At 40.1% G+C, this 127,940-nt stretch overlaps 3 protein-coding genes across 3 annotated transcripts; 1 reads left to right on the top strand and 2 right to left on the bottom strand.

Annotated features, from left to right (window-relative positions):
- The first annotated feature begins 20,001 nt into the window (after window positions 1–20,001).
- On the top strand, window positions 20,002–74,645 carry peli1b (pellino E3 ubiquitin protein ligase 1b). The gene is made up of 7 exons (XM_085369659.1): window positions 20,002–20,391; window positions 51,634–51,948; window positions 59,312–59,441; window positions 60,408–60,509; window positions 62,712–62,909; window positions 63,330–63,518; window positions 70,164–74,645. The coding sequence occupies exons 2-7, from the start codon at window positions 51,866–51,868 to the stop codon at window positions 70,740–70,742; spliced, it is 1,281 nt and encodes a 426-aa protein (XP_085225785.1). The 5' UTR covers window positions 20,002–20,391; window positions 51,634–51,865; the 3' UTR covers window positions 70,743–74,645.
- A 1,014-nt stretch (window positions 74,646–75,659) lies between these two features.
- Window positions 75,660–118,258, bottom strand: ugp2b (UDP-glucose pyrophosphorylase 2b). The gene is made up of 10 exons (XM_085369658.1): window positions 117,931–118,258; window positions 114,722–114,849; window positions 112,724–112,831; window positions 97,348–97,533; window positions 92,772–92,905; window positions 88,467–88,764; window positions 87,683–87,880; window positions 79,353–79,595; window positions 78,869–78,973; window positions 75,660–78,547 (listed from the first exon to the last, which is right to left on the bottom strand). The coding sequence occupies exons 1-10, from the start codon at window positions 117,947–117,949 to the stop codon at window positions 78,440–78,442; spliced, it is 1,527 nt and encodes a 508-aa protein (XP_085225784.1). The 5' UTR covers window positions 117,950–118,258; the 3' UTR covers window positions 75,660–78,439.
- A 2,452-nt stretch (window positions 118,259–120,710) lies between these two features.
- mdh1ab (malate dehydrogenase 1Ab, NAD (soluble)) lies at window positions 120,711–127,680 on the bottom strand. Its single transcript, XM_085369048.1, has 9 exons — window positions 127,528–127,680; window positions 126,950–127,048; window positions 126,475–126,571; window positions 125,004–125,179; window positions 124,606–124,728; window positions 124,321–124,497; window positions 123,043–123,156; window positions 121,514–121,603; window positions 120,711–121,263 (listed from the first exon to the last, which is right to left on the bottom strand). The coding sequence occupies exons 1-9, from the start codon at window positions 127,678–127,680 to the stop codon at window positions 121,141–121,143; spliced, it is 1,152 nt and encodes a 383-aa protein (XP_085225174.1). The 3' UTR covers window positions 120,711–121,140.
- Window positions 127,681–127,940: the final 260 nt, after the last annotated feature.

Genomic DNA, 127,940 nt, shown 5'->3' with positions numbered 1-127,940 from the left:
GAGTAATTCTGCTTTGAATTAAACATGCTATGGAAATTAGGGAGGAAAAAAAAGGGAAGAAAAATCAAATGAAAATGCAGAAATAAGGTGTTTATAGTCAGAAAGCTTGGTTTTCCTTCCTTTTTTATGTAGAAGTAAACTGTAATGAAGAAATTTTAATTTTGACTTTGGGGGTGCTTTGATATCCTACAACAGATACCACTCTTTGTTTGGGAGGGTATGTTTCCAATTAGAGGTTAGAATAAACAATGAGAAAAACAATTTTAAAACAAGACATGCCTATATCTCACAGGTTGTTTATTTTTCTGTCTTAAATCTACATCATAGGTGCATCATAACCAGAAACCATGCACAATAACCTGATGTGCACCTCCCCAGCAATGTAATTATATGTCACACTGATGCAAGGGCAAGTGTAAATGCTAGAAAACCATGTGGGCCACTTGTGTACGCTACATCGTAGTGTCTGCATAGATTCACTGCAGAAGAATAACTTAAGTGTAAACCAGTGAGCTGTCTGCCTTTACCCATAGCATCATGTCTTCAGAGGAATAGTTTGACTTTCTGGTGGCCTAATAATAGGGGAAGATGTAAACCGTTGGCTTAGCTTAGCGCTAATACAGGAAAGGGTAAAACAACCTGCCCAATTTTAAAAAAACACAAAAATATTTAAAGGTTAATACATGTTTTGGTTCATCAAAAAAATATAACTAAATGACTGAACTAAAATAAAAATAAGGACCTATTCAACCACAAGTATTTTTTTGCTGTTCAAGAGCTTTTTAAGAAGTGACATTGGTAAAAATCATTTTATCTATTTTCTCAAAATATCAACGTGTTTCTTTAAATGTAAAAACCTTTGAGAGACCCACAGTGCTGCAAAAGCACCAAACCAGCATTACATGTCGTGCCAGTCTAAGATTTCGAAATGTTTACATTCATTAATGTTTAATAAATCAGATTTTACTTTTTACCCAGTTTTTGTTTCCATCCTGTTGATCTAAAAACACATACTGATGCATAATGTTGGTTGGTTTTTTACCCATGATGCAACAGTGCTGGTAATGGCAGTTATATCATTAATATGTCCTTTAACAAGATAAATAATGAATCTAAATGATTGTAAGTCCCTCTGCTTGCTTTGTGTTGGCTTACATTATGGCTTAATGATGATGTGCATACACCATGCTGTGTACTGAGATTTTCTTGCACTGTAAATCTGCTCTTGCTGCTCTGCTGTACATTCATCAGTGTTCCTGTCGCACATTTTATGGGACATTGTGTTCTTGATTGGTAGAAATAGGGGAGCGTTGACGTATTCATCTTATTTAAACAGCTTTCTATTATGTTCAGAGGATTTCTAAATGGACTGTGAGGATATACTGTAGCTCTGTTCATATTCTTACCTCTGTGCCTCAGTTGACTTTCATCACACGATAATGTGTCTCTATATAAAATCATGTTAAAGTGGTGGTAAAATTGGTACAGCTCGTGTAAAACTGTTGCTGATTCTGTGAAAATGCTTTTGTTTTGTTTTGTTTGTTCTTGGAAAGCTGATATATTGTTGCCAAAAACTCAGTTTGATCTGTGTAAAATTTCTGATTTTTGTTCAAAAGTGCTTTGAATCGATTACTGAGTCATAATCTTGTGTTCACTACTTACATTTACTTTCCCACACTCCAGTACCTACAGCTAAATAATATGTAAATGCAAACATCTGAGCAAAAGCCTGCATGTCTTTGCATCTTATGATTTACATGAACTGCAATGATCCAACTAAAGATTCTGATTTAAATGAGCTATGGGGATTCTCCTGTATTGGTTCTATAATACTAACGACACCACAAGAACAAGCATATCAAATTAACCCTTTCACGCATAGTGGTCACTACAGTGGACAGCTATTCAAAGGCTGTTTTCTTGTATTTGTGTCATGTTGGTGGTATACTTGCACATAAACCTCTGCATTGGACACTGATGTGTCACTCCATACCCTGCCACCCACTGGTTGTTCAATGTTACTATAGATGTATGACGTGTTTCATTGTAATTATTGTTATTAAACCCTGTCATGCATGAATTATGACAACCTCAATCAGAAATTTTTTCTCAAGTATTTTTATTCATCCTTTCATGCCTAAAGATTACTAAAAATGCTAAAAGATATAATCCTGATTGAGGTTGTCATAATTCATGCATGAAAAGGTTAAGTATTTTAGACAAGATGGATGCAGCACAACATTCACTGACCTTTAGTTCTGCGCCACCAAGAGATCTGCATTTTTCATTGCTTTGTTATTAATTTCAGCATTTAGCTGAACTACTGCTATGCCTTACTGCAGCCTGCGCAGCTTTGTGGTGTACCCTGCGGAGAGTAACGGCTGCTTGTGTCCTTGAAATGTCCGATTTCCCTATTCTGAAAATGTGTTTTCTCAGTTAATCTCGATAAGCCAGTTTATCTCTTTTTTTTTTCATTTTGAGGGAACGACAAGAAGTGGTTGCGCAAATCGTACGTGTTGCAATTGAGTTTTTTGCAGTCAAATCACTACATTTGTTGTGTTGTTTGTCTGTGTTGCCAAGCCACCATCAGCCAGATCTGACCAAACACCCGTAATGCCCTCAGAAAGCAGATTAGCTGAACTATGAGTGTCGAACACCCAAGCAAATGTAATCGCTGATGATCTTATCAAAAATATTTTATGTTGTTAAGAAATTTTAAACAATTTTTTTCAGTGAATATAAGTCTGAAAGTTTTCTTCAGTTCACCTTGATAGCATGATTAGAAGCAGCCAAGTCTTATTCAGAGTTTAGTCTTTTTGTAGTTGGAGTATTGCAGTTCATATAAACAATGTTATGAAGGTTTGTGCTGCCAGGTTGAATCACATCCTCTCTGCTCCAAACTCTACCTCCGCTGTCTCTCCCTAAAGGGCATGTAAAGCATTTATACTCCTGTGTTGTGACATTTATGCACTGTGAAAGTGGACAAGCGTGTCTGCATTCATGTATTCTCAGACAATAAACTCGTCTGAAAAATCCTCTCTTTGTCTCCTCCTTCTGAATATTGGAGCCATGCCAGATTTCACTCGATGCCTATAAAATGCCCGCAATTCCTGTGGTTACGATAAACACCCGGAGGCCATGCACGATGGATTTATTTGATGACTTCATAGTTGCGTCATTGTGTTTGTTACCTTAGTGATGGAGAGGACCCCACTGCGTCTTGTATTCTTATCTGACTGCTTGACTGTTTGAATTCTGTGTGCCTTTGTTTGCGTCAGATTAATGTTATTAGTGCTTTTGTTTGTTTATTCAGTCGCATTGAGGGGACTCAACTTTTGGGGACTAGAAACATAAGAAAAATATATGATCAAAGCCCAAGGGTTGGGGTTAGGCTGGGAATTTAATGCATTTCCTCCTCTGAAGTGATGGAACATGACTATGTGTGGTAAGCATGCCTCATGGCCCATTGTTCATGTTTATGGGAGATAATGAGTCTGTGCATGCTTGTGTGGGTTTACGACCTGGGCACAAATGTTTCTTTCATTAAACACATTCAAACATAATTATTGTGTATGAGCTGTCAGCGCACTATCTTGAAGCCACGTTTGTGCACAAAGGAAAAAGTGTATTTACACAACTGCAGAAAACAAACAAACAAACACAAAATACATATTTTGTAATACAACTCAAAATATTTGTCCAGGACACGACTTAAGACGTGACTTTAAGCCTTGACTTTAAGCCTTGACAGTTTTCTGCATTCATCCTCTTTTCAAACACGAACATCAGCATTAACACTGTTTTTCTTCGGTGTGCACATTTCCTTATTTCTGCTCGCAATGGATGTTTTTTTGGCTCTGCACCATATATTACATAACTGGGCTTTGACACAAAAAGCTGTCATTGTTTGATATAGTTGCTTTAGGTGAGCACACACTGCCAGGCTGAAAAACAAATCTCATGGGATGCCAAACTCAACATTGCATTAGTTCATCTCTCAGCACTTTTCATCTCGCCTCTCCTGTCTGTCACACTTAGTCCCAACCCAGACTCACTTACTTGAAGTCTATAAAATGTATCTTAAAAAGGTTCTCTCTTCCTAAAACAGTGAGACAGTATATTTTCTCCAGTGTAAATCAGTAGCACTGTTGTTTTTCAGGAGTTCAAAGAATAAAAATAAAATCGTTGCATTGTGCAACAGTGCGGATATGTTTTTGGACAACAACAGGGTCCGATGCCCTTAGCAGACTTTTGCATTTTTCTATTGTTGTGCAGTTTGTTGGGAAAATGAGGATTCCATTCAAGACAGAGTGAACTCTATGAGCGGAGTTGTTCTTGATGCTTAATATACAGCCAGTGGACTCTTTATTAGGTACACCTTTCTGCACAGGGTTGGACTGTGCCTTAATTCTTCATGTCACAAATACAAGACAGTCCTGGAAACATTCCTCAGAAATTTTGGCTACAAATCCATGATGCTCAACACATCCCAAAGGTGCTCTATTGGACTGAAATCTGATGGCCGTGGAGGCAATGATCTGAGCTTTGTGGCAGTCGATTTATCCTGCTGGAAGGCACTATCAGAAGACACTGCGTTCATAACACTCAGGTAGACTGTAATATTTTAATAATGCTCTGTTGGTACTAAGAGCTCCTCAACATTACACCACCAGCAGCTGTCTGAACTGTTCATACTCTTGATGCTTTTGTGTAGTTTTTGCCTAATTCTGTCCCGACTCTCTGAATGTCTCAGTAGAAGTGAGACTCATCAGACCAGCCAAGGTTTTTCCAATCTTCTATTGTCCAATTTTGGTGAGTCAAAGTGAATTGTAGGTTCAATTTCCTGTTCTTAGCTGACAAGAACGGCACCCTGTGCTTCAAAGTTCAGCGTATTGTGTTTGACTTAATGCTCTTCTGCATATCTGGGTTGTATCCAGTGTGCTTTTTTGAGTCACAGTTGCCTTCCTGTCAGCTTGACGTCGCCTGACCATTCTCCTCTGATCTCTGGCATCAACAAGTCATTTTCACTCAACGAACTGCTGCTCGCTGGATATTTTCTCTTATTTTGGCCATGCTCACTGTACACACGAGAGATGGTAGTGTGGGAAAATCCCAGTAGATCAGCAATTCCTGAAATACTCAGACTGGCCCTTCTGGCACCAACAACCATGCCGCATTCAAAGTCACTTAAATTAGCTTTGTTCCTTTCTGATGCTTTGTTTGAACTTCCGTAGATCATTTTCATCATGTCTGCAGGCAAATGATGAGTTTCTGCCATGTCGTTGGCTGATTAGATATCTAACAAAGAGACCTGTGAGTGTATGTGTGCGCAGTCTGTGACTGAGGGTCTCAGATGACTTCTTCACATGGAAGGTGAAATTAAATGGCAACAGGTATTGAAAAATTTGCAGAGTAAACCTGAACATATTTAATTACACCCAATATTAACTAAAATCCTAATCAAAAGATAAATGGAGCCAAAATTCAGATATTAATACTGAAAAAAATTGTTCATCTTAAAAAAAAATCAGTTGTCTTCTTCTTCCCGTTATTATTATTAGTAGTACTAGTAGTTCTAATGACTTATGATCTGTGTTTACATATAAAAATAAATGATGTTTCCTTCAAGAAATGCTTCATGTTGACTGTTTAAAATTTACCACATGTGCTTGTGTGCTTATGTGCATGCAGTTTCAGTTGTGAAAATCCCCACGCAATTCTCTTTGCCATGTCTTAACTGCTTCTGTGCACTCATGCTGCTCTAAATCTAACATTTCAACCAGGCTGTACACCTCATAATGCAACCTCTGGAAAACAGATAACAGCCTTACTGACAGGCTGCTATTAAAACAGTCCTTCAGTTCAGTGTGAAATAAGAGACTGGTTGTCTCTCTACACTCTATTACAGGCGTTGGTGAGCTTGGTGTGCTATCTAATTACTGTCAGTGACTCTGCAATTACACTCAATGACACTTAAATCAACTCTAAGCGTTTGTGTTGTCATGCCGATGCAACTGACTCACAAATATACATATATATGGTGCAATGTGAACAAATGCACAAACAAATTTGCAACAGTAGGAGACGAGCATGGTAAAAAGGCTCTCTGGGAAACTGATGTAACTGATGAAGAAACTGATGAAGGAAAATTCAGGTTACAACTGTACACATCTGGATGACATTACTTCTAATCATTTTGAGACTCGTCATATGTTTATTCTCAAAAAACGTTCCATTTTTTACTCTTCCTGAAAACATCACGGTGTAGTTGAAGTTAGTTTGAAACGAAGCCTTGCGTCAAATTAACTGCTGTCCCATTTAACAAAGGGGCAATAAACCAGGAGAAATACAGCGCACCGCATGCTAGTGGTGCACGTGGCAATAAAAGTTATGATTTAAGGGGATGCAATCATGTGGGGGATGATTTCATCCCCTCAAATGGGACACAATCAGCAAACCCAGAACAGATTAAACCAAATAAAAGCTGCATTAACCGCTATCAGTTGCATCAAACTCTGGAAGAGTGCACAGAAGAGATAGTTACAGCAGAAAATGGCATCGTCTGTTGGAGGAAATGTCTTATGTCTTGTCAAATAGATATTACTTATCAATGTGCATACTGTACAGTAGTTAATGTATTGGTTTACAGAGGCTATAAAAAGCTGAACTGAAGGCGTCGTCTGTGGATCTACCCATTCAATTTTCCTGTTGATTTAAAACAGATGTCGGGTAAATTACATCTGTACAAAAAAAGAAAAGAAAAAAAAGAATAAAAAAATTTAAGTTCACTTATTTAGGTACAGAAGGAGATCGAGACATTCATTCCCGAGTTTCAGCACTTTGTTCAGTGCTTTGTTAATCTGTGGTCTGTAATAAGCCAATAAATCACTCACATCGCTACTAAATCACTTTGAAAAGGTCTAAGTCATCATGTTTGATCTCTGCGAGACCAGTGGGAAGCCAGATCTGAAATGTTGTTATCATATCAGGGACTCTTCAGTAGCTTCGGTTTCAGTGCTGCACAAGTCATTCAGAGAGTGAGACTGTATGCACGTTTGTATCATTGTTTCAAATGATCTAAGAACTAGAGGAAGGTACATTGTGATTTATAGTGTGTGAATGTGAGGAAGTTTCACTAGTTCACAAAAAAGTTTTCCACACGGTCAGATTCATAGACAACGCAGCATTGTGTTCTATTCATAGCATGAGATACAAAAGGCCTGGAACCTTTCTAGTTTGGCTTTAATAGCCCTATCCACCTATGCCTGCCACTTCATTAGGTACAGGTTGGACCCTTTTTGACTTTAGGGCAGTTTCAGTTTTTACTGCATAGATTCAACAAGGTGCCGGGAGCGTCCCTGGACATTTTGGTCTATATTGACATAACAGTATCACACAGATTTATCGGCTGGGCATTTATGAAGTCAGTCTCCTCTTTCACCACATTCCAAAGCTACTCTGCTGGTCTGAAATCTGGTGACTGTGGAGGCTATTTGAATACAGTGAATCCATTGTCTGTTTGAGTCTAACTTTATGACATGGTACATAACCCTGCTGGAAACAGTCATCAGATGATGGGTACACTGTGGTCCTAAAGGGATGGGCATGGTCAGCAATAACACACAGATAGGCTGTGGCTCATTTGGTGTTAAGGGGCCCAAAATATGTCAAGAAAATATCCTCCACATCATAATACCACTAACAGTAGCTTGAGCTGTGGATCCATGCTATCATGTTATTTGTGCCAAATTCTGACCCTACCATGTAAATATCGCAGCATAAATAAAGAATCATCATGCCAGGTAACATTTTTTTCTAATCTTCTGTTGTCCAATTTTGGTGAGCACATGCAAGTTTGCTTTTCTCAGCTGACAGGAAGACTCAATATGTTGTGCCTTCATAGATCCTCTTCTCCATACCTTGGTTGTAACAAGTGGCTATTAGAGTTGCTGCTGCTGCTGCCTTCCTTGCCCCAAACCTTCTGCCCATTCTCCTCTGATCTCTAGCATCAACACCACCCTTTCACTCAGAGAACTGCTTCTAACTGGATATTTTCTCTTTTTTGGACCATTATCAGAAAACACTAGAGAAGGGTGTCTGGGAAAATCCTAATAGATCAACAGTGAAATACCCAGACCAGCCTATCTGGTACAAACAACCATACCATGGTCAAAGTCACATAAATCCCATTTCTTCCGCATTCTGACGCTTGGCTTGAACTTCAGCAGGCTGTCTTGACTATGTCTACATGCCTACATGCAGTTGCTGCGATGTGATTGGCTAACTAGATGACTGCATTGCCAAGCTGAACAGCTGTACCTAAAAAAGCGACTGGTGAGTGTATATTTCCAGTTGTGTATACAAAGATCTACAATGCCATCTATAAAGCGTGCATAGAAGTTAATATCATCTCGTGAATATGTTCTGCAGTAAATATACAACCACTGAAGTTTTTATGGAGTTAAACATTATCTGGTTATCTAACAGCAAAATTTTAATAAGTCCAACCATACATCCACCGTTTCAGATGCAAATGCATTTCAGTCAAATGACGCGCTGACAGCTAAGACAGAAAATGATGTTTTCCCATTGCCTCTTGCTTTGGTAACTTTAATTTCTAAACTAGACCACAAGGAGTTTAAAAAGTACAACACACTAAAGGTTACAAGACATAACCTAAACTTTAAATGGACTGCATTTATAATGCACTTTTCTAGTCTTACCGACCATTCGAAGTGCTGTATAAAATATTCTTTGTGGCTTGTATTTTTACCATATTAAAATGCATGCAGACAGGGGGCTTTCATTTTGAAATCCCATCAAGAAAGATGGCATCTCTTCTCAGCCCTTCTCAGTGAGGAGTTTCAGTTTGGTTCATTTACATCTGGAGTAAATTACTGTGCATGCTACTTTATACTGTATGTAATAGCGCACATTAAAGTTTCTCAATCACTCTCAGAAATGTTGCTGTATAATTATAATATTTGGTTCTTCAGTGGGACAAAGCAGCGTTGTTAGGCAGAGCCAATTCCACACTTCATCCTTTGACAATATGAGCAATCGCCTTCAGTTTTGTTAATCAAATACACAAAGTAAAGCACACACACACACACACACACACACACACACACACACACACACACACTCTCTCAAAGCAATTCTGAAACCTACCAGTTACAAAAGTCCTCAGTCTCGTAATACCAGCACACTCACACACACAAGCGCACACACACTGATTCACTCTATGTGTTGCTTTGTGATATGCTAAACATTCTGTAAACATTACCCTGTGCATGGTTACTGTCACCATGGCAGCATGACAACAGTGCTTAGCCCGGCCCCTCAAACACAGGACAGTAGTGTTATTTAATATTTGGCTACCCATGAGCACAGCATGTTTCTATCACATAATCCTGTCACACTAGTGAAGACTTCTCCATGCAGCCTTGTGCAGCTGAACACAGCCCAGCTGTTGCTATGTTTTGGTCTGATCGCACAACAACAACAAAGGATAAAATGCTCCCTGAGAACAGACTGGCCTTAGTGCAATCCCACACACTTTGTCCACGGTCAGCATCACATGGGATGAGAGCAGATGCTTTTGCTCAGATTTAGGGCGCTTAGATCATTCTGAGGTTGTGTATCAAGTTAATTAAGGAAGGACGGAAACAGATATGTTTATGTGGCTGTAACTGAGGAGATTGATGCCAAAATAAGTTTTTGGCTAACATATGAAAAAGTTATTTTAATCCACTTTTTGTTTCCAAAACAGCATCAAGATAGAGGCTGAAAACCCAGATTGTGTCATGAACCTGAAGCCGGGGTCAAACTCTGTCAAAACATTCAGTAGCAGAACACAGAAACAGCAACATTCTGCTCGTTTAGTGAAACTTGCACTTGATTAGTTGTGGTGAGACGCTTAAGTATAAATGCCAATAAATGTACTTTAAAAAAAAAAAAATCCTCTGTAGTAAAAAAAGCAGCCATCGTCTCTGATTCAACCAGCAGAAGAAGCAGAGGTCAGGAGACTACATTTTTCTTCTCTCATTACAGTTAAAAATCAGAGCTTATTTAAAGTTTTCATTGGGGGCGATCGTGGCTCAAGAGTTGGGAGTTCGCCTTGTAATTGGAAGGTTGCCGGTTCGAGCCCCAGCTTGGACAGTCTCGGTCGTTGTGTCCTTGGGCAAGACACTTCACCCGTTGCCTACTGGTGGTGGTCAGAGGGCCCGGTGGCGCCAGTGTCCGGCAGCCTCGCCTCTGTCAGTGCGCCCCAGGGTGGCTGTGGCTACAATGCAGCTTGCCATCACCAGTGTGTGTGAATGTGTGTGTGAATGGGTGGATGACTGGATATGTAAAGCGCTTTGGGGTCCTTAGGGACTAGTAAAAGCGCTATATAAATACAGGCCATTTACCATTGTTTTGTTCATCTCTGTCTTTATTTGGTATCATCTTTATTTAATCACTTGCTCATCATTTTTGTATTGCTTATTGAAGTTTCTTACTGCCTGCATTTATATCAGTCAGATTTTTGGTTTTGCTCATTTCTTCATGTAAACTGTCTTTAAACGGTCTCTTTAAACTGAATCAGAATCAAAAGCAGCTTTACTGGTAAAGTATGTGTACACATACAAGGAACTGGGCTCTGGTTCAGACAGCGACATGACACAGACAATAGTAACATGTATAGTATATTTATATGTACAATGGTGCAGATTACAAAGATGCTGGAAGAAATAAGTTTTCTTTACTATAAGTTTTTTATAAGTTTTTTTTTTTTTGTTCAGTCTTTTTATCATGCATTTTCCTAATTTTTAAATCCTTTTTAAAAAAAAATATTTATCCAGGTCAAATCCGGATTTAAAATTTCTTAATTCTTTACCAAGCAGCAACCTCAGGGGCTGAAAAATAAAGCTAGCTCAGAAGCTCCAAAAACTGCAGTTCCTCTACTGGCCACTTGAGGCCAGCTCCAAAGTCGGGTAGTTCTTTTAGACTTAGCATTATTAGGAGCTGTGGTTGATGGATGTCTGCTTGGCTTCACCTCTGTTAATCTGTTCTGGACAAAACTGGGAGTCTCAGCAACAATTGTGGTATTAAACCCTGTCCACACAGGAAGCTGTTCCATCGTCAAGCATCACTTTGTGGCTGATGGTTGCCTAGGTAACCTCTAATACATTTACTGCCGTGTCATATGTCAGTCAGTGCTATTCTGTGTTCTCCTTCATACTCGGGTCAAGGACCCACTCACTTTGCAATTATTTCACTTAAAGTCAGTGAATGCGATTGGCTTTCTTCACTCTTTGGCCGCCACATCGCTGCAAGCTGTTTCATTTTGTGGACGTAAGTGCCTTTTGGAACATTTTTAATGCAATTAATTCAAGTTATACAGCTTGCTGTGTGGTTTACTGCATTAATACATTCTCAAAAATGTCCGTCCTCCAGTTTTGAGTAGTAAAATTGTTACTAAATACTTATACAGGGTATAACTGTGGCATTATTCTGTATATAACTTTAAGCTAATATCACATTTTGGACTCAAGCAAGGCTTTTTACCATGTGCACACATAAGTAACGGCAGGATCCACCTGTACCCCAAGGGTTTAAATCCAACCATATGCGCCACAAGTGTGTGTCTACATTTTTCATAATTTCCTGATGTTTTACACAGAAGTGCAGCCCACTGGCTCCTGCACAGAGGCGCACTTGTCAAAACATCCATACCGAGTGAAATGAACTGGCTGAAGCGCTTTCACCCGAGGAATCAAAGGAAGGTGTGTCTGCTGCTTTCAACCCTGGAAACGACCAGGAGCAGTGTTGGTGTTGTAACCGTAGCAACGTAAACAGGAGGGTTCAAACACTGATTAAAATGTGTGCAAAGATTATGCAAGGTGTGTGTATGGAAGTGTGTGTCTATGTGTGTGTGTGTGTGCATGCATACTGCACACATGGTTTCTTATGCTTCTTAACTCAAAGCCTTAAAGTCAGAGTCTTCTTTCAGTCTCTGAAGCCCGTTGAAAACCACTTCAGCTCACAACGCCCACTACTCACTCCTGGCATCCAGTGGAGCAGCAGGCGTGTATTTTATTAGGAAACGTAAGTGTGTGTTTTACAGCGTCTCAGCAGCATAAAAATAAGTCTGTCTCTGTGCTGATGTGTGTGTGTGTGAGCAAAGCTGAGTTCAGTTTAACGTGTTCTTGGCCTCCCCTGATTTTTCCACTCATTCTCACATTGAATGAGTTGTCTCCCACTCTATCCAACTATATACATCCAAGCATCATCAAAAAACATGAAGGTCTTCTGGTAAGACTGATCTTTTGGGCGTTATATACACACAGCTGGGGCCGTATTGCAGTCATTTTTTTTGCACCACATCTGGTGTGGTTTCACTTCCCAAGTCTTTGAAGGAGAAAAGTGAGATTTAGTTTGTTCCTACGTGTTAATTTTTAAGGTTTGGGAAAATATTTTTTCTAACGTACGTCATTATTAACTATTCTTTTTTTTAATTAAGTGGAATATGAACTGGTCCTCTTTGACTATGTGTTAGAATAATTGTACCTTTCACATATCTGCTGAAACTGGTCTGAGCCACCAAACTAGTTTCCTTCCTGTGGATTAATGATGTGATCTAGCGATGTTTAGTGATGAACAACAGCTCTGAAATGTTACATAACATCCTGTATTCACCAGCAGTTCTCAAGCATAAAGTTGGGATTTAAGTGTTTTTGTTTGCTGGTTGCATTTTTTTTTTTTGCCTTCGTTGGACAGTCACTATGTGAGAGACAGACAGGAACCACATGTTTGTTGTGTGTGTCATGGCTATAATTAAACTAAGGCTATTACGACCATGCTTGTTTCTTATATATGGGTCAGATGATTTATACACTTTACTTCTAAGTTCCACCTCCACACTCTATTATAACTGTCAAACAGATTTCAACAAAATTTGGATCAATGGTTTAAGAACATGTGCATACATTTCAGTATGGAGGAAAGCAATTTTCAAGGATTTCCGTACAGGGAGTGAATTTTTGGACAAAGGTTATTGATAATTTGATGCAGACTCAGTAATTTTAAATAATTTGGCGAAAAAACAAATGTAATATCCAGCGTATACATCTGCCAAATCAAATATGCAGTGCTACCCGCTGTGGCGCCCCCTTGTCAGTGATGGAGCAGCTGAAAAGTAGCAGATTTTCACTTATGCTGCAATGCTTTCTGATGACTATGTTGTTATTATTTTTATTATTTAATATTATCTTCATATGAGATAACATCAATCAGTTACACTTCAGAAAACTAGCTCTAATTCCAATCCCTTCATTGACTACTGGGTTGCTAAATTCTACAATAAGATACAGTTAGGTCTTAAAGTGTTAGGACAATAACAAAGTCCTCCAAATTATTTAGATAACTGACTGACAAAGGGCTCCATGACCTGCTGAGTTCTGCTGTTTATCATTAAAAGATTCCAAGTATAGAACAAACATTTGGTAGCTGTTTACTGGAAGTCTCCAAACAAGGTCCAAGGATATGTCAACGCAAGAGAAGGAAGCCATCGTTAGGAAAACCAAAATAAACCTATCGGATATATAACAAAAGCTTTATGAGAGATCATTCTTAGAAGAGAATTGATTTACTGTCCAACTTAACAACACCAAAAGGCCTGAAAGATCACAGAGGACGACTCTTACAAACTGGGCCACATGGCCATAACAAATGGGAGACAAGATAAGATAGGGTTACTGTATTTTCTCCCATAGGAGAAAATCTTCCAAGTACTGTACTAAAAAAACAGACATTAACACCAAATAAGACAAAAACTGCAAATGGAAACACATACATGGGGATAAATAATAATAAAAATAATTTAAAAAACAAGTACTTAAAAACTCTCCACTTCTCTGTCACTCAGTCACAAGCTCCTCGTTTATTTAACTGGCAGAGGAATACATTAATATTTATAGCAGTCATGCAACCCCAATTCCAAAAAAGTTGGGATGCTATGTAAAATGTTTTTCATGATTTTCTTTGTCATTTTTTGGTGTCATCCAAATGTTTTTATTTGGTTAAAACTCTGGAATGAAGACCGACCAGCTCACCACCTCTTCTTGTATGAGGTCATGCTGTTTTAATAGCTGCATTATGCGTTTTTGCATTGTCTTGCTGAAATATGCGGGGCCTTCCCTAAAAAAACAGGTCATTGGATGGGAGCAGATGTGCTAACTACCAATCCCATAGGCATTAATACACTCCCAATGCCATGAGAGATGTGGACTTTTATACTGAGCGCTCATAACAAGCCGGATGAATCCTTCCCACTTTGGTCTCGAGAGCATGGTTTCCATGTTTTCCACTGAAAATTTCAAAGACCACAGAAAACCGTTCCACTTTACTTCAGCCTATTCTGAATAAGCTTTGGCCCAGAGAAGATGACAGCATTTCTGGATCATGTTCACATATGGCTTTAACTTGCATTTGTGAATGGACAGACAATGATTTCTGAAAATGTCTCCCATCCCATGTAGTGACTTACACGACAGAATCATGTGTGTTTTTAATGCAATGCTGCCCGAGGGCCTGAACATCACAGGCATTCAGTATGGGGTTTTTTTTGCCTTGTCTCCTTGTGCAAATATTTATCCAGATTCTCTGAACCTCTTTTTAACGCTATGAACTGCAAACAATGACAAACTCTTCACAATTTTACATTGATGAACATTATTCAGAAATGATGCCACAATGTCTGGGCCCAGTCTTTGTACAGAATGGTGAACCTCTGCCCACCTTGAGAAACTCTGCCTCCCTAAGATGTTCTTTTTAGACCCAATCAAGTTACTAACCTGTTGCCAATTAACCTATTTATTTGCAAAATTATCCACCAGGCGCTGCTTATCAGTAACATTTACTTCTAGGCTTTTGTTTCCCTGTCCTTTTAGTTTTGAAACTTGTTGCTGCCGTTAAATTCAAAATGAGATAATTTTTTCCTTGTTTCAACATTAAAGATTTGATATATTTTATGTTTTCTATTGTTAATACACAATAGATTTATATTATTTGCAGATCGTTGCTTTCTGGTTCTATTTAAACTTTAAACTGTGTCCCAGCTTTTTTTTAGGCTGGGGTTATACAAACATTGTGTCATTGTACAAAAACCAATGGGTCTGCTAAAGTTTCTGGATCCACATATTATATAAGCATACCTGGTGCTGTGTATGCACTATTTTATCCCCAATCAAGACATACTGGCTTGGCTCTAATATAAACTAGACAGGAACACAAGCTTTGTATTAATGCTTCAGGTGTGCAATGACAGCTTTGTCATTGAAAAAGCTCAGACTCGTTATGCAAACAGCTCCGAAAAGTTTCGTTCCACTGACTGAGTCCATGTCCTGGATACTGAAATAGTTTGACTCAAACAAAAACAAATACAAAGCCGATAATTCACCACATTAAAAACTGTTAAGTTGGTTTCTAAAACAAAAAGATGATTTCTGGAAAACACCCGCAGACTCGCTCATGCTCACACACTCACGAACTGGAGGAAAAAGGAAAAAGATGGCATGCAGCGTGGTGGAGATAAAGACAAAAATGACGGCGGCAGCAAGACAGACAGTAACACAACTTTCATTCCAGTTAGCTCCACCCAGGATAAAGCTTTTAAAAAATGGTATGTAAGGTGTTTTCACTGAAAGTGAAGTCATGTACAGCATGTCTACAGAGTTATTATCACATGAATCTCACAGACTGACGTGAAAGGGGAGAGGCAGCAAAGCAGAATAGCTGGTGTTCAAAAGAACCTCATAATGTTTTGGTCTTTATCAAATCATTTTACTTTATTTTTATTAGATATGAGCATTTATTTCATCCAAATGTGGATTAAAAGAAGATTTTACTTTTTTAATAAAAATAATTTCAGTTTCAGTGCATTTATTCTAGTAGAGACAGTGCAAATGCCTACTAAGACAGTCTATTACCATTATCTATTACCACATCTGTAGTGAGTGCATAATTAAAATACAGTGTCGTGAAAGTCAACTAGTCTTTCCAGATCTACTACTACTTGACTGACTCATGCATACAACTCATACTTATAATCCTACTTTGCATGAACTACGTGAGTCTTGTGCACGCACATATGTTTGAAATATAAAGGTTTTATTTTGAAACTCTACTTTGGAGCATTACCAAACTCTTAAAAGCAGAGATATTAAGAAGGCTTTGCAAAAGTACATAATGTGAAAGATACGAGCCGTCGTTACCCTTGTGTGTGTTAACGGCCAGCTGTACCAATGTATCAGCAGCAATGCTGGGAAGTAACTTTAGTAGTTACATGTAATTGTCAAACGGCATGGTGGTGCCGCTGTTGCCAACTGTTCCTTGGTTAACAGTTGAAATAAACGGTTAACATGACAATTTAACATGATCTCATTAACATGAGAAAACAGATGATTCTCTGCTAGGCATACGTGCATACCTGCTTGGTGTTAAAGAGTTATTGAGATGTCCTGTATCAGTCCTCGTGGCAGCAGAGATAAATAAGTGGCTAAAAAATAGATAGATGTAAATTGTTTCACATTTCCCCCCCTTTTTTATATTATTTCATAAAACATATCGTTTTAGACACACCTTTAACTGATATATTATTCTATACTTATTCTGAATTTCCTACAAACTGTGTATGGTCGTTTCCCCTTCATAAGATAAGATAAGATAACCTTTATTAGTCCCACACGTGGGAAATTTGTTTTGTCACAGCAGGAAGTGGACAGTGCAAAAGTTATGAGGCAAAAATTAGAATACAATAAGAATAAATACAGTACACAACTGTACAGAATAGAATAAAATAAAATACTATATACAGTAGAATAAAATAAAATAAATATACAATAAGATAAAAATAGAATACAAATACAAATACTATATACAACTGAGTAAAAATACAACGATGACAGAAAGGATTATTGCACTTAGTATTATTGCATATGTATGGATGTGTGTGCTTGATCAGTTAAAGTCTTTATTATGGAGTCTGACAGCAGTGGGGAGGAAAGACCTGCGAAATCTCTCCGTCCCACACCGTGGGTGCCGCAGTCTCCCACTGAAGGAGCTGCTCAGTGCTGTCACAGTCTGCTGCATGGGGTGGGAGATGTTGTCCAACAGGGATGACAGCTTAGCCGCCGTTCTCCTGTCACTCACCACCTCCACTGGGTCCAGAGGGCATCCTAGAACAGAGCTGGCCCTTCGGATCACCCTGTTCAGTCTCTTCCTGTCCCCAGCAGAGATGCTGCCGCCCCAGCAGACCACGCCATAAAAGATAGCAGAAGCCACCACAGAGTCATAGAAGGTCTTCAGGAGTGGGCCCTCCACTCCAAACGACCTGAGTCTCCGCAGCAGGTACAGCCTGCTCTGCCCTTTCCTGTAGAGGGCGTCTGAGTTATGAGTCCAGTCCAGTCTATTGTTCAGATGAACACCAAGGTACCTGTAGCTGTCCACAGCCTCAATGTCCATACCTTGGATGTTCAGTGGTTGCAGTGGAGAATGCTTGTGCCTGCGGAAGTCTACCACCAGTTCCTTGGTTTTACTGGCGTTGATCTGGAGGTAGTTCAGCTGGCACCAGTCCACAAAGTCTTGGGTCAGTCCTCTGTACTCCTTGTCGTCCCCATCAGTGATGAGGCCGACTATTGCAGAGTCATCAGAGAACTTCTGCAGGAAGCACTGGGTGGAATTGTGGGAGAAGTCTGCAGTGTAGATAGTGAAGAGGAACGGAGCCAGAACCGTTCCCTGTGGGGCCCCCGTACTGCAGACGACCCTGTCCGACACACAGCCCTGAGTCCTCACATACTGTGGTCGGTCGGTGAGGTAGTCCAGGATCCAGGTAGTGAGGTGATGGTCCACTCCAGAGTTCACCAGCTTGTCCTTTAGAACCGAGGGAAGAATGGTGTTGAAGGCACTGGAGAAATCAAAGAACATGATTCTCACAGTGCTTCCAGCGGTCTCCAGGTGAGCGAGGGAACGATGTAGGAGGTGAATGACGGCATCATCCGCTCCAATGCCAGGCTGGTAGGCAAACTGAAGTGGGTCCAGTGATGAGCTTATTAGGCGCCGAAGCTGAGCCAGGACCAACCGCTCCAGGGTCTTCATCAGGTGGGATGTCAGAGCCACCGGCCTGTAGCTGTTGAGGTCCTTGGGGCGTGAAGTCTTTGGCACTGGTACAACACAGGAGGTTTTCCAGAGCTGTGGGACTCTTCCCAACCTCAGGCTCAGGTTGAAGAGGTTGAAGAGCGGGCAAAAAATAACAAAGAGTTAGTATGAGTTAGTATACTAAGAGTTAGTATACTATATGAGTATAGTCTTAGACCATAGCTTGTATATGACAGATGTATGCAGCCACTATTGCTTGAGCCACTGGTTTTATATTCCTAATCTTGAAGCCATTAGCGATTTAGCCAGTTAGCAATTTAGCCACCAAAATTTTGGCTTTTACACATAAAGTAAAGAAAGCAAAGTGAAAAAAATAAAAAAAAGCCAGAAGTTAGCAGATCTGGATTAGAAAGTAGTCCATTAAAAATACTTTAAAGTCACCAGCAGAACAAACACAGTGGTGTTGTCCAGTTCACTGTCTTGAATTAGGGGAGCCTAGCAAACACTGGCCTGTCAGAACATCTGTCAGTCTAAGCCGCCAGTATCTATATCAGCATTAATGTTATGGACAGGTCTTGGGGGTCCAACCTGTCCATAAAGGTAAAGTTAAAGGTCATGGTAAATTATGTTAGTTTGGTAATGAAAAGACCCACAAGGCAGATAAGCTACTGTATCTTGAGATTAACTTAATTATTTGGTTAATAGTAGTTTAGTTCTTCTGCAGCAATCAGTATAAAATCAAGCACCTGGCCATGCATTCTAACTTTTCAAACATTAGTGAAAGAATGGGCCATTTTAAAAAGCTCACTGAATTCGTGTGTGGTACTGTAACAGGTAATTTGGTGAAATTTCTTCCCTCCTAGATATTCCATGATCGATTATGTGTTATTATGGCAACGTGAAATTCAGGCACCAAGTGGAAGACAATGTAAAGTTAAAGAGCGGGGTTGCCAGCTGCTGGGGCACATATTTCACACAGTTCAAAAACTCCTCTGGCATTAACATCAGCACAAAAATTGTGCACCAGGACCTTGATGGCATGAGTTTACATGACCAAGCAGCTCCTGTACATGTAAAGTGTTGGTGGCCCAGTATGCTTGTCCGTATGATGTAGTTTCACTTAAAAATTTCAAAACAAATGGAAATGCGGTGACGATATTGTGCGCTAACAGTCAACTGTTGTGTCTGTGTGTGTGGTGAGTTCATATTTTCACACCAGGAACTAGAGATAATGTCTCTCCTGCTTGTCTCCTGCTTTGCAATCAAAGACAGAGGTTTCTGCACTTTAGTAACTGAGACTAGATTTCTCTCTAAGTCTGCTATCCATGTTCAGTTGTAATTATTTTTTGTTTAACTTTGACCTAGTGTATAGGTTTATTAATCATAGGACTGAACCTTACTCCTATGTGTAAATTTAACGGGTCTTGCTGCTTATCATAATTTATAACCTCAGCTTTGTGTGAGTAACAAAGTAAATACTCTTTCCTTTTTAAAAAAAAAAAGAAAATGGAAAAGCAATGCTACTTGAGCTAAAGGCCGCCCTATCGCCCTTGTTGCCCGTCCAGTTCATATAACTGGATAAATTAACCCAGGATAAATTAACAAGAAATAAATTATCTGCATTCCCAATATCTGTAAACCTGAAATATTGCTATATATATATATACATATCTTTAACTTACGCTAATAATTGTGTAAACTGAAAAGCCTGACAGGTCTCGTACAAGTTGGGGGAGGTAAAACTTCAAGTCCCAGGATGCTGTGCGGCGGCGTCACTCTCACTGTCCCCGCCTACAGCGCACGCTCGCAGGCGGAGAACGGGCAGAACGGGTCGGCTCCGTGTTTACGTTGAGATGCTCACAACAAAGGACAGCGCACCGCGGAGAGGCTGTCATTTAAAATAAAGAGAAAGCACCGTGGATATTTTCTCTTACGGTGAGCGTCTGCAATTCACGACTCCTGGAAGGGGAGAGCAAATACCAAAAAAACCCTAATCTGCTTCCATTTTATTTATTTTTCCTACGTGATACGCTTTATTATTTTTTTTATTATTATTTTATTTTTTTAAGCAGCTAAGACGCGGAGAAATTAGGACGAAATCTTCTGCCGTTTTTTCCATGTTTTTGTTTTTTTCCTTCTGAGCCGGTGGGACGATAGCTAGCTCCTTAGCCTCTGCAAGTTGGTTGGAAGGCTAAGCAGCTGAGACCGACCGCAGGCTCGGGACAATAAGAGGACCTCATCATTTATATCGCAGTGAGTTCGCAGGCCACCTGACTTTGCTTGATAATTAAAACAGCGGGTGTAGTGCGACAATAGCCATCCTGCTGCCCGCTAATAACTGTCTTTGTTCTGCAAACGGCTCCGGGAATGAACTGCTCCTTCATTAACGCTACTTTACCTCATTTGGTAATGTCCACTCACTCACTCACTTACTCTGCGAGTAAAGTCATGACAGGGAGTGCTGCAGCTGCAGAGCGCTGATCTTTGTCTCTCAGACGCACACACATATGCACCTGTTTTGACTGTGTGATTATCTAAGTGGAAATCAGAGGCAGCTTCGCTAAGATACAGCTCTCTGCTTGGCATTGGCTGACTGTATCTTTGTGTGCAATGCAGGCTTCAGAGATGCAGGTATTAGTTTACATCCCATCCATCCTGGGTGCTGACCTGTCACAGGGAGGGGTGAGTGAGAAAGGGTACATTGCTTAAGCAAATGCACGGACTCTTTTGCCATTCCCAGAGCTTGATTGCGAGTTAATGACTTCCCCCCTCCTCTCCTTCTCTGTCTCCCATCTCATTTCACCTCTCTGTCTCCCCTCCCTTCTCCTCATCTCTTTTTCTTTTTCCTTTCTGTCTGGTTTGGGTAGCTGGTGTAGATCTCACCACTTCCCTTCCCCTTTCTGGAAATGTCACAGAGAAGAGGGACGTGCATTAACACCATCTGCCCCTGATCTTACTTCCATTGTCTGCCTTTTATTGTGAACTCTAATGAGGAAATGTTGGCAAGTTGTAGCAGCCAGTGCATTTAATTTTGTCACTGAACCAACCCCACAGCTTTTTAAAATTTGTTTCAGAATAGGAAATTCAAATAATTATAAACTGTATAGTTCTATCACATTTTTATTTAATTTAAGCTTAAAAAGAAAGCAGGAAAGTAGGCTTTCAAAGAGTTCTAGCTACAGATGCATGGTGCGAAAAGTGTTGCGTATATAACGTGCTCTGTTGCAATCAGTTTTCTGCAAACATATAAGTTGTGCACAGTGTTATTGGGAAATATGGGTTTGTATCAGTGACCAAACACGTCTAGATCTGGTGTCTAGAATCAGACCCTGTATTATGAAGAAGATTTAAACAGTTCTCAGAATATGTCTTCATATTGTAGCAATGCTGATAACCGACCAAGCAGAGCAGCACAGGTTTTTCGACATGTTCACAATAAAGTGTGTAGAAACACTGATGAATGACAAATATTCAACAAGTATTAGGAATTTGAAAGCAAAACAGTTACTGCAGGCATTAAGCTGTTAAAGAACAGTGTCGACTGTTAGTCGTGTAAGTTTATATGCTTTCAATGTCATTGCCAAATAAAGTCTGACTACAATTAAAATTTTGTCCTCCACTGAATTTATGTTAGCGTAATGTTTGCTTTTTCAACTGTGACCTGACAGTAGGGGGACAAGACAAGAACAAACTAAAAAAAAAAGGTTCATATTGGTGAATATCATTTGTAAATCTTTAGTAAACTTTATTATATAAATATATTATTATTACATTATATATGGAATTAAAAGAAACAAGAATTAAAGTTCTCTCAGCTGAGAATTGCTGTCATTTGTTGATGACTTATAGAACTAAAGACTTTTTAACTATCCATGCACCAAAGCCAGAGTGATCTCCAACGAATGGGGATTCTGTTTCCAAGAGCATTGATTGGTCAGTAGGTGGTGATTTTATACTTATCGATCCCCTGAACATAACAGAGGAAAAGGAGCAAACTGCTTTGCAACGCTGAAAATCCAGAGTTAAATCTGATTTCTTATCTCACTAATCCCTAATCCTGCGTCACAGTGCAGACCTGCATAAGAATCCTGCAATTCATCACTGCTATAAATTGTGGAACCTTCAGCTTCTACTGGGCCAGGATTTGTTGTGTAACAGAGGGGAGAGTGCAAGTATTGCATATACACGTTTGCACATTTACATAGGGTGTGTTGGCTACAGGCCCGAGTGTGTGTTCATGTTCTCAGCATGCTTTAGAGTCTCAATTTCAGGAAGGAAATCGGAGCTGTCGGTGTCAGACGGGAGTGCAGCTCTGATGTCTTAATGGAGGTTCAGTGCTGCCTGTATCCTTAGTTACCCAGTCTGTGGGGACACAGGGAGGCCTCACAGTCTCGCCTCGGTCTGGACTGGAAAAAAAAGGAATGAACCCTTTTCATCTAAAATGTTTACGTTTTTTAATTTCAATTAAATATTTAGCATGATTTTGTAGATGAACAGCTTCAGTAGCACCATGAAACTGTGCTAAACACCAACAGAATTACTAATGTGCTTACCCCCTATCGGCCTTTTAAAAGTGGCTTTCAATATTTGAAGAAGAAGTATGAGCAGTTGACTTTATGGCAGTTTTGGTAACGCATTTTTGTTTCTGTGAGGGATTTTGGATTCCCGAAGCCTGTTTGCATGATGAAATGTTGTCATTACGAAGCAAATGTTCAGAAATAGTTTTGACAAAACGTCTTTAGTAGGGCTGAACGATTATGGAAAATAATCTAATTGCGATTTTTTGCCCCAATATTGCGATTGCGATGCGATATGCGATTATTTTTTAAGGTCTTTGTCTTCTGTATTATTAAACAAAGACAAGCAATACATCATATAGTATGGCCAATACTATATTACATTAATTTTAAACTGTTCTTTCCTGGAAGACAGACCTCTGTTATGATGACATGAGGTGATGCATGAATTGATGACTGACATTTTTATTTAACTTCTTCAATCACAACAGTATATTTGAACATACACAATAGTTTATTTTTAGCTTACAAACATCTGAGCATAAAGTGCTGACAAGGAACCCTGGTGTAAACATTAAAATGAAAGTCAGTGCAATGTGCAGATTGCAGAAATATACATAAACAAAATCAGTGGCTTTACCACACTCAGTTTTTCGACATCTGTGAACTACTAGACAGTCATTCAATTAAAAAATAATATTAAATAAATAAAACTAATAAATAAAAAATACACACATCTTACTGATCTCTGCAGTCAGTAACATTACACATAAAGTGCAAACATAATAGCAATTGTATAAACACACACACAAACACGCCTTTAAAATTTAAAGGCGTGAAATTGGACGGTCTAGCCTTCTGATTAGCTAATCAGAAGGCTAGCTCTGATTAGCGTCACCGCTGTCTCGGTGGAGTTTAATAAACTCGGCCGTCTGCTTCTTGCTATCTAAAATATAACCAGACACTGGTGTAAATTCTCGACTGTCTCATACTTCTGTTTAATAAGTTTTCTGTTTGACGTTTAGTCAGCTGTGTGAAAACCAAGGAGGAACCCACCCGGGGGATTAATAAAGTTTTATTTTATCTAATCTAATAACTTTAATCTCAGCCAAACCGATTTACTCACGAACAAACAAAACACTGAAAAAAGCCCAACAATAACATTTTTAGGTTGTCTAAGTGACTTATATATTACGTTTAACCCGAGCAGCGAAACTCCGCGGTGATCTGAAAATGATGTGCCGGGAGTTGTGCCGTTCTCGGCCGCATCAGTAACCCTCGAGCTCCCGGCTAGCTGTCGAGCTGGTGGGTAGCAGACGCCTCTGAAAACGTCGAAGCACTTTTGCAAATATGGGATATCTTGATAAACCGAGCAGATATTTGATGTTTACACAACTACTTTCTCGCCTGAAAATATGTTAAAAGTTTATTTTGTGACCCAGAAAGATTAGTATGAGTAATTTTAAAACTTAGTAGCGGCCGCCATTGCTGGAAACTGGAGTTTGGCTGGGCCGCGCTATGAATTCTGGGATATGGTAGTAATTTGGACAGCCTTCGGCGCGTCGCTGTGACGTAATCGGTCTACAAATGCGGCCTCAGGAGGATGCAGCCCATGAATTTGGACATGTCCAGAGTATAATCGCAGCCTTTGCGGTTAGAAAATTGCACTTGATCATGTCGCGATATTATCGCAAATGCGATATATCGTTCAGCCCTAGTCTTTAGTGCGAAGATCAATGATAGTCTTTCACAATTAAAAGGAAAATTCTACATATCTTCCATATTTTTTCTGGGTGTGTTTTGCACTTAATCTGAAAAATACTGCTGCAGGAGATTTGTTACAGTACATTTTTAAAACATAGCAGCACAACATAGCGCTACATTGTTGTATTACTTTGTCAAGACAGCCTGATAAGTAGACTGTCGAAGATAAGTGGACAAATTGAATGAATGCGTTTATGTGAACTGTATAGAAGCCTTTTTATTGCACATTCACTCAGACAAATTAAAGCTGCCAATCATGACAGGATCCTTGCATTGAGTGATTATATTTGAGTTTCAAACCAACCACTCAGCCACTTGCCAAACATCTGTGTGCTGGCACCCTTTTAAACCTTAATGATACAGTGTGCTCGTGCTGAGAGGAGATTTTTTGTGTTTGCAGCGTTCTTTAAGTGTGCACGTGCCTGTGGTGTGTAGTTTTATCAGAGAGGGCCGATGAGCTCAGCGGGTGTAATCGTCGGTACAGCTGAGCGGCAGCTTTCCTCCCGCTGTGTGAGGAGCTTGGCACATTCCGCCCGGTCCGGCTTACACTCCCCTGGGCTGGTAAACAGGCTGAAGTTTGTGCAGGGAGATTACGTCTGTCATGGAAAGTGGGTCAGACAGTGGGCACGATTCTATGGCCTTGTTTCTGCAAGGTAGGGAGTAAAAGAGGAAGGGGAGCGTTAAACCACCAGCCATTTTCCATAGTGTTGCTTTAAAGAGCCTGCGCTTAGGGCGCTTTCCTTTTTTGCCAGAGTCACGGTTAGGTTCTTGTGCGTTTGCTTGCAAGGCAGTCATTTGTTGGTAGGCTGATCTGTTAAGGAGCTGTGAGGATACATGCTCAGTATGTGACTCATTTTAAAAAACAAATGACATTAAACAAGTTAAACCTAAGAAACAAATGGATCATTCCTTCCACTCATTGCAAGTGGTTCATTTCAGATTCAGACAAGCATTTGTATAAATCATATTTATGTGAGCAGCTGCCATAATATGTGCTTGCTTTTTGAGTCCTCATTTTCCTGAGATAGAACCAAGGTAGAGCCACAAATGCCACATATGCAGCTAATGCACCGGGTTAAAATAACCGAGTATCCTTTGAAAAGATTTGGGAGAATGCTGCTTTTGTGGATTGCATTTTGGGCAAGTGAAACCCAACATGAAACTGATTTGCCAGAACATAAAAACCACCTGCCTACTTTGTGCACGTTCTTCTTGTACCACCAAAGCAACTTATCCATTGGGTCATGGACACAGGATCTCTGAATGTTTCCTGCTGTGTCTAACACGGGGGTGTTGGGAGTGGAGCCTTTATTCGGTAGTAGCCGTCCTATTGTTGCTTAGTCGGATTTGGAATCTGGGAATTTAAAGGCCCAGATAAGACTATATAGTCTTTATTGTCTTCCTCAAGTTGGTCCTGTCCAGTTCTTATGGTGTTGCAGGTGGTAATATCCGGATGGGGGAGTGCTTCGCTGTGGGTTAAGGCTCAAGGTTTTTCAGCACATCATTGCATTGTAAAGAGAATATGAATGTTATTCACTTCACCTGGCAGTGGTTTTAATGCTGTGCCTGATTGCTTTATGGTCTCTTGAGTCTTATTGTCTTAACACAAATAAAGATTTTATAGTGAAAGACAACAATTCAAGACATATGGGTACAGCAGCTGAAGAGAGTGCCTGCTTATGTCTTTGCTGACGCCAAGGTGCATGTGATGAGTGCTGTCTGTTTGTTTGTAAGATTAGGCAAAAGCTACAGGGCTCTAATTCGTTAATCTTACTGGAGCAGTGGAAAAGAAATAAATCTTTCTTTAAAATTGCACGAGAGGTGAAGGATAAGAGAAAGAGCTTAGGTTAAGGACGAGCTCGCCCAGTTCCCTTTTAGTTCTTACTACTTTTTTCAGACAATGTTGAGGACACAGTATACTTTTTTTGTTCTATATTTTTCTTACTTTTTATCTTCTACCATTAACCAATTTGTTACTCCATTCCTTTCCCTCACAAAGACCTTTTCTCTTGCTTTAAATACCTAAGTCAGAAAACTGAGGGTAGAGTGGAAACTGAAATACACTGAAGCTTTTTTGGCAGCTTTATTACTGTAAATTCATGAATAGGATCCTTATTTGTAAATGCTGATGGGGGGAAGAAATTCTGTTAATGTTGGTTATTTGCTGATACACTTTAGTAAAAAAAAATGCAGGTGTTGTAGATACTCGATGTGCAGTTTGTTACATAAAGACAAGGCCACTACATTTCACGTTTACCAAAGAGGCCGATTCATGGGAGAGCATGACCTTTTGACAGCTCTTATGCCCTGAATGGGCTGGGTTTCTCACCTTTGTGTTGTTGGCATGCCTTTTTGATGATAATGAGCAACACCTCTCCCCACACTCAAACCGCAGCCTGTTGCCACAAGAGCTTTAGTTTCTGTTTACATCACAATAAATTTTCACTTTTTATAGCTGAAACTGAAAGTACTGTTGAGGTTGTGTATATATATATATATATATATATTTTTTTTAAAGTGAAAGAGAACTTTTGTGCGATTATTAAGATAAAATCTCAGAGGTTTCCTGCTTTGCTATTAGTTCGGACAGGCGACTACAGCTGTTGCTGGTGATATCGGTTGGCACTTTATACTGCTGCACGCACATGCATGCTCATTTTCATATGCACACATGGGCTTGTAATTGTCAACCCCTCCTTTGATCGTGCTTGATCACCATTTCCTGCTTCACTTTTTAACCTTCCTGTCTCAAATGAGCTTGCGTGTGCATCGGACACGCAAACAGTTGAGTGTGTAACTTGTTGATGCTTTGGCCTGAGATTTCTGAGATATGCTATTTAAATAAATAATATATAAAAGTGTTGTACTATTTAAATTTTTGAGCAATGTAAAGTCTTTGTTTTAAATGTCTGGAAAGAGTAGCCAAACTAATACAGCTGAAGCCTGAATGGGGTATTAGGACTAAACGACAGCTCATTTAATTTGGCTGCCTTTCAACCAGGTGCAGCTCAATTAGACCTACACACGCCCTTCCCCTTTCCCTTTCTAGAGAAAACCAACCGGCACCAACACTTTAAGAAATGGATGGTGAACGGAAACATTAACCAACCAAAGGCACGCAACTGATGAGAACGTTTTCCCTGATGGTTGCTGTCTGCTTTAGCTTCTGTGGAAACGGGATGATTGATGCTATATACCTTTATAACATCTGTTTCAAACTACTAATTTACCTTTAAATACAGTAAAATTATTTAACTTAAATGTTTCCATCTTTCTAGTTGCTATAAACATTAATGTAGTCACTGTATAGTTGGTAGGCAAGCACCGTCCTCCATCCTTATTTTATTCCTGCACAGTTAGCATGAAGCACCCACAGTTTCATTGAACATGTACAATGACAATAAGGGCTATTTTTTTCTATTCTCTTCTATTCAGTATTGTTTTTCTAGATAAGAGTGACACATGCTGACCTCAATAACACTGAACTGGATGCAGATGAATCATTTTGAGCTCACAAATCACACACACACTGTTTTCTGCTGTTGTGTGCATTTAAGAAGGTCACATTGGATGCCTCATGCAATCAAAACATGACATGACTATATAAGCATTTGGTGCTGATGATGTGGAGTCTATAAACACCCTGTGAGGACTTAACTTCTTGTGGGGAGAAAAAAACAACTCAGGTCAATGAGTTTGGTTCTTTTATGTTATTTTTTTTAGGCTAGTATAAAAATAAGGAAATGCATTGAAAATCTGTGTTTCCGTATATTTAGTGACTCATTTTAGCATTTTTCCCCACTGTCCTTGAAAATAACGCCATATTACATTGTGGATATCACCATGGTCATAACTTGTAGGTTAAGCTAATCATTTATCCTTGTTCCTTCCTGTCTCATGCTTTCTTTCCCACCTGGCCAGGTTTGTCCTGGATATCATTCAGCTGCTTTTCTAGTGTGTCTTTTCTCTGGCGGTCGAATGTACTCAGGCTTCACTGTGTTGAATATGGCAGTAGTAGTCCTTGTTCTGCTCTGGGATCGACTGGCTCTGGAAATGTGTAACGCTCTCCATGGCTGCTTAGGGCTGCTTTTACAACTGCAGGACAGGAAGACGGAGTTGATCAGGAAATGCGACTGAATACATGTCTCATTTATTTTTTGTCACAAAATACTTGAATGAAAAAACCGAAAAATATTTAATAATTTCTTTACAACCACGCGTACCTGTAATATCTCAGGTGTCCCTATACAGGAAGTCTGGACCAGGTATCCATTTAAAAGGCCAGAGTTTGTGTTCTGAGAGTATTACTCAAAGTGGGATCAGCTGGCTTACTGGCTTAAACAAAAGGCAAGTTTAAGTGCCAAAGAAAGAAATCACAGGCACATCATAATAAAATTTAATCAAGAGAACTGAGACTGGATATCTAATACTACATTTGGAGAGAGTGATATAAACGTTGCATGGCCAATACAGCCTCACTCCTTTAAAGTCTTTGGGCCATTTTGGCAAAATCAGCTAAAGAACTTCAATTCCAGAAATCCATTCAGAGCTGGCATTGGTCGATCCTCTGATTTTCCCAGTTCTGTACTCCAGTTTACTCACGTACTTTCTATCATATCTTTCCGCTCTTAACTGCAGACATGTCTCAGCTTGGCCTTCATGATTATTTCAAGCACATTTCCTGTTTTTTACAGCTTATCCTTATTTACTGTGAAATTGCACGTTCTTATTTTCTCAATGAATCATTACCTTCATTATAAACTGTTACTATAGATTATTGAATTTAAACAAAGTCATCATCAGTTTAATGGATTTCAGAACTCTGAGTCGTAATATTCATATTATGGCTCCATACTAAACCGCTTGTTTGTGGTTTATAAGTGGCAGGGGCTTGGGGACGTCAGCCCATTTTGACACTCCCTCTTTGCAATCACTGGTTGCACTTAGGGAGTGAAAAGGTGGATATTCTCCTCGCCTTCCACTTCCTGTGTAAGGCTGTATTCGTCTGCCAGTAACTGTTGCTGGGGTCAAGTAACTTCCTAAGATGAGCTTCCCATTGATTGATCAAGAATCATCATTTCATCCATGTAAGGAGCATTCCTTATAGCTTGCCGATACACTGGTTCAGTTTTTGAAGGGTGGACATCCACAAGTCTCTTGTGGATGTCCACCCTGTCACCATAAACAGATGGGTGGGTATCTGGCATATCCTTAGCGTACACTTGTGTAAGTCCACACTTAATACGCCCTGCTCCATCTCTAAAGACAGCTTCCACTGTCGTGTAACTGGGCATTTTAACCCTTGTGTGGTGTTCGTATTTTTGTTACTCAGCCAGTGTTCATGGGTCTGGTGGACCCGCTAGAGTTTTGGCTTTCCAAATTAACACTATCAAACAATTTTATGTTAAATTACTCAACAGATGTTTACTTCATCCCAATTACAAGACATATGAACAGCAAACATGGTTAATTTTTTCCCTTTACCTTTGTTAGATCACATTTATGAATTAATGTGCTTCTCGTTTTTCTTTTATATAAAATGTTATAAATAAATCAGTTATAATCAAGTGGAGTGAGTGGAAAGACACAACACATTTACACGTGAAAAAATAATTAATTGTTTAATTTTTCTTTTGAAAAAAACTGAACACGGGTCTCACAGACCTGAACACCATACAAGGGTTAAAGATGTTTTCCTACTCTTCTGTGGTAGCATTCACTTTGTTTCCTCATCTTATCTGTCCCATTGATTCATGTTCTTGGGTTATTGTGCCCTGCCTTTTCAGCTTGTGACACATGTGGCTTGACTCTTATCTTTGTTTCCTCTTGCCCCTTCTGTGGGTTGTTCCTCCGTTTCACTGGCATCTTTCCTTGTTCCAGAATAGAGGGGGTAAACTGGGGTAGGTTTAGGAGCCTAGATAACTTGCTCCCAGTTCAGCCCTTGGCTTCTTGCTCAGGGGCTCCTGGGTTGTGTCCTCATTAAGCCTGCAGCCTATATCAAAGTCTCCCTCCAAAAAACTCCCTTTTGCTCCGTCGCTCATGTCTCGCTTTTTCCTAAGTGTTGCTATCGTCTTCCTTCTGAGCAGGCTTACAGGTTCTCTTCTTCTCCCCGCCTGCCTTTAGCAGTTTTTGCAGATAGGCAGGTCTGGCTTTTGTCTTTGGCGTTCAGGTAGATGTTTTTACTACCGCAAACCGTTCTACACCAGCAGCTGACTCCCTCCTGCTTTTTTGGGTTGTCGTTAAATTAGAAAACAAAACAGAACAGAAAAACACCTAGTTTTCCTCTAGTCTATTCAGACTTCTCAACTCTACTTTAAAGATCCCTGGTTTATTACAGCAAAATGAGGAAAAGAACTTTAATTCCAGAGTGACGTTCACAGCTGTTTGCCGTTGGTTGATCCTTTGAGGATCCTATTTTTACACTATCCTTTTGAAGTCCTTCCTTTATGATGACACATTCCTTGCCATGAAACCCAGTTCCTTCTGAAACATGGCTTTTTATACTCTTTCTATCATACCCTCCCCCAATCTTTCTTAACTTCAGACCTGTCTACAAACATACCCTCTATGATTATTTTATGCAGACATACTGTTTTTCCACAACTTATCCTGATTCTTTATGAAACTGAAAATTCTCCATTTGCTCAGAGAATTTTAGTCATTCTTTATAAACTTTTACTATAAAACCCTGAATTGTATCTTTGCAGTTACATATTTTTCGGAACTGTGGACCTGGCTTTGAAGTCCTGTATTTGCTGTTTGCGTGCCAGGAGCAAGGCGATATCAGTCCTTTTTGGTAGCAAAGATGCTCAACTTCTGGCACAGTCTAATCTGTATGTGTGGGAAAACCCTGGATGTTGTACAAACATTTACATTATAGACACATGAGGTTTAAAATTTAGAAAAAGTAAACATCTGAAGGATATGAAACATGAGGACATCATGTGTCACCAAACACAAGAGATTCTGATGACCATGAAGATAATGAAGAAAAAACATACTGCACAAACACACAGGTGTCAAAATTTTATATCCATGATTACATTTTGTAGTAAAGGTTTAAGTTTATTACCGTGATGAGTATCCAGGAAATAATGTACTTCAGTGTAATATCCTGTTCTGTAACTGTGATTATGACTGCATGCTTATGCTTGATTCCATGTTTTTATGGCCTGCTTGTATTAAGATGTGAGTACAGAACATCCTTGTTGTACACATGCGTCAGTGTCTGATTGCATGTACCGCACATGCAATCATCCTACATTATATGTCTGCCTCTGTGATCGTGTCATTTTTGCATGTCTAAGACCTTGCGTAGGTTTGTGTCTTGTTACACGTCCACCTACGAGGCTGTTTGTCGTCTGTGTGTATAGTCTGTGTTCTTCCCTCTGAATCTTTAATGAGACTGTAACTCGAACACCAGCCCTCCTATTTCTACCCCTGCCTTCTGTCATCAGTTATCCTCCTCCCGGTGCAGCTCACGGGAAAACCAGACAGTAGACCTTCCCTGAAAACTGAAAAAAGATACCTTAGTTCCACAGTGGACAAAGCAGCACAGGGGCAAACTGTGACAGTAACCATATGACGTTTTTTCTCAACATATTAACATGCAAGCCTGCCCGGCTTTTTTTATATTTTGTAGCAAAAATGAATTTGTGTTCGGCCCCATATGGAAAAGATATATATAAATCTAATAAAGTTTGTATCTGTCTTGTGTGAAACTTGTATGAAAAGCATAAAAGAGTTAAAACAGATATAAGATCCCTTGAAAAATTATATAAATGAAACTTGTATGTTTTGGATACTTCCTAAAACAATATATGAAAGTAATGAGAAAGTGGCCACTTTCATGAGTAAATTATATAAGCCTTATATGATTCACTATATGAAGTAGGCCACATCTTATGCAAGTCTTTTTAGGTTTTTTCTATTTCTTTTCCATATGGGGTGTTTCAAGGTGTGAATATTTGCTAGATGATTGTAACATGAAGATCTAAAGGTTTCTAGGTATAGGTTCTCTGATGACTCTGCAATAGTCGGCCTCATCACTGATGGGGACGACAAGGAGTACAGAGGACTGATTGGTGTTCATCTGAACAATAGACTGGACTGGACTCATAACTCAGACGCCCTCTACAGAAAAGGGCAGAGCAGGTTGTACCTGCTGCGGAGACTCAGGTCGTTTGGGGTGGAGGGCCCACTCCTGAAGACCTTCTATGACTCTGTGGTGGCTTCTGCTATCTTTTATGGTGTGGTCTGCTGGGGCGGCAGCATCTCTGCTGGGGACAGGAAGAGACTGAACAGGGTGATCCGAAGGGCCAGCTCTGTTCTAGGATGCCCTCTGGACCCAGTGGAGGTGGTGAGTGACAGGAGAATGGCGGCTAAGCTGTCATCCCTGTTGGACAACGTCTCCCACCCCATGCAGCAGACTGTGACAGCACTGAGCAGCTCCTTCAGTGGGAGACTGCGGCACCCACGGTGTGGGACGGAGAGATTTCGCAGGTCTTTCCTCCCCACTGCTGTCAGACTCCACAACAAAGACTTTAACTGAACAAACACACACATCCACACATGTGCAATAACACTAAGTGCAATAATCTTTTCTGGCATCGTTGTATTTTTACTCAGTTGTATATAGCATTCGTATTCTATTTTTATCTTATTGTATATTTTTATTCTATTTTATTCTACTGTATATAGTATTTTATTTTATTTTATTCTATTCTGTACAGTTGTGTACTGTATTTATTCTTATTGTATTCTAATTTTTGCGTCATAACTTTTGCACTGTCCACTTCCTGCTGTGACAAAACAAATTTCCCACGTGTGGGACTAATAAAGGTTATCTTATCTTATCTTATCTTTGCTAGTGGAAAACCCAGTGCCCTCATAAACTGATGAATTGATAGCACCACAGGAAAACCTGAATAGTAGCTTGTGATGTCAAACATAGCCACATTATGTAGTATGAGACCATACTAGATTTCTACAAATGTCTGGCATTTGCTTGTCTGAAGCTTGTCTTGTATTAGAGGCCTTGAGGTAAAATTCATTTCTTCCATTTGCCAGACAAAATAGGGTTTACTGCTATAGTTTTTGGGAGAATCAAGGCTTATTTTAATTATTCTTAATTTAACACAGCTCAAGGTAGATTTTGGGAAGTCTGATTCACATGGATGTTATTCAGAAAAAAAAACAGGAAAACATGGGAACCACCTCTATTCTTTATTACTCATCCTGAGCTGCTTTTATTTGAGAGTAAAGATGCGGAAAGAAGGAAACACTGGGATGAGCCATGACACATTAGCTATGAGTCAGATTCACCTCTGTTCACAGTGGACTTAGTCTTCTAATATACCTAGCCTCCAGACAGTCCAACGCTGGTGTCCCACATTATAAGACCTTGAGCGGATCTTGTTTCCGTGGGGGCGCTCTTGGATTTTGTGGAGCTGCAGTCCATTGGGGCTTCTGGAGCAACCAATGGTTTGTTTTAATTATTTAATTAAGTTCTCAGCAGGAATTTGATGCCAGAGGGGTTTGACTCCAGTCTCCCATTAGGAATGGTGGGTGTGTGTTGCCATTTTATACTAGGCAGCATTTTTACTTTTGAAGTGAAATATGAGATGCTTTGTAAATGGATGTGCCATGTTCATGGTTAAAATTGGCCAGAGAGGTGTGAGATGTGTTGAGCTTGCAGCAGCATTTATGGGATGCTCCTGCATGTTTCCTTGTAGCTTTGCTTTATACACAGAGCCCCTTGACCTTTGATGCCATCTTCACCATGTTCACATATGCTTTCAGCAACACAGCTCAGGTTTACATTCCTCACCTTGTCCCTAACGTTCAAGTCCCCTTCCTGACCTGCTCCACATATTTCATGCCTGGCTGTTTGTAGCTGATGAGTGCGAGCATTGTTGTGGCAACACTTCCTCGGGTCAAGTGCTTGGCATCCGGCCCAAAGTGGATTATTGTAATCGGCCTTGTTAGCAACTACTCATTTTTTCCGCCATCGTCACAGCTATGGAAGATCCTCTTAAAAGTAGCTCGACGTGGCTTAATATTAGCCACTACAGTGTCTATGTAGACTCACTGTTTGAGTAACACCACATGGGAAATTGGTCTGCTTTGTGTAGAAGTTTATAAGGTCTCTGGTATAAGCTAATGGTTACTCCAGAAAGCCCAAACACCACAGAAAATGGATGTCTTCTAATATGTTTCCATAAAAAGGGAGGAAATTTAACTCTACCTCACATACAAAATGACAGATGGGCTGAAGCTAATTATTTTTTTATTTGCCATACTAGAGAGCATATGTGCACCATCCTGAGCTAGTCGTGTATGTCTGCTGCTTATTCACATTTACTTTAATGGTCTTTGGCTGAGTCTCCCTTCTTGTGTAAATCACAATTCTGCTCATCTTTCATGATTAAGACAAACAAAACCAAATGAGATCCAGTGAAGTCATATATTTTGCAGCAGTCAGTTACAATAAACTGATATATGAATATGAATATTCAGTTTTTGGTACCGGGAGCTTTTTTGGTTTTTGTTCGTCTTCCAATTGGTATTTATGGATGACACCTGGGTGGGCTTTTGTTGCATGCATGTAAACAGTGCATATGTAAATTAAAAGAGGGATACAGTGGCCAAAATACAGTCTCAAAACCATCTGCTGTCAGTAGATGATAAATGGCCTTTTTACAAAATTAATGAGCATTTGTATTTGGGCTATAAAGAACAGGAAGTCGTGGCCTACTTATTAATTATCCAGATATACACTGGCAATATTGAAAAGCAGGAAACACTGGTCTGATACATTAGGTGATAGCTGATGGGATTCTATTGATTGGGTAGTGATTAAATTATCCTCATGATGAGATGACGAGTAGACTTGCAAGCTTGAGGAGGAATTCACAATTACCCTGCAGTAAAACCTAGATCCTGGATTTTTTTTCTCTTTTGTTTTGAATTTCTTTAAATTTGTCTCTCTTTCAACGTTGGACTGCAAAGTCGAGGTTCACTGATAAATTTCCCAACCAGGCAGGATCAATTCAACATTTCAGTTTAAACCAGATGAACTAAAATGAGTCAAAAGACTTAAAATAATTTAGCTTGTGGGAATAACATCATATTATTTGATCTGGGCACACAACCACATGCAAACTTTTTGGTCTAGGTGTAAAATATGAGCTTTTAGACACCAGTTGACTGGACCACAACAAAAGACGATCATTTTTGGGTAACTGCCCTGTCTTTTGAGAAGCAGAACTAATATACAGAAAGAACATGTATAATTTGGACAAATTACAACTTATTGAGTTAAATTCATAGGAAAGAGACCACCAAAACTAAAAATGAAACAGAGGAGCTGTCCATGGATTTGCCCAATATATCTGTACAAAGAGTTTTGTAGTGTGTGCAGTATAAAGTTATAGTGTGTTGAGTTTCTGTTAAAGTGTGTTTTAGCTTCATTATTAGAAGTTAAACCTGGAGGTTAACTGAACTTGCCACCCTTTGTCTCCAGTTTCCTCTGAGCTGGACAGACTCGCTGTCTGCCTTACTGTGCCCACTGTTTTTTATCTTCTCCCTGTCGAGCAGCGTCATGGGGCTCATGTGATCCTAGCCTGACACTATGTGTTCATCCATCATGGTGTAAATACTGGACCACACACAGACGCACACTGGAGAGCACCTCCAGGGACCCCTGAACACGATAAGTGTGTGCCTGTCTGTGAGAGAGCAGGGAATTGGGACTTCCTGTGTGCATCGACACACTGGCTCGGTGTAAATCACTTTCAAGCAGGCCGAGCTGCAGGCATGTCTAATCCCAACAGAAATGATCCTATGGTCCTGTGAGGTCCTGTATTTCTTTAGCCTCAGAATAACATTGAAATTAAAATACATTTAAACCACTCCCAGCCATACAAACAGTAATTTTATTTCAGTTTTATTGCTGAAACTACCACTCAGCAGCACGTGTTAGGAATTCCCACTTTGACCGCTATTGATAATGCCGTCTTATCTCTGTGTGTACACCCAGCTGAGCTGTAGGTGATGTAATTCACACTACACTAATTTTCTGTAGCATTGCATCAGCCGTGAATTTCCCAGACACAAGGTCGTCTTGGATTATAGTTTCTCTGGATGGAAATAACTCTCATGTACTCTTTGGGGGTTTATTTTATGACCAGAAAAAATCTGTTTGATTAGAAATAAGTTTAATAGATAGAGAAATGGACTGATGATGAGCTAATTGTGAACATAAAAAATCTTTACATTAACTGTAAGAATTTAAATTTTACATTGTAGGAGGTGTTGTAGCCCTATTTCTTAAATCCAAGTCACACCACTGAAGGAGAGTGTGAGCAGCACGGAAAATTAACGCTTGGCATTTGCCAAGCGCAGGCAGATTTTGAGATTTTGTCTCGAAGCATCATCCAGTCAGTTTGGACAATAACCAGCGGTCCTCTGGAACATCTCTCCACTCTGTAAAAAATTTACTACTTTTGAGCAAGACTCTTCGTTACTCATAACATTTCAAAGCCTTCAATGTTCTGTTTTACATGTGGTCAGTCGTGCATGTTCTGAGAAAGCAGCGAGTAGAGATGTGCCAGTTAATGTACATGTTTGTATTGAACCATTAAGCTTATCTCACCTTTAGATAACAGTTAATAAGATAAAGTATTCAGAATGCATCTACAATTTGACTTGTGGGGGTTTTTTTTTTGTTTATTTTTAATAACACTCACCAGACAGGTTATTAGGTCCACCTGTCTAGTAGCAGGTTGGACTCTTTTGTCTTCACAGCTGCCTTAATTCTTCATGGAATTGATTTAGTAAGGTGCCAGAAAGGTGGACCATTTTGAATTTGATTTTGGCTTCGTGAAATGGTGAGGCATCCTGCTGGAAGCAGCCATGAGAAGATGGGTTTGGCATTTAAATGATGCTTAGTTGGTATTAAGGAGCCCAAAGTGTACTACGCCACCACCTGCAGCCTGAATTGTTGATGTTGGGTGGCTGTAGGTCATGAGGTAGAGCAAGTCTACTGATTGGAAGGTTAGAGGTTCAATCCCTGGTTCCTCCAGTCTGCATGCCAAGTATTTTTGGGCAAGATACTAACCCCAAGTTGCTCTCCAATACATACATCGGAGTATTAATGTCTATGAATGTTAGTTAGGAAGCAGTAAAAAGCTTAGAAGAAAGTGCTTGTGTGAATGGGTGTGATTGGGTGAATGTGGCATGTTGTATAGAGTGCTTTGAGTACTCCGAGAGAGTAGAAAAGCGCTATCATGTTGTTTGTGCCAAATTCTGACCCAACCATAGAAACTGAAATGTGTGAACTGTAGCCTCAGTTTCCTGTTCTTAGCTGACCGGAGTGGTTTTGCTTCAACATTTAATGTGTGTTTTGTGTTCAGAGATGCTCTTCTTCATGCCCTGGTTGTAACAAGTGGTTATTTGAGTTTCTGCCAGCTTGAAGCAGTTTGGGCATTCTCCTCTGGCCTCTGGCATCAGCGAGGCATTTTCACCCAGAGAACTGCTGCTCACTGGATATTTTCTCTTTTTTTGGACATTTTCTATAAATGTCCAAAAACCCTAGAGATGGTTGTGTGGGAAAATCCCAGTAGATCAGCAGCTTCTAAAATACTCGGATGCCATCTGGCATTAACGACCAATCATCTTTCCTCATTATTGTGATGCCCGGTTTGAACTCCAACGGGACAATGACTTTTGAAAATGACTATGTGTCTAAATGAACTGAATTGCTGCCATGTGATTGGCTGAATAGATTTTTTTTTTTATCAGCAGGTGTACCTAAGGAAGTGTCTGGTGAGTGTGTGTCTATTCCTGATACAGTATTAACTGAGGGGCCCAGTTTAATTAAATTGGGATCATTTTGAATTGTGAATTGTGCAGAGCTACTCTAGTCCAAAAAGCATGGCGCTGGACTGAGGACTCTTAAGTGTAGACATAAGTGGAAGGCCACTCCTGAGAACAAACAGTGTACACCTTTCACAGAGTCCATTTCCGTGCCATGTCCCGGGTGACTTCCTTAGAGTTCTCCTCCTCTTTCCTTTCTTTTCATGTCCTGTAATGTTAACACCAGCTGTTCATGTCCATCGATCTAACCATGCTGACAAAGGAAAACACAGACAGAAAGAAAAGAGAGAGAATCTATCATCACGTTTGCTCACCCTCCTGCTTCCCAGATCACTTTCTGAATCATCGAGCATCTAATCTTCCCAGTGTGCAAACTAATCTTCCTCAACTGACCCACCCGTGCAGCTATGCACACTGAAGAGTAGACCCCGAAAACAAGCCTGCGCCCACACAAATGCATTTCACTTCACACAAACGCTCACAGTGGATTAGAAAATTCCCACACACAACCTCCCACACCCAAACGGAACTCTCCAAAATACTTAACCATAATTTGTAGGGTTAACACATGATTTGACTTGTTATTGGGTCTTGTTAGAATGAAACTGGTTTTTTAAGACCAACAGCACTTACGAGGATGAGGTTTATGGTCAAGACTCTGCAGTCCTCCTTTTTTTTTCTACGGTCGTAAAAGCTCCAGCATGATGTGCTGGATAATGCTCTGTTTTAGTCACCATTTGGAAAAACAATGAAAGACATTCCAAGAACCTGCAGGAAGCCTTTCATCTCAAGCTCTTTCCTTCTTTGAAAGCCATAAAGAGACGACTGATGTCAAGACCCGTGAGGCTTTTTTATTGTTATGTTTACACCGCCATCTGCATCAAACTTGTTCTTTCACATTTGGTTGTAATTTGTTTGTGGGCGTCAGCGTTTGGATTATTAGCACTTTGACCTGATGCTGCAAAGATTAATCGTGTGACGGGTTAGTTGCAGAAAAGGCCTTCTCACTGCTCTTTGGATGTGAAAAGGCTGAGCTAATAATTTATTCAAACAAACATCTTGTCGGCTCTCGTTAAAGGTAAAGAGGCAGAAATTATTCTCATCAGCTCACTGAAAGTTAGACTCATTCTGGTCTCCCTGATCAGCTGCAATCCTTGTGTTTTTATTCTTTTTTTAAAACCTTTTTTAATTAGAAATCATAATCTGGCAGACAGCTAACATTTTGAGTCGGCTGAGAAATTGGCTCTTCCATCAACCAGCTGGTGTTTGAGGTTTGTGATTTGAGCCATCTGACTCCTCCCCCACATCGAGATTCTTCTAGGAAAATAAAAATCACAGTTGTTCTCTTTTTTTCTTATGCTTTGTTTAATAGGTGTTTTTACCTAATTGTAAATGTTTAACCCGACCCTTGAAGTCTACAGTGGCTGCTTTGTAGTACACAAGAAGGTTCTACACTAAAGCCCCTTAAGTTGCTTTCTTAAGACAAAATATTGCTGCCATTGTGTCAGCAAAGGTTTCCCATTTTACAACGTTTGTATCAATTTTTGTTATTCTGTCATATTTTAGGACAACTTAAAATGACTGAGTTAAAATACTTCATAAACTTGTCCTTAAAGTAATATTTTTGAAGAAATATGTTATTTCTCTTAATAAGATTAACTCAATGATTATGTCATCATATAGAAAATAACTGACAGATCAGTGAGAGGAGATGGTAGAACCATGCTTCGTCTTGCCCAAGTTGCCCGCCTTATTCCCTTATAGGGTGCTGGAACACCCTCAAAGTGTATAAATCCCTTTTGTGGGAAGCATTTAAGGCCAAATACTCCTCTCGGTTTGGAAATATGAATTTCAGGCCCCGTGATGGCTGGTGCAGGCCGTCACCGTAGTTACATATAAGATTTACATTTGCACTTCACTCGAGTGAATAATGTTATGACAGAAATGTGCTTCTGCACTTTGGATAGTAGCAGGAATTACATTTCAAATTTGCAGCTATCAGCGAGGGGCTTTGACCACAGCAGCAATAACCTCCTCTCTGTGAAGGTCATTCCTCAAGGCCACGAGCTTCTGCACTCAGATTTGTTTTCGCTGCTCTGCTGAGCTCAAGAAGCTTACCCTGGTTTCCATACAGAACGCAGGTTAGGCAGATTGGGAGTGTGACGGGGACAAAGAGTTTTGTTTTTCACATTCTTGGTGGTGTGAGATGATTAGCCACTGGATGAGGATACAAAGATTTTAATTCACTTTAGAAAAAGCACAATGAATATTTATAAACTTCCTTTGTGCTCTATCTTGATGGTATCCTTAAATCTGTACTAAAGAAGGTTACTTGTGCAGGGAAAAGAAATCATTTCTATATGAGAATTTAGAGGCATCTAAAAAACAGTAAAAAAAACTGCTCATGCATTCGACCATTTTTTGGTTGATGGGAACCCTCTTTGGTTTTGCTGCACTGTAACCATCTTTGATGTTCAGGCTGGTACCTAGAAATACGGCACAGTGGGTGGGAGCAGGTGTCTTACTGACATTACCATAAACCAACACTTGTACCAATAAAGTATTTTTGTAAATTCAGTTGGAAAGTAGGACAACACCCACTGTATCTCTGAAGTAGCTCAGAATATCGTGATGTTTTTCATTTGCTGTGGGTTTCTGATATTTCACTTGTAAGCATCACGGTTTCAAGAGCTTTCACCTGTGACATAAAAAGGTTTCAGCACAGATTGCAATCAGAGCTAAAACGTTTGTCACAGCACGGCTGTCCTTCAGCACCACCGAGTATCTCTCTTGCTGCTCTACATTGCCGTGTTCTCTGTTTACAACAGTTTTTTCACCTTTCTATTGCAGTAAGTAGACTGCTCAGTAGGGCTGTTCGATATAACGATATATATCGGATGACGATATAAAAACGTCTATCCTTCATTTTACGCTATTGTTTGTTTCGTGGTGTCGCAAAAGAAACTGTTTACGGCAATATTTTTTTCGTCGTTTTGATGGTCACTGTAGTTTTTATTAATTTCTTAAAGTTCTCTCTTTCTCTTATATTTAATATAACCACACTACGGACGGACAAGCACCTGTTTTTATGCGTTGTCGTTAGCAACAACGACACCATCGCGTGTCCGCTTGTTTATGTTCCACATAAACCTTTCACAATAAAGCTCAAGATCCTGTTGAGACTTTTCAAAATAAACTGAATCACGTGAAAGAGCAGATTATTTACGGATGAGAATTAAAAAAGAGCCGCCAGGTGCTAAAAAATAAACCTTAGACTCAAACGTTAGAACAGGCTTTTCCCTGCAGCACGCCGTGTAATAAATACTCACAAAGAAAACGGTGGCCGTTACAACTTATGTCTAAAAATGTGTAGTTTCATGCATCGGTTAAAACACTTGACTCCAGCTACACGACGCGCAGCTGGAAACACTTCCCGCAAGTCGAGCTGCACGAGATTCACAGAATTTACAGAAAATGTTACATTTTTGTGATTTATATCGTTATCGGGATGATAGAATTCTTATATCGGGATATGAGATTTTGGTCATATCGCACAGCCCTACTGCTCAGAGTTAAGGGGCAATCATAAATAACTGATTGATCAATCCTTTTAAGCACTAAAATGAAGACTTTTGGATATTTTGCTTGAGCAGCGACGTTTGCAACCCTCAGTAAAACCTGGGACCATTTCGTGGCCTTTGCATTTTTCAATTCCACGCCATTTCCACTGTGTTTAATGGAGTATAGCCAAATTTTCAAAAATGTATTTTTTTTTCATTTTATTTTAAAATTTCAGTCTGAGTTTCTTAAATGAGCTTAAATGGCTGAGCTACAGACATACATCCACTATCGAACCTCGTGGCCGATTTCTGCCCCATTGAAACCCATTATAAACGCTATTTTTCACGCCAGAAAAATTACGGTCAAAGGGATCGTCAGGTTTCCAGCTTAGGTTTCGTTTTGGACTACAGGCCTTAGAGTTGTAATTTTTTTATTTGTCCACCGGGTGGCGCCCTTGCTTCACATTTGACCTCTGCTGGAAAACAGCGGGCTGCTTGGACAGACCTGCCGGAAATGAAGCCTCATTTCCGGCGTGCAGCAGCGGCTTCGCCCGCTGATCGTGCGGGACCATTTTTTGGTCCCTAGGACCACGAGAGGGTGCTTTTTTTTTTTTTTTTAGTCAACAGGAAATGACGTATTTGTTGTCACGTGGTATCGGACGTGTGGGCTGGAAAAAGCAGTCCCCGGTGATCGTGCCCCGGTGATCGTCGCGACTTACCCCGGCAACATGCACTTATTTCGGCCTAGAGGAGGAGCATTTGCCGCCTGGAGACCATTTTCTGGTCCTGAAAAAAAAAAAAAAAGGCGATCGAAATGACTCTTGGTGCCAATCTTTAGTCCATCTAAAGGCCTAATTATAATAACAATCAAATATTACTTCAAATGTTTTTTTGGGAAAATATTTAGTTTTTTAGTTTTTTTTTTTTTTAGTTTTTTTGTAATTTAAAGGGTTAAAACAACGAAAATATAATTAAAACTTTATATGAATATTTCAGGGAGAAGTAGTTTTAAAAGACTGACCAATTTAAAGTGAAAAAAAAATTAATATTTAATATTTTTATTGCACTTTTTGGGCGTGGTCGATAGTGTGCATTTTATGAAATGCGCTCCTGGAAAAAAAATAAAAGGCGATCGAAATGACTGTTGGTGCCAATCTTTAGTCCATCTAAAGGCCTAATTATAATAACAAACAAATATTACTTCAAATGTTTTTTTTGGAAAATATTTAGTTTTTTTGTTTTTTGGGGCTAAAAAAACAGGGCGCTCATGTAATAAAACTGGGATTTAAAGGGTTAAAACAATGAAAATATAATTAAAACTTGACATGGATATTTTAAGCAGAAGTAGTTTTAAAAGATTGACTAATTTAAAGTAGAAAAAAATATTGATATATAACATTTTTAGAGCACTTTTGGGGCGGGACCATTTTTGGTCCCGAGGTTCACGAAAGGATGGGATTTTGAGGTTCTACCAAAGGTTAAGAAGACGTCTCACCTCTCCCTACTCTGTCTTATTTGTTTCCAGCTGCTTGTGTGCAGATTCAGCAGTTTCTCTAACCATACTCCACCGACTGACAGTACAGTAGTGCACATCATGTTATGTGTCTATTTTTCTGACTGCAGATGTGACTCTGGGTTCTTTGAATGCAGAGTTGACTTTGGCACTGTTGTCTTGAACTTAGCACCTTTCTGTAAAGTGAGCTCTGGGCTCGAGATGCAGGAAAATTCAGTTCACACTAGCGCGATGCATTAGAATTTCTGATTTTATGCACACATGATGGAAAGAAGTTAAAGCCCCCCTCATGTCGCTGCTTCTCGGCCCGATGGCGGAGGGAGAGATTCTGTTTTTTAAAAAGCTGCGAGCTTTTGAAGCGCACGTGATTCTGCTGCTCAGCACGAAACAGCTGGGGAGCTCAAAGCTCCTCGCTTGCACGCCACTCATAGGAAACATGAAAGGTGTGAGATGCCTAAAAGCCTCAGCGTTTGAGGATGTGGTGAGAGCCAGTAATACTGGGATGATTAGGCATATGATGACCTTCGTCACAAAGAGCTTTGATTAAGATCACAGGAGCCACAAGTGATGAGATGAGCTTATTTCTTTCCTCACGTAGAATTCTCGTTTTTACACAGAAGCCCAAACTAACAAAACAACAGTTACCTATTTTCAGCCTGCATTGGATTATATTTACTGTTAAGCAAGCAGGCAGAATACCCGGGCAGTTTGTGTGTTTTCAAGAACAGTAATATGAGGTGGATTTTATTTCAGAGACTCAGTTATTAAAAAATTTAGCATCGCCATACACTGTGTTGGATTATAGTAGCATCAAATGCAGCTTTCATCTTTGCTATTAAGATGAAGGGGAAGTAAAAAAAAATTGAATTTGCTAAAACTGGAATTTAAAGATCTCCTCTCTAATTCTGTACAATTTCACACTAAAAAACCGACAAAGTCCAGGTTATCTTTTCACAAAGCAACAGGTATTTCATATTAAATACCTCATCTAGTCCAAAAGAGCTAAAACATGCCATCCCCTTTGACTCTGTACCAGACATCTGTGATTATTTATTGATCGGATGACCCACTTTGCCAGGAGGATTTCATTACCGCTTTCCAGTAATGAAGATGCTGCACTGTAGGAGGTCCTGGTTTTCTTTCCTTCCTAATCAATCTTAGGTGTCCAAAGTCCTTCTTTAGTCTTTCTGTGTCCTCTTGAGCATCTTTTCTTGACAAATCTTGCTAATGTATAGTCAGGACCTCCACCTAAAACATACGCTCAAACAATAACATGCCTTCATTTGGGTTTTTAGATTAGATAATAGAATAACACTGCACTTTTAGCTTCTATATTGAAGTCTGTCTCTGTTGGGATTTCATTAGGGCTGCATGTAGGAATTGTGGCACCAAAGTAGGAATTTAAATCACTTAAAAATGTCACTAATATGTAGATAAGTGTCCGTTTTGGGAGGTGTTTTCACATGAGCCAAGCTGAAGGCCTTAGGCCAGCAGCTCATGCATATCAGGACCTGCCTTCTCACTCAGTCATGCACTAGACTTTGCGGAGTAGTTAAGGGATTTCCTGCATACAGAGCCAAAGAAAAGTCATTGGAACTGTAATAAGATTATTTTCTTAAACCATTCCATTAAACTGGGGTCCATTTACTCTATCTAATAGACAGTTTTATTTACCAAGTGGTCAGCAATAGCTGTTCCTGAAGCAGGAACGACCCTGTTAGTTCTATTTTCTGACCCATTTCAGGTTCCTGACCTGCCAGCCGAGAAACACGCTGCCTCTGTAGTTATGTTGTTTGTTTCAACAAAGCTGTGCTTTGTGATCCTGAAAGTGTGTCAGCCTTTAACTTACCATAACACAACCCTTTTTAAGAACTGCACACATTTTAACTCAACATGAAAGCATTGTGCTGGATTCAAATCCTGCAGAGATCTCTGTTAAGTGTGTGGCGTGGGGGGCTGATGCAAGCTCGGTTTCACTGGGCACGGCTCTGTGTTGCTCAATGGCATACACTAAATAGCACAGTTTGACATGTTGCACTGTTGCTAAGTTGGCGATGCATTAAAAAGAAGAAGTACAGCTGCTATCCTGCATGCAAATATGAAAAATTTGGTGTGTGTTCATCATGTGTTGAGCTCTTTTGGAAGCCGGTGAGAATAGCAGGTGCCTTCATGAAGTAAACTTTTCAGAAGGCTTTTGATTTTGAGGGTTCTGTTCTCGCTGTCAGCAGCTCACCGTTACAAGCAGTGACCTCGGCCAGCAAAGTCAGCCTTTCTGAGATATGGCCCTATTGTTGTAGGACTGTGTCTCGGTCGCTAAGCAGCACTTGGCATGCAGCCACACGGAGCTCTATGTCATGAAGCTGCAGAGGCCGAGAGCTTAGTCAGACACACATTAAAAAAATTATATACACGCCCATGCAGTGTATGCAACGTATGTGTACAGGGGACGTCCTTTTTAAACAGTTTGCTCCCCCTCAGCTCCTCCAGTTTATGGATATTATTAGTCCGTAATACAAAATGCATTTATTTTCCTCAGAAAGATGATTCTTTAAGCAAATGATGTGGGCAGATTAACAAATTGTTTAAACCAAATTAAAGCAGAGAAGAGCTGCCAGAAAATGAATCCGCAGCACTCTTTATCGTTGCCCAGTTTTTTTCTTGAGTGAAAGCACCCATTTGTTTTTAAAGACATGTAAAGTGAGTATGTGAAGATGCCAGCAGTGACAAAATATTAGATTTGCAGAGTTTTTGTCTGTAGAGCAAATGATTAATCTATTAGCCAGAAAATAACTTTCAGATTAAATGATTGTGTTTGTTCGTTATGGTCCACTTTGCTGTCCATTTAGTGTAGCTTTGTTTGAACATGGCTGAGTCCATAAATGTGCATCCAGCACCGCAAATCCCACCTCACTTTTCACCATTACCTCGGTCGTGTTTTAAGAAAAAAACAGAATGCGCAGTTTTTGTTCCTGAAGAGGCAGCTACTGGTTTTTCTGAGCTGAGACAGAAAGATCAACACCCTGGAGCCGCTTCCAGTAATGAAACCCACAGCATCCTGACCTGTTTTTGCTTTGTTTTCAACGTCTAGATCCATTGGAAAAAAATCAATTCCCAGTGAGTCAGCCAACAGTTTGCTCAGCACTGCTGATTGTGCAAACGTGTGTGTGTGTGTGTGTGTGTGTGTGTGTGTGTGTGTGTGTGTGTGTGTGTGTGTGTGTTTTTGTACAGTAAGACGTGTGTTTTCATGTGTGCTGATAATTCAGAGTCGAGGTTTAGGGTTAGTGGGTTTAACCTCTTCTGTAAGAGGAGCATGTGGGCTGCATCTAGTTTCACAGTAGTGTCTAGTGTCGGGATAAGCTGAGAGGATTCACTGCTCTTTTCAGCACCTGCTGAACTCTGCTCTTCAAGTGTCAGCAATGCCACAACAGTTCTGGCTAATCTAAGTAAGTCATAATCTTTCTGATGGGGTGAAATGACGTGCCTGATCATCTGATATTGTCTACTCTGAACCAGATACAGCACGTTGGAATTTTTGTGAATCTTCCACAGAGATCTGTGAGCACACAGTCGTCACCAGTTGTCTTTTTTATTACCAAGTTCTCAGTCAAATACAATAATCAGCTAATCTGACACTGTGACCATTGTATCAGATAAAAATAATGTGTAGTCCCAGCTTGGTACCAGATGTACTAACACTGAATATCGCTGCGCTGTCTGTGTCTAGTAACAATAGTTTTCAAATCCCAAAAAGTTGATTCTGTTCATCTGGACGTAGCGTTTTCAGTGGGAGAAACGTTTCATTACTCATCCAAGTGACTTCTTCAGTCTCAGCTGACTGCAGGTTTTCCCAATCTTATAAACAGTACATTTACATAATGACTGAAACCAGCACCACTGAAGGAACAATGGGCTGTGAGAGCAGTTCCTTGCTCATTAATATGCAAATGCTCGTGACCATTGATCAACAACCACTGATCAAAGCTCATTGATCAAAGACCACTGATCAATGGCCATGAGTACGATTCAAAGAGAGTTGGGGAAAGGCTGCAATCACAGCATTGCAAGATGGCGAAAGATGTACCCTTAGGCCCCCTCCTCGATTCAGAGATGGTCTTTCCCTTTTCACCTAAATCGCCTCCTTGACTTCCCGCTCAAACCAGAGTTCCTCCCTGTCCAGGATGTGTACATCCTCATCATTAAAAGAGTGTCCACTAGTCTGTAGGTGTAAATAGACTGCAGAGTTCTGGTCTGACGAGGTGGCTCTTCTGTGTTGTGCCATCCGCTTAGCCAGAGGTTGTTTGGTTTCCCCGATGTATTAATCCTAGCAATCCTCCTGGCACTTAACAGCGTACACTATATTACTCTGTTTGTGTCGGGGGACCCGATCCTTGGGGTGGACCAAATTTTTGTTTTTTAGTTTTCAAAAAGACAAGACATGAGTTAAACTCAAGCTCTTTTTATTGGCCACAAAGAAGTGATGTCTGTGGTTGCAAAAAGGGGCTCTCATCTTATAGGATTCTATGGCAAAGCAGTCCTGGGCCATGACATCACTCATTTCCAGTCATATTGAAGTTTCAGAAAGGAGGATTTCCCAGTTGCCTGTCACTCACAAGTTGTTAACCACCGCCATTTGCCAACATAGTCCCCCTCATGTCACATCTGGTTTCACAACGCCAAGATGGTGGCAAAAAAACAGATTTTGAGGTTTTGTGGGGAACATCATGGTAACTGCATCCATCTTTTGCTGCCTACTGTCATTCCCCATAGACACTCATTTTAAAATACCCAACTTTAGAGCTCTAGAAAGCTCACAGGTTGAGCTCATCCACTTGAATACTAGAGTTTATCTATCTGATGAATAGGTGTCATGACAAAGGTAGGTGTCAGGCATCTAAATATGGTCACCTCTGGCTCCAAAAAATAATAGAGAACGTGGTCCAAAACCAGTGAGTAATATCACTGTGGCTACATGGATCTTTTTGTAAAGCAGTTTATGACTGCATGAGCATTTAGCATGTAAAGCGTCTAGCTCCTAAAAATCTTAGTTGTGATGCCCTCATCGGAGTACTTAAAAAACCAACTCCTCCCTCATGTTATTTTTTCTCATGTTATGACGAGAGATCAGATTACTGTCAGCAAGACCAAGAAGTAGGTTTCTGGGTCATTAAAAGCTGCCCAAAGCTGAACCTGGGAAAGCCTTTCTTCACCAGTGAACTAAATTATGTAAATGCGTTCTCACCTCTAGAAACTGCCACTCAAGTGTAAACCACAATGCAGTGTTTCCCCATGCTCTCTGCTGTAATATTTACTCGTCTCCAGGTAACGTTTTGAGCTACTGCGAGCTTAATTTGCACATGACATGTCGAAGCAGTAGAAAAAATGAGAGTTGGGTGCACCACTGATACCCACAGCTTGTCACAACTGATCGGCCTGAAAGCGGCGCTTGTGGTGGTATAAACACTCTGACTTCCTGTTTCTGTGTGGGAACTGTTTATGTGTATGCATCTACCATTTAGCGCAAAGAGGCATCTTCCTCCTAGTAACCCACTGAGCATATGAGCTGTAGGCGTAATCAGCAGACTTCTAAAAGTGAGGGCAACAAATCATATCAGACTTTGTTTTGCACAGCATGGTACTGTGCGTTCTATTTCATGTGTGCACTGTTCTTAACAGCAGAACATCTTTTTTTTTAATATATATTTTGGGAAGTAGCTTTTTCATTTCTGGAATAGTTTGATGAGAGATGCCTTTCCATAAAAAGCTTTCCTCTGAACTTCCAGATTCTGTTCCAGAGGTAAGAAAACCTCATTCACAATACATTTGACACTTGTTACTGTGATAATTCGTTCTGTTAGGATGACAAGCGAGTTAAACACATCTGTGATAACAGCAGGGCAGAGAGAAATGTACAGTGTAAAAGTGTTTTAATGGCCAGCTTGCCTATAGAAGGCTACTGATGCTGGTGGTATGGGGACTTGGCGTAATTGGAGAGCGTGGCACGAGCAGAGGTTTTACGACCGTGTGGCGTGAGTGTGCAGTTTTGTTGCCTTTGAGATGATTGCTTAAGAGATTGAAACCAGGTCTGCAAACACTAATAGTCAGCTTCTGTCTTCAAAGCCACTTTGGTGTGGCAAAGTGGCTCTGCTGTCAGTTTGTGATTGCATGGCTCAAGGTGGCAATCTTACATGTGAGAATATGGTGATTGACTGTGACAACTCTGCGAAAATCACAAAGATTGCATTGCTACTTGCATTTAGATTCCAGTTGAAACCTCGTACATCTGAAACAGAAATTAAGAAATTTCTGCTCAAATAGTTAGGTAATTTCTGCAGGACAGCAGTTTAACTGCAGCATGGCTTAGGCGCTCACCTATGCCATGCTGCATAGGACACCTGTTATTAGTGGTTTTGGTGCTACAAATTCAGACTTTATTTAACAAACTAAGAATCACTAAGTAAGTAATTCTAACCACAAGTTGAGAGCTTGCAGTCAGGTCAGACACATCTGTAATAACAAAAACCTTCGATAGCAATTTAGTGGCCAGTTGATCTCAGATTAAAGAAAACCAACTCCTGGAACAAGCTTTATTTTCTGGACAGAGGCGAGTGGTACTGATGCCTCTGGTGTTTTAGTCTTTTGCAAAGATGAATCTCTTCTAACTTTGGTCCTAAAACAAGTCTAGTCTATTAAAGGAAGTTTTTGTGAGTTGTTTAATTATCAACTACAAGCCACGTCCTTGGATTCGGGCTCGATTTGATTTTAAATGGTGTACTCTGATGCTCCACAAGTGCTCATATAACTGTTGCCTTTAGTTCAAACTAAATAGGGCATTGTGCCTTAAATATTTATTTGGAAGGCCTCTGCGTGAACCTAACGCTCAGTCTTTTGGGACTGTATTAGCCTCACTAAGAGTACTGAGAAACAACAAACCTACCCCCACTCTTCATCAAAACACTTTACTTCCTATACTTTATTCATGCGCTCTCTAAGCAAATAGGCACTCAGGGAATATTCTGCTTCATATGTGGAGGGTTGCCTGGATTTGAAGTGATGATATTCTTATTTGGAAAGATTTGCATGCTGTTTTTCTTTTTTTTTTCTTTTTTTTACCTTGTAATTGGAAGAGAGGGGGACTTACACAAGAAAGGTCGTGAGTTAAATTTAAAGTAACAGGAAGTCCATCCTCTCCATTTTTCTCATGCCTTCTTTTCTCACACACACTCTCTTTCTCTTCTCCTTTCTTTGATTTCCTGTGTATTTAGAAAGTTGTGTATAAATGCTGACTTCAGAAAATGACTCAAAGCGCTTAACGCAGACACCCAGATCAGTCAGCAGAAAGATTTCCCATCCAGACATGTGAAGGTGTAGACATTTGCCTTTATTTATTTAATCTGCGGAAGTTTAAGGTTGTCTAGTGTGACCATATTCAGACCACACGGACTGATTATGGTCACAATATGGCCGTGATATTCGAAAGAATATCAAAAGAGCATCTTAATTGACTTCAGAGATTCCGCAGTTTAAAAAGAAGAAGAAAATATAACCATATGACACCTGTTCTGAGGTCATTACTTTGGCTTTGCGTTAAATTTAGAATTGATTTTAAAATTTTAGTGGATGTTAGTAAGACCCTGCAACATCTGGGACCTTAATATCGCTCAGACATGCTTGTAAACTGTGAACCAGCTCGACCCCTCGTGTAATCTGGAACAGGCCGCCTGGATATTCTTCTGGTCGACACCAACACTGGTGAAGATTCAGGAAAAACTTACCAAATCATTTCCATCTATCTCCATCTGTCATCGGTTCTGGTCTCATTTATAATTATCAGTTTATTTCATTTCTGCTTCTTCTGTTGTTTTAATTACCATCTTTTATGGGGTTAATTTATAAGTCTTATTTACAAAGTTTTGTGGCTGCAGCCGGCTATAATTTTGATCCCCGTACACAAAGATTTGTTCTTAATGTCATTTCATTAATCTTCATTTAAAGTGGCATTAAATGACTTACACATGTGGAGCCCCTATAAAGGACAGCCTCATGATTGAGGGCTTGTTAAAATCTTAAACTCGTAGTTTATTCTATAAGTGAAGATGAAAGGATGCCCAACTTTGTAAAGTCTTTAAGGTCATTTTACTTCTCAGCCTGAGGTGAAAATAGTAAAGTAAACTGCAGAAAAAAGAAAAGTGTGTATCTAAATGATCTGATACCAGGACTGTCTGTGAGTAAACACACTAATCTTTGTGTCTTTGTCACTTTTCAGTGTAGAACAAGTGGAGCTACAAGAGACGGACCCATGAAGCATGACAGGGTGGAGCTGAGGCTCAGCTGACCCTTCCCCTTCCTTCTTCTCCTTATTCTCCCCAGTGCTCCATTCGATCAGCACCAACCCCCTCCCTTCCCCTCGTTGCCCCTTCCTTCCTCCCGTGACCCCGTTGCATCTCACCCATCGTTCCTTGCCTCCAATTCCTCCAGACCTCAATCAACCGTGCCCAATGTACTCCCCGGAGCAGGAAAACATCTCCACCACCGCCTCCACCAAAGTGCCAGTGAAGTATGGAGAGCTCATTGTGCTAGGGTAAGCAGATGACAGATACTCAGCCTCACATCCAGAACACACATTTTTTAATTTGTATTATTTTTATGCAGTTATTTTTGTCTGTTAATCTTCTTACTATATTAGTAAGTGTTTGAGTCTGGGCCGCCAATTCCTCCCACAGGATCAGGAGTTGAGTAACCAAACTTGACACACAGGTACATCTTAGGCCCAGAAAGGTTCTTATCTATATCAGATATGATGACATTGTCACATTGCCTAGCAACCACCTAACAGCAGCCTAACAACCTTTTTTTTTTTTTTTAGCATTTATGCAGCTATACCTTGTAAAAGCATTGTATCGTTTCTATTTCACTACAGCAACATATTAACTTATACCCACAAAAGTTCATGATTTATTAGGACACCATCAGTTTGCCTGGAAACCACATAGTAATGGGCTCAAATGACCTAATTTTTGCAATTATGCACCTGCAGCACATTATGAGAGCATGCTGTAGCTTTAATTCCATGACAGCAACATCTCAGTTATATCCACAAAAGCTGAAGTACACATGATGTATCATAACACCATCATGCTGCCTAGCAAGCACAAAGCGGTGGGTTAAAATGACCCATATTTTTTGCATTTATGCGTTTACAACACCTCATAAAAGCTTTATATCATTTTATTTCATAGCCAATAGCACATACAGGCCAAATAATACTGCAGCATGGTGAAAAAACAGAAATGTTTTCATGGTGCTAGAATAATAATTGTAATAAAAAAGTAAGCTCAAATTCAAATCTGCCTAATTATTCGTTAAATTCCCTGGCACCTCAATACTCAAAATATCATGTTTATTTTTTAAGTCTTCCTCAATTTCAAAGGAAAATTTTTGTGCACTTTTTTCTCATGTCTGTCACTTTTTTAGAGGTTGTCAAATTCATGAAAATTATTTATACCGGTAATATTTCTATTTAATTTGTTGATGTGTTTAATTAAAGAATCTGATTCATGGTTGGTTAATAATTAAATGTGTTGGTTGCTGCCTGTAAGTTCTAGGACTGTTAATCTTGCTTCATAAACCAAGACTCTCCCTCAAAACACAGACAGATAATACCTTAATATCCTTCATGGTCATGCATGATGAATATAGTCACTGTTATGGATTTGGGGAATCCATGAAGCTCTGTTTTTTGACTGTGTTTTGCTACACAGTTATTATCTGGCATTCTAGATGCTGGACTGACAGTGGTTGGTTACAGAAATGTAATGTATCATTCAACACTGATTCAGACTTTTCTATAAATGTTGGCGCTCTAAGTTGATCCCTTTCTGAGCTAATAAGTTGGCTAATGCAGCCTCATTACCCTCATGTCACCTAAACCATCTTATAGATATAAAACCAGCAAAAAAAACCCCCAAAAACTAAAGAACTTTTAAAAAGCACCAAAGAACCGGCAACATGTTGTAGCTTAATAATGTTTATACCGTTCAGCTGATTTCTGCTGAAGAGAATTATAGAAACATAATAGGGGTTGCAAGAGAAATACAGTGAAATTTTAAAGGTACTTTGATTGGTCAGTTTATCTGTGGATATTTTCTGACACGCTTAGAATGATTCTTTTGAAAAGATGCCAAAAAGAAACAAAAGGAATGTGTTTCCACAAAGCAGCATAAACAGTGGGGATATTTTTATCCACACAGGGTCATGCACTGAGAACACACAGATCTGGTGCTTTGGACTTATTGAACATGACAGTACCCACATTGCTTGATGCGTTACTAGATCAGTGGATGCTGAGATTTGTTTTGAGTCAAGTCCACATAGTCAGCTGTAGGAAAAACCCTTCACTCCACCCTGCATCTTCAGCATAGAAGACGCATAACTCTAACTGCACACACACTTTCTCCAGTAACAACCGACAGTGGAGGACTTCCTCTATCTGTATGTATCTCCTGTTTATTCCCCAAAGGGGCATTCCACTCTGGTCCCTGTCCCAGCCCACTCCACAGAGGAATGCAGATGTCGGAAAGACTCCTTACATGCACGTTCATAGACGCACAAACATGCACATGCACGCACACACATTTATGAGCATAGAGCGCACATTTTTCATGTCTTATACACACACACACACATAGTTGGATCCACAGCTGACTCACAGTTTGTTGTTCTGGGTTGTGCTAGAGCAGCATTGTCAGGGAGATGACCGTGGAAATTTTCCCTAGTGGAAAACCGCAGTGAGCAGTAAACTCAGTTCAATGGCTTTACAAGGGAGAACCCCAGTTTTCCGTTTTGCTGTGCTTTTTCCGCTCCTAGTTTTTTGATTCTAGGTCAGGCCTCCCTTTTTTAAAGGTCAACACAGGCACTCACTGCTCCATGACATGAGCAAATACATACTGTGCAGCAACTGAGGCTGCTCTTTAAACCTTTGCAGGGTTCATTGAAACTGCATGTTTTGTGAGTGGTCACTGTGGGAGTTGAGCATCTAACCCTCACATTAGCACCACAGCAGGCGTTTTGACCTATCACAGTCAAGTAAAGACATCACCGGCACTCAAGCCACGCTGCGAGTTTTCTTGTCTTTCTTGTCTTTCAATCCTTTGTCGATTGAAAGTTACCATCCAAAAGTAAAGGGTGTTGCACGCTCAGCCTCTGGTATCTTAATGCAAAAATATTCAGTGCAATCACTGGGCAACTTTTCTCCAAGGAGGTTGATATCCTATTTTTATTCTAGTGTGACTGAGCTATAAAGTAGCATTGCTCTAGTCTCATGTGTCAAAACTCAAAGACACATGAGACCTTTGTCAATTAAAACTGGCAAAGGCCCAAATCGTAGCCAGCTGCAGACTTAGTTTGATTTGTTGGTTTTTGTGTATTTAGTTACCCGCACTGACTAAATGGTGTAACTTTGAGGCCTTTATGTGGAGTAAATCATTGCTAAATGATATCCACGATATTTTTAGTTTTTTATTTATCAAACTGTGTTCATGCACAACATATTTCCAGCCATTCATGGGATCCCAACTGGCCCATAGCAAAACTGTGTTCAGCTGCTCTAGTTGCAGCCAAATTGTACTGTGACACCAACAACAAATGTCTCGCAATAAATTATCGGAAAGCAGCTGTTGAAGAAATCCTCAGAAAATGTAAAAATGTGACTGTATTGAGCTGATCATTTGATTTACCTTGAATCACTGCCAGCATCCTCCTGGGGCATGATGGGTGAACAGCTCAAGAAACCAGGGCTCTCTGTTTCACCTCTTCCCTATCATAAAACCTCGTGCCAAATCAGGATGATTGCACTTTTGCTAGCTGGGGGGTTGGGAGACAAAAGGCAATGCAATAAATTACTTGGAAGGCAGCTGGAAGGTTTTCATGGTTCTATGAAGTAAACAGCTTAGCTGTTGTAAACTCCACCCATCTGAATGTCTGTTTGTCCTTCTGTTTGTGTCGCCTGTGTAACTGACAACAGATCCACAAATAGCAACAGAGAAACCCATCAACGATCTAAACGCCTAACTGAGTCCAATATGTTTCATGCCCAGTAATGCTAGTAGCCTAATGCGGAGGAATGCTGTGGTCTCTCTGGGGATGGTCTGTTTACAGGTGCCCTGGACATGCATGTGGGGCTTTTAAACAGCTGTAATGCTGCAGATGAGATCCCTCCCCCAGTGCACCTCTGTCTGTCTGCATGCATCATTTCTGTGAGCTTAACTGTGTGTCCACAAATATTATTAGTTTATCCGTGTGGCTTAAATCCTCATGAATCATGAATGTGATTCCCTATACTCCACAGCTGTGCAAACACATAGATACAGGTCTCACGGAGAGAACTATTACAATCATGTATATTTTGTCTTTTATTGCCTACTTTTTAAAGCACAACATCTTTTTAAGTAATTACCAACTCTAAGTCAGTACTATTGCAGTGTTAAAGGTGACTGGATTGGTAGATTTAACAATAAGCCAGATAATTCGTCAGGTTTTCCCAAATGCCGCATTTGGAGACTCAATAATAGAGGTGAGGCCTTGGAGACTACATTTACCCATGTCAGCATCCACCTGTCAGTCAATGGGACCATACACCCAAACTTTATGCCGTATAAACTAAGCCCTGTATAGGCTGTAATCATTTTATAGTTAAACTTGTATGTTTTTAACATGTCTTTGGGGATTGGCTCGCTATCAGAGCTGGCCTTTAAATGTCCACTAGAGGAACTGCGGTTTTTGGCCTTGCTCACTTTATTTTTCAGCCCTGATAGTTGCTGCTTGGTTTTACACATATAAACAGAGACACAGAGAGTGACTCATGCATGAGAAGTAATTGCTCACACTACCTGCCTTTATGCTTTTATAGGTTTACTGTATGAGTGTTACCTTGTTGCTGCAAACTGGGATTTAGTTTATTAGTGTTTGGAGTGAATACACAGACACACACAAACATACTAGATGGTGCTAGCTGTCGGAAATAAGGAATACAGTATGAATCTGCACATTCAGACTAACTTTTTCCTGACTCTGGTTCTTCCTGTCTTCCAACCTGCATGCACAATCATGAACTTGTCGCCGATCTTTGACCTTTCTGCTTTTGTTTTGAGAATATTCGTGTCATGCATGCAGTACTGCTACCCATGGGAACCTGATTTTGAACTGCCAGGAACACTTTGGGCTCTTTCCAGCAGACCGCCCTGCCCTTGCTCTGGATACGGGCTAAACTTCACCATGGTTACAGTCTTGCCATGGTTACTCTTCCCAAACGTTGCCGTGGCTCTGTTCTCTCACCATGGTTACTCATAAACCCTTCAAGCGTTGTTTGATCCCAGATCTTCTAACTCAGAGAAACATTTAGCTGGAGGCTGGGCGTCCTCACAAACCCGCCTGTGTCGTCTGTCATACCTGGACTTCATAGAGGGGGTGGGTTTGTTTCAAGAGTCTGATTGGCCGGAGACACGTTCCAACTGTGCTTATACTGCATGAATAGTTTTCCTGTATGAAGAAGATTACCTCTTTGAAAGACTACACATTGAACCTTGAGTTACGTGTGACTGTTTCTTATGTGTTCTGAGACGTAAAGTGCAGTTAGGGTATAAGTCAGAAGAGTTCATACCGTAACGTCTGTGGCTTCTGGATGTCATAACAATGTTAAAGTAGCGAGCAGTGTTTATGCATGCAGTAATGTTTATAAAGCCGTGGCACCGCTCATAGGAATATCACTTCACACTGGTGACGGCTTATCTGAAACATGTGTGTGCAATAACGAGTAAAACATCTGTGTACTGAGAGAAACACGGATCCGATGTGTTTGGAAATTTCTCTCTTTTTGTTCAGTAATAAGTTTGTTACAATTTTCCATAAATGAGCAAACAGAACCAAAACCAAAATGTAGTGTGTTTATATAAATACATGTAAATATTGTTTAGACTATTTATTATGTGTTGTCTGCTTAAATAATTAGTGGCAGACTTCAAATTATATGTGATTGCATTTCCTTATTGTACAAATAAATGAAGTCAGAGAAGCCCAACGTGCAACAGACCACTCCTCTTGTACAATTTTAGACAAAAATCCTGCAGCAGTTCAAAAAGTGCAACATACTGTTCCGATGGACTTTCTGAAAGATCCAAACTGTCCACATTTTTCCAAAAAACTCAAAAGACCTTTTTAAATACAATTAGTTTACTTTATTAGGTAGACCTCGCTAGTACTGAGTTGGATCCTTTTTTTTTTCATCAGATTTTGGATTTTTGTCCAAATTGACACATGACAGCATCACAGATTTCTTTTATTCATGATGCGAGTTTCCCGTTTCACAACATCCCAAAGGTGCTCTGCTGGACTGAGATCTGGTGACTTTGGAGGTCGTTTGAGCTTATTAAACTACTTGTCATGTTCAGGAAGCTAATATGATATGATTTGAGCTTTGGGGCACGTTATGCTGCTGGAAGGCCATTCAAAGATGGTCTCACAGTGGTAATAAAGGGATGGACATGGTCAGGAACAATACAACAGAAGTCGAGACGCAACAGCCTAGGTAGCGTTTTTCCAATTTTCTGTTGTCCAAGAGAGTCTGTGTGAATTGTAGCTCAGTTTCTTGTTTTTAGATGACAAGAGTGGCACCCGGTGTGATCTTCTGCCTGTGTGTGTGTGTGTGTGTGTTATGACTGACGTAATTTTAGTCTGCAAAACTGGGTTATAACACGTGGTCATTTGAGTGGCTGTTGACTTCTTGTTTCCAGCTTCTCTGACCTCTGGTATCATTAAAGCATTTTCTTCCAGAAAACTGTGGCTCACTGGATATTTTCTCTGCAAACCCTAGAGATAGTTGTGTGGGAAAATCCCAGTAGATTAGCAATTAGTGGGACCATGCCACCTTAAAAGTCAAATCTTAAATCACCTTCCCCGTTCTGATTCCCCGTTTGAACTTCAGCATGTCACAGCGCAGAGCTCCTGCCGTATATATCAAATATAAATGATTAAATATTTGCCTTGAACAGGTGTACCTAATAAAATGTCAGTGAATTACATATTACTTTTAACATGTATCCAGTGTGTAACATTCAACCTGTATTGTTTTGTCTGTTTTTGTTAAAAATAAAAACAATGCTATCAGCTTTTTGTCCTTTTTGCTTTGTTTTTTTTTTTTTTTTTTGCTGGATACATAACTTCGGCTCTACTGGAATTTATTTTGAAATAATGTAACTACTTCCTGAAATCCTCTGTGGCCGCTTTTACCTGGAAACTCAAACTGCCTTTCAACCTGTTTTGCTTTAATGACTTCCTTTTGTTGATTGTGTTGTTGTGAGGGCGAGTGAGCGCCTTCCTTCTGCTGTACTGAATAGAAAGTGGAAGGTTTTATGAGAGGGATGAACCAGATATCATTTTTTCTTTCTGTCTTGGTAATCAGTGGCACTTTGTTGACCTGCTGAAATGTGGACAGAAGTGATGAATGTTTTCTTATTTCAGGATGTTAACAAAGTCACACACACAGGCTCAGAGAGACACAACAGCGCAGTCACAGTGCTGCTGAGAGCCACAGAGACTTTTCTGTTGGAGGGAACGCCTCTGTTTATTCTCCTTTCCTCAGCCATGTATCAGTCTAAATGAGTCTCTCTGTGTGTTTATTTTCTCAGCCTTTCGAGGGTTATGTTTGGAGGGCTTTATTGTTTTGTGGCACATGATGTACTTTTGTAGAAAGGCATGTATAAAAAGTATAGGTTGCTGTTTGTGTGCGTGTAGTCTTAGGCACTTGGAGGGAGTGCACTAAAAGGCCTCAAGCATTTTCCACAATGACTGTTTTTTCCAGCGTATTATGCAGCTGCCCAGACAATAATGCCCTATTGTTTTATGCATGCATAAGTGTGTTTATGTTTGTGTGTGTTTGTGTGTACATGCAGATACAATGGCTCTCTGCCCAACGGGGATCGGGGGCGACGTAAAAGCCGCTTTGCACTTTGCAAGAGGCCGAAGGCAAACGGGGTGAAGCCCAGCACAGTTCACGTCGCCTGCTCTCCACAAGCAGCCAAGGTGAGACGCACAATAACACGACCTTTTAGACTTACAAGTGATCACAAAGCTGCAGCCGTCAGTTAGATTCATTAAACACATGGCCTAAACATTTAATGATGGAAAATTGCATTCTTTAATTCATCTCTGCGTAGGTGTGGGATGTTGTTTTTATGAAAACGTCAAATACAAACACACTGGTTCAGTGGTTTTGGCCTGCAGTGCTCCAACAAAGGCTTTTGTGAAACTGCTTTTTTGTTCTGTGATATTAAAGTACTGCACACAATGAATCTCACAAACACACACACAATTGTCAGGAGAGAAAAGGAAAAAAAGCTCAGCAGAGCTTCCCTGAGTTTGCAGAACAAGGAAAAAAATCAGGTACAAGGTTTTGTCAAGGTTTTAAAATATATTTGGACAATGGTTTTTACATGGGATTTAACTGGAACATGGTCAAGGTTTATAAGAGAAACAAATGCGAGCTGTCCAGTGGAAGGTAACTGAGCATTTTCTTGCAAAATCCAGGGTAGAACACGTTCATGTGTTTCCATCATCAGCCCAAAGACTGCCCAGAAATCCACTAAAATCTGTTAAATGATCAGGGAATTGTAGTTGTGTATGTGTGCGAGAGAGTGCTTTTTTTGGTTTGACATCAGCACATAATGGCTTCTCTGAGAACGCACACTTTTATACCCTGACTCACACACGCACTCGCGCACAGGCCAGGCTTTAGCTGCAGTCTGGAAGAGCGATTGTCCGTTTCAGTCCTGTGTGTGGTCCTAACTGACCAAAAAGAACATGGATCCAGTTAATGATTACACATCTCCACCCTTCCCGTGTGCATCTGTTATTTTCTGCAAGGATCATTGAGGAGATGTCAGAGGTGTTTTTGATAGAAAACATGCTCAGTTCAGTCTTCTGCATTTAAAGTGAAGGGTATGATTCTGCTTTCGGTGCTGATCTGATCTCTTCCTTCTGTCTTTCCAGGCCATAAGCAACAAAGACCAGCACAGCATCTCTTACACTCTGTCTCGAGCCCAGACGGTGGTGGTGGAGTACACCCACGACAGCAATACAGACATGTTCCAGGTAACAAGCCCCAGCTTTTATCACCGTGCCTGGAGTTTTACAACCAATTCACAGTCCTTACTTTTTCCACTTCACTGCTCCACTCACACACATATTAAATAGAGGCTGGTAACAGAGCATCTGCGTGTTTAGTGCAGGGATTTTCGATCTTTAAAGCAGAGCCCTTGAAGGGACGCCGGAATGAGAGACATGAGGCACAATGTGTGAGGTGAAGTGCATGATGTCTTTCTGAAAATAATTGGAAGTTAGTTGTTGTGGTTTGGCCCGCTTATCAACACAGTCAGCAGTTGGATCTGCAGCAGTGGAAGTGACACATAGACACTTGAGATACTTTGAAACCTCAGTCCTGATTACAGCAAACTGCTTCCAAATTTGTACCTCTCGTAATAACGGACCCTTTATTCCAATGTGCACCATGAATAAAGGGCCACAAATGGACTTGGAAAAGCTAAGAAAAAAGCCTCTTTGAAAAACAATATCAAAGTACTTCAGTTATAGTTGTCTGTGTACTAAAACAGGTTCAGCATCTTCATAATGTGCCATATCTCAAAGTATAAACCAGAGATTCTTTTTTAGCTTTATCCATATCAAGTCACCAATAAACAAGGATCAAAGCTGAATTTTAGTTAATAAAACATAACACAAAAGCATCACCAGAGTTTTGTTTTCTATACAAAAATCTTTTGTATAGTCCACATCCCCCTGGATGAGCCACAGTTTGAGAACCACCACTGGTGTATACAAATGTAAATGTAGAAATGTTTTTAATTTAAAAAAAAAAAAAAAAAGCCCTTAATGTAACACCTCTCCATGAATCGCCACCTTATCGTGGTGGAGGGGTTTGCGTGCCCGTGTGATCCCAGGAGCTATGTTGTCGGGGGCAACTTGCCCCTGGTAGGGTCTCCCAAGGCAAATTGGTCCTGGGTGAGGGGCCAGACTAAGTGCGATTCAAAAAAAGAAAAGCAAAAACAACCGCAACAAAAACAAAAACAAACAAAAAAACCTTAGAAGTACTGCCCAGATTAGGAAACTACCCAGGAGCCTCGGTGAATGGGCTTATTGTCAGCTCAAGCGATGTTCGACTCCACCATCCTGTCAGTTTACCACCTGCAAAAGGATCCATGGGGGTCCGGTGCTTTGTGTATTCACGGAGGTGTTGGCGGGATAATCCCTGGCGCCCTAAACTGCGCATAAGAAAAGGCAGAACTGTTCATTTATTGGCCGATCTATGAAAAAAAGAATAAGATCCCAAATGCAAGCTTGGTCATTTGAAAGGAGGAGGTTTAAGTGACGTCCTACTAGAAGGAGGCAAGTCCAGGACCTGCTGCAGATAACACATTTCTCAGTTGGCTTGGCTTCAGTGTCCTCACCAGAAGAGGGGTAAAGGGAAGACTGAGCATCTCTGCTTAGACTGGAGTCCCTGTGTCCCAGACATGAATAAGCAGCAGAAAACGGATGCATGCTTGGATATAAAATGATCTTTACATCAAATGGAGTTTTAATGAAATGGTAAATGTTAAAATTTCTATTATTATTATTATTTTTTGCCTGATGACCTTAACTGGTGAGTCGCCTTAAGCTTGGAAAAAGCAGTCTACTGCTCTGCTGGTGCTTTCAGCCATGTCACATAATGACTTCTTTCCATCTGGTGACATTAACTCTTGGAGCTGACTGTGTCCTGATCTCACTGTGTTGAGTAATAAAATGAACCAATCATGAATCATTCATCTTAGTCAGATTTGGACAAAAGATATTACTGCATCAGTAAAGCTTTTAACACAGAATTCCTCCAAAGTCATTGTGTTCTGTCTTGACTTGCACTAACACTGAGGCTTTCCTGTGTGGTGTCTATGGTACTCTGGTGACGCTATCAGGGAAGAAAAGTACTCATCTTTAGGGGTTTTATGGGTTTTATACAAGTTTGCAATGCATGTGAAGCAATTCGACTCTACTTAAAAGTCTCTAGCATGTCTTTGTTCTGTGTATTGTCTGCTGTTAAAGATTATCCAACTGTCTTGGCTTATGTATTTCAAATTTCCTAATGGATTCCATCCTGGACACATTCTGCATCCATTTAGCAGTTTTTGTCTCCATTCTCTGTTATGTTTTTCATCTTACCAGCTTCCCCTGAGGTAATACATCATTATATTATCACATCGCTGAAAAGCATTGTGGGCTAATCTTTCCATCTCTCTTCTCCAGATCGGTCGATCCACAGAGAGTCCAATAGACTTTGTAGTGACGGATACAGTGGCAGGCAGCCAGAGTAACGCAGACACTCAGTCGGTCCAAAGCACCATCTCCCGCTTCGCCTGCCGCATTATGTGCCAGCGCACGCCGCCTTACACAGCGCGCATTTACGCCGCAGGCTTCGACTCTTCCAAGAGCATCTTCCTCGGGGTGAGCACTGTTTCATCTGGAGCTTCAGACACGTGTGGGCGAGTTTGTGAGAGCAAAAAGGCAGAAGGATGAGAGAAGGAAAGACTAAAGAACCACAGGACAAAGAGGAAAACAAGACATGAAAGACGTGTCGTAGAGCGTGTGCTCTCATATTATTCTAAAACCTTTAACCTGCTTTTACTTTTCCCATGTTCTTGTTTTTACTGTCCTTCTCAATTTGTCATTGTTTGACAGCAGAGGACAACAACTGATGGTGTCCTGTTAGTGCTCTTGGTGGCAACACTAAACTCACACATGCTCAGTAGAGAAAGCTCAGTCTGCTAAATATGTATCTGCACATTGTCTGCTAAATATGATTGGAGGTTGGACGAAGGGCTGCTGAACGCATATGAATATCAGCGTGTTTTTTGCTTCATTCAGGAGAAAGCTGCTAAGTGGAAGACATCTGATGGTCAGATGGACGGGTTGACCACCAATGGCGTGCTGGTGATGCACCCTCGCAACGGCTTTAGCCAGGACTCCAAACCAGGCGTCTGGAGGGAGATCTCGGTCTGCGGCAACGTCTTCACCCTGCGAGAAACGCGCTCAGCACAGCAGCGGGGAAAGATGGTAGGAACACATGAACTGTTTACTTTTTTCCATAGGTGTATCTACTTAAAATTTCATACAAGTTTGAATCTCACTGACCCTGAGGTCAGGTTTTTCTGAAAAAATATATACAATAGGTGTGTTTACTAGGAAGCTGAGGGGAAGCGCTGGTGGATGCCAATATTTTTGACACTGTGGATTGTCATTTTTCAGCTCCACAGGTTTCAGCTTGTTCTCCACTAACTCCTAGCAACCTGTGCCAATTAAGGAAGTTAGTGCCACGCTTTGTCACCAAAAATAGTCAATTCTGGCCAAAAGTTATGAGTTCCTGCATATTTCCACTTTTTTAAAGTTGTCAGGAAATAGTCACAGTAATTAGTAAAATATACAGGTTAAAAGAAGAAACTCTCAGAAGGGGGAGAAAATTAGCGAGTTCTAAAAGTTGCATAATTGTTGCACAAACATCATCACACGTTCAGTGATTATTAGCATCTAAATGTTAATGTTTATTTTGATTTGAGCATTTTAACCTGTTTTAATCACTGCTAAAAAACGCATGAAAACCTTGAAATGCACAGTTCTTGGTCTTTGCCTTTTTAGAGGTAATTTTTTCTTCTACAATCACAAATATTGTGATTTTCTTGCAGAACTGCTGTATCGCGATGCCACAGTTATCGTAGGATATGTATCATGAGTTACTGTGATTAACATGATGAATGCATTTTCAGTCTCTCTGCTCCGTGGCAATCAGTTAACCGCAAAACATATTTCCCTCGCACACATTCCATCACAGTATCTCATACTTCATCACAATCGCATAGCAGCGCTGTCACTCAGGCAGCAGGAGGTCAGTCAGAGCTTAACACCCACCAGGAGGTCACTGGGATGCTATCTCCATGGCAGCAGGCCCTCCTGTCAAAGCTGTTTGTAACAAGACCATGTAAGGGATCCTCCTGCTGACGTCACAGTCTCCCAGCCAGTCGCGGCGCTGTCTGCGTCTCATCAGTGTGGACAGTTGTCTGATTGGATTTACGAGGCTGTTGGGATGTTTCATTAGGTCTTTGTTTCTTCTCCTCCTCTCCACAAGATGTATATCATCAGCCACGCGCACACAGTCAGCAGCCGTAATATTAATCCATCCCTTTATCGAGTGTCCCACCTGCTCTCAAGTCTTTCCACAAATTAACAGCTCCCTTATCTCCACCTGCCCTTTCCCATCCACACACTTACCAGTGTTATCCACCTCTACAGCATCCACTCGTTATTTCACAGCTGGTTGATCATTTGTATTGCCAGCTGCGGGACAGCACATATTTTCATTACGCACGGTAACAAAGCGCGATGGTGTTTAAACCGTCTGCACATACGAGTGGTTACTGCTCAGGTGGAGTCCTTTCATTGTCAGCGTCGCTACAGTTGGGGTAACATCACTATACAAGATGAAAGGCTGTGGGACTTTACTACAAAGATAACTTGTACTTTCTTAAAACATGTTTCTTTAACATGTGACTACAACAAGAAGCCTTAACTCTAAAGAGGATGTTGGAGCCCTGGTTTGAAATATTACACCCATTGTTGTTTTGTTGTATGTGCTATTACACAGAGATACAGAAAAAAGTAAAACATGAATTAAATTTTAAAATTACCGTATTTTCTCTGTGATTTTTTCAAAGTTTGAGTTAGTAAACCCCACTTAGATGAAATATTTTTCTTTTATTTAAAGTCCTAAACAGGCCAAAACCTGTTTAGTGGAGTGCAAATCTTGATTGTTGAGACTAGAATTTAATGACTAAATAGCTGACTAAATATATGTGTGCTTTTATAAGTCATTTATTCTGTTTTGGCCTTTGATGAATAATGTGAAACCAAAAGAGAGAAATGAAATCTTGTGTCACGATGAAACTGAAATAAACCTGCTCAATGCATTTTTGTGCCTCCAGTCACATCTCTGCATGAAGCAATAAAAACACTCCGTCAACTGCCACTGTTACTCAGCAGTGACTCCATGCAGTCCCTATCTAAATAAATGAGGAAATAGACCTAACATGAATTTTAATTTTGGCCATCAGGGAATAAAATGTAGCGAAAAAATCTGATAATAAGTGCTTTAAAAGTTTTGTGACTCTGATTCAGGTTTAAAAAGTTTGTCTTTGTTGCCAGTTCTTCTTAGCCAAAAATAAGACATAAAGCACACTTCTCGATATCTTTACTACAATAAAGTGTAGATGGGAATCACTACAACAACATGATTGTCTTAAATGCTTCCTGGACTGGATCTTTTTGTGGCAGGAGCAGCACAACCTCCATATTTAAAGTTAAGGGATCAGATTTCTGTTCAGGGTTAAACTGCTTAGAAACCTTCCAGCAGATGTCATTTCAGTCCAGTTAGGTGTTGGTTTGTATTCACTCGATATCAAAACTAGAATTAAAAACTGAGTGTTGGACTCATCCAACAACCTTAAATCATTAAACAACAACATTATTTTTGACCGAAAAGGGTGAAAACTGAACATCTTACTGGCTTCTAATAGTGTTTTCCTCAACTCTCAAGTGCACTTCTCTTAATGAGAGAACTGCTCTGCCGTAGCGGACGCTGACACATGAAGGACATTGTGATTGAATAGTCTTGAATAAATTGGCTCAGCACGTTTGCCAAAAGCCCCTGAGTTGTTGGTTTAATGTTTAGCTCCACGGTGTGTAATCTTTATATGACATGTGGGGATAAAGATTCATCAGAAGCATTTTTGGTAGCTTTTTTGCGTCGTTACTGGGAGGTGAAGATGAAACATGCACAAGTTTGTTTCAGTTATTGGGTGGATTGAGTCAGCCTTTACCAGCAGGGCAGCTGGTTTGCCCTTCTGTTTGACATAATTAGGAATATCTTACAGTGCAGTCTACACACACGCACACACACATATAACAGTGGGTTGTAGTGGGGGGTAGTGCTGCTGTGGGGGTTTTCGTGAGGGATGACAAATGATCGGAGTGCAGTGTCTGAGCTCCTGCTGCTTTAATACAAGCTTTTGTCCTGATAATTTAACGGTTTCAGTGTAATTTAATTAAACTCTGAGAGGAGGTGAGAGCATCTCGATGTTTACATGGACCGAGGGCCCTTATGTCATTAAGCTTGAGCATGATTATACACTGAGGAGACAAATACTTCTTTAAACTGTCTTTTTAAGTGGGTTAGAAGAAGCTACCTTATAAATACAGGGTTTTGCTTAACCTTCTGAACTCTTACCTGTTCCAGCTGAAAATCTGAAGTACGTAACATAAAGCCTGAGGGTGAGGATCGGCTCACAGACGATGTTAATCCAGGCCGGTACTTTTTAAAAGGAAGGGAAAACGAAACAATGCCTCAAAATGAATAAAAGGCAGCGCTATGCGATTCAGTCTCAGAATGAATGACTATAACAAGGTTGTACTGCTTTTAACTCTATTCCATCAGACGTCACTCTACTGTGTTCAAATTGGGCAGTTTGAAGGCTATATTATGGTCGCCGCATGACCATAATATTGACCATTCAGGACAGTGAGCTGATGGTCAGTTTCACCATTCCGTGCTAGTATTGAGGTTTCACAGTCACATGACTACTAACCACGTTGACGGTAACTTGTCCGTCATTTATGAGGGGAAAATGTATGTTCCCCAACCAGTTGGCCTCCTTAAAGTTTCTTTGGTTGCTTGCAGATTTCCGCAGTCGCCCATAGTTTCTACGGAAAACTCTGACTTGTCTAAGAAAACTCTCCAGCTGCTCTCCAAGCAGGAATGAAATTGTGTAACATGCAGTTCGCCTTCAAGGTAAAAGACGAGCATTTCAGCTTTTACTTTGAAGGTGAATGCAGCACACCAGGTTAAAAAAACTACAAAAGGTGCACAACAACCTGGCATAACACTGAACTGAGTGTGAGTTTGAACAAATGACCAAATGCCTCAAGGCTCGATCCAGTGGCTGGGGTTTTATTGTGACCTCTCCTTACTTTCCTAAAAATGCCATAAAAATAATGTTTAAAAACAACAACACCCATGTGTAGTTTACACCAGCAGTTGTGATACCACTTTAGTTTTTTGCTTGGGGCTGTAATCGACCTTTATGACGGATGCAGACTTTTTCTGTCTTGCAATGAGCATGTTTGCTGTCACCATTTTGGTGTTTTGCAACTGAGTCATTGCACCGACTCAAGATGTTAGCCAACGAGGATAACCCTGGATAATCCTCCAAATAAACAAAATAGACTTAATGTTTTAATCAGTGTGATCTGAAGGGACTTGCTGAGAAAATAAGTCAGGAAAGTGTCTGCTGAGGCTGAGTCAGGCGCTGCCAGGTTGGCTTTACTTTTCAGATCCAGAAGCTACATCCGCGTTTCTACTGTGCATCTTTCCTCTGTGCTTCGGTATTTCTGCATCAGACACGAAGCCAGGCTTTAATGAAAAGGGAAGACATTATCTCAGGCCATTATTGTAGTCATGTATTCCACATTGCGTTTGTTCAATAGTAAATGTAGGTAAAGAGTTTCTTCAAAAAGTCTGAGTTAGCTGTGACACATTTAATAACAGAAGATCGGTTTGGTTAATTTATGAATTTGACCATGTATGTTTTTTATTTAAATCTGCTATCACCAACATTTTCTTAAATCATTGATGTAGGTATGTAGTACATGGTAAATATTATATCCTGATGATTGTATAATAATCTATTTTAAGTTTAGTATTGCAGTTTGATGTGTTTTATCAGTGACCCTCACAGTGGTGCATATGAGACGATAACCAGCACAGAAGCATTTATTGTGAATCTGTTTGCATTTATATGTTAAAAAGAAGCCCACATACTGTAGACGAATTTGTAATGTGTATCACATTTGTGTAGGTTAGCTGTGTTTCTATTATGTTTCATCATTTAACTTGATCAGTGTTCCTCTGGATAAAAGTAGAGTGTGTTATTTTACTGGGCAGATGTGATTCTGTGTTATTGCCGAACAAGGGCATTACTGACATAAATAACGACATACATGAAGGTTACAGACCAGGAGGGACACATGAGCCAGCGGTGATGTAATGCTGCCGCTATGTAAATCTGTTCACCCTGAATCACAGGGTGACCTGGGTGTCAGTGTTAGGGTGACTGATGGCATCAAAACACCTGGGAGCTGACTTCACCCTCATCTCTGTGTCACTTATTGTGTCACTTTCCCGCCCTTTCTCTTTCTCCCTTTTTTTCTGTTTGTCTCCTGTTTTGTTTTTTCACACTGCCCTCACCCTGGTGTCCTCTGGTTATCTCAACATGGAATTTCCCATCCTGTCTGATCTTACAGAGCCAATCCGAGCAGTTACTTCAAGACTGTACTTCACCAAAATTTCCACCAGTTCTCTGTCCTGCCCCGTCTGCCGCCATCATTTCAGTTTCCTCATGCCATGTTGTCTCCAGCTGTCAGCCCCGTGCTTCCCTCCCTGAAACCCACATCTGTCAGAGGGAGACATGTGGATATTTGTGCTACGCTGCCACCTACTGTGGTCAGACAGATCCTGCAAGCCCCGGTGTTTCATGTTTTATACTCTTCCAACCTTCAGGGTTGAGCGTATCCCAGCATGCACTGGGTTAGAGGCGTGGCACTCAGGAGAGGTCACTGAATGCAAAGGCTCGAATGACTAAAATAAAACCAGCTGTATTTGGAAAATGTTAAATTCTTCCTGCAGGGTGCACAAAGGCTAAAACCTTCACGTTTTAATGTTTTTTTTTAAATTATATAAAATGTCACATGTTCCACAGGATATTTGAATCATGAGTGTAGCTGCTGTCAGAAAAGTCGAATTTCAGAATGTGAAATCTTTTGTTTCTAATAGTAGCTATAGCGAGTAAAGTACTAGGTTGCTACAACCATACGATAAAATGACAATAAAAACAAATGAAATAAGTGAACACGACTTGTTCAAAGGTGAGAATTTCCAGTAAACTTCAGTGTGGATTTGCATTTGCACGGACCATGACAACTTTTTTAATTTACCGAAAAACAGAAAAGCTAACTATTGGGAAAGCCACAGATCCTTAAGTGTTCAGTTTATTTTTAAAGTATAGGCTCACTGCAATGCAGTAGTTTACACCAAAATTGTTGGTTTAAACCTCCCGTTCTTCTCCAAAGACACACATTAGTGGTGTTTTTGAATTGGTCGTCGGTGTGGTTGTCTGTCTCTGTGTTTGCTTGGTAGTTGACCAGCAGCCAGTCCAGGGTGAAGAAATTGGTTCGATATTTAAGGGTCATAAAATATGCTAAAGAGTTAACTTTTACTTTTGTGTGCAATCTCATTTGTTACTGAATCCAGTTATGATTTTTTTTCATTATTGCTTTGTGCTGAAAAGTATTTAAATTTGGGACAATTGAGACCTTTCTTGGATTTTTTTATTGGACTTGCTCAGGGAGGCCAAGAACCAATAGCACTTCATCATCTTGCCGCTCCTACCTAATCAGCTCCTGTCGGACATAATGCTGTAGGCTTTCGGTGTCATTAAGGTCTTCTGTGCACAATAAATCATCACCTTTCCACTTTTTTTTGTTTAGCTTTAAAAAAAAGTCGTTGAAAGCAAGTTTTTTCTTACCTGCCGGTGAAAATCTCAGTTTTGTCTAAATTTGACTCTGGGTATAACCTGCTACCCTTCCTCTGTCTTTCAGGTGGAGACGGAGAGTCAGGAGCTCGTTGATGGCTCCCTTATCGACCTCTGCGGCGCCACCCTGTTGTGGCGCACTGCTGAAGGCCTGGCCCGCACTCCCACCCTGAAACACCTGGAGGCGCTGCGGCAGGAGATCAACGCGGCCCGCCCGCAATGTCCCGTGGGCTTCAACACGCTGGCCTTTCCCTCAATGCGTCGCAAAGACACACCTGACGAGAAGCAGCCCTGGGTCTACCTCCAGTGCGGTCACGTGCACGGCTACCACAACTGGGGCAACCACCGCGAGGAGAGGGAGGGCCGGGAGGGCCGCCTCAGGGAGTGTCCCATGTGCAGAACCAAAGGGCCGTACGTGGCGCTGTGGCTGGGCTGCGAGGCGGGCTTTTACGTGGACGCGGCCCCGCCCACTCACGCCTTTAACCCCTGCGGTCACGTTTGTTCGGAGAAGACTGCGGCCTTCTGGAGTCAGATCCCGCTTCCTCACGGCACACACACCTTCCACGCCGCCTGCCCCTTCTGCGCCCAGCAGCTAAGCGGCGAGCAGGGCTACGTCAGACTCATCTTCCAGGGACCCCTTGACTAACGGCGGGAACTTCCCAGCATTCTTTGGAGGTTTTATTTGGATGCTGACCCCGTATTTAACACGGGGACCTTCCCAGATCTGTTTTTTTCTGGACTTTTTGTCTCTCTCTCATTTTTAAGTGACCTTTGTATTGCTTTTTCATGAATGACGACAAAGATTTCTATATTTTCAAGTGAAACCAGAGACAGAAAAACCAAACAAAGAACACTGCTGGGTCAAACCTTTTTTGCGTTTGTTTCTTGGAAAGGACTTTCAACAGTATTTATCTAAATTACTAACACACCGCAGCGCAAACCTGCGGTTTTATTCATGTTTATTGTTGCATTATACATCTGTGTACATCTCTTAGAGCTAATTTAAACAAAGATGTTTATTTATGGCCCTGGAGCATCGCTTCATCCTTTATCTGTCAGATAACTTCAATACTATTAAGCGTTTTATTTTGAAACTTCAGTATATTGTTAACCAGATATAAAGTTTTAGGTGTGTTCTGAGGGTTTTGTTCTGTCTCTCTCTGCCTTGTTCACCACTCAGATCTGTCATATTTATACACCCCGTCCTCTCACGTCGTGTGTTTAAACCCTTCAGTTATTCTTCTATCTCATTAGCCATCACCACAGCCTTTTCCCTTGCAAAGCAATAGATCTGGAACTGAAACCTCCTAAAGCATTATGGGAAACAGAGTCTTCTAGGCATCTTTGCAAATGGCCTGAATGACTGCTCCCTCCCTTTAACGTGAAATATCTTCGTGGGTAAGTGAGTGAATCTCTACGCAGCCATGTAGCTAATGTTATACTTTACACAAACACACACACACTTGCAGACACACACGCTAACCAGACCAGAGGGGTGCACTGCAAACCAAGATTAGTGGATCAGCGAGGTATCTTTATCCTCAAGTCAGACTTTAAGTCACAAAGATGGCTTTCTGTTAACCATGTCTAGATCACATGGTACGTTATGCTGGTGACATAATCTGCTCCAGACTAGTTAGGTGTAATGTTTTGAAGGAAGGAGTACCTTTTAATTATACTGGTGAAGGAAGACGTGCAAAATGTGTTGCATTGTCATTGGGAGTTCTTGCATTCAGCTGGTGATGCAGGACATGTATAAATAGTAATTTTATGCTTGACCTGAAAGCATATGGGGGGCATATATGACCTGAAACCAGCAACTGAGCCCATTAAGGTATCAGGAAAGCGTTGACTCCAATACAACCAGAAAGTGTTCTTGTAAACAGAGGAGTCGCCCCCTGCTGGCTACCTAAATGAATGCAGGCATACAGTTTTCAGCCATCTTTTACAGTGAATATGGTTAGAAGTGAATACGCTGGGCAGAGTGTATTATTGAAGAAAGCCTGGCGGCCACATTGACCTTGCTTCTCAGCACACCCCTCTGGTCATGCTTTTCATGTGTGGACAGTGTCTGGTTTATTCTGCGTGATAACTGGGATGTCTGAGGCACACCTGCACAGTCAAAGCAAGATCACTACTGTGCCAGATGAGGTACGGTTTTCTGGTCGGTATTAGTATTGAGCTCCGAATGTATTAGACGTCCTTTTGACAGCATTGCAGTTACGCCAGTATTTTAAAATCCTTTTCTTGTCACGTGCCCTACTGGAGGCTGGAAAAAAATCTACGCACTATTTGTTCAGCTACACCTAAAAGTATGCAAACCGAGGCAGTTGAAGTCATTTCAGCAGGTTTCTCCTCCTCTGGCGTGAATCGTCACAGTGCAGGAAGTCCCATCTGTCTTACGCATCGAGCGAGCAACAAAAAGCAGGAGATACAAACACATCTGCTGTGGTTTGACTCAGGTTTGACACAAGCACACACACACGCACGGCTTTAAGCTTCACAATTCTCTTTATGCACGCGTGTGCGCTCATTAGGGCTTCGTGTTAACTTGTGCTTTCCAAACAAGGTCGAGCTTCAGATATCAGGGCTGCTCTTAGTTATATTTTATGTTGATTAAAAACAAGAATGAGAGCTGTTAGGCTTAATTTATTAACTTTATAGTTAATATAGTAACTTGGAGAGCTATTATATGTACATTTCTTTCAATATAGTGCTGAGTCATTTTAAGCCTTTATGAGAGAAAATAGAAGAGTAGAGCATAAAGTGTGAGACATGAAAGGCCTCGTTTTGTAGTTTGTTTCCGATGTAGAGCTCTGATTTAAATATAATATATTATTCGATAACCTTTTACTACATATGATGAAAACTGTCTTCCACTGATGCTTTTACTTTAAATAAGGACCTAAACAACCAACTGCACTCTATTATCTTTATATTTAAACCACATAAATGCTTAAATCTGTAAACACCTTACGCCCTGGAGTTTCTTTAATGGGACTTAATCTGAGGAAAGAAGTTTTTCTCTGCTGACATCTTAGCTTCAGGATGGACGAGTTAGTCAGACTCGAGACAACCAGGTTCGAGATAAACACAGTGGAAAAACCGCACAATGATGCCTCTTTATTTTTATTAATTTTGTATTGATTCATTGGAAGCGGATAACAAACTGCTTCAGAACTTATCATAGAAACTAAATGTGAACAATAACTGCATGTTCAAACTAAGTGTAGAGCTTTTTAAGGAGAGATTTTTGTTTCAGCTCCAGTGCACGGGTTAGTTATGTATGATTAGTTATTTAATATCTGCCCACCAACCCATCTGATAGTCCTTTGACTGAAGAGTAAACGACGTTGAAACGTGACCTTAAACTTGAGATTTGATTCCTCTAATAACATCAGACTTGCACTAAACCACAAATATTTTTCATTTTTCTTGTCTAAACTTTTCTTTTTAAAAGTCGCAGCACTACAGATGCTCCAGATTAGATTCTCTTAAAGTAGCTTTGCATGAGTCACAGTTCAAAATAATCCTTATCTTTTACTGTGCCTTGGTTCCTCCCATCAGTTCGTCCTCTGCATGAAACAAGCAGTTTTATCCCTTTTTTAAAAAAAAAATTTAAGCCAACTTTCTTCTGATTGGCTATGCAAACAACAGGTGGGATGTCAGCTCTGAATGACATCACACAGAGCTAAAAGTCGAAGGGGAAAAAAAAAAAATTCTGAAACTAGTTTGAAGCTCTGCCTCGAAAACAACGTAAAGCAGAGATGCAAAATAACCGAATCCAACTTCATGTGCTGAGGAAGACTGTGTGCTGTGATCAAAAGCTCAGGATGAGCTACTACAGATCATTTATCAGATGCTGTTTGAAAAGTTAATGCTGACCTTGGAGACCACTGTCCTGATATTATGTGAAAGCACAGATTCTCCTGCTGCACACATCTGTAACATCACTGCTGTTCGCCCACTTCACTCGAACGAGACACACACTCAAACTGTAGAAACCTCCAGAAAACGAAGCAGCTTTACTAATCAGTCACTTCCAAACTGTTCACACAGAGCCTCAGGTCTGCGTGGACACACTCGTATCTGCAGGTAAAAGTAGTGCGTGTGAGTGAGAAGCTGTAATTTATACGTTCGTGTTGATTGTATGTGTGCAGTTTTTACGCGTGCTCATGTGTCCACACATTAAGTAGCTCTCCAGATAATGTCCATCAGTATCCTCAGAGTGCAACACACTAACTCACCTCAGGGAGAAAATACGAATATGAATCACACACACACACAAACACGCACACACACACACAGCTAAGGTCTACTGAGGATACCTCACGAGTTAGAAGTCAAATCTGGATTCAGATGTGCGTCCTGCCTCTCTAACCCAGTCTTCTGTCATGGATTAAGTGTGTGATTTTTAAGGGCTTCCCTCCGTCTCTGTACTGTTTCTCTACACGAACACAGGCCTGACCCCGCCCCCGCCCTCCACTCGCTCTTCCTCCTCTCTTGTTCGGAGTGTATTTGTGCTTGTAAAAGGCGAAAGCAATGAATGTTTCCAGCAAACACTTTTTTGTAAACGACTTTAAACAATAAAGTGTAAAAGTGACACATTTCACCGTGTGCTGGGTTTTATTTGCATCGTCAGTGCAAAGCTATTAAACAAAATGTAAGTTAACTGAAACAAAAACTACGGTTTACACAACAAGTTAATAGAAGTGAGAGGAAATGGCTCGATCAGATTTACCTGTTGATTCTACAGAAGTCTCATTTTTGTTCTGTTGACTTTGAATCAACTCTTAAATAGATAAATTTAGGTAGTCTTTCAAATTAACTGCTAAAAATTATGTCAGAGGTTTACAAGATGCTGATGAGATCTGCTAGGATGTATGGTTTGGAGATGAAAAAGACAAAAGGCACAGCTGGAGATGACAAGTGAACATATTAAGATTTTCACTGGGAGTGAGCAGGATGGACAGGATTAGAAAGAAGTACATCAGGGGGACAGCTCAGGTCGAACAGCGGGGACATGTGCAGTGGAGAGGTTCGTGGATATGTTGGACAAAGGAATACTGAAGCTGGTAGGCAGGAAGAAAGAGGGAGACCCCAGAAAAGGTTCATGGATGTAGTGAAGGATTACATGAAGAGAGTTGATATGACAGAAGAGGATGCTGGGATTGGGTGAGATGAAGGCAGATGATTTGCTGTGGCGACCTGTAAAGGAAATAACCGGAAGAAGACAGTCCAACCCTAGTTCAGGGTCAGTTGGTATCTCTTAAATACAGAGATTTTAGACGAAGTCAAGCATCTGCTTCTGCACATTTTGCTTTGTTTTATGAGTCGAGTTTATGAACTATTAATTCATACCCTGACTGCTCCATACACATGATTTCTGGTGCTTTTACACTCAGAGGCCACCAGGTGGTCATACAAATGATTAGAATGAGTAAAGGAACTGGATCAGTGTTCTGGATTTCTCTGCAAACCTTCCAGAAACATTAATAAATGTTCTGCCGACATCTCTCAAGAGTTGACTGACGGACAGATGACACAGTACACGTGTTCGGTATTTCATATTGCACTTTATTCACCTCTGAAGAGGCAGAAGCGGTCTGGGCTGAGACCTCGTCGCTGTCACAGATCAACACTTATTGCTTTCGGGCTCTCGGTCCGCACGGGTCGGACCCATCTCAAGTATACTCACACTGAAACTTTGTGTACATGTACATATGTAAATGAATATGTGTATGTGTGTGTGTGCCCCAACACTGCAGAAAACACAGCACCTCGTGTCTTTGGGTGAAGGAATAACGCTGAGTGATGGGATGGGCAGAGAAACCGGAGAAACGCTGAGGTTTCACATGACATGAAGGTGAAAACAAACCGGAAAAAAAAAATACACAACACTGTGATGTTCTCGTCAGCTACTCCACACAGAGACGAATAAAGGCCTTCACTTTAAAATTACATCCTGTCCCAGAAAATCTCATATCGCAGTACCCAATTATTTCTCAGCACAGACGTCGCTGCGGGCTTCGTGGGCTCCACTAATTCAGCTTAAAGCTGCTCTGTTTAATCTTCACGGCAACAACAGATCTAATGACGACTCGCGCATTTTAGATGCGGCTTGTAGTGAAAAAAAATCAGCAGGAGAGTGCAGCAAAGGACATAAAAGTCACATTTCCATCAGAACGCTGCTCAAAATGTATTATCTTTGGGTCTTCATCCTTTGAAGCCAATAAACTGAGAGGGTACGGTGATATGACACTAGTGAAACCTGAAACTAATGAAAGCCAAGCTTCACTTGAGCCACATGCATAACAAGCCGTCGCCTTTGCCATTTATTCTCATGTTTCCAACGGTTCTGAGTGTTTTTAAACACATGCAAAACACTGACTTGTGGATGGTAATGCAGTTAAAAGTCAGTGAGAAGTCTGTATCAGCTACATCAATACTATATAAACTGGAGAGCTGGTTATATTGATGTTATTGATCGTTTTAATCAGTTGATCCGACAACATCAGACAATCTCAGAACATTTTGGTCAAAAAATGTGCCGATATGAAAAAGCTTTATACGGTTGCTTTTTTGTTTGTGTTTTTTTTTTTTTACTGAGCATGAGGCATAAAAAAAATGATATCATTCAGTTTCTGCAGCAGAGCAGCCTCGCCTCCATTAACAATGCTCTCAGAGCTCTCTGCGGCGTCACAGCTGAGCCGATGGTACTACAGAGGTCGGTCCATCCTCATAGTGCAGCCGACAAATTAGTACTCCCGGGACACCTTTCACAAGTGGATACAAGTACCAAAGTCTTTTGTGGTAAAGTCAATTATCCATTTAAAAGCTCATTTTCAAGAGGCTTGCCAGATGAAGTCAGCTAGACTTGATGATTTTAAATGATCTTAGTGTCAAATTACACCGAGTCCACTGAGCAGAGTCAACTTTAGAAGTCTTTTTTGTCTCATTTATAAACATTTGATTCAGAATAATTTACTAACAGGAGCGCAGGGGTGCAGGATGGACTGACAGGGTGTGCACCGAGGGTAAAAGGAGCTTTCACTGTTGTAAAATACATGAAGTGTAAATTCATTCTCATTGGATGAATATAGGCAGACACAGCTGTATTAACCACAGTACCTTTTTTTTTTTTAATGGTGCTGGTAATTTGGATGCATAAGAGTCGCTAAATCAGACCAAATGTTCAATTTCTGTTGGAAAATGAATGCAGAGAATCTTATTCTGTCTCATAAAATATCAGAAAACCTTAAAAGTACCCTCAGTGTTTGTATACTGTCATAAACACCAGTGTTGTAATGTTTCAATTATAAAATATTTTAGTTAGAAACGAAGCAAAGAAGTTCTGAAGAAGCTTTTAAGCTGTATACTTGAGAATTCAACTGACTTCTCTATTTTTGGTGCTTGTATCCACTTTGTCGCCGTTACCTGCTACATTTGAGGGCAGACTCAGGGCAAGTTTGTGGAATAAACTGCTGACACGCCTGATATCTGAATTTTTTCCTCCCTAATAAAATGACATTTGCATTAGCCCTGAAAATCCAGCAGAGGTTCCTAATGACACCTCTCCAAACCAGTGCTAAGCGCTGCATTTCCACTTGGGTTTCTAAGAAATCTGATGTACCAGTAAGTCATTTTTGCACTGCTAGACATCCTTTTCTGTTGTATTGTTGAACTCAGTGGTAAATCAGGACCCTGTGCTGGGTTTACATTACACAACTCTGTGTGTTTTGCTGCGGCTAAATTGCGAAACCGTATCGAGTCCAGCAGAGACGTCTTTGTGCTTGAAATAAGAGGTCAAAACCTTCCCGTAATGCCCATGACTTCATCTTTGTGATTGCATTAGCAGTGCAAAAAACCCCAAATCTAATTTGTTCTCCAAACTGTACTCCCACTAGTGTCCCTAATAATATGTGAGTATATCAGTATATTATCCCTACCTATTTAGAATATATTATTTTTTATTTTCTGGCCAACAAAAGTCAAAATCAATATAGAAGAAAAGAAAACAAAGGGTGAGTTGTTTTCTCCCTAATCTGGATAAAAGTGTTTAAAAGTGGTCGCTAAGATTAGTTCATTAGTAATACTTTTAAAGGTTATGTGATGAACAGCCTGCAGAGGGCAGTATATCCCAGCTGCTTCCAACCATCAAAGCAGGCGAACTGCTTCTTAATGCTGAGACTGCAGGGTAGCACTGCACATGCAATCACACTCAGCCTCCAGGGGAAAAAGTCATATCCTCTCACAATCTCTTGATGTCGTGTCAACATGTCAAATGGGTCACATGACAGGGATTACGGGGGACTACGTCACACGATGAGGGTGAAGAAGGCCTCAGTGGTCCAGGATGCGGAGGTTGCCGGATACGATTTTGTTTTCCAGCATGGAGCCAGCCGGAATATCGATCCGATCTCCGTGGTTGGCGATGATGATGACGGTGCCCTGTAGAGACAGAAATGATGACAGGACTGAATTTAATTAAAGCCGTAAATCAAAAACAGAAGCACGCAGGTTCAAAGTCTGAAATTAATGTCTTCAATTCTCTCTGCACTTCTTCTCCACCACTAAAACAGCAAGTTTCTTTTACTGTCGGCGAGCTTTCTGGATTTATTACGCTCAACGTCGTTATATTCAGAGTAAATTAAATAGCTGTAACACGTTTTGTGGCCATGAAAACAACTGTAGCTCACATGCTGGCATTATGGAACAAAAGAAAACAAGGTTTCCTCGTCTTAAAAAACGAATCTGACTGCAGAGCTTTACCTTAAGCGACACGTTTTTCCCAAAGGTGACGTCTCCGGACACCGTCAGATGGTCGAGCTCCAGCATGTCGGGAATGCTCTCGAAGCGGATCAAGTATTCCTGAACCTGAGCGCAGACACAGAGAAAAGTAAGTCATCTGTATGTGAGCTTTTCAACCCCACAGATCCTTTGGCAAATTAAATTACTGACTAAATACCGTCACTGAGAATCAGAAATTTGGGGGCATCAGTGGTGTAACCTCTGAGGATCAGGAGATTACTCAGAAACCTTCTTGGAAGAATTTATTTATTTTACACCCAACTTTAGCATCCCATTTAACATCACAATGGTCATAACAAATCTCTAATGAAGTATTTAATCAACATTTAATCAGTGGCTTTGAAAAAGTTCGGCACTTTTTATTATCATCACAGCCACACGTGAGATCAACAGGCTGCACACGCAGTGACAGATGTTCCGATGTTTCCACAGCTGGTGTGATTACCTTGGTGAAGGAGCTGCCCAGTTTGACGTGCGGCGTTGTCGGGAACTCTCTCTTCGGGCTCATGTTGAGCGAGCCGGCATCCAGGCTGTACAGGTTGGACATGACCAGAAGCAGGTCCGACGTAGTCTTGACCGGCAGGAAGCGGCTGCGGGGAACGTTTATTCCCAGGGCGTTGTCGAAGCATTTGATGGCCGCACCCACCGCAGTCTCCAGCTGGATGACGTTCTGCCCGCCGTCGAGCGTCTGATGAACAGGAGAGGGGAGAGGACACGTTAGCTGTTTTTCTTTTCCTGCTTATTTCCAACAATGTGAAGAAAAATGAGACGTAGCACAGCGCTAACACCCCGTTAAAGTCCGAATCACGTTGTTCCCTACCCAACGTGTTTTTTTTAATAAAAACAAAAGTGCACGTTTGTGCCCCTAACTGTACAGTCTTTACTATAAAACTACATTTAAATTATGCAGCAACTCCCAACAGAGAAGCTTCTTCACCCAAATTAAATAAACAAGAGTCGAACTGTGATTTAAGCCAATGGCGGTTCAGATGTCAGTGGTGACATCTCCTTCCATTACTTATTTTATTATTTTTCCATTACTAAACACTCCACCTGTACAACTAATAATATTACCCTGCAGATCATCTGTACTTTGCGCTGTTGTGGTTTAGAGGCACTTAAGATAAAATGAATGTCCACTAATTAGGATTAAACACACAGTTCTGCAGTGTGCAGGCCTCTAACTGAAACTGAACCCTCAAACTGAGTGGTTTTAGTGCTGTACTCTTATCTAGATGGGACCTACACTTATGTAAAACCACACAGCACCTGCAAAGTTATGTCCAGTTTGCATAACACTTGCAATCCTGCACATGAGGAGTGGAAAATTTCATCTGTACCTATCGGGCCAAGACAGCAATAATCAGGGAGGAGGCTGCGGTTCACCTGTGAATTTATTACACTGGCTGCAGTTTTGGACGGCCTGAGGCGATACTTCCCCCCCATCAGGGGGGCCAGAGGCCCGCAGTGCCAGTGAGTGAGCAGGACCGAAATAACACAAAGTCACAGCAAGTTACATTTGTTTGCTGTGCTGCTTTAAATCAGGATTGCTCTCAACAAGGACTCTGCAGGGCATTAAAGAACAAAGATATGTGGGAAATAAGTCACATTTAGACAAATTAGGTACAAGATTAAATTCACTGATTAAGCATTTACTCAAACATTTGCTTCATCAGTCAAGTGTTCCTTTTTTCTTCTGACTTACCATGACCTGTGCAAACCTCACTGAACGAGGGAGGAACCCGTTATTGTGTTAGTGTTGTCAAAAGAGGGCAAATATAAGCTACAAATCCAATCATCTAAGCATCTAAGAAGGGCCAGACACATCTGAGGTCCTCTCAGGCCTTTGCTGCGTCTTTCCCATTTCTCAAGAACAGGATTTTCAGATACTGTTCGTCTGCTGCCATCTACTCTTTTGTCTTCCACTTGTTCAGTTCCTCCACATTTAAAGACACTACAGTTTTTGGCAAATAGCTCTTGAGGAATCACCTTTTATTGCAAACATACTACCATTTTGTGCCTGTCAAACAGTTTGGCAATTTTTGTAAATTCAACTTAACAAAGATGTGCTTTTACGACAGGCTGCTAGTAACAAAAGGGCTAAAGATAGAATTTAAAATTGGTTTACTGCTAAGTTGCCTGTTGTGCATAGATGATACTGCTTCATCTCTTGAGTTAGGTGCTTGAATGATTCATATTTCAGTGTTAAGTTAACAAACAAAAACATCCATCTATAAATGGTCCGGCGCAAGGACAGGACTGAAAGTGAGTGAAAAAGCTTCTGCTCACAGAAGTTTTGAAAGACCTTTAGAAACCCTGAAGAACTATTGCTTCAGACCACTTTAAAAAACAACAACAACAAAAACCATTACACCACAGTGTAATGTAAAAAAAGGAAAGAAGACTTTTTCTTAGTACTGTATGTTTTGTTAGCCAGGAGGTTTCTTGGGATCACATTTGTCTGAAGTTGACCAATAACCTAAACTGACTTGACAGCGCGCTTAGCGGGTTAGTGGGTTGAGAAACAGATTGTTTTAGTGAATCAGCTGTTTAAGCAAGATGGCGCCGGTGTGCATGGCTGACCGTCTCCGACCACGTCTTCGCCTCGGCATTGTACTTCTCGTTGTTTTATCTTTGGTTTTATGTTCTCTAGGTGATTGTACACTAATAACTTATGACAGAGACACGCTCCTGAATCTTCGGTTTTCCTGTTCTCAACGACCTGACTGCCTTGGGACCGCCGGTGCCGCTATCCCCCTGATGCCTGTCTCCCCTACCTATGTGACCTATCCTCCTCTTCCCATGCTCCGTAGGAAACGCTTCAGGAAACGGGGTAGGAGGAGCGGCGTCCGTGTCCGCGTTAAGGTTTATATCAGAGCCATGGCTATGGACTTCCCTTCTACAAGCCGTGAGCTATCCTGTTTCTTCCACTATCTCAGCAGCCACTCTGCGGCTAGATTGCTAACCCACCGTTGGATTTGCTCCGTCGGCCTTCAAACCTACCCTGCTCGCCCAGTGGCTTACCACTCTGGCCGCGGTGTTCAACATAACAACCTTTGCTCCTTGCGACGGGCTACTACAAAGGTCCTGGCCCCCCGGATTCGGATGGCCTTATTTAATGTCAGGTCTCTTTCAAATAAGGCCTTCCTCCTAAATGACTTTTTTCTCACCTCAGGACTGGATGTCCTATTTCTAACGGAGACCTGGACTTCTCCGGGTGAGTTCATCCCCTTCTCTGAGCTTCTACCTCCTGACTGTGCCTTCTTTAGCTCACCTAGGCTAACTGGTAGAGGTGGTGGCTTAGCCTCGGTTTTCAATAATAAACATGATGCACGGCTGCTATCCTCTCCAACCTATTCCAGTTTTGAAGTTCAGCTATTGGAACTGACGGGCTCTCGGACCACTTTGTGTGTCGTGGTCTATCGTCCGCCTAAATATCATAAGATGTTTATCTCTGAATTTGCTGATTTTTTGGGATCCGTTCTTTTTAAATATGATTCTGTTATTGTCTCTGGAGATTTTAACATTCATGTTTGCTGTATGAATGACCAATTGGCTAAAGACTTTCTTGTGCTGACTGATTCTTTTAATCTTATTCAGTGGGTGAATGAGCCTACCCATGTTCAAGGCCACACCCTTGATTTGGTTTTTTCATTCAATGTGGACATTTGCATTAAGGAAATCAGGAATACTGGTCTCTCTGATCATTCCCCGGTCATCTTCGATGTAGACCTGGGTGATACTGGACAATACCTAAACTCTCCTCTTTATCCTACGCGCACTATTAATGCTAATACTGTGGTCAACTTTACTACGTCTTTTGTTAACTCCCCATTTAGTATGCTGGATTGTTCTTCCCCACACACACTTGAGAACTCTACTAATACTCTTTTTACCACCTGTTCCTCGATTCTTAACATTGTTGCACCCATCAAAATGAAACGCCCTAGAACTTTCTCACAATGCTGGTTAAATAATTCTGTTCGTGCCCTACGACGTATATGTCGTCGTGATGAGAGGAAGTGGAGGAGTGATAGACTTCAGTCTTCTTATGATATTTTACGTATTAGCCGCTCGAAGTTCCAAACTGCTGCCAGAACGGCTAAAGCGGCTTTTCTCTCTAAAATTATTACCACTAATGGTGATAATCCACGAATTCTATTTAAAATTTTTAACTCTGTGGTGAACCCCCGTCCCTCTATGCCACTGCTGTCTTCCCCGGGTCTTTGTGGAAAATTCTCAAACTATTTTTTAGATAAAGTTTTATCCCTTAGATCTACTCTTCCTCTGGTGACTGATTGTATGTCTACTCCTGATTGTTCGGCCACCTTTTATCAATTTGAACCCGTTTCTCTCTCCACTCTGAAGCGTCTAATTGATAAACTGAACAATACTAACTGTGTACATGATGCTCTCCCATCCCGTATTGTTAAGGATTGTTTCAGTGTAATTGGACCTTGTTTATTGTCCATATTGAACTTCTCCTTGCTTTCTGGCTATGTACCTTCAGCTCTCAAGCATGCCATAATCCAACCTGTTCTAAAAAAAAGGAACCTTGAGCTTAGTGATTTTGCCAATTTTAGGCCAATTTCTAAGCTTCCCTTTCTGGCTAAAATACTTGAGAAGGTGGTTCTGCTCCAACTGCAGACCTACCTTGATGAGAATAATATAAATGATAAATTTCAATCGGCCTTCAAACAACATCACAGCACAGAATCAGCATTGCTTCGTGTTTTCAATGATCTCCTACTAATGGCTGACAACGGACGCCCCTCAGTCTTAGTGCTTTTGGATCTATCATCGGCATTTGACATGGTTGACCATAATATCTTATTAGCGAGACTTGAGCACACTGTAGGCATCAAGGGCGCTGCCCTGGATTGGTTTAAATCCTATCTCTCCAATCGGCTCTCTACGGTACATCTGGCTACATCCTCTTCCTCGGCTGTACCTGTTTGCTGTGGTGTCCCCCAGGGATCTATGCTGGGCCCTACCCTTTTCTCATTATACTTGCTTCCTTTAAGTGCCATCTTTGAGAAATACCATATTGCTTATCACTATTATGCAGATGATATCCAGCTCTATTTTGAGCTAAACGACGATCTTGCTCTGTCTCTGAATAGCCTCCGAGAATGCATGTCTGAGGCCAAGAAGTGGTTGTTGTCGAATTCTCTTATCCTTAATGAGAAGAAAACCGAGATTATGATTTTTGGTAGTAATGCCCTTCGTGCCAAACTCCGGGATGCCTTTGGTTTTCTTAGTTGTTCTCTCTCTGATACTGTCAGGAATCTGGGTGTCTTATTTGACAGCTCCTTTTCACTTGACAAACAAGTGTCTGCTGTTGTCAGATCTAGTTTTTACCAGCTTCGTCTTATCTCTAAGGCTAGGCGCTATATCCCGCATAAAGATCTCGAAAAGCTCATCCACGCCTTTGTAACGTCGAGGCTAGACTATTGTAATTCACTTTGTGGTCTCCACTCTTCCCTTTTACAGAGATTACAGACAGTTCAGAATGCTGCAGCTCGCATTCTAACCAAAACCAGCAAGTTTGCCCACATTACTCCTGTCCTTGCCGATCTGCACTGGTTGCCTGTCAAATATCGTATTCAATTTAAAATTTTGTTGTTTACTTTTAAAATTACTAACAACACTGCACCCAGCTACCTTAAGGACCTTTTAAACCCTTATGCTCCTGCCAGGGCTTTAAGGTCATCGTCACAGTTACTGCTGGCTCAGCCCAGATCTCGACTTAAGACTAGAGGTGATCGATCGTTTGCTCTTGTTGCACCTGTGCTGTGGAACAATCTCCCGATTGGCATCCGGGCATCTGATTCTATTCATTCTTTTAAATCACAGCTTAAAACATATCTTTTTAAACTTGCCTTCTCCACCTTTTAATTGCTGGTTTGTTTGTTTGTTTGGTTGCTGTGACCTATTGACCTCTTGTATTAATTCCCTCCTATCTTTCTATTGGTGTTTTTTATTATGGTGGTACAGCTTTTATCTTGCTATTACCCATGTGCTGTAGTCATTCTTATTGGTAGCTTTTATCTATGAACATAACTCCTTATTTTTATTTATCCGTTATCAATGTTTGAACCTTTTATTGTTTTATGTAAAGCACTTTGGTATGCCCAAGGCTTTTAAATGTGCTCTATAAATAAAGATTGTTGTTGTTGTTGTTGACTTTGTCACCCCTGTTTTTTTTTTTTTTTATGCCTGCCTGGCTCTCTTCAAAGACCTGGTAAGGGTGTAAGAGTTATTTTTGGGGGTTGAAGTTACAGTTAAGTTATAATTATGCTAACAATATTGAGAATGCATTTATGCTGGTCAAGGCCATCGGGAATGTATAAGCGTCTTCCCAGGAGATGCCAAGTGACTCTTCTGCAGCCTCCTCTCATCAACACATGAGCCTAACATGAAGTGCTTTTTTTAAAATTATTAATTTTGATCTTTTGACAGTTTTTTAAGGTTGATTCTCCATTAACAGCTTTACATGTGGCACCTGATTAATAACCTGGATTTTTTTTTATATATATATATATATATATATATATATATATATATATATATATATATATGAAAATTATTAAAAATATATCAGCAACTTCAAAAAATTAGAAAAACAAAAACAGTTTACTATAAATTATGTCTAGCAGCCAAACTGCAGTACTTTGACTGCCCACCAGGGGGCTGCAGCCCACACAGGAAGTTGCTCAAAGAGAGGAACTTGTACCGAAAAAAAAAGGACATATCCAAATTAGGATAGGTGGATGCTGGATGCCTTTCCAAGTCCAGAGCAATACATGTGTGTAAGAGGAGGAAGCGCAGAACATTCTGTGGGGATTATATCTTTTTAATATCATGTTTATTCTCTTATATCCTTTTTATTAAGCTTTGAGTAGTTGATTAAAAACATTTATTCAATCTATTACACATATTGCAAATGTCTGTCTGGTAAGAGGTTATAAGCTTTAGTTGGCGAGGTGAGAGAGTGCACTGAGGTCGAGACACCCACAGTTTGCCCACACACACACACACACACACACTATATAGACTCATTTCTAGGTAAGAGTTCAGACATATTTTGCTTGTAACTGCATTTTGTGCCTGCATAAGTGACAGTTTTTGTAGGATGCGTTTCTGATGTTCCAAAGATAAGCGAGAGTAAGAAGACCAACAGGAAGCACCTGGCGTGGAGCTGTGGTTACTGTAACTTATGCATGTTATGTATCTGCTTTGACGCATGAGGGGGCGTTATACCCTGACACATGCTGAGGATTGTGATGATGCATTTCCTCCACACATGTGTTTAATAAAATCATTGTTTTGACGCACTTGGACCAGCAGTCGTTTGTCTCTCACCTCAATCACGAATCGGGACAGTTCACATCACATGCAGCTGAAACTTTAGTCCAAGCACAGCAGATGAGCTGGATTGTTTTGTGTGGAAAATTGTCATGTGACATGTGGGAATGAAGCTGTGCAGGATGGCAGAAACATGAAGCGGAGATGAGAGAAGCTTTAAAATATGGGTGTCCTCAGCAAGCGTTTTGTTAGATATGATTTATTCATGAGTGATGGTCTGTGTGGGGGAAGAGCAGATCTGTCCCTGCTCCACTTTACATGGTTAAACCGGACAGATGATGATATTCTGGGAGGTTGGCTGGTCACTGAAACGAAACAGTTTCTTCTGCACACTCAGCCGCCCTCGTGTGAACCCTCTTTGAAATTTCCAGAGGGCTTGAACGAGAAGATTTATGACTCATTTCTCTTTGATGCCCTTTGCAATTTATTTAAAGTGAAGCATGGAGGAGAAACAGGCTAAGCAGAGTTCAGTTAGTTAGTTAGTTTTCCTTTAACTACACTTGTCAGTGTACTGTGAGCCACAAATAAATCACAGTTTGGACTCTTTGGAAACAGTGAAATGTGCAACGTTAACATGAAATCAGTGGGCTCTTCTCATTTCTCCCAGTTTTAACTTACATCTTCTCCTGCATTTCATCCCGAAATCAATCGCAGCGTAGCTTTTAAAGGATATAACAATTTCTAAAACGCATGTGGTGACAAGAGCAGGCTTGCTGGAAGAGCGATGACATTATAGCAGTGTACAGAATGAAAGGAATCAAGGATGACAAACAGAAGTTCACTTATCATCTGCACCATTCAAAGAACCGCTAACAGTTCCTGGTTAAACGAATACCTTAATTTGATAATAAAGAACTGTTTTTGTTCCCAGTGTTCTCTAAAAACATTTATGTTTTTTTGTTATGGAGCAAACGGATTCTAAAAATCTTCCAAGGAGAGAAAAATCAATCTAAAATGCAGCAAAGCTTTTAAAGTGCCACCTGAGGTATGAGTCCCAGTTGTGTCGCAGCTGCTGCTGGTGGGTGAATTATTACCTCTGAATGAGGACCAAATCCTTTGCTAACTATCCTCAACTCATCTCAATCGACAGAGAATATTAAAGCAAGAAAAATGCTTTCATTTTCTGTCATCTGCACACTGTTGCGGTGGCAGAAGCTCATATTAAAGACAGTTTTGAACAATGAGGTCAATGCAGGGTTTGTGAAAGTATCTGCGGGATATTAAACATGCGAAATATGTCACTGTATCATAGAAATGTGGGCGAATGCCATACAGAATGGCATGCAGGTTACAAAGATTATTACAGAGATTATTCATTTTTAACTTTTACTTTCACTGAATGTTGAATTACTCCACGCTGCACGTGCAGTAAGCCATGTGCCTTATGTTTGGCTCCTCTTCACTCACCTTAGGGTTGACTATGATCTCCATGTCCATTGCATTCTGCTCCTGCAGCCTCTTGATAGCAGGTAGAGAGATCCACAGGTTGTTGGTGTTGAAGATTTTGAACTTTGAAACTGATTTGAATTCGTCCACGTGCGCTTTGGGCACCTGGGCGATCTCCAACAGGCGCAGCTTCCCTTCATACTGGATCAGCGTGCCTCCCTGGAAATCACAAGCAGCATTTTTACAGAACACTCGCTGACCTGAGAGATTAAGCCAAAGTCTGGGAAATTAAAAGTGGTTTGTTAGGTTTGCAAAAAATAATGGTTACACTGAAATGCCAGCCAATAACCACCTGCAGGAAATGCAAACCTCCAAAGTGTAACCCAGTAACAGTGAAAGTTCACAAGGTTATAATAACTACAACTAATTCAGACACATATATTGATCTTAATAATACAAAGATTACATAGATTTAACCACAGAAAAATTAAAGGTTCTGTTCACTTAAATTAAAAAAACAAACAAACAAAAAAAACTGTGCTACTTTGATGAAGCTGTTCGAGTTTGGGGCAATTCTTTATCAGTGAAAAGTAAAGGGTACAAATTCCATTCACATTCATTGTATTGAGACATTAGTAGAAACATTAGAGACAGAAATGATGTCAAGGCTTATTGCAAACAGAGGAAAGTAAGAAACCACAAAAACGTCTTTACTTTGGTTACATTACCACAAAAATAGTTTATGTCCTTGTTAATGCAACGGGGATAAATCAGAATCTCACATCCACAATAACCTTCATCATACCTTCACGTCAGCGCGGGTCTTATCCGTCACCTCCATGACGAACTCGCAGCGTTTGCCGTTAGGCTGGCTGACCAGGTGGTGCAGGATGTGGAGGTCGACGGTGGCTCCCAGATTGTCGATGTTGGACACGAAGATGTACTCTTTGCCCTGCTCAATCAGCTGATCCAACAGGCCCGAGTTGTAGAAGCTGGCGTAAATGTCGCCGTGACCGGGAGGGTACCAACCCTCTGCGTTTTGCCCGGTCATTCTCAAGTTTGTGGACACGGGAAGGAGAGACTCTTTGTTGATGCGAGGGTACCTTGATGAAGAAAAAGAGTTCACGATAAGATCGGGGGTTATTTAACGACCCGTTCCGGCTCAGTTTTTTTTATCGTCCTTCATTTTTTTCCAGTCCCATCCAGTGGGCTGGATTGGAGTCTTTGACAGGCCAATTATGGCCCCCAGCCCTCATGTTTTAGACCAAACTGTGTACAAATATCAAATAATAAGGAGTACAAGATTCAGAAGGATGTACAAGACACAATACAATGACCCCGAGGTAAGACCGTCAATGTAGATATCGCTAACATCTCGACATGTACATGTGAAATGACCTAAACTGTGGTGCATGCTATGGCGCCATGTATGTGCTACTGGCTTCATGTAATGTTGTTAAAACCTTCAAATCAACTTCCAGTTAACAGCTATCATTTTGACACACTGGAGCAGATCCAGCACATATTGCACACATGCAGGGAGTAGGAAGAGGAGCCTGTAGGGATGGATCTAAAAATAGAAGTATTCTTGGAAGTGTTTCAGAGGTGCACAACGAAATGTCCTTCAACAGGAGAAAAATCAGAAAAGGTTGACTATATAAAGCACATCCTTCTCTTCTGTTTATGTGGTTAAAGTCTATCTCCTTATGCAACTTATAATATGTATGGAAGGAAGAAAACAAGCTTGTTGACTCATTTATCTGTGGAGCTGCAGAGCTGTGAATCTCAGACTTAAGCAGACAAACACCACAAAGACAAAACAAAAAGTGTGAAATCATTTTTGCTCCACATTTGACGTAAATCCTCGGAAACTCTGCACCAAGCCAGCATGCCAAGTGCTATCTAAATTTCTCCTTTTCATATCACTGCCCAGACTTCAAACTGCTCCCTCGACAAGCAAACTTTTTAGCTTTTTCCAAGAAGAAGGCAGCGAAGGCAACACGCCAAAGAGTCCAAGCCATGATGGCAGTGTGCATTAAAGTGATCAAAGGGCTTGTTCGAAGGATCTGAGTCAGGTTTAGTTAACAAACCTCAAGGTGAGGAGCCCGGTGAGCATGAGCCGCCTGTGTTTTTAGCACTTTGAGGAAGCTTATGAGAGCAGAGCTGGTCAAGTGAGACGAGCTGCAGGGTTGGGGTACCACGGCCCTTTTAAAGGAAGATTAATTATATCTGACTGTTCTGGGAAGATGTTTATGATAAGACTTTCTGATGAAAGTTCACACACTTCAAAGGTTTCATGTCATCTTAAAACCAAATCTGGGAACATTTGATTACTTCCACAAAAAATGTTCCTTCTTTCTTGGACATGTGCTGCCTCAGAGGGAAGCGTCTTTCAGGGTACAAAGACATGGACAAGGAAAGAAGTCACTTCATGTATTCAACCATCTCATTGGGCAGTTTGTCCTTTCTGACTTCTCTCCTGAGGGATACGCTGAACGTTTATGGGTTTAACACCCGGAATAAATTTGTTATGTGGCTAAAGAGAAAAAAAATGTGAAACCTAACCTGCATTTTTACATCAGCTTGACGACTCCTCTGGTTTCTGGTGCTCAGGCACGATTAAACCAGACATTCAAGAGGTACTCACGCTGTCTAGGAAAACTACATCTAACAAATCCAATGTTTACATGACAGCTGATTTTGTCTTCCTGAAGACACTGAAGAAGGAATGATCATGGAAAGAAAAACCTAGAGCTTTGTTCAAAGGGACACCCAGTTATTATTTTAAGGCTTAATAGGAGCTTTAGTAAAAGTAAAGAAAACCATGGACCAACACACACAGTTAAAATCCCTACTGCTTTGGGGAAGTGGACAGATTTCTTTTTTAAGAATTCAGTTTCACTTCAAAGTAAGTGGATTAGATGCCCTATATGGATAAAATAGCTACGCATGCCATGAATCTCGTGAAACGTGGTTTCTGTGCTGATGTTAATGTCAGAGGAGATCTGGAACTCAGTTATTCATTCAGCTGTGACTTTCACATGTGTGCCATAACTTTACGTGGTCTGCCGCTGAGTTGCTGCTGTTCCTAAACGTGCCCACTTTGCAGTAATGCCACTTACAGCACTAACAGTTGATTGTGAAATATCTACGAGGGAAGAAATTTCACAACTGACTTGTAGCAACAAATGCATCCTGTTACAGCACCACGCTCTGATTCGATGAATTCTTTAGAACAACCGATATTTCTGAAGACGGCCTGCATGGCTAGGTGCTTGAACTTATACAGATAGTGCAATGCAACTGCAAGAAAACAGAATTCAAACTGTTTATCACTCTTACCAATTTGAGTTTTATTAAACATGAGACAACCTTATTTAGCCTGAAAGTGAAACTCTTGAGGTAAAGAATCTCTTTTTCTGGCTGACACAGGCACCATTAACCTGGCAACGCAACTCCCAGACAAAAGCCGTACACTCTGGGAGAACAGAAACTCCACACTAAAGGGCCCTACCCTGTTCTGTACCCTGCACCTTCTTGTTGCAGGGCAACAGTGCTAACCATTGATCTAAAATGTGATTTAAAATGTAAAAATGTAAAAAAAGAAAAAATAAAAAAGAAAGCTAATTTGTTACTAGTATCCAAGCTAGTGAGCAACTAGTGCATGGTGAATGTAGGGACGTTAGTATGCACAGCACATTTCTGAGAATGCATTTTACAAAGCTTTAACACAAGTGGCAGAACAGGCTAGCTGTACGTCTCAAGGTATGCATTTAGAGCAAACCTGATTTTCCAGCTCTGTGCAGGAACAGAACCTTCAGTACAGTCTAGAACGTAATAGTCAAAACGAAACTTACTTTCTTTTTTTAGCCATTTACACTTGGCAGCATATGCGTCTGTTCTTCCAAATGCATTCATGGAAAGGTGGAGGCAAAGTAATAAGCAGCAAGACCCCAGCACAGAACAGAGCTGGCATCAGCGCCAGTGAACATGACATGGATTCAGTTAAATACTGTATAACAGGGGTGTCGAACTCCAGGCCTCGAGGGCCGGTGTCCTGTGCGTTTTAGATATCACTCTGGGTCAACACACCTGAATCAAATCACTAGTTCATTACCAGGCTTCTGGAGAACTTCAAGACATGTTGAGGAGGTCATTTAGCCATTTAAATCAGCTGTGTTGGATCAAGGACACATCTAAAACCTGCAGGACACCGGCCCTCGAGGCCTGGAGTTCGACACCTGTGCTGTATAAGAAGAGGAACTGGGATAGAGGTCAGCTGCAAACCAGTTCTTATAGGAAGCAGTTACTATATGCGGGCTAACGCACCTTCAGTGAAACCTCGTACCCTAGATGAGGTTTATCAGTTGCATGTGTAGAACAGTATCAGCTGGGCCATCAGCTGACTCCATGCTGGAGTCTAAAGCTTTATTTAAGTGACTATAAGAAGTTCTGGGTTTGTTGGGTATATAAAGCAAACAGTTTTTTCCCTTCATTAAGTGTAACACCAGATAACGCGACTCTGAAGCTGAATTTAAATCTCTTTTTATGAATTACTGTCACGCCCTAGGTCACAGACTTTCCTTTGTTCTCCTGTTGATTGACATTTAAACCATTCAACCACTTTTTCCTCTGCTGACATTAAATCCTCCAGCTTCCGTCCCAAAGTGCTTTGTAGTGTAACTCCTTGAGGTACACAAAACATACAAGCTTTAAATAATTCAAGCGAAATGGTAAAAAGCAAGTTCCACTCCCTGACAAACTGGAGACACCAGGGCGTTAAATATTAAAAGCCTTTTCCATACATTGCATGACACCTCCTGTCTGTTCTTGACAGTCTGAGCTCAGAAGCCGGAGCGTCACTCAGGAGTTCGTTTTAGGGGAAAATGAGTTCATTCAGGAGATTTAATACTGCTAACTTCTTAAAACAAATTGAGATTTCTGTGTATTTGTCTTACACAATTCAATATTCCTTTAATATTTGACAGAAAAATGGACTCTTATTCCCTTTGGCACTGGTTCATATACAGCATATCTAACTGTGTCAGGGAGTGTTTGCTGGGCTCACTGTTACTCAATAGGACATTGTTTTACGATCGTGCTCCCTCACCTGCTTTGGTTAAAGGTGTGTATCTTGACCCGGTGGTGTGTGTACTTCTGCAGGATTTTCTTTGTGTCTTCATCTGTGTTGAAAGAGTTCATGAGGACCAGAGGTACGTCTGTGTTGTAAGTCTTGTTCAGGTGCTGTAGGGTGAAAAAACAAAGTATATAAATGCATTTATCCATATTTATCCAATAAAGAAAAAAGAGAAGTAGGCAGTAGACGGTCATCAAGTGTTTCTTAACAGTGTAAGGGCTCAACAGTGTTATAATCAGAGATGATGCTAACTCTCAAGGACCAACTCACATAGTAAAGATGCCTTTTAATTCAGGAAAATTGGTGGAAATGAACAAATATTTTTTGGATTCACCAAAACCGGCTGACTGGAGAGCTATTAATGGGTCTGAAGGAGGACTTTTGTGAAGGCAATGAAACACTCAAAGCATCTTTGCAGAAATTGATGGTCAGGTTGGGCCGTTTACCTCATCAACAACCAAACAACTTTGTGCTCTTGTGCAAGTAATGTGACCTGATCTGACACAGATAACGTTTTAAAAAGGAAAAAACATAGACAAATAAATGAAAATCTCTATGCCACACTTCCGCATTCCATCCATTTATGTAAAGTATCCATCAAAACAAACCGGGAGCCAAATTTGGCGAGTCTGCCTTGTAGTGAGTGACACTGTTAGACACTTCTGCCACTGCCTTTTAAAGGCACGGTGAGCGTGCACTTGCTGGTACAACCCTCTCTTAGATGCTGTAGATCAGGGGTGCCCAATCCCGGTCCTCGAGAGCTACAGTCCTGCAGCTTTTAGATGCATCCTTGTTCCCACACACCCGAATCAAATGAATGGCTTGTTATCAGGCCTTTGCCAAACATGATGGCATGCTGAAGAGGTAATCAAACCATTTGATTCAGCTGTGTTGAAGTAGGGATGCATCTAAAAGCTGCAGGATAGTAGCTCTCGAGGACTGGGATTGGGCAGCCCTGCTGTAGATGCTTCAGTAGCGACACGACAGTTAACACAGTTTTACACAAAACTTTATGATCAATCTTTGCACATGTTTGAGGTTCTGATGCATTTGCAAGTTGTCAGAACAGGGGTCACACCAAATGTGAGACAACACCTGGAAGTGGTCAAGAGGTGCATAGAGCAACAGGCTTAAAGGAAAGATCAGCCAATCTTAAAACAGCTTTTCTCTGTGTTTTTAAGTCTGGATTTGAGGAAAGCACTTTGTATTCAAATTACTTTAAATTTAACTGCATATAAAACTTTTTCGCCACTGTTTTCAAGTCTGTGTTTAAATAGCTCTTCAAGTGTCGTTGTGACATTTGGAATTTGAAAATTCAACATTGCAAAAAACATTTTGAATTTTCAGATCATCATAAGACAAAAGGAAAACTGGCCCACTCGCCTTCGTTTTCAACCAACAACTCTGTACCTTGACTGTGCGATTTGAATGAATACAAAGGATGTAAATTACACCCGAGTAGAATGGGAAGCAGTTTCTTTACTGCAATAACAGAAAATTAAAATGAGTAGAGGAGGCGGAGGATGAGACGCGGGCTGTGATGATGTGAGGAATCAAATTTACTGCCTGTGACAGTTACAACGAACGAGTGGGCTTTTCTAAGCTAAAGTATGAACGTCATGTTTCCATTTATTAACCAGGATGGGTGTTGGCTGGTCATGAACTTCACACAGCTTCTAACGCACACAGATGTCTTGTTTCTGAGTTGTATAGATGGGTAAACTCCCTGTGTTTAACTTTGATACACCTTTAAATGTTACAATGATACATTAAATACACCTTTAAATGATGTGCCCTTCCTACTTATCACACACAAAGTGATTTTCTTTTCAGTATTTTGTCAGTGGGATCTGTTTCTAATTAATGCATCATCTATATATTTATAAAAATCTTCAGGAAAATGAATTGAAATTGATTTAACAGCTGAGTACAACAGTATTCTCATTAAACTCATCCCAATCTTTTAATTTAACATTTTCCTTATATGCAGTGGTCTATGCAAAGGTTAAATTACATCATGGTTTTTTATCAACACTGTCTGGAACCGGATTTCTGTGAGCAAATAATAAATCTCCACTTATGTGTATTAGACACAGGCTCCATTGAATCCTCAAAGCAAAAGAGATTGTGGTTGTCCTGCACCCCTCCCCAGAGGGACAATCAACACTAGAAATATGAACCATATGAGCCTAGCGTTGTGGTACTAGCAGTGAGATTCTGTTGTTACTGTAGCAAAGAAGCTTTTCTTGACTAAGTGTAGCCACAACTTTCATGGGTTTTGTTCAGTACTTGCATGAGATGAGCACATGAGCTGGTATTTATGAAGCCCTTTTCCACTCTTAGTGAGCACTCAAACCAATTCTACTACAAGCCACGTTTACAGTCATGTAATGCTTTATTCTACACACAATAAGCACTTTTTGGATCAATCCCACTCTGATGGATGTATCAAGGGAAACTTGAGGTTCAGTGTCTTGCCAAAGGAAGCTTCGATATTTTCACTGCAGGAGCCAGAAATCAATTAGTGGATGACCCGCTCTACCTCCAGAGCTGCTGTAGATATGCTGATCGTGTGTGTATTTGTTAACAAAGCCCTAATTGTTGTGAAATTGCATTATTATAACCTTTATTTCACCAGGACGTCTTCTACAAGAGAGACCTGACCCAGGCAGTAACTTTACAGGTTTACCCTCTTTCACACATCTTTAACTGAACTTGCTAACTTAACAAATCTGCTCTTGAGGGAGGCACTCAGGTGAAAGCTGTAAATCTTCAGCAGCCAGGCGGCGCCTGAGTCGGAGCTTTGTCCGACCTTGTTACGTCCGCTCTCAGTGAGAGGGTACATGCTTCAGCTCTAAATTAAACATGCATGATTCAGCGGGGTGGCTGAGAGGTGCGTTCTCCTGCAGGAGGGCCTGGTTAAGGGGGTCTGTGTGTGCGTGTGTGGGGGGGGGTATCCATTTTTCCCCCTTCTCAATAGGTCGATTCAGTCAGCATGTAATCTGACCAGACTGAGCAGAAAATGGAGAGCAGTGCCTCTGACACAGAGAGCAGTGTGCTGGGAGAAGAGGAGTGTCCCTGGAGGCTGTTATGAAACACTGAAACACTCTGGTAACGTACAGCTCCCAATTAAACTCAGTTATACAACACAATGAAAGACTTTAATATTACTCACAGTAGATTCCCTTACAATGGTCACAACTAACGCAAACCTTGTTTAGAAAATAACTTTTCTTCCTACATCCCCCTGAAAGGCCGTTTGAACATGTGGTTTACTGTTTATTAAAATTACTGAACGATTAAGTGCTGCAGAAATAATGCAGGATCGGATCCAAATAATCACACCAACTCCTCTCCTCCAGCACACAGACATCTCTGTTTCCCGGCCAGTCGCCAGCACTGGCCGGCACCCTGAGATTTCACACTGAACCCCTTTCAGAAGCCCCTCAGCTCTGGTTCACAGAAGCACATGGCTGCATGAAGTCAGGCTTGTCTCTGGAGGATGATACGCATGCCGTGTAAGACTGGAAAAAGGCAGAGGTAAATCCAAACCCACCCCCATGAATCATTGGATTTTTTTGCCGTGCTCTATAGTAAAGTAAGAAACATCAAGACAACACAAACCCTCAATACACAGAGCAAATGTTTATATTACATCAGGCTACACATCACTTCCTACTCTGTCTACTCTGATGTCTGAGCCACATCATGAGTGCTGGTGTGGCTGCAGACAAGAAGGCAACACCCAGCTGTTCTCAAATCAGTGCCACACTAACAATTTCATATCGTTAGCTTCATAGCATAATTGCCTAAGTCATTTGACTAAGTCAATGACTTAGGCACTTATGCTATGAAGCTAACGATATGAAAGAAGGAGCTCTCAGTAATTATCCACACTGATGGACTGAATCTGCAACTTTAGTAAGAAAGTTTTAAAATAACCAGTGTTGTCAAAAGTGTTCCTTCTGCCTCAACTGAACCACCATTTAATACCAAATTACATTTCTATGAATAGGTTCTTGTGCCTGAAAGTCACAACTGAGGTTTGACTTCAGGCTTTCCAGGAATACACATTGTTGCAACACTATTGTTACCAGTGTCAGGGCTGCCGTACAGCAAAATATTGCATTACTACAATGAGGGGCGGTCCTGGTAGATTTTCACTTCACAAAATAATAATTAAAATTGAACAAAATTGAACAAAAATCATCACTTTTAAATTTTACTAGCTGTTAGTGGGAATTATTATCATCTTCTTCATCTTATTTAAATGTTGATCTTTCAGTAATCTCAGCATTTTACGTGCTTCTGCACAGCAAACAAACAAATCAAATATTACACATCCACAAGGAAAATGTTAGTTAGTTCTTATTGTAAGACAACCTTAGTCTGCTATCACTTTACTGTTAAATGGTATTACATTGGCAATTAGCCTACATGCAATCCGTTTGTGAGGTAGTGTGGCTTCGTTGCTTGCTTATAAAAACACGTCTCACAAAATTTCTTTCAGTCAAGGCTTTTAGAGTGGAGCTTTTAAGAGCTTTTGTACCTCTATCTGCTGCACAGTGAGGTCCAGGAAGGTGTTCTCGTTACGGACGCTGATCAGGCTCTTGGGGCCCTTACATCCCATGCTGGTACCCAGGCCTCCATTCAGCTTCACCACCACCAGTTTGTTCAAGCTGTTGGCCACATTGTCCGGCAGGCCTCGAGCGGCAATCTTATCATACGGCTGAATCTGGAGGAGAGAAAGGAGATGGCTGCGGGTCAGGGAAAAAAAAGCAAACAAACAAAAATAAAGCAAATAAATTCTTTTAATTCTGATTCTGAAAGTGCTTACAACTGCACAGCCTCTGCATCCCACTTCTCACAGATCACCTGTGACTGACCTACCTTTCTCGTTCTTTTACATTTTTCGGCTTTTGCAAGCAAACTGATAGTCTTAAGTTCTTTACAGAAGCAAAACAGGGACATTAACAGCTTTGAGCGTGGGCGGACTAATTACTAGCTGAGCAATGAAACGGGCTGACGCGATACAGAAATGTGAAAATGTCAGAAATTGTTAACTTGATCTGCAGCAAACAGACATTCTGCAACTGCTTCTCGAGCGAATGGTGCAGAAAATAGTCATTAACAAGGCTTGATACACGACACAGCAAGTTTATACATACAGTACACAGCAGTTCTGTTGATTTATTGGAGTATGGTGTGTAAATGTACATTAGAGGATCAGCAATGCAGCTCTCACATCAGCATATCTACCTAACTGCTGTCTCCCACAGATGATGATGATATAAATATATTGTGTCAGCTAGGAACACGTAAACCTGCAGTTCACCCCTTTTCCCACCATTATTTCTTCTCAACTTTAATCAAGAAGCTAAATAAGCTAAATTTTAACCATATGTCATGGTATTTTGATCCCGTCTGTGTTTAAGTCATGTTCTGTGCAGTTTTATCATGCGATTAATGCGTCAGCACTGATAAGGCCGGATGTCATCCTGCCTCCTCTTCCTGTTAAAATAACAGAGTAGCTGATCAGTGATAGTGGACAAACAGCAGACCTCATGCTGGAAACAGTCTCTCTGGTGTTTATCCCCTTTGCTCGCCACACACAGAGGATGAGGTTACAAAACACAACACACAAAAATGATGCAGCTGCTACCCGCTCTCCGTCCTTCACAGAGACGGGCATCGTAAAGGACAAATGGATGGCTGGAGGCGGTAAAATGTGTTTACTGACTTGCATTAAAGGAATGGAGATGATTATTGTGCATAACAGCGCAGACAGATGAAATCCCTGCAAGTATTGGGTATCAAAAAAGTCCAGGAGGGAAGGAAGAGAGGCTGTTGACGTGAGGTTATTTACAACGAGAGAAATGTTTTCAGCCGATTTCCCCATCCTATCCCTGTCCCCCCGGAGGGAAATGTCTCCCACACGCTGATGTTCATTTCCCTTTCCGGAGAAAACAGATGGGGGTTACTTTTACTTTTGACTCCTGCGTGTGTGTTGATCCCAGCTACAGCCAGTCAAGTTAAAACCCCATTTGTTGACCAGGGAACATCTCACTGACCACCGACTGAGAAATGTGCTGAATTTGCTCTTCACCATTTCCTCTAACTGAAAAGCTGCTGTCAGAGGCAGCGGTGAACACCTAAAGGAAATCTGCAGAGTATTATATCGACCGCAACGAGCCCACTGTTCGATTACAACTATGAGGGTGTCAGCAGGATTTGTCATGTTACACAGTTAAATTATGGTTTTCACGACATGTTAGCACGATTCGAAGGAGAAAGACATTTTCTCACTAAACTGAGATTACTAAGCACAGTGGAAGCGCAACTCTACTGTCACTAGGAGACAATATTAGGAGACAACAACTGGAAATATTTGTGGGGACAATCACTCGTCTTCCTTTTAGAAACGTGTCTATGTTGTTTCCTTTTTAAAACGTTATCTGTGTCAGATCAGGTCACATTACTTGCACAAGAGCACAAAGTTGTTTGGTTGTTGATGAGGTAAACGGCCCAACCTGACCATCAATTTCTGCAAAGATGCTTTGAGTGTTTCATTGCCTTCACAAAAGTCCTCCTTCAGACCCATTAATAGCTCTCCAGTCAGCCGGTTTTGGTGAATCCAAAAAATATTTGTTCATTTCCACCAATTTTCCTGAATTAAAAGGCATCTTTACTATGTGAGTTGGTCCTTGAGAGTTAGCATCATCTCTGATTATAACACTGTTGAGCCCTTACACTGTTAAGAAACACTTGATGACCGTCTACTGCCTACTTCTCTTTTTTCTTTATTGGATAAATATGGATAAATGCATTTATATACTTTGTTTTTTCACCCTACAGCACCTGAACAAGACTTACAACACAGACGTACCTCTGGTCCTCATGAACTCTTTCAACACAGATGAAGACACAAAGAAAATCCTGCAGAAGTACACACACCACCGGGTCAAGATACACACCTTTAACCAAAGCAGGTGAGGGAGCACGATCGTAAAACAATGTCCTATTGAGTAACAGTGAGCCCAGCAAACACTCCCTGACACAGTTAGATATGCTGTATATGAACCAGTGCCAAAGGGAATAAGAGTCCATTTTTCTGTCAAATATTAAAGGAATATTGAATTGTGTAAGACAAATACACAGAAATCTCAATTTGTTTTAAGAAGTTAGCAGTATTAAATCTCCTGAATGAACTCATTTTCCCCTAAAACGAACTCCTGAGTGACGCTCCGGCTTCTGAGCTCAGACTGTCAAGAACAGACAGGAGGTGTCATGCAATGTATGGAAAAGGCTTTTAATATTTAACGCCCTGGTGTCTCCAGTTTGTCAGGGAGTGGAACTTGCTTTTTACCATTTCGCTTGAATTATTTAAAGCTTGTATGTTTTGTGTACCTCAAGGAGTTACACTACAAAGCACTTTGGGACGGAAGCTGGAGGATTTAATGTCAGCAGAGGAAAAAGTGGTTGAATGGTTTAAATGTCAATCAACAGGAGAACAAAGGAAAGTCTGTGACCTAGGGCGTGACAGTAATTCATAAAAAGAGATTTAAATTCAGCTTCAGAGTCGCGTTATCTGGTGTTAGACTTAATGAAGGGAAAAAACTGTTTGCTTTATATACCCAACAAACCCAGAACTTCTTATAGTCACTTAAATAAAGCTTTAGACTCCAGCATGGAGTCAGCTGATGGCCCAGCTGATACTGTTCTACACATGCAACTGATAAACCTCATCTAGGGTACGAGGTTTCACTGAAGGTGCGTTAGCCCGCATATAGTAACTGCTTCCTATAAGAACTGGTTTGCAGCTGACCTCTATCCCAGTTCCTCTTCTTATACAGCACAGGTGTCGAACTCCAGGCCTCGAGGGCCGGTGTCCTGCAGGTTTTAGATGTGTCCTTGATCCAACACAGCTGATTTAAATGGCTAAATGACCTCCTCAACATGTCTTGAAGTTCTCCAGAAGCCTGGTAATGAACTAGTGATTTGATTCAGGTGTGTTGACCCAGAGTGATATCTAAAACGCACAGGACACCGGCCCTCGAGGCCTGGAGTTCGACACCCCTGTTATACAGTATTTAACTGAATCCATGTCATGTTCACTGGCGCTGATGCCAGCTCTGTTCTGTGCTGGGGTCTTGCTGCTTATTACTTTGCCTCCACCTTTCCATGAATGCATTTGGAAGAACAGACGCATATGCTGCCAAGTGTAAATGGCTAAAAAAAGAAAGTAAGTTTCGTTTTGACTATTACGTTCTAGACTGTACTGAAGGTTCTGTTCCTGCACAGAGCTGGAAAATCAGGTTTGCTCTAGCCTGTTCTGCCACTTGTGTTAAAGCTTTGTAAAATGCATTCTCAGAAATGTGCTGTGCATACTAACGTACCTACATTCACCATGCACTAGTTGCTCACTAGCTTGGATACTAGTAACAAATTAGCTTTCTTTTTTATTTTTTTACATTTTTACATTTTAAATCACATTTTAGATCAATGGTTAGCACTGTTGCCCTGCAACAAGAAGGTGCAGGGTACAGAACAGGGTAGGGCCCTTTAGTGTGGAGTTTCTGTTCTCCCAGAGTGTACGGCTTTTGTCTGGGAGTTGCGTTGCCAGGTTAATGGTGCCTGTGTCAGCCAGAAAAAGAGATTCTTTACCTCAAGAGTTTCACTTTCAGGCTAAATAAGGTTGTCTCATGTTTAATAAAACTCAAATTGGTAAGAGTGATAAACAGTTTGAATTCTGTTTTCTTGCAGTTGCATTGCACTATCTGTATAAGTTCAAGCACCTAGCCATGCAGGCCGTCTTCAGAAATATCGGTTGTTCTAAAGAATTCATCGAATCAGAGCGTGGTGCTATAACAGGATGCATTTGTTGCTACAAGTCAGTTGTGAAATTTCTTCCCTCGTAGATATTTCACAATCAACTGTTAGTGCTGTAAGTGGCATTATTGCAAAGTGGGCACGTTTAGGAACAGCAGCAACTCAGCGGCAGACCACGTAAAGTTATGGCACACATGTGAAAGTCACAGCTGAATGAATAACTGAGTTCCAGATCTCCTCTGACATTAACATCAGCACAGAAACCACGTTTCACGAGATTCATGGCATGCGTAGCTATTTTATCCATATAGGGCATCTAATCCACTTACTTTGAAGTGAAACTGAATTCTTAAAAAAGAAATCTGTCCACTTCCCCAAAGCAGTAGGGATTTTAACTGTGTGTGTTGGTCCATGGTTTTCTTTACTTTTACTAAAGCTCCTATTAAGCCTTAAAATAATAACTGGGTGTCCCTTTGAACAAAGCTCTAGGTTTTTCTTTCCATGATCATTCCTTCTTCAGTGTCTTCAGGAAGACAAAATCAGCTGTCATGTAAACATTGGATTTGTTAGATGTAGTTTTCCTAGACAGCGTGAGTACCTCTTGAATGTCTGGTTTAATCGTGCCTGAGCACCAGAAACCAGAGGAGTCGTCTTCCTTTTAGAAAAGGTTCAAAGAAAACAATACAAACATCCCCGGACATGAAATTACTTTCAGCTGTTACTGAGTCAGAGTTGTGCATTTTCCCATCAAGTAGTTTAAACATTTGTATTTTTCCATTCGCCCATCATTCAAATTTTCTCTTTTTTTATACAAATTAAAACTCACCACTGCCATTTATGCATAAAGATATTCAAGATGTTCCAAGCCACAAACATCTTCTACAGAAAACAAACCTCAGGATCACAACAATGCACGAAATAATCCGCAACCTCATCTCATCTTTTACAAACCGCACGCACACAAAACAATATGACCTTTTACAACTCCAGTGCTGTGTGCCATCAAATCTCCCCACAGCACTGAGTCTGGCTTTTTTATCCAGCATTTTTATTACCGTCAGCAAATAATCTTGAAGATGAGATTTAAACGCTCAGCCCAAGGGGGGTACGCGGTGCAAAGTTCTCTAGTTTGTCCTTGTAGAAATGCTGAAAATGTTTCATACATGTGAATGTCCATGCTGGGAAGAGACTCAAGGGGTAACAATTAAGGTGACAACCAGTCTATTTAGTTTATTCTTGAAAAAGAAAAAAGAAAAGAGAAAAAAGAAAAGAAAAGAGAAAAGAGAAAAAAGAAAAGAGAAAAGAAAAGAAAAGAAAAGAGAAAAGAGAAAAGAAAAGAAAAGAAAAGAAAAGAAAAAAAAGAAAAGAAAAGAGAAAAAAGAAAAGAAAAGAAAAGAGAAGAAAAGAGAAAAAAGAAAAGAAAAGAAAAGAGAAGAAAAGAGAAAAAAGAAAAGAAGAGAAAAAAGAAAAGAAAAGAAAAGAAAAGAGAAAAGAAAAGAAAAGAAAAGAAACTTCCACAATTGCGTTGTTTTGTTTTTGGATGGCTTGTCTCTCTGTCATGTTTTTGCAAGTCCAGCATGTCTGAAGCGCTAATAATCACACCTCCAGGTTGGAGTGAACAGAAGTTTGCTAACCAGCACTGAAGAAGAAGATTTAATTCACTAAACTGCCACATTAATAAAGCTGAATAATAATGATATACACTTAGATACATTTATGTGTAATAGATGTAATAGATGTTCTTGCAATATATTGAGTATTGCAGTCAAGTGCTTCCTTTCGCTGTAGTTTTTAATAAACGTTAGCTAACTATGTGCCCTCTTATTTCAGTTTCTCTCTGTCTCGTATGCATATATCATCTCCACAGTCTCATTACAGTCTGTCACTGTCACGACTTTGATTTCATTTTATGTTCTCCGTTTCCAATTCTTGCCTCATCACTTTTCTCTCCCAAACCCTATCATCTCTCTGTCTCCGTCTTTCTTTATGGAATCCTTATCTTTCTGTGAAGCCACATCCTTTTGCTCCTTATTCCTATTTTCCTGCCCTACTCTCCATCTTTAATCTTCTCTCTCTGTGTCTGCAGCTTCTGAGATCGTTAAGGACAAAAAAAAAAAGGAAAAAGCAGCTAAGAACTAAAGTAACATCATCATTTACTTATCATGTATAAAAACATATCACACAGAGACAAACCAAACTGGCTTATCCTGAGCTACTTCTATAGGGGAAAAAAGTATTTCTTAAGAAGTAGCCAAACTTGCAGAGTGGCGTAACTGCTGACAGTGAGAAACAGAGTTTGTAGTAAGAAAGATCAGGTTGTGTTCTTTGAGCTACTGTACCGAAAAACACTTTCCAGAGTTCTGTTTATTCCATTTATTTTGTGACACCTGATGAACATGAAAGCACGGATGAAACTACTGGAATTTTAAAAATGTTATAGAAAAATCACAGTTTAAACAGAGCTCATGAGTAGTAACCAATGTTTTAATAAATCCTTTGCAAGGTTTTGTTAATCCATTTATATATGGTTCATAAGCTAATAATAAATGGATAATAAAATTCCTGCACAAGATAAGTGCTCCAACTGTCCAACCAGTCAAAGATACTTTTAATTTTTTGGCTACCAAAAACTGGTGATAATCAGAGTGATCTGCAATAGTTTGCATTAAAAATGCCACGCCTCCACACATCTTCTCCTACTTATCCAATTCAGGGACATATTGGAGGCTGGAGCATAGGGCAAGCTGCTGCTCTGATGCTGGGCTAACACAAAGAGACAGACAGCCATTCAGGCACAGCTTTACATCTACAGCCAATTCATCAGACATCTTTGTCTTTGGACTGCAGAAGCAAGCTGGAGAGAACGTGCAAACTCCACAAATAGTTTCATACTCAAGAAATCAGCATCAACACGGCACTAATCACTGCACCACCACGCTGCCCACCCATTAAAAATACAATAAAATAATATCAGATTCAAATGTGACTGAATCTGTTTGACTATACTTTTACTTTGGCGTGCAACAGTTGTTCACACAGGAAGTGAGCAACTTCTGAGATGCAGTTTGGGTAAATTATTTCATAACTTATGGCACAGATATGTGTGGGTGTACAACTATGCACTCTTTAAAATGAGTGCAGTGCTCCGTAACCTCAAAATGAGAGGAAACAACAGGAAGAGATTACTGTGGGTCGTTAATCCAACTATAAAGACAAAAAACAATATACCAATAATCCAATAATAACCAATAATACTAATCCTCTAAAACCCACCCTCAAATTAACAGAGGAATGATAGGACGGTTGACTTTTGAGAAGATTTCCTAACCTTCCTTCCTAGTTTAATAACAGTTTATGACTGATCTGTAAAACAGCAGTTAATGATTCACAAAACACTAATAAAAATAAAAAAAATAAAAAAAATCATAAGTTACTACTTACAGCGCACTCAAAAAGAGTGGTACAGAAAGTAGAAGGAAGCTATAAATACTAAGTTTTCCAGGGTTTTTTTGTCAAACGCTAATTCGTTTTATTCACACTGAAAATGTCTCATTATTTAAAATGATCATAGTTTGTGTCCACAAGTACAGATTTCAAAGAAATTACAAGGAGAAAGCAGGTGACAGGTGTGAACCTATGACGCACAAGAAAGTCTATAAAGGAAACACTTGGGAAGCTTCAGTAACTAATTCCTTTGTTATACCTGAGTGACTCGCTCTGAAATTCATCAAACTAATTTGGTGGAACAGGACAAGTGACTTTGCACGATTATGTGTGTCAGTCACACACAAGAAATGAGAAATAACTGTAGAAATGAACAGCAACACATTGACAAACTTTACCACAAACTTCACAAACAAAGCCCTATGAGAAACTGACACATGGCTTTCATAGCTGTGACGGACTGCAATGTTAGGAATGCACACATGTACGCTTCATGAGTCTCTTTAGGTATTTAAGCTGTGAGGCAGCTAATTTAAGCAAGCTGGTGTCGATGTGGTATAAATGAAAACAATCTGCACAAAATATTTTAGCTGTCCAAATCTGGCGAGTACGAGGAGTACAAAGATGTGGTAGGAGAGCAGGGTGTGACGCAGAGTGCGGATGTTGTGGTTTTCTGGTAAAGGGTGTAATCATTAGCTATGGTTACGTTCAAGACATATGGCTCTCCATTTTTACAGTTTAAACTAGACCTTCAATTTCTATACAAACTAGTGTTTATTATTAGTTTTGTAAATGGCTTAAGGTAAAAAAAGAAATAAAACAAGTCAAGACACATAATAGGACAAGCACATACTTACATGCAATTCTTCAGATGCTCATTGCTGCATCATAACCACTATTACTGAGAATATTTATTGCTCTTTGCACCCTTGCCTGCACACAACTATGTTTTTATGCCTTAGTGACATTTTAACAGCTAAAGGTACTTTTCACTGTTCCCTTTATTTCCCCAAGGGATTGTCACAGTGGATCTGCATATTTGAGTTGGGAAATTTCATACCGGATGCCCTTCCCGCCTATATATCCTGGCTTGGTGACAGTGTTATCCCAAAAAGTGATGCCCAATGTTTGCATTTACTGTTAACTTCCAGTATCCTTGTTTAATTTGGTAAATACACAGTAGACGACAGGACTTACAAAAAGGTTATAGAATAAAGAAACGAGCAGTTGTGCAAATACGCTTATGGCTAAATTATAAAGCAATCGAACTTTTTTTGCCTAAACACATTTATAGAGCTGCTATGCTATGTTTTGCAATTTTTCCTGCCCTCTTGGCCAGAACCTGGAAATGACCTATAATCTTTTCTGACAGATTATAGGTCAACAAGTCATTTACCAAAGTTCAAATACCAGTAATCCTTTTTTGGCACAACACCCTGCTAGGCCAAATGTGTCGAATTGAGGTGAACACGTTGCTGCTGACATTGATGCTTTTGTAAATGTGCATCTAATCCAATTAATCAATCATTTAAATTTTCTTTTTTCTTCCCGTGTGTTTCACAAGGTCTGCTGTGTTGCCTTAACATGTTTGTGCAATCTCATCTTACAGCTCAACAATTCATTACTGCAGTGTTTTCATTCCTGTTATTAGTCAGACTTTCCACTCCATCAAGAGAGAGAGAGAGAGAGAGAGAGAGAGAGAGAGAGAGAGAGAGAGAGAGAGAGAGAGAGAGAGAGAGAGAGAGAGAGAACGCAGACTGAAAGCCAACTCTCAGACTCATCTGATTCTGCAGATCCATTTGCTCACTGGCTGCACTCAGGTGCTGCTCCTAACTGCTCAACAACAGCTCAACGAAAATGGAGTGTTTAAATTTCAAAGATCCCCCTTTTGAGATTAAACTGAACTTCAATCTTGCACTATTAAGTTAACGCAAAAACATGCAGCACTGGGGAAACTGGAGGGGAGCACTGAAGGCATCCATTGAAGGTCTACAAAGTGGGCTTTTTTTTCGGCGAAAGAGAAACAAACTCTAGACACCCTGACAGTTTCACACTTTGACTATGTAAAGTGACTGATGCACACTAGCGCCATGATGACGTCCTCTGGCTGGTGTGGTTGGTTGGTTTGTTTGGTTTCCTGCTAAGACGACAGTGTAGAGTTAGAGGTGTAAATGTTAACAAAAATGAACAGGTATTTTAAAGTCCCCTGTTAAAACCGTATGTGCTCAATAAAGGGCACTAGGTATAGTTAGATAGAAATTACCCATGTCATTGATCACAGAGTGGTAGAAAAGAGAAGCTGGCCAACTTCATTCATTCATTCATTTATTTGTTCATTTTCAGGCACAACAAATACCTATATTGAACATAAAATGCACAAAACAAAAAACAAAAATTGCCTGAAAAAGGAGTGGGACGAAGAAAACTTATTAAATCCCACCCCTATACTCACTCATCAACAAAAAAAACAAACTTCCCGCAGCTACGCCCATCATTGCATACAGACCCATCAACAGCCCCGGGCACATACAAGCATCTAAACGGCAGCTCGCAAACAACAATTAGAGCCTTCATAACTGAATACAGAATATATAAATTATAAATTGCATTACCACAGGTAACAGGCAGTAATAACTACAAGTAACAAACACACATACATATACATACATATATATCTACACACACATGTACATATATGTACATACATACGCACACTTTTTTTTTTTTTGGAATCCATACCAGCAATGGTAAGAGAACAGACATTACAGAGCACACTAAAAACCATCATTGAGTATACTGTGACCAGACCAACTGTTTGTAGAGAAATTTAAATCTATGAATATTTTTGCATTGTTTCAATTGTAAACTCAGACTGTTCCAGATTTTCACACCACATACAGACACACAAAAACCTTTACGGGTTGTTCGAGTTCTGGGTAATTTGAATTCTCCAAAGCCTCTCACATTATAAACCTTTTCTCGAATTTCAAATCTAGTTTGTAAATTTGCCGGTAAAAGTTTAGTAAAAGCTTTATACAAAATTATGGATGTATTGTAATTAACCAGATCCTGGAATTTAAGTAACTTTGCCTGAAGAAAGAATTTGTGAGTATGAGCTAGATAACCAGCCTTGTGAATAATACGCAGTGCTCGTTTCTGTACTGTGACTAATGGATTAGTTGTATTTTTATATGTGTTTCCCCACACTTCCACACAATATGTAAGATATGGAAGAACCAGAGTACAGTACAGAGTACGAAGTGCATCTTTATCAAGGTATGGTTTCACTTTGTTCAAAACTGCGAGGCTTCTGGAAATTTTGGTTTTTATGTGTCTGACGTGGGGTTTCCATGAAATTTTGTTATCAATTACGACTCCCAAAAATTTGTTTTCACTCACATTATCAATTGGTACACCTTCAATGATAATTGGTAATTCTACATTATATTTTAAATTTCCAAAAAACATTGCTTTAGTTTTATTTATATTTAATGATAATTTATTTATGTCCATCCATTTTTTTTTATTAATTTTAGCTCCCTGTTTACGGTCATTACAAGATCAGTATAATCATCGCTACTGAAAAATATGTTGGTGTCATCTGCGAACAGTATGAGTTTAAGTACTTGAGAAACATCAAAAATATCATTTATGTATACATTGAAAAGTTTTGGTCCCAACACTGACCCTTGGGGAACACCACATGTAATACCAAGTTTCTCTGAGTGGTAATGCCCTATGCTAACATATTGTTCCCGACCCGTTAGGTAACTTTTTAACCAGTTACCAGCTTTCCCTCGAATACCATATCTTTCCAATTTATCCAATAATATTGAGTGATTGATTGTGTCAAAGGCCTTTTTGAGATCAACAAAAATACCAACTGCATATTTATTTTTATCCAGTGTATCAGTAATTTCTTCTACTGCCTCAATTATCGCCATTGAAGTGGTTCTTTGCGTTCTGAAACCATACTGACCAACATTTATTATTTGATGTTTTTCAAGGAATTTTTCTAATCTTGAATTAAAAAGTTTTTCTAGAATTTTTGAGAATTGAGGCAGTAGAGAAATAGGCCTATAATTGGTAAAACTGTGTTTGTCATTACTTTTATATAGTGGTATTACTTTCGCAATTTTCATTTTTTTTGGAAAACAACCGGACTGAAATGATAAATTACAGATATATGTTAAGGGACTAGCAATATTCAGAATAACCTGTTTAACTACAGACATATTTATGTCATGATAATCCATTGAAGACTTACTTTTACATTTTAATGTGATATTTATTACTTCTTGCTCATTTGTAGCTGAGAGGAACAGTGAAAAGGGATTTGATTTTATATTACTGATATTTTCATTTTTATGACACGGGATGTCTGCTGCTAGTTCAGGGCCAACATTTATGAAGAATTTATTGAACCCATCGACAATATTACTCATGTTGTGATTTTCACCATTTGCATCAGTAAAATATTCAGGATATGATGTTCCAGAAGATCCTTGTTTAATTAAGTTGTTTAACACATCCCAAGTTCCTTTTATATTGTTTTTATTTTCATATAATCTTCTTCTATAATAAAGTTGTTTGCTCATTCTTATAATATCAGTCAATTTATTTCTATATGCTTTATATCTTTGTTCCACTTCTTTTGTTTTTACTTTGATGAACTGTTTATACAGATTGTTTTTCTTTTTGCAAGCATTAAGAATTCCTTTTGTGAGCCAAGGACTTTTTATCTTTTTTTTCTTTGTCATGTGTTCGTTTACAGGACAATGTTTATTGTACCACATAGTAAAAATATCTAGGAAATTATCATAAGCCTTGTCCACATCTGACTCTTCATACACCGAACTCCAATCTTGTTGTGCTAAATCGAAATTGAAGGCATGAATTGCTTCTTCATTTATTGTTCGCTTTGCTATCATGATCTTGGTATCTATTTTTTTTAAATCACAGTCACACAAAGTAAAAACTGGTAAGTGGTCAGTTATATCACAGACAAGCAGGCCACTATTAATTTGTAGTTTTATCCACAGTTGCTTAAGAAGACAGTACAAAGAGGCTGACTACTGCAATCCACGAGGGGGCCTTCAGGATACAAACAAACAGCTCAGAAATGTGGGTGTTATCCCTGTAAAGTCTACAATGGTCCATTACCATTTCTTTAGAATCATTCTAATAAGATAACCCTGTGTCTAAAAATGTTAACAGTCACCAAGATTACATTATAATGGATCTTACTGTAATGGCTTTACTGTAATGGAATAAAGTAAAGCCAGGAGTACTGCACTGGTGTTCGTTTGCAGAAAGAAGGATTACAAACAGACAAGCAAACTATGGAGGTGCACTTATAGATTGTATAAAACATGGACGTAGACACCACACTGGCACACACTGGGATGCTATAGCTCTGCTTTCTCACAACCACTACAATCAAGCAGATGCAGGATTAGATCATGATGCTAAAAAACACCCGATCACAAGTAGGCCCCAACATCCTATATGATGGACAATAAGAAAATCACAAGAATCAATGTAACCAGTGCCGAGTCAGTCATACTTGGACCTGGAATAGTGAAGTCATCTTGGAAGTATCATTACCAAGCACAGTGGTCCAGATTTAGATGTCAAAGCATGGAATCAAGAGAAGAACAGTCTTTCTACAGCTCATGAACTGCTGGAGGTCCCGAGTGCCGTTACAAAGAAGAAAAATCTGACTTTTCAGTTTCAACAGTAAGGCTTTGCCTTCATTTGCGGATGACACATAGAAGAGAACAAAGACTGTCCTTAAAGTGTAGAAAGACGAGACCCCACTAAGAAAATGTGTGGTACTTGGAGCTAGCTAGAGATAAAGGCCCATTAAGGGTTAGTGAAAGGAAAAATGATTCAGGTTTCCACCATGTTAGTTTTTTGAACACAAAGTCACTACGCTTCTTAAGACAAGAGGGGGAACAACAAATGTGGAACAACAAACCAACCAACCAACCAACCAACCAACCAACCAACCAACCACACCCACACACACACACACACACACACACAAAAACAAAAAACCAACATTACTGGTTGATCCACGTATTTCACAGTGTTCCCCGGTGCTAGCTGACAACACCTAAGCACTTTCTATGCAGCAGCCTGCAAGCGTACAGAGTTTAGCAAGAAAAGGAAACCTATTCTGTGTAATCGTGTAATCTGAAACCACCGACTTTGAATTTTGGTCACTCAATCATCCAAAAAAAATGCACTCTGTTTACAGACTTGGATTATTCTATACATTAATTTTGTGTTTTGTTTGTGGTGTTCATTTCATTGTTGAGTAAATATGTTTGTAAAATGATGTGATATTCCATAAATCATTCCTTATACTTCTATATGTTGTCAGTTTAAACAATGGCAGTAAGAAACAGTTTTAAATAGCTCTGAATAACATTATTATCATTTTGACCTTGAGTCCAATCTATCTGACCTTGAATGTGTGCGTGTGGTCAAATGTGACATGACATTTCCAATCCTTATATAGAACTTTCTATATGTTGACGATACACGCCACATCTGTAAGGATCACAGGTTTTAAGTCACAAGGTTTACTGTCAACTTTATGCAAATTAATCATTATGTGGACCTTGAACACATTAGTGGATGCAAGTCAAATTTGAATGGATTGTTAAGATGCTTCCACTCTACACCCCTACAAGGTTCTATCAAAATTCACTCAAAACCTTTCGAGCCATCCTGTTTAAAGACAGAGTGACACACATGCAAAAGTTACCAAAAACATGACCTCCTTGGTGGAGGTGAAAATAATAGCTGATGACAACCACACATCTTTTTTCTCTCTCTTTGTTGACTCTAACAAAGGTTTTCATTGGTGCAGGAACTCCTTAGGTCATTGTAAATCCTGAGGCAAGCTGAATTTATAGTTTGTCCAGAGTGTAAAAGTAATTTTCTAAGCGGAGCATTTTTAGGCAAACAAACTAATACAATCGTCTATTCTTGCCATTGTTATAAAGAGCTCCAAAGCAAGCTCATCCAACAGCTCTGAAGCTGCTGAGTAATGTTAGTCACACATCAGACTTGCACAGTGCAGACAGATTCTTGAAGCACTAAAACTAACTTTATTACCGACTGCGTTAGGCGTTGTTAGGAAAACGCCGCTGTGCAGAAATATAAATGCAGGTTCCTCGCTAGGTTTAACGACACCAACGCGCTGGTATTAAAACTTGCAAAACACCAACTGTCTAACTGTTTTTTTCCCCACAATCACAGTGAATGACGAATATCTGGGATTGAAATGAGTGATGCTTTCACAAGTTGAAAAGAAGAACTTATCACTGCAATCTTTTGGTATCACTTAATCTCACAACTGGTGAATGCATCACCAAAATCATATTTCATCATTTCACTTGTACTTTCAGTGGTAAGGGTAAAATCAAATCGAATCCGACAACCCACCGATTAGAAGTTATTTTATTCTGTATTCAATATCAGCTACTTTTTTAATATATGACATATCTACCATTGCTATGGGGTCGAATGCCCCCTTCTGCAAGGAAAATAGATGCTTTAATATTTTAAACAAAGACAAATCCAGAGTCAACACAGACAAACATACAATTAACCGCTAAAAACAAAAAAAGAAGGCTTACAGAGTCTTCTGGAGGTCGCTTTATCTTGATCCACTCCACTGATGGTCCCTTCACCTGCAGAAATCTATGGAAGAGATTCTTGAAGCCCTCAAAGTCTTTCTTGGATACCTGAAAAACAAAGATGTTATCTTAAACTAAGGCTGAGGTTTGCAAAGTCAATATGAAGTGGTCTCTAGAAAGACATGAAAATGTTGAAAATCACTTCTGAAATGGCCTCAGTTATTTCAGAGTATTATCGCCTTGAGGGCAGAAGAGAAGCTGCACGCCTTGGAAAAATGGTTTGACTAAAACCACTATACTTAATTTTACAGGCATTTTACGGTTTATTTAAGTGGGGCTGGTGTCTTGAATTTAAAAACTTCCATTCATCAAATTCATACTGGAAAGCTTTAAATTTAAAAGATGAGTTTGAGGATTCGCGATACAATATTGTAGACATCTGTATTGCAATTTCAGTCTCAGTTTCATGGATTGTTACACACATTGAGCAGTGTGCTTCAAAGGCCCCATACCTCTCATATAAAAAGGATCATTATTGTTCTATGCAAATTTATGGGTGTGAACTTCATTTAAAAACTGTTTATTTCTTTCCTGTGGGTGATTTAGCATATTCTTTAAGTTCAACAGTATAGTGCAAAACTGCAGCAAAGGACCTTTTTATATTTCCACATTTGAAGCCTTAATCTGTATTTGTTTTAAACATATAGTTATTATATTTTTAACACAGACAAACAAAATAGCCAAGGTCCCGAAAAATATTTAAACACCCTTTTTTGTCCCGAATACACATTAATTGTTTTACTTGAAGGTTTGATACAATTTGTCTGGTCCACTGTGACTATATGAAATTTGTTTTGAACTTCTCTTCAGAAACCATTTTATACACGACTTTAACAGATGTGCACACAAACAGATGAAACAGCATCTGGACATCAAATACAAGAATGATGTATTCATACATTCTAAACTTCACCAGCCAGTGGGAATAATAATAAAGTATATCTTATTTTAAAAAGTGAAATCTACAGTATAATTACTTCATGTCAGCCACACATAGCTGGTTGGATTTATTGAAATTAAATTGAAATTTTCGTTTGCTTTTACACAAAATATTTGGATTTGTACAGTCCAGACTTTGTCACATGCCATGTAGCTTTGTGCTTTTTCATCTTTTAATTTTAAAAAAAAAAAGAAAAAGAAAAGGAAAAGTCCCATTTATGGGTGATGAAAAAAAGTCAAACACCCAATGTGGAGCAAATAACAGTTTAGGTGGCCGTCACTGTCTCGACTTTCACACTGGTATCCAATTACACTGGAGACCTTCAAAGTTCAATGAGTAACCCATTGTGTGTATGCGTGCACATGGCGTTTTACACGTATAAGTTACAGCAAGTACAAAAGCGATTCCTGTTAATATATTTGAAAGTGTGTGGGAATTACTGCGCACACCTGCATGTGACAGACTTCTCACCTCTTTACTCTGAGTGTTTTATTCCCTGATTGCTTGCAGTTAAACAAGGTTTGGTTAATGCCTGAAAGAGTTTACTGCTAAACACTGCACTATTTATTTCCAGTTTTGTCCCAAGCTTTATGCTAGTTTAAAGCCAAAGAAATCTCACAGAGGAAAGACGAGTCTGTAGAGTGTTAATGTTGCCATTTTAATTTGGATTTTAGTCTTACGTTGGTGCTGTGGGCTGAAAAGAGCTCACTCAGGTTCATTTAGGGCTAATGAGAAAATCTGCCTAGTCTCTTAGGGCCTGCACCCCTCTGCTGACGTATCATGTCTGAATAAAACCAGACAAAAATGGGCGAATGTTGCTTAAGAAGTTTGGCTGCTAAAATGTTATGAGATATGTAGGTGGAACCCTTTTTGGCAGTGTGCTCCAGTATGTGTCACTTTTTGTGTTTTCCCAGCATTGTGACCCCACCACCCTCTGAATCACAACCAGATGGTCAGAGAGGGAGGGAGAAAGACAGCAAAGCAGACAGTTTGTGTACCTCTCGCTCAGCCCCTGTGGTGGTGTCCAGCAGCTTCTCCAGCTCATCGTGCATGGAGCTCTCCAGTTGCTGCCGCATCGTTTCCTGGAACTGAGCCATCCCTCCGTTAGCCACACCTTTACTCAGACCTAAACACGAAAGACGGTGAGATACGGAGTGAGACGGGAGACATTTTTAACGTGTTTGATTCGTATCATATGCTCAATCCTCAGAGTGAAACATTTCTCGATTTTTTGCTGATTTTATTCATTGTTTATTTTTGTGTGTGATAAAATTATGTCTGATTACGCAACATAGAAACATAAATTCCTGTAAGGTTTTTCCTGGCTCAAAAACTTTAACCCACTTTAAAAAAAAAAAAAAAAAAAAAGGCTGAATATATTATTTCAGTTCTTACCTCTTTTGTAGCCAGTTAAAAACCCCACCTTAATGTGCAGAAAAGATAAGTCCATCTAAAGCGTAACTGGCCAATCAAATCAAGAGGTTGAATGCCCTTCGCCCCTGATTCTGTTTATAGTGTTTAATGGACAGAATTTCTACATGTAGCCAGACGGCTTCCTTTTTGGTAGTAGCTACAGTATGAAGATGTAAGCATGCAAGCACTGCATAGCACCCACAGACCACCAATGGGTGCTTGAGAAGCCCATATTAAGGATATCGCCTCTCTCTGACATCATACAGATCCAACAGTAAAAGAAAAAAATAGTCTGAAGCGTTAAAGCACTTTTAACTTTTAGCTTTTAACATACTTGCACATAAACTCAGGTTTGTAAAGTTACATCTGAACAAATCACAAGACTTCTGGAATGATGTCCTTTCAGAGGATGAGGCCAAAGTGGAAACGTCTGGACATAATGCGCAGCCCCACTTTTGCTAAAATGCTCAACTTGCCTCCATATAAACACCTCATACCAACTGCGAAGCACAGGGGGTGATGAATTGGGCTTGTTTCGCACCAAGAACCTCTATAGCACATGGACACCTTGTGTTCCTTGAATCGTCAATGAATACAACCAGACTGAAATGCTGTTTTTTTTTTTTGCTTTGTTTTTTACTTGCAGTCATTTTAGACCAAACGATTTTATCCTCAGTTTAATCAACAGCAGCCCTGATCTCAATGGAAATACCTGAGTGACTGATGTACAAAGAAGTAAACACAGGCTCTTGTACCATTATTGTAGCATGGGCACAGTCTTTGAGTCAACAGCCATCTGCGCCGTATGATAAAAGCAATGACATTTAAGAGGAGGGCTGTCATGCTTCTAGTTAGACTTGACGTAAAAGGGTTGAGGTATACTTAAAGAGTCACTGTAGCACCCGTTATTCCAAGCAGCGACACCCTCGTGATTATGTTAGCTTGTGTCTAGCAATCTGTTCCATAGATAAGTAAACAATACTAAAAAACTAAACCTTGGACTGTGAGAGGTATTTGAGAGTCTCAAGCAGAGTTTTAATGTAACTTCCTTGCATCACAGGAAAAAAAAATGACAGCTAGGTAATTACATCTAAAGTTACAGCAGATCATTGTAATTCAGAAAAGGAAAATATAGCTTTAAGATAGTTATGAAAACAGTTTTTTTAACAGTAACATGCCCAACACAGGTTCTATGCTGTTGGTATTTTAAATCAACTTAATCTATGGCTAATTTATCTCTAAAATGGCAGTTTATGTTGTTTTTGTTAAGAAATGATTATCAAATATCAGTCCATCTGTTAACATCGAGCACAAGGTAAACAATAGCTCTGCATGTGCCAATAAAACCAAACACTGACCAGTTAAAAAGCTTTGATTAAATACAAAGAGACAAGGCAATTATACCTGCTAGCACAGCAATTTTCACCCTAATTGTTGTTATGGTCCATTAGTAAAAGCAGTTAAACATGTTCACTGCTTGTTAAGCAAAATGTGACACACATTGTCAAAAAAGGTAAATATGACAATAGAAACTCACTTTTCCACAAACCAAAAGCAAGAATAAAGATCTGAAGTTATTAAAAAAACCTACATGAACTGTAGCTGAAATATAATGAATGGCAATGACATTAAATAATAATATTCACCGAGAACGCCTTGATAGTACCATTTATTGTTATTACTTAAAAAATGAAAAGCATATGAGTATATAAAGACGTTAGAAATCATTAACCTGCTGTGAGATATAGCTTATTAATTCCTGATATCCTGCCTTTCAGACTTTTTATTGCCAATTTCCCAAGTAGCGCTGCAACTAACCTTAAGTGACCTTACAACACAACAATCAACTGCTCCTGGCACAGAGACAACAGGAAACTGAACTTTGAAGCCAAATGGCAAATACCACGACATACTGTAATAGCAGACAGTAGCAAAGGGAAACAGTTTAACACCATTTAAAGATTTACGAAATCAGGTGTCAGTGTTACTGTGGACAAAATTACTCTCACTTTTCATGGGAAGTATTGCAGCATTAACCAACCAGTTAATTATAGCATTTTAGAAGCAGAAACTTGTGTAAACTATCACAATGAGGTGTTTGAGTCACCACATGTCAGCAGAACAATGATACCAATGATGAAAAAAAAAATCCCAACTGTGTTTATAACTGCTATAAAGCAGTTCAAGGTTGTGTGTTCATGTTAAGGAGGAATTGAATGAAACCAGTGAGTAAACTAGAAAACCGTGAGCAGACTGTCTCCCAAGAAGACCTTGCTTACAGACAGATTACTGGTAATCTACTAAAGATTATGTAAAGAAGACTCGTAAGGCCTCATTTTTCACATGAAGGCATCAGTTAACAATTACTCACAGTTATTAATGCATTCGTTTATTGACTTAAACATACATTTATCACACTATTGCTTATTTTATCACAGTGGGGCTACTCTACTATAGTAGTGAAGATTATTTAATATGATTACTAAAAGGTTTAGGAATAATAGTAGATTTATGAAATTTTAAAAAAAAACTTTTCTTATTGGTCAAATGAATGATGGTAAACTCAACTAAACCTGTAACAGTCTGGCAAAGAGTGGATTTTTATTTATTTTTTTAATAATCAGTGATTAAAATTAAAATGTGATAAATCACACTTTCTCATATGTTAAAGTTGATGTAAATAATGTTCTGAAATGAACAGGAAAAAACACATAGATCGTTAAAAAAAATAAACATAATCCTTTAAGCCTCCCTCTCCTAGAGTCACAATTTTAGTAAAATAGAGATCACTTACCTTCGACATAAAGTGCCATGGTTAAGCTGCCAAGTAGTGTTTAAAATAATAGTGGACACGCTTTAAGTTTTGTATCCCAGAAAAAACAAGATGTCATTGAGCAAACATCCGGTGAATGGATTTAAAAATATATATAATAATAATATTAAAAGTTTCCTTGAGGTATCCTTAAATCATCCGACTGGTCATTCTTTCATTGGTGCCCAAGCCTTTTAAATCGATCCAGCGTTGAAGCTTTAAAGGATAAGACGCTGTGCCTGCGAGTAAAACAAGGACACATTCATCCGACCACACTTATCTCTCTGGACACCAGCCAAGTGGTCCTCCCTTCAACGTGAAGTTGGATCCGATGTACCCAGCTCTTTTACTGCTCGTACCGCCCGTATTTCTCCCCCTGCCCCAACCCTGCAACCACGTCACAAATCCTTACTGTGTCTCACAACCTCTGGACACTTCTTTCCCCCAGCGCCTCACCCCCTCCCCCTCGAGTGCTTTCATTTTTATCACCTTATGGCTGCCACAGGGATTTTTAAAGTCAACTAACACACACGCCGTCAATAATTAACCGGCGAGATGTGCAAAGACACACCCGGGCACACAGGTACAGTCACGCTGTCTGTATGACCTGCTGCCTGCGGAAATGAATTAGTGACTGAATGATGTACAGACAGAGATGAACGCTATGCCCTCCACAAACAAGCCACACGCAAGGAGACAACTATAATCAACAACGGTGCCGTGAACGTAACACTGGAGGAGGAAGAGGAACGACCTTTCTCAGCTGAAAAATGTCAAAAAGAAAACCCGGACATAGCGCCTCAACACCAGCCGCGTGTGGAGTCCTACCGATGGCTAATGTAGAGAGGGAAACACGTCATACACACACATTTGAAGCCATTTTCTTACTGTAGAATACTGGCGGAAGAAAAGTCGATGGGGTCGGCCTGGTCCTGCAGGTCTGGAGGACCACAGAGATCCAGCAGAGGAGACAGCGGGGTACACAAAAATATGTATGTGTTTTATTTACACCTTAATTCAAGCCGCTTCTGCTGCCCTTCGACATCGCTGAATGGGTGTTAAAAAAAAGCACAGGACGTACAAAAAAGGTGCAGAAGTTAAAAAGGTGATCGGATAGTTTTTGAAGATATTTTACACTCCAGTGCCATTCTAGGCAACGACGAATCGGAACGCCGAGGGAGGATGGGAGCCAATGACAAATGCTGTTTTTGTGTGCGTGGTTTTAACAGCCAATAGGATTCTGCTACGTGCGATGTTGGTTTCTGGCAATGTCTGATTGAAGATAGCTCAAAATTAGGGCTGTTCGATATAACGATATAAAAACGTCTATCGTTTAATTTTGCGCTATCGTTTATTTCGTGGTGTCGCAAAATAAACTGTTTACGGCAATATTTTTTCATCGTTTTGATGGTCACTGTAGTGGCTATATTAATTTATTAAAGTTCTCTCTTTCTCTTATATTTAATATAACCACAGTACGGACGGACAAGCGCCTGTATTTATGTGTTGACGTTAGCAACAACGACGGTAAAACCATCGCGTCACGTAAACCTTTCACAATAAAGCTCAATATCCCGTTGAGACTTTTCAAAATAAACTAAATCACGTGAAAGAGTATGCAGAGTATTTTCGGATGAGAAGCAAAAAAAAGAGCCGCCAGGTGCTAAAAAGTAAACCTTAGACTCAAACGTTAGAACAGGCTTTTCCTCGCAGCACGCTGTGTAATAAATACAAAATATTGAAATAAGTGATATCAAGAAAAAGAAGTAACGTGTTCACATTGACACGTGTGACATCTATGAAACACCTGCGAATGATTTTTTTTTTCATGTAAATTTAATGTAAAGATTAAAACGAGTACTTTAACTGGGATTTCCAAAATGAAACTGTTGATATGGGAGTGGTGACTGTTTTGGTAGATTTGCCCCATTTAACGCTTATCCTCAGTGAACCAGCTGTGAATTTATTAATTGCAGATGTTACATAACTCTTCATACTGTAACTGAGTAAAAAATAAAACAGGAAATGCTGCCCCTGCCTGGTGAAACTGTGTCATTTCACTGTAAGTGAATCACTACTTTACTTACTGTCCCCCCAAGTACCTGCTTTACCTGGGCTGCACACTGCAAGCAACAAGGTATAATCTCTGTAATAGAATAATGGTTGCATAAAGCCACATATCAAGTCTTAATAAGTTAACTTTATATTTTATCAGGACCCCATCTGTCCTGACTCCATCACAATCAGGTTGTGCCTATAGGAAATCAGAAAACTACTGAAGTCCAAACAGAGCTTTCAAAAACACCTCAAATTACTCACTATGCAAAATAGCACATAATAAAAATATGCATGCATAACTAATGTTAGTACACCATTTAAATGTTGCAATAGGACCCAATTTTAGTTACTTTATATACATACATAATATGTTAAATATACTACACAACTACAGATCACAAACTAATCGAGCATTTGCATCAAATTATCCTTAAACAGAATTGACTCATTGAGGCCCATCTGGTAACCTAGGGGATTCAAACAGCCTATTGTGAGTGCTTTAAAAGGCTGTGTGACTGACACACACACACACACACACACACACACACACACACACACACACACACACACACACACACACACACACACACACACACACACTTAGTGGCTGAGGTTTACCAACTCAAGGCTTGTATTGCCAAAACCTGGAAAAAAATGACAGCATCCATGTATGGAAATCAATAATCAGACAACTTATTGTTTTTTCTATTAATTTATTTTTAATTGTCTCAGCGTTAATATTCCAGTGTTTTAGGACTTCACTAGCTGTAAAAAGGATCCATGTAATAATCAATAAAGGGAAAAAAAACAATGGAGAGAGCTTTAACTAGTAGTGGAGTTTCAGTGTACTGTATACTTATGGTGAGTGATACTTGTGCATCATGACGTACAACAACTGCTTTTGACTTAAACTTACCCAGTCATATGTAGTCAAAAGTATGACACATTTTTGTGATCTTGAATAACAATAACAATCAGATTCACATCGTTTGACATACAAATGCAACTTTACACCCATAAGCACCAACTCGCTCACACACAAGCACACAGTAATGGAGGGGCTGGTGGAGTGCTTCATCACAGGCGTGCATCTGGAGTTTTGAGGCTGTCTAAGTGCTGCTGTGCAGGCTCTAGTCATACTCCAAGGAAAGTCACAGCTGTGTCCCTCTCCTCCACCAGTTCAGCTGCAGTGGCATCCATCTTTGATTTGGAAAAATCATTGATTGCCAGACTGTCCACGATTTTCCAGGTCTTGTTCTGAAAAAAAGAAGTACCTTCAGTTTTGTTCTTTGATCTATAATGTTTCTAGAAATCCCCAAAATTTTATTTAATGCAAACTTTAATTTAAAAAGAAACAAACAAAACAAAATCAAAACAACAAAAACCCTATTCAATATAAAATCCACATCCAAAAAAAGACAATGGAGGGTAATGCTAGTCTTAAGCTGCACTGAAAAGATGATGCTAGCTGCTAGAAGAATGGAGACAAAGTGAGATCGAGGCTTACCTGGATCTGGACAGGGAATGAGTAGATTAGGTCTTCAGGGACTCCATAGGAGTTGCCAGTTGAGTAAACACCCATAGAGGTAAACTCACCCTTAAAAAGGAAAAAACCTCATTAAAAGTGAATTTAAAATAAAATGCAGCCTTTCCAAATACTTTGCATCACTGACAATAGAACCATATGTAACCTGTCAGAAATCTGAAGCCGTTTTCACACCCGCAGCATTTAGTCCATTTAAATCAAACTCTGGTTTGTTTTACCCCTCTGGTGAGGTTCATGTGTGTTGGTTAAAACACAGTAATGGCACTCAGGTGTGGACCAAAACAACCGCACCACAACCTTTTGGAGGAAGTGGTCTTGATACGGTTCCAAGTGAACTCCAGAGCAGTTCGTTTATGGTGTGAACCTGAGCTGACCACGACAAAAAAACAAACAACGACTACTTGTTTGTCCAAGTTTGAGCTTTTTTAAAAACAACCCCCCCCCCCCTCCCACACACACACACAGCTATCTTAGTGAGGACCCTCATTGACATAATGCTTTCCCTAGCCCCTTACCCTAACCATCAAAAATGAATGCCTAATCCTAACCCTTATCCTAAACCTAACCATAACCTAATTGTTACCCTGACACTAAAACCACATTTTGAGCCTCAAACATGCCTTTAAATATGTGAGGACCGGGTTGTGTGTCCTCACAAGTGACTGCTGGTTCTCACAAGTATAGTAGAATGCAGATTTCGGTCGAACGAACGACAGACAGGTACTACAGATGTGCAAAGGTCTGTGCAGACTAGTAACCATCTGTGAAATGAATGCAAAGTGTGTCCAGAACACAGGACATTCTTTCTGCATTTACTTGCCGCAGACACATCTGGCCAGTGACCAGACTGAATACTCAGTGGTTTGTAGTGATGCATTTTGGTGTCCTTGGAGTTCTCTTGTATCTTTTTCTAGTGTTTTGATTTGTTTTCACACAGGAAAAAAATCCAAGTTTATAAACTCAATCGTTCTGCTACGATGAAGGAAGTATAAATAAATGAAAAATAATCTAATTTGCTACAGTGCATCTTGAGTATAGGATCTTGTTAGATTTAGGAACCTACAGTTTGTCAAAATAGTTGCAAATTAATATCAATGGTGCAAAGGGGGCATCATCCTAACATGTCAAAAATAATGGTGGTCACCAGTGCTACCCCTCAGTGTTCTAGCAGATGCACCTATGGTGTAAACTTGAAAATCTTCGGTGAGGACCTTTGACCTTGAGTTTTAAACTCATCTGAGATTTTTAGTAGATGCACCTATGGTATCAATATGAAAAGCCTACATCACCCCATTCCAGTTATTGCATTCACAAACTTGAATGTCCATGCCACTGTCTGCCCAATGACAATACCCCAGCAGGCTTTTACAGCTGAGGGGTAAAAAGTGCAAAATGGATCTTTAAACGTCAGAATAATTACTTCTTATCAGAACAGTGCAACATGCAAAAATTCCCAAATGACCGATATAACAAACAGATGTAGGATTTACCTCATGGGTGCCTGACCAGATGTCTCTCATGTGGTCACAGATGGCCTTGGCTGCAGACATGGCACTAGAAAGTTTCCTGGCCTTGATGACTGCAGCACCTCTCTGTTGCACAGTCTGCAAAGTAAGAACATGGGCCATTAAATGAAAATGCAGGAGTGTTATTGAGCTCTGTGACTAGGTTTGATTTTGAGAATCAGTTCTCTTTATCAACTGGACTCATGTAAATGCTGCCCCTGCCTACTACTACTATACTTACTGTCCCCCAAATATCTGCTTTACATGTGCTGCACACTGCAAGCAACAAGGTATAATCGTGTTCTCCCTTTGTTCATAAGTGGCAGATTGACACAAGGACCGGTACACTGTTTGTAGCGATGCAGAGATTGTTGTAATGAAGAGAGCTGATCATGACAGTGAAGCTGTCAGGTAAGGACAGGAACATAGGGTATTGCTACAAAATGTGTGAAGAATAAGATTAGAGACAAGCACCTTCTAGGTAAGGGTTGTTTCAGGCATACCTACCTGAAAGAACCCAGGATAGACCCAACAAATATGACTTGGAGGTTTTGGAAACACACCCTGAGGATTTTTGACCATTCTGCAAATCTTTGAGGTTTTTGGTTCCCCAAAAAAAAAAAAAAAAAAAAAAAAAAAAAAAAAAAAAAACACATGTTTTTGAATGTCTTCCAGAAAATATTTTGCTTGAAGGAAAATTACATGTTTGCTAGCAGAAAAGGGGCCTCATACAAGTGCTTATAGTTTGTCTTTAGAGCAAGCTCAAGGCTGACTTCTCTGTAGCCATTATCACTTAAATTTAGTCAGTGGTGCTCAAGGCTCCAAAATAAATGTGGCATTTGAAAAACTGAACTCCAAACCTATAACCACATAAAATTAGACTGTTTGCCTATACAGATGAATAATTTTGCAGTTCAAATAGACTTGGAAAACAGGTGAGTATATCAGCTCAGCCTAAAAAAGGGACTTCATGTCTTACTGACATCTGCCCGCATGAACAGTGACCGGAAAACTGACTATTGTGCAAATTAAAAAAAAAAAGGAAAAAAAAAAAAAAGCGCATTGTTAAACCACAAATGTAACCACTAATGTTCAGAACCATTAATCTTATTAGGAGTGTCAGGATGAAGAAAAGATAGAACAATGAAGTAAAATATGAGGATTATATTATAGGCCTTTTCTCAAGCACAGCCAAAAGCATCCGAGTGAGAGTACACTCCAGCTATAAAATATCATGCTTTCATCTAGAAATCAATAACTCACAGTAATGAAATCGCCTTTAAGCCAATCATCATCCTTGATTGCATCAAAGCAGGTCAGCTCACTGCCGGACATGTTGACCTTGCAGTGGTGAACATCTGGGTATTGTGTGGAGGAGTGGTTCCCCCAGATGATCACATTCTTCACCTGAGTGGCTGGAATACCACAGCGCATTGCCACCTACAGGATACGAAGAAAAGCCAGGTTTGCAGTCAGCCAAGATTAACAATGTGGCTGCCAAACGTCTGAGACCACCATCAGAAAGTGAAAGAAGTGAGAGGACTGTACCTGAGAGCGAGCCCGGTTGTGGTCCAGACGGGTGAGGCAGGAAAAGTTCTCTTTGGGGATAGAGGGAGCAGACTTTGCTGCAACCAGACAGTTGGTGTTGGCAGGGTTTCCCACAACCAGCACCTGAACACACATAAACCAATTTAAAAACATATGCCATGCAGATTTTATGTCTTATTACTATCATGAGTAAATCGAGCAAACTTGTATTATGCAACACCGAGAAGGGAAAAATGTTTTGGCATCAGGAAATACTTCATTAGGATTTTGCCATTTTTCCCAGAAGCACAAAATGTTTAGGAAACATTTCTATTTGGCAGAGGCTGAGAAGTTTCTTTCAAATTTGCTCACTTGACAGGAAGGGAGTGTTTTACATCAGAAAATATGCTTCTAATTACCTTCACAGTCTTCTTGGCATACTTATCCAGGGCAGCTCCCTGGCTCTTAAAGATGGCCACATTCGCTTTAAGGAGGTCCTTCCTCTCCATACCCTCCTTTCTGGGCATTGAGCCCACCAAGATGGCTGCATCCAGGTCCTTGAAGGCTACCTCCTCTTTGTCAGTGGGTATGATCTCTGTAGAAGGAGAAAATTAATTGACAATAGGTTTTTAGTACTTTACTCTTTGGCAATTTGTCAACTTTGAACCTTGAGAGGGATTATTAAGTTCATAGTGGAATTTGTTCCTGAAGGGAAGCAGTCAAATCAAATGTGACAATTGGAAAAAAATGAATTCCTTTTAAATTAATGGCACATCAGATCTTTACTGCAATATGGGAACATGGTGTCAGCTCCTGATAAAAGTTGCATGAGTAAAAGTTGCTCACACACACACACACTCCCTAAAACTGTTATAACAAAAGAACATGAGGTCCACAGGAAGTCCTTCCTGTTTGTGTTGTGCATCTGACATTTACCGTGTTGACTCTTTAATTGTTTGAGACAAAGCATCACTCTAAAGTGCAGTCATAAGATTTAGAAAAATGGTGACCAGTTTGATGAGAACTGCATTTATCTTTGTCTTGATGTGCATGAGGTGTTGTCTTTGCATCGTGGCTGGCTAATACAGGGGCCTCTTTCAGCCCCCGTGCAAACAAAAGCAAAGGACAGCACCATTGCAAAGTAAAAATTCCAGGTCACAATGGAGATGGCACATAGTGGCGCCTCATGACTGAGTCCATGACAGCAGGAACGAAACACACAAACAAACAAAAAACAAACAAAAAACTGGGTCCATACAAGAAAACGAGCCCATTTGTGCAAACCAAATCTTTAAAGCATTCAAGAAAAACCACCACCTCCAACAAAAATGGTGTAGGTTCCTCTTATTAGCTAACATCTGCTCATGGATCATATTTTGGGATATGTAGGTATAGAAGGAAAGGTGGATTAAAACATTTACAAGGTGATCCCTCTGCCAAAAAAATAATAATAAATAAAAAAATCCACACACATGAAGAAATGGTATCTGTATAAATGGAAATAAAAACAAAAAAATAGAAACACCATTGTTTGCCTCCAGCAAGGCATTCTTTTTCATGAACGATGGGAAGATTGAGCGTGAGTTGGAACAGCAGAGCTCATTTGTCATATGGTCGTTTAAGAATTTATTTAAGTGTATTGAAGTATCACAGGCAGTTCTATTATTAACAATAGAAAAGGCTGAAAGCAAAGAAAAGAAAAAACAAAAAAGATAATTTAGCTACTTCTGCTCTCAAATATCCCACTTGTCAAAAAAAGAAAAAATGCCTATACAAAAAAAACTAAACAAAAGAACACCCAAAAACAACACCACAAAAAAAAAAAAAAAAAAAAAAAAAAAAAAAAAAAAAAACCCACACACTGGCATTGCTCAATTATTAAAGGACTACCTTTCAGAAGTGGAAGGGCACAGTCCTGCAGCTCCATGACTACACCTTCCAGGACCGGCAGCATGGGGGTGATGTCCAACAAGAGCAAAATGATTGGCTGCCAGAAGAAAAAGGAAATAACTGAATTTAAATGCAATTGCATAATAACCCCTGTATACAATTACATGTCAGCGGGAGACTTAGTTCTCTGCGACAGCATGGGAAGGCCTAAGCCATGTACCAATTGGATCAAGTGCTCTTGGCACAAGATCCGCTTCATTGACTTCAAGGACAGTCCAGGTTGATCTGGGCGGTCATAAATAAGCTAGTGTAACCTGATCAATTTCCAAAGGAACAACATACAGTATGTGCAATGTCATCCCAGATATGACCTGGAAAATTTGTGACAGTCCCAGCTGTCAGTTTTATGGGTGCGCCTGGTGACAGGCAGAAGGAACTGAGTGTTTAACAAGCGCAGGGCAAAACCCTTCTTTACCTGGTCTTGGCCAAACACATCTCCTTTGGCAATGCTGAACAACAGGGAATAGGCAATCTGCCCAGCAGCACCGGTCACCAGAACTCTAATAGGCTCAGCCTGCAAGACACAAGGTGAAGAAATCTGCTGTTAACAATCACAGTATTGAATTCTCTCATAAGACAAGCATGAAAGTTTAACTGGAGCTGCACGTGGGCTGGGTGTCCATTCTTGTCTAAAAGATTTAGTAAAGCAGGGGGTGAGTTCAAAAATAGCCCTGTGCCTGCAGACACGATTTAGGGTTGCATAACAAATGCGTATATACTTGGGGGATCAGGTTCATCGCCATCTTTGACACTTATTCGATAGCATCAATTTAAAATAACCAAAATAAGAAAAGTGTCACGTGACTTTGACACGAAAGGAGACTTTTTAAATAAAGTCAACTTTTGAGTCCTCTGGTTGGCTGCGTCATGCCGTGAGCTAGAAACAACGCATACCTTACTTTGTGAATTTCCTGCATTAGCAGGGTGAATATCAGTTTAATCTCCAGTGCAGAAAAAAATAAGTTAACCAACATATTTACTGTATCTACTCACCATACTGCCAAGACAAGCAAGACGTCCCTCACGTTTCTCTGTTTCTCCCACTTGTCGCTCAAGCCAGAGGTCACTCGTATTTAAGCTCTTTTGATTACGACACTTACAATCGCCAAACGGCAGCTTGAGGATCCATGTAGTTGTAGTTTTCATCGTTTGTGTAGTCTTTTAGGTATTTTTCAAATGCTACATAAATAAGCCAGCTTCAACAAGAAAGGTATTAGCAAGCAAATAAACAATCCTACAGACTGCAGTACCGTTACCAATGCTATAAAAAAGGCTCCTCCATGATATCGATATTTACTGTGCTAGCTGGTTAGCATAGCCTTGGAAGATTCGCTTACCGTTGCTTAGCGACCTTGCTAGTAGCGTGAGTGCAGTTTGTCATTAGCTTAGCAAACAGATGGTGCATT

Source organism: Diplotaxodon limnothrissa, linkage group LG13 (assembly GCF_057381915.1).
Source record: "Diplotaxodon limnothrissa isolate DT_005_m linkage group LG13, D_limnothrissa_male_GT1.1, whole genome shotgun sequence".
Lineage (NCBI taxonomy): Eukaryota > Metazoa > Chordata > Actinopteri > Cichliformes > Cichlidae > Diplotaxodon > Diplotaxodon limnothrissa.
Note: the sequence above shows the minus strand (reverse complement) of the source record. Positions and strands in the feature narration are given on the sequence as shown.

Coding starts and splice junctions, on each gene's coding strand:
- mdh1ab (XM_085369048.1), bottom strand. CDS start 127,680: ATGAAAACTACAACTACATGGATCCTCAAGCTGCCGTTTGGCGATTGT. Junction 125,180..126,474: donor TGCCCTTCCACTTCTGAAAG/GTAGTCCTTTAA, acceptor CTCCTTCTACAG/AGATCATACCCACTGACAAA. Junction 121,264..121,513: donor CATTCCCTGTCCAGATCCAG/GTAAGCCTCGAT, acceptor TCTTTTTTTCAG/AACAAGACCTGGAAAATCGT.
- ugp2b (XM_085369658.1), bottom strand. Junction 87,881..88,466: donor AGACCCGCGCTGACGTGAAG/GTATGATGAAGG, acceptor TGTGATTTCCAG/GGAGGCACGCTGATCCAGTA. Junction 78,548..78,868: donor GGAAAAACGTGTCGCTTAAG/GTAAAGCTCTGC, acceptor CTGTCTCTACAG/GGCACCGTCATCATCATCGC.
- peli1b (XM_085369659.1), top strand. CDS start 51,866: ATGTACTCCCCGGAGCAGGAAAACATCTCCACCACCGCCTCCACCAAA. Junction 59,442..60,407: donor GCTCTCCACAAGCAGCCAAG/GTGAGACGCACA, acceptor CTGTCTTTCCAG/GCCATAAGCAACAAAGACCA. Junction 60,510..62,711: donor GCAATACAGACATGTTCCAG/GTAACAAGCCCC, acceptor TCTCTTCTCCAG/ATCGGTCGATCCACAGAGAG.